This window comes from Micromys minutus, assembly GCF_963924665.1.
Source record: "Micromys minutus genome assembly, chromosome: 1".
Lineage (NCBI taxonomy): Eukaryota > Metazoa > Chordata > Mammalia > Rodentia > Muridae > Micromys > Micromys minutus.
In genome coordinates this window covers 196810196-196929570 of record NC_137969.1, presented here as the reverse complement: position 1 = coordinate 196929570, position 119375 = coordinate 196810196, and the positions used below count along the sequence as shown (strand labels likewise).

General features: G+C 38.8%; 2 protein-coding genes across 5 annotated transcripts; both read right to left on the bottom strand.

The window, feature by feature from the left end:
* Positions 1-16829: 16829 nt before the first annotated feature.
* SCFD1 (sec1 family domain containing 1) lies at positions 16830-91621 on the bottom strand. 4 transcript variants are annotated; one of them, XM_080932803.1, is made up of 25 exons: positions 91516-91621; positions 85770-85840; positions 83421-83509; positions 80486-80576; positions 75500-75622; positions 73795-73882; positions 72218-72307; positions 69951-70006; positions 69046-69131; positions 66931-67030; positions 53809-53948; positions 52143-52233; positions 51407-51480; positions 50730-50811; positions 45004-45100; positions 42481-42551; positions 40739-40818; positions 36036-36098; positions 34280-34355; positions 28942-28995; positions 25839-25891; positions 24114-24147; positions 23437-23502; positions 22222-22290; positions 16830-16998 (listed from the first exon to the last, which is right to left on the bottom strand). In XM_080932803.1, the coding sequence occupies exons 1-25, from the start codon at positions 91565-91567 to the stop codon at positions 16975-16977; spliced, it is 1920 nt and encodes a 639-aa protein (XP_080788929.1). In that variant the 5' UTR covers positions 91568-91621; the 3' UTR covers positions 16830-16974. The 4 variants fall into 4 exon arrangements, 3 of the variants coding, with proteins under 3 accessions (XP_080788929.1, XP_080788930.1, XP_080788931.1); XM_080932804.1 differs by having other exon boundaries at positions 42481-42548; XR_013975428.1 differs by lacking the exon at positions 16830-16998 and adding an exon at positions 23792-23926 and having other exon boundaries at positions 22244-22290.
* Positions 91622-96260: 4639 nt separating this feature from the next.
* Positions 96261-118463, bottom strand: G2E3 (G2/M-phase specific E3 ubiquitin protein ligase; the record flags this gene model as incomplete). The annotated part of the gene is made up of 14 exons (XM_080912252.1): positions 118412-118463; positions 116263-116360; positions 116044-116145; positions 115120-115244; positions 113828-113993; positions 112825-112931; positions 111962-112078; positions 109692-109816; positions 109457-109586; positions 107397-107698; positions 104951-105132; positions 103889-104061; positions 98376-98566; positions 96261-96553 (listed from the first exon to the last, which is right to left on the bottom strand). The coding sequence occupies exons 1-14, from the start codon at positions 118446-118448 to the stop codon at positions 96261-96263; spliced, it is 2148 nt and encodes a 715-aa protein (XP_080768378.1). The 5' UTR covers positions 118449-118463.
* Positions 118464-119375: the final 912 nt, after the last annotated feature.

Sequence of the window (119375 nt, the reverse complement as noted above, 5' to 3'; positions counted from 1 at the left end):
AAAACTAAGCACACAATGAGGATCAGCCAGTTAAAGCGGAAAACAAAGTGGTCATCCCTGGGGACTGAGAATACCACGACTGAAACCATCCCTGCTGGGCTTATCTCCCTTTTCCGTTTTTAGTCTTTCTTTCACTTTTGCATAGAATTTTTAACTATTCTTGTATGGTCTGCATAAAAACAGCACTCCTCTTTAATGGCGGCACATAGTCCTCTTTTTCTTAAAAACAAATTAAGGCCTCTTCTATTTATGTAACATTACCTCTGCTAAGGAAGTTAAAGATTTTTTTAAAGCGTTAATAGTCTTTTCTAGCATCTCTAGGTCTTTATTGACAGTATCTCTTAAGGACTGGATTCTCTGCCTTCCCTCAACTAACACTGTCACTCCCGTCCCCACTCCTACTGCCATACTAACACCCAAAAACATGGCTAAAGTGAGGGTGATTGGCTCTCTTTTAATTTTTGCACTGGTGTATTCTTCTTCTAAGCTAGCAGCAGGGTGGTAATATACAAGAGATAAAAGCTGAATCATAACACAAAAATCACGGGAGGGATTAAAAACACTAGTTGACACACACGGGGTGAGCCCAGTATTGTAAGCCCACCACCCAACTGGAGTTGGTATAAGGTAATGATTAGTATCAGTCTTAGATACAGAATAACTTCTGGCACATAGGTGTCGATGGGAAGGGGGAGGCGTTCCTATGCAGAGACCAGGATTTTTTTTTAGATACTCTAGCTAAGGTTAACATGACTCTTACATGAAAGCTTAAGCAAAGCTAATATAAAACCATTACATAGAATACAAAGTTCTATTTTAAAATCTAACCTGTTTTAAATAGGAAAGCATCTCTAATGCTACAGGCATCAAGGTATTTAAAGGCATCAAAATTTGGTGCATAGCAACTCTGGATCATAGAGGCTTTTATTCTTGAAGGCGGCAAAGCAGCACCCCCAAGGCGTCTTGCAAATGACCCCATATAAGGCAACTGCCCCAGGGGAAAGAGGAAGCAAATTTGGCCAAGTCTGCAAGTTCACCTGAGAGGCCAATGCCCTTAGCTGTGGGCTATTAACCATGGGGCCCCTAAAGCAAATATCGCTATCCACACTCATTAAAATAAAACTCACTTTTAAGGAAATTTGGAAAATATCCATCTCTAAGAGTGGCTACAGCAATTTGCTGATAAGTTTTCTAACTAGTTTTAGGGGAGAAATGTAAAACATTATGTTAAAAACAAACACATACTTTTTTTGTCTTGAATCAGTACATCTTACCCTGCAACAGGCCAACTCCTACTTAGGCCTGATACAGCCTTAGTAAAGACAGACCCTACCAACAAGGGTCACAATCACCTAGAGGAACAACATTAAGTAGTAGTCTTTTCTAATGTCCACTCATTCTGATCAGTTCCAGGGGGTGCTTTTTTGATGTGAGATGCGTGGACCCAAGTGGGAATTCTTTCCACTTTAACAGCGGTGGGCGTTGTCAGTAGCACCAAGTAGGGTCCTTTCCACCTTGGCTCTAGGTTTCCTGTTCAATGTCTCCTCACCAGGACAAAGCGTCTCCTACTTTAAACATTTGCTTTCTGACATGGCACACAGTTATCTACTCAAATCTGGCACAAAAGAATTTGACCTCAAGACAGTCTTTACAAGTTTGTCTACCTCTAGATGCGTTCTCTTCAAGTCCAGTACTGTAACCAGGTTCTGGATGGGGCAATGAGCTCAACAGGTGATAGGGGTTAAGTACCGTGAGGTGGAGTTCTGCCACCAATTTGTTTACCTCTCAGAGATCTTGAACTGTTCAGCAGTCATTGGTTCCATGTTTCCGCACCAGTAGGAGAGGCACACTTCAGGTTGATGGACACTTATGAAGTTGTTGGAGTAACCGAATGATGAGTGTCTTGATCTCGTCTTGAGCCTCCTTTGACATGGGGTATTTGACGCACTGCTGGCCTGGACTTTCAGCTCCATATGGGTGGGGTCTGGTTCTCAGCCTCCCTCATTCCTGCAGTCTCTGCCCAGGCCTGTGGATATGTCTGCAGCCTCCAGTCCGTCTGATCTGAGGCAGGCTGTTTAGAGTTGGTACTCGTCCTCCAACTGGATGGTTAGAACCTGCACAGGCTCCCCTTCTGGCCCTCTAACCTGTGGTTCATCAGAGTGGAAGTGAATCTGTGTCCCATCTTAGTCAGGAGGTCTCTCCCCAACAGGGGGCAGGAACAGTCTGGCATTACAATGAATAAGTGGGATACCCGGCCCACTCCGAGATCCATAGATCTTCAAGTAGTCCATAAATATTTAAAACTTTGGAACCACAGGTCCTGTTGCTGGGGTCTCCCTTTTCTTCTTGTAGGACATTCTTGTCCCAATGGCCTTTTTCTTTACAGTAAGCACATTGATCTTTGTCAAGAGGCTCCCTCCTAGTGCCAGACTTGATTCTTAACTCCCTGGCCCTTCACTACTGTGGCCAAAATTTTACAAATTCCTTTCTTGTCTACTACCCTCCAGTCCTCTTTTTCCTCTGCCTTCTGCTTTTCTCTTTTTTGCTTCTCTTCTTCAGTCTCCTGCTTATGAAACACTTTCTCTGATTCCTTTACCAAATCTTGCAAGGTATAGTTTTACAACCCCTCTAGCTGTTGTAACCTTCCTCTTAATATCTGACTCTGACTGCCCTATAAAGGCCATAGCCACCGCTCCCTGCTGACCCTCAGAGGTTGGGTCAAAGTATAACCCCTGTAAGCCTCCATTAAACGTTCAAGAAACACAGACGGTGGTTCAACAGGTCCCTGAAAAACCTCTCTTACCTTAGCCAAATTAGTGGGGCACCTAGGGGCCCCTCTGAGACTTGCCACCAGAGCCAGGCAATAGACTGTCAGCTGCTCCTTACCTGCTGCCATATTGAAGTCCCAATCAGGTCAGTTAAAGGGGGAACCCGGCATCTGTTTCATTCAGAAGGTTGGTTGGTGCCCTATTTGCTCTGGGAACTTTTTTCTCAGGCCTCTTATAAGGTCTTCTCTTTCCTTTTGGTAGTGAAGAGGACCTGCAAAGGCTACTGACATCCCAGGTAGGTTGGTGGGAAAACATCAAAGACTCCACTGGCAGGCTGGCGGGGGGGGGGGGGGGGGGGGGGGGGGGGGTTTGAAAAGGAAGGGTGATTAACTTTTTAATTATAAAGGTCAGAGGAAGAAAAAGGCCAATAATGTAGGGAGCTGTAAATCGTTCTGGTCAGCTGGGGGTGCCCCAACTGCCCTGAGGGGAAGTGCCACAGTTGAGTAGGCTGGCCCCTCAGGAGTAGTGGTTCCCCGCCCGCTCCGCCAGCTCAGTGTTCCTGTTGAGGGACCTCCCCTCCGGTCCCTGGGGCCAGAGCTGGAGGTGGAGCCAGGGGAGCTGAGGGTTAGGGCATGGGTTGGGGAACCTGGCGATAGGGTGGAGGTTGCGGGACGTGGGGCCATTCAGGGGGGTCTCCAATCTCTGGGTAAATCTTGGGGGGGGGGTGCGCCAATGGTGTACTGCGTTCACCGTCTCCCTTTTCTTTTTCAGCATTGTCTCGGACCGCTAGGATCTTGGTACCAGGGAGGAGGGGCGGGAGGCATGGGCGAACCCAAGGGGGTGGGAATTGTGCCAAGTCCTCCCATACCGTGATGTGATGTACGGTTGCTGGTCCAGGTGCGATCCTGGTCCTTCCTGAAAAACAATGGCCTTCACAGCCCTGATGGTGGGTAGATCAAAAGGTTCCCTTGAGTGGCCAGCCTACTCCAAAGGCAGGCCACTCCGAGGAGCAGAAAGTTAGCCAATGCTTTTTCTTAACTATCACTGATAAATTCCGTCCTCTTACCCTAACGTCTGTCCAATGGTCCTCGGTCAGAGACAAAGGGGTCGACACAGTTTTTCCCATAGTAAAAACTAGGAACAGAGACAACACAGTGACAAAAACAAAAGACACTAGCACTTCCAAACACACTCATCCGCGTCTAGACTTATACAACCAGCCAAACGCTACCTCTGATGGGGTGGGGTACTGTTTCCACTCCCTTTCTGACAGAAAGAGCACCCTGTCTCCCTTGTTCTGCCAGACGACAGCCAGACTCTCCTGACTGTCCCTTACCCTGGGCACTTTCTCCAGGGTCACCCTTGGAATGTCTTCCAGGGTTGCAGCCTGTGGGCCTTAGGATGTCTCCCTCCGAAGCTGCTGGGTCCTTAGGGCCCTCAGCGGCAGCTGCCAGAATACCAGAAACCAAGACACAGACTCAGTGGCAGCACACACACAAACATACCAGACTCACACTAACGTACCTCCAAGGGGTCTCTTCGAGTTTCTGGGGGCACATCTAGTGTTGGCCGAGACAAAGGGCCATGAGTGATATACACTCTTAACTCTCCAGCCCAACTGTTGTTAAATCACTTTCATCATTGTGGCTGTTGTCACCATTGTCATCCCACACGCCCCTTTTTTTTGAGACAGAATCTTAGGTAGGGTAGGCTGGCCTCTGCCTCACAAGTCCTGTGACTAAAGGCATATGCTACTATACTCAGCTTGATTTATCTTGTTTATGAGTAGGTTTTTTTTTCACTGTGTATAATTTTGTTTCATTAGTACAAATACATAATGGTATTTTAACTCATAATTTCAAGTTACTTATTAGAAATACATTGTTATAAAACAATAATATGCCAGTTTATGAATTAAACATTCCTGAAACATATCTGTGTTGCCTCAAGAAATGAGAACATTATTTAATTAATTATTTATATGTTCATGTGAGTACATATAAGTATATATTTGTAATCACATGCTTTTTTTTATTCATGGGAATATCTGCTTGTATGATTTTTATTTTATTTTATTTATTTATTTTTTAATGGAACAACTTTATTTTAAAAAACAGAGATAAATGTACAGATTTTAAAAGCATTTTTGCATAAAAGTATATGAATACATTTTTATCAGTACTTGATATTTTTAAAGGTTTGATAGTGTGCATTAGAATCTTACTAGTTACAATGAACATAAAGTACATGTAAAACAAGATGTAACCTGGAAATAGTCAAAGTTTTCTTGGTGTGTAAAGATTAAGCATAATAAATTTTCTTTATCTTTTTTTTTTTTTTGGCCTTTGTTTTTCTTGAACTTCATATAGTCTGTGAGTTGTTTCTGGGGTGTTCAGAGCTTTCTGAGGTTAGTATACAATTATCAGTGACTGCATATTAGGTCTGTTCTTTTGTGACTGGGTTATCTCACTCAGGATGATATTCTCTAGATGCATCCATTGTCTTAAGAATTTCATAAAGTCATTATTTCTGATAGCTGAGTAGTACTCCATTGTGATTTTTATATCCATTCATCTACTGAAGGACATCTGGGTTCTTTCCAGCTTCTGGCTATTATAAATATGGCTGCTATGAACATTGTGGTGCATGTGTCTTTGTTATATGTTGGAGCATTTCTGGGGTATATGCCCAGAAGTGGAATAGCTGGGTCTTCAGGTAGTACTACGTCCATTTTCCTGAGGAACCGCCAGACTGATTTCCAGAGTGGTTGTACCAGTTTACAACCCCCACTAACAATGGAGAAATGTTCCTCTTTCTCCACATCCTCACCAGCATCTGCTGTCATCTGAAATTTTTATCTTAGCTATTCTGACTGGTGTGAGGTGGAATCTCAGAATTGTTTTGATTGGCATTTCCCTGATGACTAAGGATGTCCGGCACTTCCTTAGATGTTTCTCAGCCATTCGATATTCCTCAATTGAGAACTTTTCATTTAGCTCTGTACCCCATATTTTAATAGGGTTGTTTGATTCTCTGGTGTCTAGCTTTTTGAGTTCTATGTATACCTTGCATATTAGGCCTCTATCTGATGTGGGGTTAATAAAGATCTTTTCCCAATCGGTTGGCTGCCATTTTGTTTTCTTGACAGTGTCCTTAGCCTTAGAGAAACTGTGCAATCTCATTAAGTCCCATTTGTCAATATTTGACCTTAGAACATAAGCCATTGGTGTTCTGTTTAGGAAATTTTCTCCTGTGCCTATGTGTTCGAAGCTTTTCCCTACTTTCTCTTCTAATAATTTCAGTGTACCTGGTTTAATGTGGAGATCTTTGATCCACTTGCACTTGAGCTTTGTACAAGGAGATAAGAAAGGGTCTATTTTCATTCTTCTGCATGCTGAGTGTCAGTTGGACCAACACCATTAGTTGAAGAGGCTGTCCTTTTTCCATTGAATGTTACAGCTCCTTTGTCAAAAATCAAGTGACCATATACATGAGGGCTCATTTCTGGATCTTCTATTCTATTCCATGGATCAACGTGCCTATCTCTGTACTAGTACCATGCAGTTTTTAACACAATTGCCTTGTAATACAGCTTGAGGTAAGGGATGGTGATTCCCGAAGATGTTTTCTTGTTGTTGAGGATGGATTTGGCTTTTCTAGGTCTTTTGTTATTCCACATGAAATTGCACATTGCTTTTTCAAACTCTATGAAGAACTGCGTTGGAATATTGATGGGGATTGCATTGAATCTCTAGATTGTTTTACTTAAGATGGCCATTTTTACAATGTTGATCCTTCCAATCAGTGAGCACGGGAGATCTTTCCATTTTCTGAGATCTTCCTCGATTTCCTTGTTTAGAGGTTTGAAGTTCTTGTCATACAGGTCCTTCACTTGCTTAGTTAGAGTCACACCAAGGTATTTCATAGTTTTTGTGACTATTGTGAAGGGTATCTTTTCCCTAATTTCTTTCTCCACATGTTTGTCCTTTGAGTATAGGAAGGCTACTGATTTGTTTGAGTTAATTTTATATCCACCCACTTTGCTGAACTTGCTTATCAACTGTAGAAGTTCTCTGGTGGAATTTTTGGGGTCACTTATGTACACTATCATGTCATCTGCAAACAATGATGTTTTTACTTCTTCCTTTCGAAGTTGTATCCCCTTGATCTCCTTTTGCTGTCTAATTGCTCCAGCCAGGACTTCCAGTACTATGTTGAATAGGTAGGGGGAGAGTGGGCAGCCTTGTCGAGTCCCTGATTTTAGTGGGATTGCTTCAAGTTTCTCACCATTAAGTTTGATGTTGACTATTGGTTTGCTATATATTGCTTTTATTATGTTTAGGTATGGGCCTTGGATTCCTATTCTTTCCAAGACTTTTAAAATGAATGGGTGTTGAATTTTGTCAAATGTTTTCTCAGCATCTAGTGAGAGGACCATGCGGTTTTTTCTTTGAGTTTGTTTATATGGTGGATTACGTTGATGGATTTCTGTATATTAAATGATCCCTGCATCCCAAGGATGAAGCCTACTTGATCATGTTGAATGATGTGTTCTTGGATTCGGTTTTCAAGGATTTTGTTGAGTATTTTTGTATCAATGTTCATAAATGAGATTGGTCTGAAATTATCTTTCTTGTAGGGTCTTTGTGTAGTTTAGGAACGAGAGTTATTGTGGCCTCAAAAAATGAGTTAGGTAGTATTCCATCTGACTCTATTTTGTGGAATAGTTTGGGGAGTATTGGTATTAGGTCGTCAATAAATGTCTGATAGAATTCTGAACAAAACCCATCTGGACCTGGGCTTTTTTTTTTTGGTTGGGAGGCTTTTGATGACTGCTTCTATTTCTTTAGGTGTTATGGGATTATTTAGATGGTTTACCTGGTCCTGGTTTAACTTTAGTATATGGTATCTGTCTAGGAATTCATCCATTTCCTCCAGATTTTCCAGCTTTTTTGAGTATAAGCTTTTTATGTAGGATCTGATGATTTCTTGAATTTCCTCAGTTTCAGTTGTTATGTCTCTACTTTCCTTTCTTATTTTGTGAATTTGGATACTCTCTCTTTGCCCTCTAGTTAGTCTGGCTACGTGTTTATCAATCTTGTTAATTTTCTCAAAGAACCAGCTCTTGGTTTTGTTGATTCTTTGAATGGTTCTTTTGGTTTCTATTTGGTCAATTTCTGCTCTGAATTTGATTATTTCTTGCTGTCTACTCCTCTTGGGTGTATCTGCTTCCTTTTGTTCTATGGCTTTCAACTGTCCTATCCGGTTGCTAGTGTATGCTTTCTCCAGTTTCTTTTTGGAAGCACTCAGAGCTATGAGTTTTCCTCTCAGTACTGCTTTCATTGCATCCCATAGGTTTGGGTATGTTGTGTTTTCATTTTCTTTAAATTCTAGAAAATACCTAATTTCTTTCTTTATTTCTTCTTTGACCATGCTATTGTTTAATAGAGCATTGTTTAGTTTCCATGTGTCTATGGGCTTTTTGTTGTCTTTTTTGTTATTAAAGACGAGCCTTAGTTCATGGTGATCTGATAGGATGCATGGGAATGTTTCAATTTTCTTATATCTATTGAGACTTGCTGTTTACTGAGCTAGACATATGTGATTGTGATTTTTTTTTCTGATTCAGTGTCGAGATGTAGTATTTTGTTGACCTTATCATGAATCCCTAAGCATCTTTCCTCCGATTGATGTGGCCTGTTAGTGATAGTGTCTACTGTGTGCTTGATTCTCTGAAATTTCATTTCCAAACTCTGTCTTAATCTGTTTCATTACTAAATTTCTCATTTATATTGTTCATCTTCTCATCCTCTTTAATATGTATTATGCACATCATGTGTTTGTTTCTTCATTCTTTCCCTTGCTTACATTCTCTCCCGAGCCAGGGATTTCTTTTCCAGGTGGTCTTTTGAAGTCTTTGTCTAGAATTTCAGCTATTTCTGTCTCTTTTGATTTGTTAATTGAGGAGTTATGATCTTCTAGAAGCAACATTCTCTTGTTTATATTTTCATGTTTCTTTGTTCACATCTGTTGGCATGCATCTCTCTCCCAGTTTTATTTGGAGATCTCAGTGAGCTGCTTTTTCTTGAGGGCTTAATCTTCAGTGTCTCTCACTGAGGAGAAAACAAACTCTGTGACCACAGCACCAAACCAAATAATACATTTCAAACAGGAAATACACTTAAAATTAATTAAAGCTAATTGCTATACTACCGATAGCTACAGAGCAGAAACCGGCATACTTAGAATGTGCTGACATTAAGAATAATCTCAAAATCATACTCAAGTATTGGGAGGGGGCAGGACTGTGATGATGACTCTGCTGATAAAGTGCTTGCTGATATGGCACAAGGAACTGAGTTTGATCCCCAGAACTCACTTTAAAAAGCCAAGTGCTGTGCTGTGCCTTTGTAACTCCAGCCCCGGGGAGATGTAGAAAGGAGTGTTTTCTCAGGCTTGCTTGTCTGCCACTCTAGCTGAATCAGTAAGCTCCAGGAGCAATGAGAATCTCAACCTTAAAATTGATACAGTGAGTGATTGTAGAAGACACCTGATGTCCTCATTCACATGGACACCTATGTGAACATGTACACACACACACACACACACATACACATATTGCATATATGAAGAAAGAAGGAAAAATAAAACTTAAAATCAAAACTATAAAACAAATGCCACAAAGTTAAAACAACAACATTTGGAGTTAGGTCCTCTAACACTGAAGAATGACAAGTGGAGAAGACAGGATCATTTGTCTTTCTTACCGTTTAGGTTGGTAGTAGGCCTGGATGGTCAAGTGTTGGTGTCTGGTAGTTACCGCTGGGCATACTTAGCTTTGCAGCTGTGGGTAGGAAGGTCCCCTGTGATCTGGAGAGTCTCTAGTTCACATACTCTGGGTTGGCTAATGTTCTGTCCAAGGATGTCTCCTGATGTGTTGGGGGACAGCTGGGGCAGACCAAGCACTAAGATCTGTACAGGAACCCCAGTCTCAGTGCTTTCAGATCTTGTTCAGCGTTAAATACTGTGCAGTGGCAAGAGGCTGTGCAAATCACAAGCTCCAGCAGAGCTTCAGAGTTCTCAGTTCCATTAGTGGTCAGCTGCATAAAGGACAGGTGATGCTGGTGGGCGCACCTGCTGACGTCATGCTGTGAGCAATTGGTTTCTTAGGGAAGATGGTCTGCTTACTGAACCACAGATGAGGCTGCCAACCATCATATCCTTCCTTTGCCCAAGCCAGTTCGCCTGCTTGAGTTTCTGTGTTCGAATTTAGTCTTCCCCATTTCGACATTTGCCTCTTGTGTTTGTCTCCCACCCAGAGTCTCTGACAGTTGTTCCCAGACTTGTGATTTCACTTATTTTCAATTCTATAATCTTAGACAAGGACTCTTGAATGCTGATCCAGTCATTCACAATGCCCCACTGGATCTGAGCTTGTAGGCCTATCCTATAGGGTTTGCCAGCATCTTTCCAACAAGGCAGCCTGGCTCAGCCTGTTAGGCTCCCCCCCCCCCCCCATACACACACACCTACATGCACACACAGGGGGATGAGGTTGTAATAGCTGATGCTGTTTAGTCCACTTGCTTTTGCTGTACCACTCCTCTGTCTTCTCTCTCTCCCCTCCCTCCCTTCCTTCTCTTTGTCCTCCTCTTCCTTCTTCCTTTTCTTGATACAGGCTTCCTGGAACTCACTATGTAGACTAGGCTGGCCATGAACTCACAGAACCACCCACCTCTGCTTCCCAACTGCTAGGATTAAAGGCATGTGCCACCATTCTTGTATATGAGTTTTCGGCTGACCTATCACATTTCTGTGGTTTCCAAGCTCTTCTCTTTTTGCAACAGAGTCTATTCTTTGTTGTTTTGATTTCTTCACATTTACATCACATAAAGGATTTTAGATGCTTCATTTTTTCCATTTCTGTCTGTATTGAATCATCCTGATACTCAAATTTTTGTTCATATTTTATATGTAAGTGTAATTACTTTCTTTTAAAAAGTGTGAACATTAAGGCACGAATTTGCTTTGTGCAGCACATCTGTCCTATAGTTAATGAGTTTTGTGTCTTCTGCTCATTCTGGGATGATTTGGAGGAGGGTTGGTTAAGCCATATTGGTGTCTTTGACCTGCCCCATCTATTTTCTCTTTAGGCCATTATCTCTTCTCTATCTTTGAATATGCATGTTTCCTAACCCTTTGATATTCTTACAACTCTCTTGGTTTCCAGGACTTGGGAATTTGTCCCTGTAATGCATTCTGTGTTGGCCGGAAGCTGTCTCAGTTCCTTTTCCTCATTCTTTTATCTCCTCTTGGTTATGGCTGTTTTGAATGACCCATTTGAGCTCACTAAAAACATTTTTTGTTTCTCTATTTGGCTGTTAATTTTTTTGTTTGTTCTTTTAAAAAATTACATTTACTTATTGGTTTCCAGCTATAAAACTGGAGCTGCCGTGAGAACTGATACATCTTTTATAAATTTACCTTTCCTGTGAACTACAGCTCCACTGAGATTTTCCGAGACAGGAATCAATTGTCTAAGAAGCACATTTAGAGAGGCAGATACGACTCTGAACCAGCCAAGTTGTGAACATTGGTGGTATTGGTGCTGTTGATCTGTCTAGTCTGTATGACCCTGACGATATTAAGGATAACCACACTGGTAACCCATGTCAGGATGTGTAGGGAGACCAAGGTTTCCACAAAGAGTCATACAAAGAGAGACCCAGGGCCCAGGAAATGTTTCTACCTCAAAACCTTGGCAATAGCATGCCCTTGCCATTTAGCAAGACAGAATGTTTATGCAAATTTAAGGCAATCTTGAAAGTATTACTTTTTTCAAGATTCTTGTATAACATTTCTCCATTCCCTGTCCTTCCAAACCTTCCCATAAATCCCTCCTAACTATCCTTTTGTCTATCCTCTAAATCTAAGGTGGTGCCTATCTTAATGGTGTCTCTTGTAGGCACCAGATAGATGGACTTTGTTTCTGGACCTAGTCTCTCAGTCTGTGTTTTTTGATTAGAGAATTGAGGCCATTGATATTTAAAGTTATTATTGAAATGTGTATTGTGATCTTTTTTTTTTTTTTTTTTTTTTTTTTTTTGGTGTTCGCTTGTTTTCAATAGGATTTTTATGGCTTTGTATTTTTTCAGTATTTCCTCTGCTATGCTCTCATTACTTGCCTCAGCCTGAGATAATGCTTTCTGTATTTTAAGTTTGGTTTGTTGGATATAATTTTTAGGTTGTTTATGGTGTGGAAAGGTTTTCTCTCTACTCCAGTCATGGTAGGTAGTTTTGCTGAGTATATTATTCTAGGTTGGCTATCTTTCAGTCTTTTAGGACATACAATTCACTGCTTCAGGCTCTACTGGATTCCAAAGTTTCCACTGAGGAATCAACCATCATTATGATTAATTTTCATTTATATTTGTATTTTTTATCTTGCAGCTTTCAATACATTCTTTGTTATGTAAACGTAAGTGTTTTAACAATGGTCTGTGATGAGGACTTTTTCCCTTCTGGTCTTGCCTATTTGGTGTTCTGTGTGCTTTTTGTATTGTGTATGTCCTTAGTTTGTGAAAGTTTTTTTTTTTTTTTTTTTTTTTTTTTTTTTTTTTGTGATCTTGTTCAAGATTTAGTCTATTCTATTGACTTGTGATTCTTCTTTTTTATCTATGCCTATAATTCCAAGAATTTGTTTGGCTTTTTCATGATGTCCCAGATTTCCAGTATTTTTCTTTGTTCTGTGTGGGCATGTTTTTGCGTGTTTTAAATATTTATTTGTTCTAGATACTCTGTTTTATCATTGAGACCTATCTTCTGTTCAATTCATTTTACTCATAAAGCCTTTCCTTTGAAATTTCCACTTGAGCTACTAGGTTTTTCAATTCCATCTTTATTTCATCTCAGTTCTTCTCTAGCTTTTTAAATCTCCAGATTGAATTCCATTCTCAAGTGCTGGGTTGTCTTTGTCATTCCCATCATTTTTGTTTTTCTTTGGTTTTATATTTTAAGAATGGCCTTATCTTTTTTTGTGTATCACTCAGACATTTATTCTTAATTCCAATGGGCTGTTTGTCTTGAAAGTCCAAAAATTCTTTAATGAGGTTTGTGGTTGTTCTCTTAAATCCTGTGTTCTAGAATCAATCTTAATAATTCTCACTGGCATTCACTTCTATAGGACTGTAGGCTTTGAGGGAAAGACACTGGCTTGGTCTCTCATATAGCTGATATTTCTGTGGTGGAATCTGGGAACACCAACCTTTGTTAGTGAATATGTTATGGACAGAACAGGTTGGCAAGATGAGAGGATGTGTGGGCAGGATGGATACAGAGGTTGGAAATGACTTGGGTAGAATGGAGTCAATGGACAGAAGCTACTGGGTTGGTCCTGTTCTAGAACTGGGTGTGGGGGTAGATCTGGCTGAATGGAAAGGTTGGAGGTAGCATGGAAGAGTCCTTTGAGGGTAGGGAGGATCCTGGCTTAGCCATAGAGCTCCCTTGTGGTGCAGGCAGGGAGGGGCAGATCAGGTTGGTACACTGGTTGTGGGACCCAGGCTAGATCTGGTAGGCTGAGGATAGGATAAGGATAGGAAGATTGCAGGGACTCACTTAGTTAAACCCTGGAGAATGTGAGAAGTCTGGGTACCAAGTGGGGTAGTTTGAAGCCATGTGGAAGGACCTATGAATGGTTTCAGGCTTGAAAGTATATTATACATTTACTAATAAAGTTGCTTCTTTCCAACTTATTTCTAAATGCTTATCTCCTATACCACCTGTGCAGTTTTTACCCGATAAAGATTTCCCCCCACCACCCGAAGAAATGATAGCTGTTAACTCCTCCATTCCTGAGAAAGGGGAATATGGGTTAGCTTCTCAGTAACTGACCTCTTTGGTTGGCTAGTCTTCAGTAACTTTCTCTGGAAGCCTCGTTCCAGTTTCTTTAGGTAGGACATGGCTTTGCTTTGGTGTAGGCAAGGTGAGATGAGGTTAACCCTAGATCCTCTACAGCTCTGCTTATAGGCGTTTCCTTTCCCACTCTGCTCTTCCATTTAGCTATATGCATGGCTGGATCACAACTTCTGCAGTACAACTCCAGCCAATTCCCCCTAAGGGAATCATCCGAAGCCATGAACAATCAAATACTGTGTCAGTGACTACTTATCAAGGGCTGTGACTAAAAACGTGAAGCATCAAATTATTTTGGAAGCTTTTGAGAATTTTTGGGCCTCAGATGGCCACTCGATACCTCCTCTTGCACTCCAACATTTCCCCACAGTTGATCAGGTCCCTAACCAATTAAGCCTGCTGGTACTTGTCTTACCTGTGGCAATTGGTCTAGACTTCTACAGTTGATTTATTTTAAAGTTTCAGTAAATAAAAGACACATTGAGAGAAAGTCCCAGAATGTGATGTATTTTAGTAAATGTTTTTGAAAAATGTTTGTGTAGGCTGGGAGGATGGCTCAGCCAGGAGTGCACTTTCTTGCAGAGGACTCAAACTCAGTTTCCAGCAGCGGTGTGTGTGTATGTGTAAAGCCAAATACATTTCTTCCCTGATACACAAAGTCCACTGTCATTTGGCATGGCAGTCAAGGCAAACTTCAAGCTTCCCCTACTGTTCTCTGCAGGGACTCAAGTTTTGTTGTATCATGAAGGCAGCTGTTTCATGTATTCTGTTCAGTTTCGTAACTTTCCATGCTACGGGGTACATTTGATGGTTACAACTCTATCCTGGCAGACGGTGCAGGCTCCCCTATACTTCCTTGATGCCCATGGTCTCAGGAGTGATGTCTCTTTCTATCCTGACCTCAGGCTCTGTGTGTTTTCACATTATTCTCATCAGTTTGCTAATGTTTGTGCTTCTCTGCATCAGCAGCTCAGGTTGCTCCAACAAGACAGCAGACCTGGTTGTTTCAATAGGGATTTTCCTACAGTCCAAGATCAAAGTGTCACTGGGACTGGCCTTTGAGAAGGGTCACTCATCACTGTGGATGAGGGAAAGATGGTGCTTCTTCCTCCTTTTTTCCCATTTTTATTGGATATTCTCTGCATTTACATTTTCAAATGTTATCTCCTTTCCCTTCACTCCCATACCTCCTCCCCCTCCCCTTGCTTCCATGAAGGTGCTCCCTCTCCCAACCGCCCTTTCTACCTCAGCACCTTGGCATTTCCCTACACTTGGGAAAAACAAGCCTTCACCGGACTAAAGGCCTCTTCTCCCATTGATGCCAGACAATGCTATCCTCTGCTGCATATGCAACTGGAGCCATGGGTCTCTTCATGTTTACTCATTGGTTGGTGTTTTAGTCCCTGGGAGCTCTGGAGGGTTTGGTTGGTTGATAATGTTCTTCCCATGGGGTTGCAAACTCTTTCAGCACCTTCACTGGGGTCCCTGTGTTCAGTCCGATGGTTAGCTGCAAGCATCTCATCTGTATCTGTATGACTCTGGCAGAGCCCCTGAGGAGGCATCCATATCAGGCTCCTGCCAGTAAGCACTTCTTGGCATCAGCAATAGTGGATCCCCAGGTGAGGCAGTCTCTGGATGATCTTTTCTTCAATTTCTGCTCCTCTATTTGTCCCTGTATTTCCTCCCATGAGTGTTTTGTTCTCCCTTCTAAGAAGAACTGAGGCATCCACCTTCTGGCCTTCCTTGTCTGTGAGCTTCATAAGGTCTGTGAATTGTTTCTTGAGTATTCAGAGCTTCTGGGGCTAGTATCCACTTATCAGTGAATGTGTTTCTTGCTCTTAAGATATTAGTCATAGAGGACTGGTATGTGATTGTTTTTTAACCATATAGTGTCCAATTCTTTTGAGTTTATTTAACCTAGCTACTATACCCCACTGAGGGCCTATCTTAGTCTCTGGATTAGTGCTCACATGTGAGCTTTAGTGGACAGAATTCAGTACACAGCGCTCTGTCACTGATTCTGTTTCCATACTTTCTTTTTTTCATATGGAAACATTTTTACATTTAAATATTTATTATGTGTACACATGGAGGTCAGAATACCATCACTGGAAATCAGTTCTCTCCTTCTACTATGTGGCTCCTTAGGTTTGAATTAGTGAGAACATCAGGTTTGATAGCAGGTTGAACTAAGCCATCTCCCTGGTGCTTTGTGCCACATTAAATTTTTATTACAAATCGTAATGGACAAGTATGAGACACTTTCCTGTTCTTTTAACCATGTTTTTGAACTACAAAGATGACTTTAAGCTTTTGTAACAGTGCATTTTAGTGTGCAGTGTTTTGCAAGTTTTCTCAGAATGGGTTGGAAGTTATGCCTCTAATTTCCCAGTCTTTTGGATTATTAGTCAGTTACTAGTTCCTAATGTAAATAGTTGTATGAAAAGCCTACAACCAATTCCATTAGACAGCTTCATGGCAAGATCAGCATTTTAAAATGTCCTGTAGATACATCCAAGAGTTTCTTATTCAGTAATTAAGAACACAGAGTGTATTAGCACACCCTTTCACATTTGTGCCAGTTCTGCAGAAATTTCTGCTGTGCCTTTAACTCCTGAGACAGATGTTACTGTCCTAACTTCTGACATAGATCTTACTCCAGATGGTAATTATTGGTATTATCAAACTTCAGTGCCCCACATCCTAGTGTCTGATTTAAAGTGAGTAACAGTAAATGAATAATTACTGTTCTCTGCTGGTACTGAATGTTTTGACTTTCTATTTAGAACTCTCAAGAATGAATGTTTGTGTCTGTCCACTGCAAATCATATTTAGTATAGTTGTCCTATTAACACTCCATAAACAGCAGTCTTTACTGATACATATGTGTGTATGCACCAGAAGAAATATCAAAGTGGCTTTAAAATCTCCACCTAAATATCCAGAAGCAATGTGGCAAGCTACTGGAAAAGAAATGAAAATGGAAGCGGGGAATTGCTTAGGGTTTGGTTCAGTCAACGTTCACCAATGTCACCTGATAGCTACAAGCTGTTTTTGTATCTCTTTATTGGACTTCCTTGTTCCCAATGCATGTTTTCATTTTTCAAACAAGAATAAGCTACGTTATTTCTGAAATGGTTTATTATTTTAATCATTATACAGTATATGAAGTATAGAATTTCTTTAAAAATGACTGATTCTGACAGGCTGCACGGACACAGCTCTGTTATGGAGAAGGGCCACCCGGCTCTTTTTACATCCATCCAGACTGGACACCCACTATGGGTCTTCTGGGTTATTTTTGTCCAAGCTGTGACAGCTAAAAAGAAAAATAAATAAATATAATTTTTCATTTTTGGATTACAAAAAACCTTAGGTATTCTACTTACCATATACTCTTAGGACAAAGCATTTCAACAAAATAATTTAACATATGCTTTCAAATATAAAACCATTATGGCATGTACATATAAACATTACAAGCAAACCCTAAATGTAAGTAATCGATATTAAACTGTATGAAACTCTACAGAGAAATGCAAGTGAGTTCTGAAGACATGTAAGTGCTGACAGCTTGCCATATACTTTTATATTCCTAAAAGATGATTAAAAGCAGCAGGATAAAACAACAACAACAAAACCAACCCCACTTCCAGTTTGGGAAGGATCAATAAATCCCTATAGAACTAAGTCTCCCAGAGGTAACAAACAGTACTAAGCCTTCAGCAAAACCACAGAGATCAGCTCCTCAGAGGCAGTGGAAAACAACTTAAGGCTAAGAGAGAAAACCTTTAGATGACTCTGGTTTTGTGGCTCTGGATGGGGTTGCACAAGGCAGGCAGACCTGTGACAGAAATCCTGTCAAGTTAATCAACTTGCCTGAAGAGTCAGAGCAGAGTTTAGGGCATCAAGTGAGGGAGAAGCCTCAGAAAGCAGTGTGTGGGGGATTCTCTGTTTATGGGGGAAATCATAAACACACAAGTCACATTATACAGCCTGAGCCATGGGAGGGGCTAAAGGGAGAAAAGGGAAAGAGAAATAGGAAAATAAGGTAATTTAATTAAAAAACTTAGAGTTTGAGTTCAACCTAAAAAAACCTGCCTAATGAATTACAAGTCAGTATTCTTTAGAACAATGACATTCATTTTGTCAGAACACAAATCACCAATAAGGCATAGGAGGCAAGGTAATAATAATAAAAGAAACCGAGGAAAAAGTAACACACTATGGGGAAAAAAACCATGCAAAAGGACAGAAACAACCCACACTTTCCAATTAACAGGGTTCTTAAAACCAGCATAGTTACTATTAAAATCAGTAATAATTACTATTGGCAAAGCAAGAGAAAAATATGCTCACAAAGAACGAGAAATATGAGCAGAGAAAAACTCAACCAAGCTAAGCCAGGAACCCAAGTGAAAATGATAGGATTGCTAACTACCCTCTTTAAGGAGAACAGGGAACAGAAATAGAAGATTTAATAAAACTTAAGATAGAAACAAATGGTTCACTTTGAGAAACAGAATCCTTAGCAATTTGTGGGCTAAGATATAAAACACGTACTCAATGTTGTGAAATAATTTCATCACCATGAAAACCCCAGAGAAACCATGGTATAAGCCTACCATACACCTAGGATAAAAATGCTCCAAGACTGCAAATCTATGTAATAACTTGCTATGTACTGTATTCAATTATAACAATGCCTAGGCACAGTTAAGACTCAGTATAAAAGATAAAAAGTGTGGCTAGTGAGATTGCCCATAATGCAAACATGAGGACCTGAGTTCAGATTCTCAGTACACTGGCAAAAGCTGAGTATGGCGGTGCACATCACTAATCTCAGCACTAGCTGGGCAAAGTTGGATCTCACGGATCAGTCAGTCTAGTGTATCAGTGAAAGATCACGTCTCAAAAACAGTAGGTGGAGATTTACTGAGGAAGGTCACTGATGGTGACCTCTGGCTTCACAGGCACACATACCTACCCCAAAGAAACACCTTTGCACTGCATTACAGTTGTATGTGTGTATCCCACAAGCAAGATTAAAAGTGGAAAATTCTTATCTGGAACTCACCATGAATGGCACTTACCAGGGGCCCAGTGTATGAAGGCTCAGGAGATTAGTACACACTGCTACAGACTTAAGTGTATGTCTGTATGTTTTGAGTTAAGCATTTACCATCAACAACACACAAACAAATGTGCTATACTTCCCTGTGACTGGCAGTATAGTAGGTCTGTTCACACCAGCATCACTAGGCAAAGGAAATTTTCTAGCACTGTTATAACTCTGGCTGCAGAGTTATAAACAGAGTCCCAAAAATTGGAGAAAACAAACGAACAAAAAACCAGGCACATAAATATCTGAAGCCATAAAGTTTAAAGTTCCCTAAACTTAGTACAAACTTGTACATTTGGAAAGTTTAGTGTTCTCCAAGCAAAATGTCTGTGTAGCTATCTATATATATCTCTCTCTGTGTGTGTATATATACATACCCCTCACAGGGCTATAGTCCCAACCAATATTTGCATATGAACACACACACATATACATATCCCCCACAGGGCTATAGTCCCAGCCCAAATATATACATATACACACATACATGTATATGTGTATGCACATACTCACATGCATACACACACTTCTTATGTGAGAGGCTCTGGGTTTCCCCTACAACTTCCAAAATACTGCCTGCCAAAACCACACAACAACACTTGCCCAAAAAAACAACAAATCCAAAACATGGTAAATATAAATGTGTGTCATAGTTAAAAAAAAAAAACAACAAAAAACAAAAACAAGACCCTTGAGAGTATTCAGAGAGTAACAGTGCATTACATAGCACCAAGTGAATGCAAACACCTGCTGGCTTCCTCTCAGAAAGATGGAGGCTGTGGGCAGTAAGGCACCCTAAGAAACTGAAAAGGTGTACAGACAGAGACCCAAAGTAGAAGGTGAGACAGAGAGCAAGAGAGTACGAAAAATCAGCAAAGTTTGGAGGAACAATGTGTGGGAAATCAAGTACCTGGAAAAGGACTTGTTCCTTTTAGATACACGTGACCATCTAAGACTGAAATGGTAATTCCCACTGTCTTGTAAGGCTGCTGGTCCAGAGGTAAATTATATAATAACCACAGGACAGAGTTGAAGCAGTCAGAGTTGCACATTTTCTATATTCTGTGTAAATGACAATGTTTACTCTAGTGTATAAGTAAAGGAATTAAACATTGTGATCTCTAGAGCAAATGCTGAAGTTTACAGATGATCCAAATAAAAAACCTCAAGCAGAAGACAAATAGGAAAATTGTAGACATACATTTAATTACGTCACTAATCACATTGTGGTAACAGACCGAAGACTTCAATTAGAAGGCAAAGACTCCTAAGATTAACTTAAAAATCTAACTATATATTTCTATAAATTCAAAACACTGAAAGTAGGTGAAAAAAGATGTAACATGCAAGCAGAAAGCAGAAGATACCAGCTAAAGTAGACGTAAGACAATGAACATTACCAGGACAGTGCATGTATATTGTGTACAGTCTGGAAGATTTGGTGATGAATCCTAAATGTACACATACCTGATACCTGTATAATACTGAATGTATTAGGGATGTGGATTGGTGTGTGCAGCCCTTTGTCTAGTATGCACAAAGTTCAAGATTTGATTTCAGTACCACATAAAATTGAGCAAGCACCTCTAATCCCAGCTCAGTTCTGGAGAAGTAGGTCATTCTTGGCTATGTACCAAGTTAAAGGTTAGCCCGGACTACATAGACCCCATCTCAAAAAATCAAATCAAAACCCAGTACAGCAATTGATAGAGCTAAAAGCGGAAAGAGAATTCCATAACTGTAATTGGCATTATTTTGGAGACAGGATCTCACTATACACTTAGACTCATTTGGAAGTTGCACCCTTGGTTCTGAAGAGCTGGTGTCATAGGCATGGGCCACTGTATTAGGCAGTGTCACACGGACTAACTGATACATACATGTCTGGGGATGCTCATTCTTTTAGATAAACATGGAAAATTTAGCACGAAAGATGGTATGCTGGACCATAAAAGGAATTATAATACATTTAAAACAGGTTCATATGTCCTGAGAATTAGTTTTTGAAACATCAAAATATTTAAACAGACCTACAAAATTTGGGCTACAGAATAAATCACATGGTAATCACAAAGTATCTCAAACCTCATGAAAGCACAGTGTAAACAAATTTATTGGATGAAGCTGACACAGGTCCACACATTTAAACTCCAGAGAGTTTTTTTTTTTTTTTTTTTTTTTTTGTCTTGTTTTGGTTTTTCAAGACAGGGTTTCTGTGTTCCCTGGGTTTCCTGGAATGTACTCTGTAGACTGGCTTTGAACTCAGAGATCCGCCTGCCCTTTGTCTCAAGTGTCGTGATTAAGAGCATGCACCGCCACTGCCCAGCTAAATACTGACTTTTTTTTTATTAGAACCAAACTTATCAGTTTAAGGAGGAAAAGAACGGCATTAAAATAACTAAAACAAAACATACAGAGCAAAAACAAACGAGGGAAGGAAACTAAGTGAGAAAAGTAATATGACAACAGCTGGTTAATGGAAAAGGGATGAAATTGAGCCCCTTGGTTAGTCTACAAATCCTCTTCACTGCTCTAAGGTTAAAATGTGAAAAGCAGAGGAGTAAGGACTGCTGGACATGACCAAAGAACATGCATCTCAGATTCTCAGAGAATAAAGTACTGCTAAAAAGGAAAAGCAACACGTCATCTGTTACTTGGGACTCATCTTTGAGATGCCACACCCAGACTGTAAGGGAGCCCTACTCTCATCTGAACACTCCATGCCTCAGCCTGCTGTAAAATGCCTTTAATAGAACCTCCAACTCCTGCCTAATAAACTCACTAGTCCTTACATTCTTTTCGGCATCAAACCATGAATCATGGTTTGGCCTGAGTTGGCTCCTAAATCATGGGGAGAGTCCAGGGGCTGAGGGCGACAGCGAGGAGCAGAATCTCCTCTACCTACACCCTCAACTGCTGACATCTAGACATTACTGACCAGGCTACTGGGCCTAAAAAAAGCTAAGATCAATATAATTACCGAGTAGTGGAAATGTGTTAAAGGACTGGATGGAAATGAGCCACTCACTAAGCTACAGTTACCATTAGAAATCAAAGTGAACACAATCCTATCAACTGAGCATATACTGTTGATCAACAGAGGAATCCTGAGCCCCAAATACCATGTGCCTGGCATACCAGACATGTGGACAGCATACAGGAGATACTGAATTCAATTTAGTCTACTAGGATAACTTCAATTTTAAATAGTAATCTTTTCAAAAGCGTTGAGATTGTTAACCTTATTAAAATGCTACTTACCAGAACTGTCCTTATATCCACAGTGAAACTTAGTAACTAGATGAGCTTTTGTTTCAGCTGATTTGAATTCAGTGGATTAACTAATAGCTTTTGAAGGAGAGAGACTCAACAGCAACTTGTGTTATGTTAAGAGAAACAACTAAAAAAGGCACACTTTACCTGTTTTATGAATTGTGTAGCATTAAAAATCTCACTGCAGCCATACAAAATATGCTTGCCTTGCTTTGCCTGTGAAGAGCAGACAGAGAACTCAGAGTATCTGTGCAATAAAAACAGTATAAACAGTCCCAGGAATTAGCCTGCTGGGCATCTGGGGAGAGGGATTATTCTTAAAAGTCTTTTGTCTGGTGGCGGTGTTATCTTTAAAATGTGTGTGTGTGTGTGTGTGTCCTAAACTGCATAAACATACAAGAATAAGGTGGTAAAGTGGGCACAATGCTTTTTTCTTCCTTTTCCCTAGCTTGGCTTAGCTTTCTCAAGGGGTGTAGCCCATGTTTTTAGCATCTATCTAACAGAAAAGCAATAAATAGCAAAATACTAATCCTTTGTATTGTCTAATGAATCAGGTTTAATTTTAAATACACTGAGCTTACCAAATATTCCAGTATTAACCTGTTCTTAGGCCTGCACATATGTGTGCATGCAACACAGAGCCATTCCTTGTGCAAGACTGGGGGCCTGACGGCACATTAGCATGCATGACTGAGGACAAGCAATCGAGACTCCTGGGAGTTATGTGTTCCCGTTACATCATAGTTTCTATTAATGTCTATGTAATGAGGGCATACGGAGTACAATCATACCTTAACAACTGAATAATTAGAAAATGTCACCTTATTATATAACAATAGCCGAATTTCCAGCCTATAGATTTTATTTTATTTTGGTCTTCAAATTAGTGCCTCATGTATTTTGAGCTTTCTGCCACTCTAAGGTGTGCAGTAGAATTTCTAATTTCTATTTCTAATTTGCTACCTTAAATGCTTTTAGAAGTATGTTGCTGATGTAAATTAATACATGTATTATTTAGGTAAATGAGTTCTATAAATCATCTTAAGGGAAACAAACGGAGTTTGAGGTCTCTAAATACTTAAAGTGCATCAAGAGACTACCCAAATACTTTATGAAATAATATTTTCTAATCTAGTAAATTTTAGTAGAATCATGACTATGATAGAAAAATAAGTGAACTGGTAATTTTCTTTATATACAGTATATTTATTTTTATTATTTTTATAAGAGATGAAATCTTGCCTTGTGGCCTTGACTGGCCCTGAATTCCTAGGCTCAAGTGACTCTCTTGCCTCAGCCTCTCCAGTTGCTAGGACATGAGACTCACGCTGCCAAGAGAGAGAATGAGAAGGCTCACTGTACCTTTATGTAGTCAACAAGATTCTGATATTCAATATAGTTGCCTCCTCCTACGACAAAGACAATGGCCTAAAAGTACAAATGGAGGAAAAGAAAGAAAACACAGTTAAATTATTTTAATGTTTTAAGCACCATGGCTTTCAGTCTGGAAGCTGTTCATAAACTATTCATAGATATGGCGACTCAGACTACAATCTAAGCTCTTTGCTGTCTCAAAGTCTGACTGTAGTATCTATCCAATCCAGTCATAGCAAAGAAGAGCAAGAGCTTGCTCGAAAGGTTAGTTTTGAATTTTTATTGTATGCTGTAGGCAGAAACACTGGAAAACCCAACATGCAACTTTCAACACATCACTCACAATGAGAAGTGTCTGTATTCAAATAAGCATATAGTCACATCTTCATAAACACTGGAATCATTGTAGAAATTCCACATGTACAATTCCCACTGCAATCCAAAAGACTCCTTTTTCTGCTATTTTGTCATGCGTAAGCTTAAGAAAAACAGAGCAATACAGTTGCTGAGGACTTCAAGGCTGTATCTTGGGTGTGCAGAGTTGAATTTACCTGAATGGCCATTTACTGATCACAAGCTATGCTTACGACAAACTAGTTCTTCCTCGGGACTACTGTTACATTATCTTTCTTTTTAGAAGCAGAGAAGTTTGTTGTTAAACTTACCTCTTGGAATGGATTTTTGTTCCTAGGAACTGAGCTGCAATAAAGAGAAACTTCACTGAAAATGTCATCCTTGGCTTCTTTTATGGGTAAGATGGGTATGGGGATACACGTTCATGTGCACTGTGAGCAGATTAAGAAGGTATTCCAGGTCCACCTTGGGAAGCAGGGGGTTCTTCAGTTTTGTAGAGGAAGGAGCTAGAAGGTAGATATCTCAATGTCTACAAGGGAACGGGACAACCTACTAGCCCCTGACATAAACTCTAGCTAGCCTCTATAAGAAGGAGAGGGAGGGGGACAGGTGACACAATGCCACACATAACATCTTACAAATAATAACCTTGCATCTAAGAAATCCAGGTTTTTACATGTCAGAGTTAAAATGCAGTGATAGGAGAACTTCAATTTCTTCCAATGTGAAGTTGTTGAGCACACCTCTGTCATCTTTTCTCACTTCTATGGCCCGTTTAAATTATTCTACACTCCACAAAAAGGGTTAGATGTTCACCTTATCAAAATGTTCCAACGGTTGGATTCCAGAGTTTTAAGTTCTTTGGAGTTAGAGAGGAGGTGGGGAGAATGAAGACTTAAAATAGCACAGAATCCTGAGTTACTAACAGTCATAGTTTGGGATAACACAGGGAAAGGCTGATAAAGAACACTTTGAGCCTGTCTCAGCAATGCTGGCATCCTCTCTAAGTTTCTCCGGTACGCTCCATTTAGGATAAACTGTCCTCAGCATCTATGGCTATGCTTAGCTGGGTGTAAGCAAGAATTAGTAGCATAGACAGAGTTACACATCCTCTTTGAAGCAAATGACCATGGGCTTTAGTCTATGTGCAAACATCACTCTCCAATTTAACACTCTCATCACTCCTAAAGAAAACCTGGACCACTGGAGTCATCCTCATTCCCTGGTCTGTAATCTGCTGCCAAATTCTCTTTTGCCAGTGACAGCTTTTATTAGCGTACTTATATAACACCACCTCTGCTACGTTCAGAAGAAAAAGAGAATAACACTAGAAATTACCAAGCAATTTAATAACCTAGAAGCTAGATCATCCTTCCTAACACCCATGCTCAGAAGAGTCTGAAGGTTTAACATCAGGTACAGGCAGCAAACTTACTCCTGAGGTTTTAGTGCTAGGGCTACCCAGTTCTTTCCTTCTAATTCTGCCTCTTTGTTAACTGCCTTCTAAGTTACTCTTTATACTACTGTGAATTAACTTTTGAAAAGTAACATAACCAAGGTAAATTACCATATTGTGTCTTTCATAAAATGCAGAAATTATACAGTGAATGGTTTCATTGGCATGAAATGCTTTTACAGAAATGGTTCTCAGGGACACAATTTCCTGAAGCATGACAAGCCACCACTCCTGCCACCACCACCTTAAACAACAGTTTCCATCATAGAGGCATTTCCTTCCCATTTAGTCAATAACTATATTCATCTCAAACACGTCTCTAAATCCCCCACTTTGATTATGACAACACCATTTCATAAACAGTAAACAGCTAAATTTATTTCTCTGTGTGTATATTAAAGCAAAATAACAAGATACTAATCCTAATTACCAGTGATTATTCTGAAAGAGATTAAAATACGCAGTTTTTAACTAGTCTACCACAGTTAGAATTTTAGTCTAATAATGTCCTATAATACACTATTTCCATTCTCAGAGGGAAAACCCACAACAAACACCACCCACGATAAAAGCTCCTTACCTGTCATTACTCCGCAGCATTTTGGGATCAAAGTATCTATAATCATCAGTTTCCTATTAAAAACAAAAATAAGACACATTGCCATGACTACAAAACTTGTTTAGAAGGTCATAGTTTGGCACAGTATTTGATTGTAACAAATCTTCCAATTTCACAGGATGTGTAACAACTGTCTCTAATCCTTAATGAGACGTTACTATGTGTTAATAAGGTGTATTTTTAGGGCTTTCCATGAAACCATGCACTAATCCTCAGTCCTTCAGAAAGTTCCTATTATTATCCCACCATTTTAGGTGGGCAAGCTGGGATAATGGGAGATTATGTGACTTTCCTAAGGTCGCACATTTAGTAACAGAAATAGGAAGTGAACCACCTAAGGCATAGTTTTACTGCCCAAGGGCTATTGTTTAGGACTTTGTCTTTCTGTTACTTTACCAAATATACAGAGCACATCATATATAATAGGCTCAGTTTTTTTGTATGCAAGTTTTGAAACCAGATCAATTTTAGAATTTAATACATAGATAATACTGGCTATCAGCTGTATATGTGGCCAGCATTTTACCATCTAATGAATTAGAATTTCTCCAGATTAATACATGACTGTCAGCATAAAACAGAATAATAAAAACTGAAAAGTCTCAATTTAGTCCAGGTGAGATGTGCTTCCGATTGTGTCACCCACACTCTTAGCTTTCTAAGCTTCTCTAACTCTACAACTTGTGAAACTTTATAATAAATGGGAATCTTCTTGATATTAAAGGAATTATGATGTACTGGTCTGCTATTTTATGATATAACTACTTCCTTATCTCTATCTTCTTGTTCTACAGCAGAACCAACCAAACGATTCAGTCCCCCTGCTCCCTGCAAAAGCCAACAACCAAAACTAACCCGACAAATGACAAATGCACACATGCTGATAATACCCAGTCCTGAACTTGACGGTCAGTACTCTGAATCAGTATAGGACCTCAGGGTAGTCAGAATTCTGCAGCCTATGGGAAACCCCACCAGCTGGACTTTTGATGGTCTTACTTTAATTTCAACAAATTCAATGAACGAGAGCAGACACTTAAAGTCTAAGCGGCAGGAATGCATCTGTGGACCTACAGGGTGGTCAGCGGGTAAAGGCACACTCTCGGCTAAGCTGGATGCCCTGAATTTGATCTGCAGAACCATGTGATTTAGAAAAGAGTGAACCAGCTACAAATTTTCCTCTGACTATACATGTGCCATGCATGTGTGTGCAGGCACACACAATGCAGTAAGGATGTGAGAGTGTCTTATGCAGTCTAGCCTGGCCTCTAACTGTGTAGAGCCAAGGGTAACTTCAAACTCCAAATTCTCCTGTTCCACCTTCCAAGTGCTGGGCACAGAGGCATGTCACCATGCTGGGTTTCTGTGGTACTGGAGACAGACCCGAACATGCCAGGCAAATACTCGGCCAGATGAGCTCCATGCCCAGGCCAAGTTCCAGGATTTCAAAGCATCTGAAATGAGATGGGCGCAGCCACTCACCACTCCTGTCAGCTCTAACTTTCTGTACTTTGCTCATTTCCTCAGTGTCTCCAAATCACCTTGGAATCCTGTCTACAAACATGAGAGGACTGGGAATGCAGACAGCGACCTTACACAGCAGACGGATGAAGAAATGCTTTCAAAACAGAAAGAAAGTCTCTTCTAGTAACAAAACATCTGTAGTAATGCACTTTTAATTATAAACTGAAGAGTATTGATGAACGAACTTCTACAGCTCAAAGAAACATCTGATTAAGACTCATTCTAATTTAGCTGTCCACCTGTTTATGATACAGACTTGGAAGGACTGGTACCAGTACTGGGAAGGAGCAGGGCTTGATTTTAGTTCTGCTGCGTGAAGGAGCCATGTCTCCTTGCCTCCTTCCTTCCCTTGTAGATGACCTGCGATGGTTTTCTTTCTACAGTTCTGTGAGCCTGTGATGGGCACACAGTTCCCACACAGACAGTGAAACAGTAAAGGAGCTGTGTAACCTCAGCGAGTTAACCGACCTCACCCTGCTCTCCTCTCCTTATCTATAAAACCAGAGTAACAGTAGTACTTTTCTTGGATGGTTTAACTGAGGAATATTTGTGAGGTAACAATTTGCTGAGTGGTACCTGGCATAAAAGTACACAATAAATGTACCGGCTGCTATAGTTACTGGTCTATAACAAGACATCAAGACACAGACAAAGATTAGTATCAAGCATCCCGAGTATCTGTAACTTGCACTTGTCCTCCATATTTTTACACTCACTTGTACCAACCTTTATCATGCCTGGGCCATCCTTCAGAGCATACGGCACAGAATGAAGAGTTTTCTAAGACAACTGGTTCTATGCACAGGAGCCTATGACAAAGTCACTACAACTGCATGTGTATCACGTCCATCTACACAGATTCTTCAATACAACAATCTCTTAAAGTTTCTCATTCCATATAATTTTCCCGTAACTTTCCTAACAGCAGCTGGATGTTTTCTGGTGTTTTAGTTTCCACATGTGTGAATTTAAAAACTGTTTTTGCTAATTTCCATAACCATGTTTTAACAATTACTGAAGGAGTCACATTTGTCTAAATATTTTTATTTTTTTCAGGTCTGAAATCCTCAGTCCCACTGCCAAGTCTACAGGCTTCAGATGAACCTAGAGTAAGAAGAGTTGTAATGGGCTGACCGGCTGAACCAAGGTGACGGCTTTCTATGTCACGGCTGTGAGCAGACAATGGGTAGACAGGTTGGACAACTATTTCCTAAGGAAATGCTAATAATACTTACAAATTGCTAATCCAGCCAGCAACTTTGTTATTTACTTGTTTGGCCCAAGGAAATTTAGTGCCATCTGAAATATTCACGAGTTTTACTATGTGTTTTTCTCCAAATTTAATTTTCTTAAGTTGGTCTTACATTACTGATGGTCACCTGGGTTTTTTTTTCTGTGGTAATGGCTCCAAGATGCCACTGAGGATATGGACTCTGCTTCTCTCACATGTTCAACAACATGGAGTCAGCCTGGATTTATCCCCTTTTGTATCGGTTGGTCCGGTACATCCAAGAATTTGTATAATGTAAATGCTACTTACAGGGTTTGACTTCATCTCCATGAGATTGTCCAAAATTCGAGTAACAGGTAGATTCTGTGGAAGACATTAGTGTTGTTAAATACTAGAATGACAACTTGCTCACTTTATAAATGTGATTTCCTTCCAATCAAACAAATGCTAAGTTTATGTGCACAGTTAGCATGTCAAAAGTAAATAACCTTAGCACCCAGAGTTCCTACTGAAAATACAATTCTGTATAAAAGCTCCTCCTAATCCTCTGACCTCCACACACATGTTGTAGCACTGCCCTGTCAATACTCAAACACGCACACGATAATAAATAAAGCTAATTCCAAAGAATATCTGAGGCAAGGAGACGCTACAAAGCTGAAGTTTCTGTTTCCTTTTTGCTTTACCCTCAAGTCCCACTCAGCGTTCTGAATCTGAATGCACAGCTAGAGCTGTACAGTACAGAAAGGATATGGAGAAATACATGAAATAAATCGGGAAAAAACCAAAGTGTTTTGCTCTGAGAATAAGAAATTTAGGCATTTAAGCTGTATTTATGATGAATCTTTGTGTACGGTAAGAGACGTTCAGGAAGGGTATAATTAAATCTTGTTCTGTATTTTATAGCCACGCTACAAATAATGACATGTTTGCCAAAAAGTATGTTACAACTTCAGAAAACTGTCTTCCTAGCAAAATTGTTGAAGGTCTCACAATTCTTTCTTATGTGTTCTATGATCTCTATAACCCAATAAAAAAGAATCAACTACTGCTTCATCCCTTGGTCAATATTTACAGATGGCCATGCAGCTACAAGAAGCCTCCAGCTGTAGAGAGGAGGAAGGAAATACATCTTCGAAGATAAAACCTCAGTGCTTATCAAAACAATGGATAGCTGTCACCAACTGACACTCAACTAAAGTGTTCTTTGTGTAAACAAAAGCTTGGGTTAATAATTTAAAAAGAAGTCGTGAGTCTTGGCTTATCCCTGTAATCCCAGCACTCTGTAGGCTAAAGCAGGAGGACTACCATGTGGCCAGCCTGGGCTATAGTGTGTGAGTCTTATCTCAACAACCAAAGGCGGATATTTACTACACACTAATCTCTTCATATAAGGTAAGTAAACTGTTGTAGTTTTCTCTCTGTTGCTGGGACAAATACTCTGACCAAAAACAACCAGGGGAAGTGGGTTTCTGTGGCTCATACTTTCAAGCTGTAGCTTATCGAGAGAAGGCAGAAGCCATGGAGGAATGCTGTTTGCTAGCTTGCTCACAGGTTCACCCTCAGCTATCACATGGCCCAAGACCACTTTCCTACAGATGGACAGTTCTACCACAGAGGGCCTGGCCCTCCCACACGAATAAAGAATTGAGATAATTTCTCACCAACATGGCCATGAATCAATCTGACTATGTCTCTCAACTCAGGCGCCCCAAGTCTGTAGGTTGTGTTAAATAACAGCTGAAGCTCAACCAGGATAAACTTTTACTGAACGAAGAATATGGATGGCTGGTGTGGTGGTGCACACCTTTAACCCCACCACTGAGGAGGTAGAGGCAGGCAGATCTCTCTGAGTTTCAGGCCAGCCTGGTCTACACAGCGATTTCCAGGGCAGCCAGGGAGACTTGATCTCAAAAAAGGAAAAACTGGATTGTAGCCACGTGAACCACTGCATGTAGCAAAGTCTCTCTGCACAGAACTACTGTCACAGTTTATAGCCCTTGCTGAAGGAAGTACAAACAAAATTAGATGAAAACATTCTAAGCACAATTTTCTCTATACTTAGACACAGGAGTTTAGGAATATGGAAAACACTGTGTATTTTGTTTTGTTTTTGAGGCAGGATTTCACTATGTAGTCCTGGCTGGCCTGCTAAGCATAGAGATGTACTTGTCTCTGCCGCCTAGCAGTAGGATTAAAGGCATAAGATAATAAATAGGCGAGGCATGCCTGGCAGAGAGCACTGCACAGACTTGAGCTGCAGAGTCCCAGGGACAATAAATCATAACTTATGGATTGTCATTTTTAAGTTCTGTTTCTAAGTGGACAGAAATTTACCAGAAGAAAAAAACTAGATACTGGGAACTATTTTCTAAGACTGGTTTTATGATTTTAGTGACTGGAAAGGTTTAGAAAAAAACCTAAATTAACTTCTCTAATGATGTAATTCTTAGAAAAACAAAAGGAAATCAGATATGCACAGAATTAAAATACTAATATTGCATTGGCGCAGCAGAGGTTTGTCCAAGTTGCCTGGAGGTAGCTGACTGCTCTATGGAGACCACCTCTAATTTCTCCTCTGTAGTCAGGGTGTGGAAGGATGCTCTGATGCTGATGATGGAAGCAGGACTGGAAGCAGGGCTGCTGCTGTCCCAGTGTGTTGGAGAGTAAAGATGGAAACTCACAGACGCGATGAGATAAATATCAATGTTTTCCAAGTTTTAAGATTATAGGCTGGAAGCAAATCCACAGACTAATTCCATCGCTCATATTATGGATAAAGAAGCTTAGATAAAGTGTTAAAAAATGTAACTTTTTAATTACAGTGTAATAATGCTACCAAGAAAATCAACAAAATAGAATTATATGGGTCCATGTCTATGACTCCACGCCTAATTTTACCAGAGAACTGCAAACTCATGCAAATTTTTCATCCCTCCCTGTAACCCTAAAGTGTTCAAACAAGCCCCTTACACGGTCGTATGTAATACATACCAGACAGACCACAATACTTCAGTAGATCTCCCAAATGTAACTGGGTTTGGAAGAAAACCCGCCAACACCATATCTCCACTCCTGCTTGCTTTACGAAGTAGGCTTGACATTTAGACTGGTGGTGTGCACTATATGATGTCTATTTACACTGTGAAGTGGTTATTACACAATATTCACAGTTCAAGTTTTCTACTGCATAGAATTTTTATTTTTCTCACAAACGGTAATTCTAAATGGAGATCATACACGGCAATCACGTTTGCCTTCCAGGATGTTTTAATTGGTTGCATATTATTTATTAATAATTCATTTTTAAAGACAAATTGCTTTGGTAGATAAGTCAAAGACAGTGGGGATTTCTAAATTATGCAACTGCATGCTCGTATTATCATCATATTCTTGTATAATTATCCTTAAACAAATTGATTCACGTCTGTAAATATTACTCAACTGGCCATGTGAAGGTTGATATTTAGAATGCAGAAAACTCATGGGGCCCATAAAACAAAATAGAAAAAGCTCTTATTAGTAACCTAGAAAACTGAACACTGCTAATTCTATTCTTTTTATAATTTACTGGATAATTTAATTTTTGTCTGAGTATAGCTTTAATGTTTATTCTGATAACATCCTAAAGCAATCTTTATAGTGCCAATGAAAAGCCTCAAGCAGGAGACGGTGCTCAGCGACTGAGTTCCATTCCTGGGATCCAGATAAAGGGGAAAGAGAGAGCAACTCCACTTATGCCCCAGTAATATAAAAAATTAAAAAGCCAAAGAATCCTTTCCAGATATAAGCAGTATAAGCTCCAGTATTCTAAGTTTGTATCTGCTCAGTCTGTTCTGATGACTGTTCCTGAACTCTCCTAGACCTCCATGGTGCAAGTGCGCCTACACAGTGCGTATCAGGACAGTGCAATGTCACAATGGGCTCCTATGAGTTTAACATGTGTTGCTAGAATAGAGACTTTACACTGGAGACAATCTGGCAATATTTATTAGGAGTAACTACAAATGTCCACACCCTTTGACTCTTAAGCAAATTCTTAATTCGAGGAATTTACAGTGTGGGCTGGAGTAATCAGAGATTACCCATCCAGAAAAAATGGACATTTAAAGCTGTATCCACACAACCTCCTTGTTAAGACTATGCATGGTTCTGATAGTGGCAGAAGAGTTATATAAATAGGAGAATTCAATTTCCACCACAGAAATTTGATTTTTACTATCTTTTTCATTGCTTTTCTCTTTTTTTCTTTTCTTTTGTTTATATTTCCCAGACAGCATTTCTCTGTGTAGCCCTGGCTGTCCTGGAACTCACCCTTTAGATCAGGCTGGCCTTGAACTCAAAGATCCACTTGTCCCCGACTCTTGAGTGCTGGGATTAAAGGTGTTGCGCTCAGTTTTTACTTTTAAAAGTAACTGCCTGGGCCAAAACAGATTTTGTAACAGTTTGAAATGCTATGAAAAGCAAAGTAATTTAAGGCCATAAATGACAATTTTATTTCATGAATTCTAAAACAAATTTTTGTGTTGCCATAATAAAATGCTTAATAGCAAACCAATTTAGGCAATCTTACATATTATTTTAGGTGCTACAGGGGGAGGGAGGACAGGATAGGGGTATTCCAAAGGGGAAACCTGGTAAGGGAATAAGATTTGAAATGTAAATAAAATATTCAATAAAAATATGTATATATATATATATATATATATATATACATATACACATATATGCATATGTGTGTATGTGTGTGTATAAAGGAAAAATACAAGAAAACATGAAAAATTTAAAAAGTTTGAAGTTCAGAGAAAGAGAACATTCTGAAAACAGAGATCTTACACATCTGACAATTAGATCCAGCTAACTATCTTTTAATTTGGCCTTTTAAAACCTCTCCCGAGGATTGAAGGCCTTCAAGGAGATGGCAACCTCACAGGAAGACTAACAGTGTCAACTAAACTGAACCCCTGGGAATTCCCAGAGATTGAGTCACCAACTGAGCAGTGTACACAGGCTGGTCTGAAGTCCCGCGAACATGTGCAGCAGAGGGCTGCCCTGACTGCCTCAGAGGATGCACCTGATCCTGTAGAAACTTGACACACCAGAGTGGGGTGATATGGGAGGGGTGGCTTCCCTCTCAGAGGGAAGGGGAGGAACTCTATGAAGGGGGACCAGGAGGAGAGACATTTGGGAAACAAAAAACAAACAAACCTCTTCTAAGCAGTAAAGATGGAGTACATCTCTGCACTGACAGGAAATACTGTATCTCACTAGGTATTGACACGAAACACTGTATCTTGGTACTGATGAGAAACACTGTATCTTAGATTTTCCAGAGATGTTCCAGTTATTTAAAACAAGGACAACAAAAACTGATAAAAGAAAAATGGGAAGTCATCAAAATGCTGGAGTTAAGTAAAGACAGTACAGCTCAGAAAAGCAAATCTCTTTTTTTAAAGTACATAATCATCATAGAGTTCGATATTAACATAAAAAGGAATTCTCATTTTCCTGCTATGCCAACAAGGACCCTTTGGTTCTAATATTCTCCTCATGGTTCTAATATTCTCCACATACGTATTACTTGAATAAATCCAGAAGTTTCTCTGCCTGGGTAGTGAACCCATCAACATCTGACAGGTGCACTCACCTGCTGCTTCAGTACCAGGTTCTTCACGCCTTCCATCACAAACTGTGATCCTGTGTTCATGACTCGGGAAAGGAGACTGGGGATGGGAAAAGACAGTGAGGAGAGCGTGAAGTACAGACTGTGCAGCCTGCTGCTGACGTTTGCCCAGTTACACACCGCAGGCTGCTCCCTGTGCCACCGCCTTGTTTTCCATAGACAAAAGGGCTGTGAGCATTTCTACTTCTATGGATATCACTGCTGCAGTGATATTTAATAATAGAGATAAAAATTTAGTAAACATTTCTTTAATAATTTAATAAAAGTGATAAAATAATCACTAAAAACTATAAAGAGATGTCCTCAACATACCTTAGCCTTACACATAGTTTCTTTCTGATTGTTTTAAATGCAAAAATAATCGTATGAAAAACAGTAATTCAGACTTTGCTTCTGGAGTTCAATCACAGAGCTTTACGTTGCCTATCAATATTACGAATAGGTCGAGTGTTGCTGTGCACACTGTATCACAAGAGTTGGATTTAATTCTGTTATGTGCACCACCTCCCTCTATACACAGAAAACCTACATGCAAACATGCTAAGCACAATAAGCAGTGAGCACTGCCTCAATTGAGAACTTTTAACAGACACAAAGAACGCCAATAATAACTTGCCACACTAGGTTTATAATTTACTTCAAAGTCTTCTAACATGGACCAAAGGACATTTGGTAAGAGAAGAGTAATTCTACACTACATAAGAAAGTTTTCAATATAGCCAAGATTTTCTTGAAGCACAAAATTAATATTATCAAGTATAAAATACGTGAGGAATGCTTGGCTCTACATATTCTATATGATTTGAAGACGTGACACTGGGATATCTATTTATTAAACTCATAGGAATTACTTTCCTTTCCCTATCCTGTCCTTCCTCCCCTGTGTGACTAAGAGACACAGGATGGAAAGCCTCTATGAGAAGAAATAGGAAAAGTAACCTTTGATGGGATATGTGTCCCTGAAATGATTCTTCATGCCAGGTAAGTCTGTTAGTGGGGAAGCAGGGTTTAGGGCAAACCCGTATCATACACTCCAGAGGGGAGGCTCCTGGATTGCTGAAAGTAGACAAATTTCTTTTCCCCTGGTCTTCATACTTTTATTTTAGCTTAAAGAAAATTAGGAATTTGAAATGTGCATGACATAGAAACAAGTAGCCAGAATTGTCTTGTCATCAAATTGGAAAACCACACAAATACTGTATCAGTCTCTAGAGAAGTGGTTCTCAACCTTCCTAATGCTGAGACCCTTTAATACAGTTCCTCATATTGTGATGACTCCCAACCATAAAATTATTTTTGTTATTGCTTCATAACTTTAATTTTTCTACTGTTTTATGAACATGTCAAAACACAAATATCTGATATATGGGATAACTGATATGCAACCCTTGTGATAAGGTTGTTCAACTCCCAAAGGAGTTAGAATCCACAGGTTGCGTACCAGTGTTCTAGAGCGAGGCCTCATCCCCAGCCCTGAGGTCTGTATTTGTCATGCTTAGGCTGAGTGCCTAGCTTTAACACTATAAAAGTTTTAACTATACATTTCTAAAAATGAAAGAAAGAAGCATATGAAACAAACGGCTCATACTACAGGAAGCCAGGAAAACACTGACACCCTGTATCACAATGAAATTTCAGGAAGGTATCAGATACTGTGTTTTTAGGACCTGAATGTTTAAAGTTTGAGTACAAAATTCAACCAACATTATTAAATACGTACCCCATTGGTTTAGTGGTAGTGTTCCCATAGCTGGCAGGAGTTGAGGCCATCTTGGCAAAAGCCCTATGAAATAAGGAGATTGTATTTACAAGTGCAGTTATCATTCTGTATGATGGCATTCAAAGAGTTGCTGTTTGAGTTCTAAGATGCACTGACTTAAATTTTTTTTTCCAATTAATTACCTTATTATAGTTAACATCAAAACCTGAGATTCCCTAATGCACACCAACACAGGGCTGGGGGTAGTCCAGTGGCAGAACACTGTAGCAGGTCAAGGCCCCGGGTTCCAAAACCAAGACTTCAGAAACCGGCAGAAAGCAAAAGTGCAGTCCAGATGGGAGAGTTCCCATAGGTCAATGAGCATGCACCAACTAAGCTTAGCTTAGTGCTGTGCACAGCAAGTGCTGTCCCTTGCTCCCTGACAGACCTTCGCTCACGCTGTCCCCTGAGGACGTCAAACTCACTACCCTCTTTAACATCAGAAGAAATGCCACATTTCCTCTAAGGACTCAGCTCAGAGCCACATGCTTTATAATTAGTCTTTTAAGTCACTTCCCAGTGATGTTTCCCTTCAGTGACATCACATGCAGTTTTATATGTAATTGCACATGGTTATGTATTTTATGAATTTTATGAAAGTTTAGAATCTCTTTAAACTGTAATTATTAAAAATTGGGGAGAAGATAACACTTCATGTGTTTCAAATGTGTTTCCAATTCTTTACATAATTCTGGAATTCAGAATGTCCCCAGAAGGCTCTCAGTACTCTTAGGTAGTCAGTTGCTAGGATGCTGATGTGTGCGTAAAATGCAACACAGATGACTAAAACGAATCAGCGTTCTTTTGTAATCCTGGTCCCTCACACACTATTAGCATGCCACAGACATTATGTCAACCACATTTTTTCATGACTTTTAACTACTTCATGTGTTTTTTACCAGAGGAGGGGTAGGCAGAAGTGGAAAAAAAAAAGGAATCATTAACAATGGAGTAGTTGAGACACTAAATACACTCTGCTTCTGCCCTTACAGAGAGAAATCCCAAACTAACTCCAACCCTTTCAGTTTTGTTCAGAAATGAGGTTGTAAAGAAAGCATTATTTACCTCAGGGGACTGGAACAACGCCCTCACTGTTTTTTTTTTTTTTTATTAGAAACTATACAACTAAGGGGGATGAATGGAGGTAGCTCTTTATGGCTGAGTACTGTGACAAAGCTTCCTCAGATTTGATGAGAGACTGCTCTAACTGCGGGACTAGAGGACAAAACACCGCAACACTGATTCAGGTGACGTGTGATTACTCTCTGGACAGTGACATTATGTAGTCCAGGCTAGCTGTGTACTTAAGATCGGCTTCAGTCTTCTTCTTCTTCTTTTTTTTTTTTTGGGTGCAGCAGAACTTTATTGATGGTATTCAAGAGAGTAGGGAGGACTCCCTAGGCCCCTCCTGTTATTATGGGGATCTGGGACAGAAATTGTGAGGGAGATGCTCAGTGTTGGGGGCTGAGTTAGGTCAGGAATCCTCAGCAACTGAGGGCCCCTGACTTGCTCTCAGTGTCCTTGCTGGGGGGTGGGTGGTCCAGGCCTTCTTACTCCTTTGAGGCCATGTAGGCCATGAGGTCTATCACCCTGTTGCTGTAGCCATATTCATTGTCATACCAGGAAATGAGCTTTACAAAGTTGTCATTGAGAGCAATGCCAGCTCCAACATCAAAGGTGGAAGAGTGGGAGTTGCTGTTGAAGTCACAGGAGACAACCTGGTCCTTAGTGTAGCCCAGGATGCCCTTTAGTGGGCCTTCAGCTGTCTGCTTCACCACCTTCTTGATGTCATCATTCTTGGCAGGTTTCTCCAGGTGGCATGTCAAACCCACAACAGATACTTTGGGGGTAGGAACACAGGAGGCCATGCCAATGAGCTTCCCGCTCAGCTCTGAGATGACCTTGCCCACAGCCTTGGCAACACTGGTGGATACAGGGATGATGCTCTGGGCTGCCCACGGCCATCATGCCACAGCTTTCCACAGGGGCCATCCACAGTCTTCTGAGTGGCAGTGATGGCATAGACTGTGGTCATGAGCCCTTCCATGATGCCAAAGTTGTCATGAATGACCTTAGCCAGGACAGGGGGGATAAGCAGTTGGTGGTGCAGAATGCATTGCTGACAATCTTGAGTGAGTTGTCATATTTTCATGGTTCACACCCATCACAAACATGGGGCATCGGCTGAAGGGGCAGAGATGATGACCCTTTTGGCCCCACACTTCAAGTGGGCCCCTGCCTTCTCCATGGTGGTGAAGACGCCAGTAGACTCCACAATATATAATCATCACCAGCATCTCCCCATTTGATGTTAGTGGGATCTCCCTCCTGGAAGATGGTGATGGGCTTCCCATTGATGACAAGCTTCCCATTCTCAGCCTTGACTGTGCCATTGAATTTGCCATGGGTAGAGTCACACTGGAACATGTAAACCATGTAGTTCAGGTCAATGAAGGGGTCATTGATGGCAACAATCTCCACTTTGCCAGATCCTGAGCAGAAAACAGCCCTGGTAACCAGATGCCCAATACAGCTAAATCCGTTCACACCGACCTTCACCATCTTGTCTAAGGGATGAGGCTGGCACTGCACAAGAAGATGTGGCTGTCTCTGGAACAGGGAGGAGGAGAGAGAGCCCTGCCTCAGTCTCCTAAATCCTGGGATTAAAGGCTGTACCATGATTTCCAGAACAAATAAAAAAATTTTTTTAATTATTTATTCTTGTTTTGTAAGCATGTATGCTATGACAAACACATGAGGTCAAAGGACAACTTTGTGGAGTCAGTTCTCTCTTCTACCTTTAAGTGGATTTTTGGGAACTGAACTCAGGTCAACAGCATTAGTGACTTTACCTGCTGACCCTACTAGCCCAAATTCTTTTTTTCCCCCTTGAGACAGGGTTTCTCTGTTAGCCCTGGCTGTCCTAGAACTCACTCTGTGGCCTCAAACTCACAGAGCTTCACCTTCTTCTGCCTACCAAGTGCCAGGATTAAAGGCATGTGCCATCAATACCCGGTGAATTAACCTTATCATCTTTCTCAATTTCTTAAAATTGTTAAACTAGTATTTTACAATCGGAAAGTAAACAGATGTTACAAATTAGAGATTAAATATATTTTAAGTGCAAAGAATATGACCAAAATAGAAGAAAAATGTCACCAGAAGCATGTTGACATGCTCTTTTAATGGAGACTAGGATGCAGAGTTAATCTTACTGTCTGAAACTGACGCAAAGCACATCTCAGAGGCAATGCTTGCTTTACAGTTCCAAAAGGAAAAGCAGCCAAAGTAAAACACCTATATGTGGAGTGACACTCAGGTACATGCATTTCAGCTACACAACCAAATGTATGCATGTACACATGCAGGATGATCACAATGTCAGCTGTCATTCTAATTTTGGCTCAACTGTCACCAACCAGAAGTTTACCCTACTAAGCAAATGTAGTCACTGGCTAAGAGCGGATCACTCAGGGTTACTACTGTCCTGAGTCATTCAGCACAGTCCGACATTTTTCTTTCATTGTTAACTGTTTCTTCAACACATGTAAATTCAGTGACGATGCAGGTCCTGCTCATCATGATCCCAATTAGGAAACAAAGACAGCATCCTTTGGCATTCATGGGGGTTGGTTCTAGGATCCTCAAAAATATGAAAATCTCTGAATGTTCACGTCCCTTACATAAAATGTATAGTATTCCCATACAACCCCTGCATGTCATCTATAACTGAAAGCATCTCTAAATAATATGGAACACACAATATAATATAAAGGCTATGTAAATAACTATTATACTGTATTGTTAGGGAATACCATTAAGGAGAAAAACAAACAAACCAGCAAACAAACACATACCAAATTTAGCAACTGTTTTTTCTAGAGTATTTTCAGCCCATGGATGCTGAGCTGATAGGTACGGAGAGCTGAGAGTATTTATCAATCTAATCAGTGTTGTAAAACAACTTTCCCCTTCTTAGCCAGGGACACTAACAATGCCAATGTCATTGAGTTTTCTATCTTATTTAATCATACAGTTGGTCAAGGATAGACAGATGGACACGGTCTTGCTATGTAGTCCAATCTGTCAGTGACCTGTGACGGGCCCTCCTACCTCAGCCTTTCAAGTGCTGTGATTTAGGAGAATGTGGCTGCATGGGGCTAAAGACCACCATTTGCTTGCCCAGGTTACTGCTGGTCACAGGCTGGGTTTCACTGCTATACTTTCATGGTTCCAGTAACTTCTTTGGATATATCTGTAAAAGGTCAAAACCTTTTATGGCATTCTGAAAAATTATTAAAATTTTCATTCCTTCTAGTAGACTATAGATGCAGCAATTAATATGCCATTTTCTTGGCACAAAGGTATTAAATCTGGTGTTGTTCTTGCTGCTAGTTGACAGTTTGGAGACATTTGATCTGGAAGACTTCAGTCTCTGACTTTCTAATGCATCAGAAAACACCGAGTTTCCCCCAGGTGCTCTATTTTATGTAGCTTTAAGTTGTGAACAAGGTGACTACATGAGGAGCGGCTATGGCTGGGACATAAACATTCTCCATGGCATTGTTCAGCCTTCTTACCAGCATTCCGATTTTCTTAGGAACAAAATTTGAATTACAACCTTACCTTAAGCAATAGGAGAGCAAAAAGAAACTAAAACTTACTTCCACTGTTTGATATACTGTAAAGGGCTAAGGTTGCATCCTGCATCTGTTAAAGCCTTTTTATACTGCTCCAAATCAACCTGGAATAAGAAAAGAACTCTATGATTAAAAAAAAAAAATTATGCTTTCACGGAAGACTGTGTTTGCTGTCATTGATTGATCAAGATTCTACTACAAAGCCTGAATTTAAATGCTGGGCTACCATGTCAGCATGTCAGGTGGAGTTGTCCCTTAAGTGACTCCCCAAGGGTGTCTGGGGCAGAAAGCACAGCTGAAAGTGTAAAGCTTGGGCTTCCCTCAGGAAATTCATCAGTTCTCTTCCCCCACCTTTCTTCAGGACAAGCCCTAAAGAAGCCCTAAAGACTTGGCCAAAACTATTTTGAAGGAAAAAGGAGGCGCAACACAGATTGGCGTGAAAGGACGCGTGGCTCAGGCTTCCTTCCCCTGTCAGTTCCGCTGCCGGGCTCAAAGAGCCTGCTGAAGAGCTGCTGTCTTCCGACTACTCACGTACCCCAGTGAGTAAGCCTAACTGGATTTGGTGAGGTAAGAGCCTAGTACCATGACTCGGACACAAAAAAACCTCTGTGTCCTTGTGACTGACAGCGGAGTTCAGAGCTGGAGTCTGGGCTTCTCTGATCACTCCTCACACGTTTTTGAGACAGGGTCTCCCTGGAAGCCATGGAGTCAGCCTAACTGCCTGCTCAGCAAGCCCCAGGACCTTAGTGCTGGGATTACTGCTAAGTAAATACATTTTTTGAACATGGTGCAAGGGACCAGATTCAGGTCCTCATACTTGCATAACAAGCAAGCACTTTATGAACCAAGTCATCTCTCGATCCTGCCAAGGAAAACCTTTAAGGTCACCATCTACTGGAGATTTTAACTCCTTTGTATTTTCAAGCTGATATTGGTCATCATGATTTAAAGTTCTTAATGATTACCAATGCTTTAGAAAATCTTTACTAAAAATAAGGCAGCTGAATTAAGGCAACACTAAGTTTTAAAAGAATATGTTCTTAAAATATCTTAGATAGGACATGGGAGACTAGGAAACAGGTAGACCTTCACTGATAAGAAAGCTTTTCTAGAAAAGAAGAACCACACTTTTTCCTGCATAAATTATAAGGTTATAAAGTCAACTTTATAAAAAAAAGTTAAAATTATAAATTGTAAAGTTAACTAATGAATACAGTCCACGGTGGAGGAAAAGAGCACTAAGTGAATAATGACTTAACACGCTAATTACTTCTGACCAGCACAAGCTTTACAACTTATCAAAGAACAACAACAAAACCTGGTATTGACCGTTATCTCTCAGTAACAGCTGGGAGGCGATTTCATTGGCTGCTTATTCTGTAAAGCTACACTTGGTTAATATTAAGAAGTCACGGTTTCCAGTCCACTTTCCTTACAGACCAGCACACAGGGTGTGCTCTGGAACAGTCTCTGGTTTTAAAACAATTTTAAAATGGTAAGATAGCAAATCGGGTTACTTTAGTTTAGGGCAGTCAGTTTTCAGAAGGTCAGCTTATCCTTCCACACCACCGTGGTCAGGCCTCCCACGTGCTGACATAAATCCTGGTGGAAACTGCAGTTAACAGAACCCGCCTTAACCATCCCAGTTGCTTTGCTCTTTGAATAAACGAGTATCACATATTTCGTGATCTTTTGCTTCTTGTTTGGAAAGTCTAGCTGGTAACTGGAGATAAGCAGCCCCTCCCCCCAGGTGTCAGTTTCCATACCTCGGACGGTGCTTGCTGTGCGCTTATGTAATAGATAAGAAACAGCCTCATTTTGTCTTCCGGAGTCCCTGCTACAAGGGAAGGGGAAACGACTTATAATTGTGATTACTGAGCATCATTAATACTTAGAAGAGCCTTAAAGTCAAGCCACGTGTAAATGTGGCAAAATGACATGTGGTTCTTGTTCACGCAAGCTAAAGGAGGAACAAAACCACAGGGAACGTGAGGTGGGTTAGAGGAGGGACGACAGAAACACCTCACTTGTCTTCCCACTTGTCTTCCCAACCGCTGAGATTACCCTCAGGCATGAACCAAAAAGGGAAGAACGGAGCCAGGCAGTGTGCTAGTCTAAGCAGCACATTTCAGACGGCAAGGAATGAATACAGGGCTGTCTGAGGCAGAGGCATCATCCCCCTCGGTGTTGGTTGTAAGATCTGCTAGCCAAATGACAAAAGGAGCTAGGCAAACGTCATTTCCTAAACTCAACTGTCCTCTCTGAGGAGTTTTCACTACAAGGTTGGAGAAAACCATACTTTTATATTACATGAAATGCAGTATATTTACCTCAAACTTTTAAGACAAAAACGAAGCTTTCAAAGAAATTCCCCATTACCCTGGGAGTTTTCCAAGTGACTACTAATATAACTCAAGGCCCAGATTTTCCAGAGCAACTAAACCATCTCTTTTTTTCCACAGGTGCACGTTGGCAGAAAAGTGATTAAGAAGTGGCCTTAGTAACCTACCAAATCTCACTGGAAAGTGTGTCTAAGATGTAAAGACTTAAACTATCACGTGTGTTTCATCAAAATAAAAACTAAGAGTTGGCCATGCTGAACTCTCAGCCTGTACTCAGTCCTAAGAAGACAAGAGAAAGAAGGACTCCAAATTCAAGGCCAGCCTGGGCTAAACAGATCTCAAAAACCAACTAACCAACAAAAAAAAAAAAAAAAAAAAAAAAACAAAAAAAACAAACAAACAAACCATTACAACAAGTTAATAGTAAAATCAGATTAAAAAGAAAGGAAGGAAGAAAGAAAGAGCTAATGGGGTGCGGAGCTTCGGGGGACTGAGAATCCAGACATCTGTCTATTTCTCCTTATTTCCCAAATAGGAAACTCCCGTGGCAGTTTTGTCAAGTTCTTGGTTTTACAACATTTTAGTATTTCATTACTGATAATGTTAATGAGGTATTTACTTTGACTCTTACTGTAAAGTTTTGATTTCTCTCTTAATAATGAACAATTACTTTTAAAGAAGTACTACTGTTCAAATATAAAGTGTTTTAAGCAGGCTCATGTACTAGGACCCTTGGGGGCCAGCGGATAGTTTTTGGGAAATGATTGGTTCCTAAGAGTTCTGACCCAACAGGCTCACAAAACGATGACCCCAAGAGCAAATGAGAAGAATGAGGAGGTGGAGCTAAAGGCGGAAGGAGGTCGCTGGCCAAATGCTGTACCGCCAGATCTTCTATTGTGGTGGCCATGAGGTGAGCTGTTTGCTCTACCACAATGCTCAGTGTCACCTCAGAGCAGTGGAACCAGACAACTGTGGACCAAGACTTATAATCTTTCCTCCTTTTCAACTGTTTCAGGCACCTGTCATAGTAATGTAGTCTCATTAAAAGATGCAGTGCTCTGAAATCATGTAAATGCTCTATCAAATTTTAATTAGCTCACCTATTTTGCCTATATGGAATCATGGCTTCCTCTTTATCCTGTGGGTTCTAAGCCATGATTTATTATTGTCTTTTTATTCTGATGGTCAGATGGTCATGATTTTGGAGCCTCTCACACTGACTGCTAGGTCTTTTTGATCTTTCTTTTGTTACTGGAAAAACTAATGTTCTAATCTCATTTTTTAAAAGAAACATTCAGTTATTTATCAGCTCCTTCTGTGCTTAGTCCTAGTGGAAAGGGCCACTGTAGCCAGAATAAAATGGGTTGGTTTAGCCGCTCCCAAGTTTAAGGCTCCCCAGCCCCGGATCTCCTCCTTCCAGTACTAGAACAGGCACACACTGAAGCACCAAGCTGGTCAGGGCCTCCTGTTTGCACAGCAAGCACTCCATCCAGTGAGCCACATCCCCACTGAAGTCTGTCAAGCAGGCCACACTGTCTTTAAAGTGTACTCCTGAACATTAAAGGAGACTTCAGCCTTAGTTACGTCCCCCCATACACTCTCTGGATAAATCACAGTGAGGCAGACACAATGTCACTCACTCAAATCTTCTGGAGAGAGCTGGAACCAACGGCCATATACATCATATTAAAGAAATGAATATAAAATGCCCATAAAAAAATCACATTAAAGAAATGAATATAAAGTATTTAAACATACTACCAAAGGAAAAAAAATAGAAATCATTTTCTATTTTTAAGAATTGCTATGTTGAAAATTTTTCAGCATAAAATAGCTTTTATAATTAATACAAGAATTACTGACTACTACAGTAATTCTACTTGAGCTCTGTCTGGCACGAAGCACTAGATCCATCCCTGTAAATAGTCTCAGGTTTACGGCACATACCATCAGGGTCGGATATGACGTCTAGAAGGGACTTATCCAGAGTAGTCTTGCTCATTATTTTTTCTTCATATTCAAAATATACATCCAGTTTTCTTGCCTGTTTCAAAATAAACACTAGGTAAAAATATAGTAAGAAATAAAAATATATTAAGTCTCTTGCTAACAAATTTCTATTTTTTTAATCATCAAACTTATAACCAAATGTTTATTAACATAGAGTTGAGTTTCTCACTTTTGCTTTTTTGGTTGTGAGCCTAGCCTTTAGTGGCTGAGCCATCTCTCCAGCCTAGTTTATTACTTTGATCGAAAGGGGAGCAGGTGGTATGGCTGTGCTTACTTTTGTGGTGTGTGGTCCATTCATTTCACTTAACTGGACAGTTACCCTACACACATTATTTCCAGACTCTTTCCAACAAGCAAGACTCCGTATTTTCTTGTCTTTGTTTGTATTTTGTTTCTGAACTGAGTTTGAAGTGATTTGGGGACACATAATCAGTTAGATCATACCAGGGCACAACAGAATAAAATATGAATAGTAAGTAGACCGAGGAATAGATTTTATGTACAAGCAACAGGAAGCCAGCAACAGTCTTTTCAACCCACTCCTGTATGATGGAACACAAGGCCACAGATTTACCGTCACTCAGAACTTAAACAGTTAAATTAAAAATGGGACTGGCAAGAAGTCCCACTGGGTAAAGGCACTTTCTATCAGGCCTGGGAACTAACTCAGTTTGGTTCCTGGAACCCACACAGTAGGACAGTAGATTTTGGACAACAGTCTTTTAACCTCCACATGTGTATACATAAATGCAATAAAAAAGTAAATAAAAACAATAGAGACATAGATATTGCGGGGTCTGTTTCTCACCTATCTCTCCGCACTGCTCCTAAAAGTATTCATGTTGTTTTTCCATTTTATTCAGCTTACTGAATATAATTGATCCTTTCTTCTTCCCTTCACTTTCTCACAGACAGGGCAGCATATTCCTAAGGTGAGATTTCTGACAAGGATTTTCAGTTTCTATGAGACCATCAGTCTCACTAGCTGACCATCTTGTTTGTAACCATGTGCACTGTTCTCTCAGACAAGAGAAGTCAAGTCAAAATAAGAACGTGCACCTTCAACTTCTCTTACCTAACATCTATTAAGAGCTCTACTGAAAACCTGTTATTTGAAAGAATAGGCAACCTTTCTACCTTTGTTACTCTAAATCCTTAGTTTAAGAATAATTAAAAGGCTGTAAAGCTAGACCATACTACCTTAATGGGACTGCTTTTATTAAATTATATTTTAATGTCATATCCTTGGCCACTAAAGCTGCCTCACAAAACAGCCACATGAAATCCATAAATGTGGATTATATTAAATACTGCATTCTTATATAATTTAGATTGACACAATGTAAGCAATATATATGTACACACACATATTAATTGCATACAACACACACACACACACACACACAGTTTCACTATATACATGTAGTTTTGGCTGGCCTAGAATGGTTGTGTAGACAAGGGTGGCTTCAAGCTCTCTGAAACCCACCTGTCTCTGCCTCTCTAGAGCTGAGATGAAAGGCGTGTGACTACCAAGCTGGGCAACTAGTACTTCTTATAATTTGACGTAAAGTAATGCTTTCCTTAAAAGGGTTAGAAAACTTTTCTGATAGGAATTTTATTCAAACAACTGCATTACTCTATACCTAAAAAGAAGTACTGGTGGCTAGAAAATTTAGGCACGGTCCATGAAGGATACCTTACCAGGAACGATGTAAATTAAAATGAGGCACCACTATGTACATGTTACAATGGCCAACTCCAGAACACTGACAATACCAGATGCCAAGAGGGATGTAGAACCCACTTTCAGTTATTGCTATAGGAAATGGAGGGCAACCCCACAGAACACAATGGAATACTAGTCAGAATAAAACAAAAGGGGCTAAAAGCCATGACAGGATGAGAGGAATCAGTATTAAGTGAAAGAAGCCACAATCTGAAAGGGCTGCACACACTATTTTTCTGACATGGCATTTTAAAAAATATAACGCTACAGAAGCAGTGCAGTGATCAATGGCTGCCAGGGGTTTAGGGGGAGGTGACGGTACAGAGAGAAAGAGAATGAACGGTGGAACACAGATGTCTACATGACCCTGGGACTATCCCATGCGATACTGCAATAGTAGGCGTATGACATCATACATCTACCAGAACTTAAAGACTATATAACACAAAAGTGAATTCCAAGGTAAACTAAGGACTTTAGAGAACAACAACACGTTATTGACAATTACTTATTATATTGACAATGACTTAGCAAACCATAGCAAGCAAAAATACTAACGCAAAAGCACGAATGATGAGAGAAACTCTTGTGAGCGGAAGGGTGCTTAGGAGCTGTGCTTACTTCTCAATCCGATTTCACCTCGTGGTGCTGCTGACTGAACCTCTGGCCTCACACATACTAGAAAAGCTCAATCTTTTCTCTTTTTTCCCCATGAAAACCTAAATTTAGTTTAAAATAAATGAAGGTTCATAATTTTAAAACCAAAGACATGGTGCATGAGAGATGGCTCAAAAATGAAGTTTACAGCTCTTGCATAGAATCCAAGTTCAGTTCCCAGCACGCACACCTGAGAGATCACAGCTACCTATAACTCCAGTTCCAGGAGACCTCATACCAGCACGCATGTGCAGACATACATACATGGATCTTAAAAACCCCAAAGACATAGAAAAAGAACAATAAGTAGAAGGGTTATAGCTAATAAAGGTGTTTGTAAAAGCTCAGAAAATGTCTGTACCTTTGACACTTCCCCCTCCTATTTCCTTATGGTTATCATATAAAACAATGTAAAAAAAAAAAAAAAAAAAAAAAGAACTACAAAGAGGACTTTCCATGTGCTTAAAATATACTCAGTATGCAGTTCTGCACTTACAATGAACCCAAAGGTACATTAAAGCTACATATACTGGATGGTATATTAAAGGTATTATTATTAAAGCTATAGATACTGGATAGTATATTAAAGATATACTAAAGGTATATTAAAACTACATATACTGGATGATGTGAAGACATTAGGCTGACAAATGTGAGATATAAAAAGTCAAACTTAATGGAAACAGACCGGAAGAGCAGTAACCATGTATTGGAGGATGGGGCAATGTCTGTTAACTTGTACACACTCTTAAGTGATCAGTAATTTCTAGAATTCTAATATTTAGAATGCGCTGAAAGCTCCACATAAAAGGTATAATATATTTTGCTAGTTAAAATAAAGAATTTATTGATTAGAAAGCTTAAAATGATAGCCAAAATTAAAAAAGGGCCCTTGAGAGAAAAAACATTTTAATTTTTCTCTACTAATAGTCCTTTTTATAGCTGGGTAATGTATATGTGACTTATTCAACATAACTGTAATTCATCTGTAGATATTTAAAAATCATGCACCTAGAACCTCCTGTCCCAAGAAACAGCATAGAGCATTTCTTACAATATATACCTTGCTGCTGTTTATTTACATGTATGTATGTGTGTGCATATATAAGCACACACATTTAGAGTTTGGCTGCTAAACCCTGAGATAATTTTTGAGGCATGCCACAAGGAAACCCATCTCTTTAGGAGTCCTGGCTATCATCTGTAATTGACGTTTTGGTGGAAGACACTCTAGCTGGCTGAGAATGGAAATATTCTCAATGAAGTTTATTAATCTTTTGGGGGTGTAAATGGCCCTAGAGTTCACTTTGATCTAACATATTAAAGAATGATTATTGAATGCCCATTTGTTTCATATAATCTGTATTTATAAAACATATAAAACATGCTTTTATGGTTTTCCTTGTTGTGCATATGGCTTTCCTTCTTCCTGGCTGTTGATCAAAGGATGAGGTTACTTGCATACAGGTTATTTTAAATATAAAATCACTCTAGTATCGTGAGTGACAAATTAGCTGCTATCATTAACAACCCTAGACTAAACACTTTCCTAAAACCACAGGGTCTTTCAAGTAGAATTGCTTAGGTCGTGATTGATGGCAAATTAAGCTATCGTATATACAGAGCCTCTACTGGCATAAACCAATTCTGGAAATGACAGTCACAAGAATCATGTGTAAACTGACTTTATACGACACCATTTTTTCTTAGCTTTCTATTTCCAGGTTTATTTCCAGAACTCTCCGCCTCTCGCTTAAAATACTTGCCACCTGAAGCATCACAGAGTTTTACATAATTATACTCTATTACATATATACCAGGATGAATTTGTTACTGTCTGTACTGGATTTACATACAGTTTAGCATTGTAAGAAAAGCTTTCTTTTCTCCTACAGAAGAAAATGACAGATTTCACCTGAGGTTTTACAACACGTTATCTCTTCAGAAGTCCTCACATCAATGGCGGAACAGTTGTTTTGCCACTGTGCAGAGGTGCAGCATAAGGAAGTGGAGACACAGAAGCACTGACTGTGCAGAAATGCTTTGTATGTACGAAAATGTGAAAACGACTCAGTATCAACAGTACCAGCTATCAGCTTCCCAGGAATGATGCAGGCTGCACAATGCCCGTTATCTATGGATTCTCTTCTAGTGTTTGGGCTTTTTAAATCAACACATAAAATGTCTAAGTCCCTTCTCAAAGGACAAAACAAAACAAAAATGAAAAAAAACCCATCAGTATATTTTCTGCATCTTTAGTAAGCAACACACAGAGTTCCCCTTTAGAGCGAAGTGGTCATACTGAGTGGAAAGCAAGCCTTCCAGCCTGGCCATTTGGCCACTGGGTTTAACACTGGATGCCTTGAGAACTAGTAACAGCAAATACTGAAGAATTCATTAAGCAAGAGAGCAAGAAAAAGACCTAGGAACACAATACGCTTAAGCGCCAATAAATTTCTTCAAAAATCACTGTCATATGAAAGGAACAAAAGTGCTTTTAAGTTAATAGTCATTTAAATCCAAAAGTTTTATAACAAAGTTACACAAATGAGTGATGTAACTAGTGTGTATTTTAGACAGTACCATATTAAAAAGAATTTCTACACTGGGCATTGTGGTCCATAATCTCAGGACTTGGGAGGTGAAGTCAGGAAGACAAGAGTTTGAGGCTGATATGAATTGAGATGTTATATGACAGTAAATATAAAATGCTTTACCAGATCTCATCTATAAAAGAAGATATAAAATATTTCATGTTCTAGACAGATTACACACTGAAATACTAATGTTGTGGACATTAAGGATTATGTATACTACGCTACTAAAATACATTTTACTAACTGCTTTTGCCTTTTTTATTAGAAAAATCTAAATTTACACTGGCAACTAATATATTCTGGTTAAAAACCACTGAACCTTGGTGAATGGTAACAAGAAGGAGAGAAAAATAATAATCATAAGTATAACAGAAAAGGATTTAATAAGGCTGAGGCAGGAGAACAGCGAGTTTGAAGGCCTGAGCTACACTGCAAAACCACCTCAAAACACAAAAATCAACACATAAAACAAATGGAAATTAAAATCTGCATTGTCCATGGCTGGATGCACGGCTGTGTTAGCGGTGTGAGCACAGCAGATGCAGAGACAGTCCTGAGCCACGCTGCACAGACCAAGACAAGACACAGCATTGGCGTTCTCTGTCACTACCTCAAGACGGCAAGACGCTCAGGGAGATAATGAACAGACATCAGCGCATTCGGATAGGAAAAGTTACATTTACCTTTATGTGTTCTAAAACAGCAGTGGCAACGTTTGTATGGAGATCAATAAGTCTTTTTTTTTCAAGGAGTTCTGGCAAAGAACTACAAGTTAAAAAAAATTGAAAATTAACCACAAAATTTTAAAGAAAGTAATGCAGACTCTAATAAAACCCGTGCTTGGAGCTTCATGAGGAAACTGAGAACACTGAATGGAAGTGACAAACTAACTTGTCAACTGAACTCACAGCAGGGGCATCACTTTAATACAGGAGAGTGAAACAACAGTATCTGTTGGTAACCCAGTACTTCTATAGTTTCACATTCCGTTTACAATGTTTAGAATAATATAAAAGTAATGAATAAATACTTTTACCTGCAGTTCTAAAAGTATCGAAAACCTGCTTCAACTGAATTAATAGCAATAGCGAAATTAATGATCACTGGCCCTAATTTATCACTAATACTGTTTTCCCAGTAAAATTACTGGAATTGGAAATTTGAAACTATCCACAGAGGCAGTTATTCTGCTGCATACGAGAGGAACAGAGTTCAGCCTAAATGTGTTCAAAGCATTTAATTCTTCAAACACAGAGGTACACTTGCCATTATCTACTGTTCCCTATTGTTATGATTATTACAGATTTTTAAAGTGAGTCTCACCAATAGAAGACTGCAAAGAAGCATACTATGTGCTCACCTGACAGCTGATGTGAGCTTAGCAGTGTTATCAGAAAGCATGCTGATGGCTCCTTCGTCTTCTCCTTCTAGTCCCTGTGAAGGCATGAAAAGGCTCTCACTACGTTAATTGTCAGGCTCAAGCAGAAAAGTCAACACATTCTAAAATGTGACTGATAAGCAATAAGAAACTGGGTCTCTGAGCATCAGCAGCATCCTCTGGGGGAAGCACACACACCTTGCCAACTACAGAACCACCAGTTCAGCAGGCGAGTAAGTAAAGGGTCAGCTGACACTGTCAAACAACAAGTGCCCAGACATTTGCTGCAGGTGACACAGGACTCTCAGTCTTACAGCTGAAATCTGACCACAGTACAGATTTCTAGAGCAAGCCATCCTGGGGCACACATCCATCCAAAAATCATATTACTTCTATTATTTCAAACCACATCCCATTCCTTAAAATACAATTTCTTTTTAATATGTAGATTTAAAACAAACGAGACACACACACACACAAACTAAACTGGGCTGGGTGGTTTAGGCAGGACTGCCAGGAATCCGAGGCTAGCCTATGCTAGAGTGTGAGACAGTTCCTCAAAAACAAACAACATTAAGCAAGTTAACAATAATTTTGCTGTTATTAAGTAATAAATGGTCTTAAACTTTTATGAAGGAAAAGGAAGTACACATTTTTGTTAAACCTCTGCAGATGGCCTTCCTATACCTTTACTCTCGGGGTGCGAAGAGGATCTTACCATAATGCTCTTCAGCCGTTTAACTTCATCTTCCTGTGCTCTGTAAGATTCTAGCTCTTGCTGGACCGACTCTGCGACTTCTGGGAATGGACTGAAACAAAATTGCACAAGACTAACTATGAGCAGGCAAGTAAAAGATTCATTTATTTTTAAAGTGTAGAATAGTTTATTTTGGGTTTAGGAAGAGTTGGGGGGGAGAGAGAGAAAGAGTGGGAAAGAGAGGAGAGAGAGAAAGGGGAGGGGAAGAAAGGGAGAGAGGGAGAAAGGGGTCAAGGGAGTAAGAAAGAGAAAGGGCAGAGAGAAAGAGCAAGATTCATGTTTTACTTGTGTATTTTGAAATATATGTAAGAATATCATCTTAAAAACACTTATAGCTTTGAATACATTTTATATAGAAGATGAATATAAAAAACAAACACAAAACTCTATCATTTAAAATATGTATCATAATCATAAATCTGAACAAATTTTACAGCTAAAAGCCTTTTCACTGATGAGATTACATTTTTTCAACTATTCAATATTTTGTCTAAACAAAAGTATTTTTATTTACTTACATGACTGAAAATCAAAGGAATACAAATAAGTCCAATACATTAAGCATTAACTAAATATTACCACCAAAATTAGCAGATGTCAAAGGAACCATTTAACCATAATGACAACATTTTTAAAAATAGCATCATTAATTCAGTACTCTTAGTATCCTTACTGGTAAAAAGAACACTTCTACCATCTCTTAACGCCTCTCTGATAATATGTAATTCCACATATGCCACTATTACAGAGGGAAATGTAGACACTGAATTCCAAAGTAAGGAATATTACTTAAAATATTTTAACAGTATCTCAAACTACCATAGTCCTAAGGACATTAACAGCTCTTGCTTAGAAGCCAAATCTTTGTTACAGACACATGACTTTCATTTTTTATGCACTAAATATAAAAATAAATATCCCCTCAGCATGTTAAACTACTATCTTCTTCTCTTCAAACACAATGAAGGAAAGGCCCCAAAGCACCCAGATCACGGGCAAAAACACACCTGTATCTTTACAGACACAAATTTAAAACACTTCCAAAAATCAATGAAAACATTGTACTATTTCTTAAAACAGAAACGCTTTTTGATTGTTTAGAATGATTTTTCTGGATAAATGGCAACTAGATACAACAGTTACTGACCCCATCAGGTACATAAAAGGACACAGCAATGGGATGTCCACACTGGTCTATAACATTATGTGGCAAACACTAATCTTCTCACTCATTGTTTTTGATGACTGAATAAATCTCTGGTCTTTAGTCACAGGTTCTGCCTCCCAAGATATAAAATATGGGATTTGTATTAGTGACAACATGCAACAAAAAGGAAAAATACGACCCCAAAGTTTTTCTGTCAAACACTAAATGAAAGACAGGCCCATGGAGCCAGCAACAGTGGTGAGAAAGATTGTGCAGCCTTCAGGTTGAGCTTCTGAAGAGATGAAGCTGGAGGAGTCAGGAGGGAACGGAGCAATCCTGACACTCATCTGTGTCTGATTTATTAGAGCTGTCACTCATGGGTAGGTCACTCAATAACCTTTGTGCTGTGTCTTAGGTCAGGTGGCACTTCAGTTCTGTTTCAAGGATAAATCTTTTAATTACTGATATTTTCTCATTTACCTTCCTTTATGTTTCTGCCAAAACTTATCAACTGGAGTTAAATCGTAAGACTTCTTGTTTTTCCTCTTTGGTCTAGCACCAGCTGGAGAATTTTCCATTCCTGTAGATTCTTCCAAATTTACTCTGTTTAAGTGGAAATCCTAGGGAACAGTAAACTTGTTTAAAATAACTGCTTTCTCAGCTTAAGAGCCGTATTTCCTGGACAAGGAAAATAATCGGTACTTTTCTAGTACTTCCAAGCACAACACACACTAATGCTGAACAGGTGCCCTTCCAACCCTCCGATACTCATAATGGGCTCTCATTGTGCAGAATTATAATGAAAGTATTTAACACTTCAAATTCACACAGAGAGAAATCGTATTGTTTCTCCTAGAAAACATACATTTCTTTATAGGCAACACCTTTATCATAGCGCAAGCGTGTACTCTGTATCTCTTTTATCATTTACTACCACATTTCAGAGCATCCCATCCCTTTGAATATGCTTTTATGATGATGGCTATCTTTTTCAATAGTTATGATTATTTTTAAAAGGTTAAAACATAAGACTAACAGCACTTCTGTTCACATAAATTCTAAGCATGGGTCAGACTAGCAGTGGCTACCTGTCTTTGCTTGGCTAATTTTACTCATGTGAGGCTGAAGCTTAATTTAATTGCTTTGCTTTGGGATTTTTCTTTCTCAAAACCCAAACACAAAGAACAGGTAAAAATAAAGTAAACCCCTATTCTTCCTTTGCTTTTTCTCACTATACTCATGGTTTCTTTCACACTCTAGGATCAACTTTGTTCAGGGAAGTCAAGAGATATTAAGTTGAGTTTAAAAAATGAAACATGATTTAATGTAAAATGTCCCCTAGTTCGAATTCCTGAATGCTCGCTCCTCAGCTAGTGGTGCAAAACATCTCGGAGATAAGGATAAGATGCTGAAGAAAATGGGTCCAGCCCTGAGATTCTACCTCACACCAGCCAGAATGAATGGCTAAGACCAAAACCTTAGGTGATAGCAGATGCTGGCGAGGATGTGGAGAAAGAGAAACACTCCTCCATTCTTGCTGGAATTGCAGGCTGGTGCAACCATGCTGGAAATCAGTCTGGCAGTTCCTCAGAAAATTGGACATCGTACTACCTGAGGACGCAGCTGTACCACTCCTGCTCTTATACCCAAAAGTCGCTCCAACATATAACAAGCACATATGCAACACCATGTTCAAGGCAGCCTTATTTATAATAGCCAGAAGCTAGAAAGGAGCCAGATGTCCTTCAACAAGAAGAATGGATACAGAAATTGTGGTACATTTACACAATGGAGTACTACTCAGCTCTTAGAAACAATGACTTCATGAAATTCCCAGGCAAACAGATGGAACTTAAAGCTATCATCCTGAGTGAGGTAATCCAGTCACAAAAGAACACACATGATATGCACTCACTGATAAGCGGATACGAGCCCAAAAAGTTTGGAATACTGGGACCCCAATGAAGAAGCTAGAGAAAGGACTAAAGGAGCTGAAAGGGTCTGCAACCCCAAGGGAAGAACAACATTATCAACCAACCAAATCCTTCAGAGCTCCCAGGGACTAAAAAAACCAACCAATGAGTTTACAAGGAGAGACCCATGGCTCCAGTTGCATATGTAGTAGAGGATAGCATTGTCTGGTATCAATGGGACAAGAGGCCTTTGGTCCATTGAAGGCATGTTTTCCCAGTGTAGGGGAATGCCAAGGCGCTGAGGTAGAAAGGGTGGTTGGGAGAGGAAGTACCTTCATGGAAGCAAGGGGAGGAAGAAGGAGTATGGGAGTGGGGGGGAAGGGGATAACATTTGAAATGTAAATACAGAAAATATCCCAAAAAAAAGTTTAAAAGGAAAAAAAAACAACACAAAATAACAAATTTTATATTAAAAGGTAGTTTAAAAATGCAATAGCCCTCTGCTCTTTATATATTAAATTATATAACTTAATCAAAATGTACAAAAAAATGAAAGTTGGATTTACTATACAATTGAATCATAATATACTTTGCCCAATATTAAAATTATTTTATAAAGAAAAAAAATAGGATAAGATGCTGAAGAAACTGGGTCCACCAGGGGTCACAGCTCTAATTCCTGTTTCCTAAATGCTGAAATGATACGGCAAGCAAATGTCCCAATAGGATCTGGTCCTTTCACCTTTCCTTCCTAAAAGTACTCTTTATCTTATCCCCTCAAACCATGAGTCAAATAAATCCCTTGAGTTGGATGGGATGAGGGGATAAGATAAAATATGGCTGTTTGACGGTGATAAACAGAATGCTGAGCAAGAAAAGAAATTTCAGGTCTACCTGTGAAGCAATCATCTTGGTTCAGAGATATTTGGTCCAGGAAGTGGCATGATTGAAGGTGTGGCCCTGGAAGAATTGGTGTGTCACTGTGGGTGTGGGCTATAAGACCCTCACCCTAGCTGCCTAGAAGCCAATCTTCTACTAGCAGCCTTCAGATAAAGATGTTAAACTCTCTACATTTCTACTTTCTCTCAAATGAATCACAGAACCAACAAAGCAGCTTTCTCTTACTGCTACACAAAGTCCATCACCACTCAAGAGCTTGCTTGTGTGGAGAGAGTACTGTTCTTGGGACAGCATCCGTTAGCTATCCTTACCATAACCATTAGAAAAATTAATACCACTTGCATTTCAAAGAAGAAATGAGTTGACTTTGGTGCCCAAGGATCTATAGAATGTGAATATAGAAATAGAATTCTATTTCTTTAGAATCCCTGTGCACAAGTATTGTGCTAACTTTACCACACAGCACGGCCTCTTGGAATCAGAATCTTTAGTATAGATAAAAGCTAGCAAGTGTGACAATAAATGTCCAGTATGACAAATAAGAATAAACTGTTGGCCGAGTGTGGTGGCACACTCCTTTAAACCTAGAACTCAGGAAGCAAAGGCAGATGGATTTCTGTGAGTTCAAGGTGAGTTCAAGGCTAGCCTAGTCTATGATTGATAGAACAGTTAGGTCTATACATAGAAACCCTGTCTCAAAAACACAAAATAAAAAAACTCAAAAGAATAAATTTAATTTAACCTCTAATATAGTTCTAAAAACTCTGCATCACAGTTGAAGTACACTAGTGACTGGTTTCAATTCTTCTCAGTATCCTATTTTAATATCTAATCTTCACTTTGCACAAAAGCAATCCACACAGGAGGAAGGTAAAAAACCAGCACAGTTGTGAAAGCACTTTAAACAATGAAGAGTCACTGAGGTTGTATCTGAGAATCCTGGCTTTCAAGTTACCTAATGAAACAAAAGACAAAGAAGGGAAACAACTTTAAATAGCTAAGCTTCATTGACTAGATTTCTAGTGATGTACTATTTCCATGGTGATGACACAGCTCATTCAAATACAAGTAACTTGTTAGGAAAGGGCTGCTCTAAAAATAGGAGAGCATACTTTTACTGAGTATTGACAGAGTACTCAAAACACAAAATGACCAAGGAATGAAAGATGCCAAGAGTTCTGAGAAATAACATAATAGAAATTTCCACTGTTTATGTAATACCAAATAAAAAGTTAATTTTGATCTTAAAAACTGGGAAGATAGAACAATTTGTGCTCTGCTCAATCATATAAAAGAGACAACATTTAGACACCAATAAAAAACAATACAAATGGTTTATAGCACAATAGAAGTTACAATGTTGCCATCTGACAGATTGGAAAGGCTGGACAATGGTGCCTCTGACCAGATATAAATAAAGCCCACAGGGAAGTGCTTTAAAAAAAAACAAAAAAAAAACTGTCTTCAGCAATCTTGTTCTCTTTTCACAAGCTACAGCAAATATAACTATGCAGACAAAGACAGCTAATGTAAACAAACAAGAGTACTTGGAATAGCAGATGATACATACTTACTCTGAGCTAAGATGTATATTCATACATGACAAAGCAAAGCAGAATATAAATAATTCCCATTTGGTCAAGAATTTACAACTTTTTTAATTACAAATGCTGTTATGGTCATAATGGAACAGCTCATTTATTGACTATGTATTTAGGAGCCAAAAGTAAAGTGTCAACAACTCAAGTTTTCATACTAACGAGAGTAGCTCCCACTAAGTGATCCTTATATTAAGCAATGGTAAATACACACAGAAAGTTCTGGATAAGGATGGAGGTAGAAACAGCACAGGTATGCAAGGTACCATCTATGAGTTCTCTAATCTCTCCAGGATCTGCTCCTATCCCGGCCCTGCACATTCAGACAGAAGAAATGCACTACCCTGTCTTACCACCCTAGGAACTCAACTCTTCTATAGCAAAGCTCATCTGAGAGATAGGTAGTGTGGGGTCTGAAGTACCATCAGTGAGAAAGAAAATAGAAAAACTGTGAAAATTTGCATCCAGAGTTGGGAAAGTCTCTCCTGCAAATTATAATCACTTCTTTCAGACAAGATTAATTAAAGACTAAGTTTCGTCATTTTTTCCAAAGGCAGTGAAAAGAGATGTTTTCCATAAAAATGAATCCATAGGCAAACACAGTCTAATGCCAACATCTACAACAGCTTTCACTGATTTTTGACAAATTAAAGCATTATCTAAAAAAAAAAAAAAAAAAAAAAAAAAAAAAAAAAAAAAAAACCCAAATTCAAAGTTCTTTCCCAAAACTCATTACAATGAGGGTATTCTCAACTGTATAAATGTGCAAACTGCCTTTTGCTTAGAACTTGGTATCTAAAACTTAACCCAAATTATATAAATCTGTATCTATAACCACACTCTTCTCTTGGTTAAGCAGAGAAAACATATCAGCATGATGATCTAGGAATATGTTATTTCTCAGATTTCACGTTGTTTTATAACTTAAATCCATATAATTAGTTTTATAAAAGCCATATAAAGTTTCTTTGGCTGAAATCAAGCTGTCAAATAAAACTCAAGCAAAAGAAGGATTATAACACACAAGAGCGAAGTGAAAACATAGGCCATACTGATGCTTTTAAATTGTACACAAAACCAATGGTTGCCTAATGTAAAGTTACAATTTTCATATTACTACAGTTAAGTCATAACAAAATATATGCTTTACTCTCAGAAAATGAGGAACACTTTAAGATGTCTCTCAGTACTGAAAATATCTACAATCAAAGAAGTAACAGAAGTAACAGACCCAGCACATGGTACAGTGCTCTTTAAGTGCTATCTATCATCCAAAGGAATCATGGCTTCTGGAGAAATGGCTGCTGTTGCAACAAATATTAAATAAATGATAACCTTTTATCCCATGCTAATGCCAGCTCCCATGGGGCCACATGGCACTGCAGGGTATTTCTAACTTAGCAGCTCCTCTAAGAACTCAGGCACTGTGCCCAAGTCCTGCAGCACCTCTGGGTGCAGGGGTGTGCACCAGAAAACATTCTACCGACATCCTTGGTTCTGCAGAGGAACAGCTGTGCCAAAGACCTCACGTCCTTTGCAGCTGAGGCCATCGCCATGAACCGGCAGCTGGCTCAGTGCGAGGAGGACGCTGGGCAGGACCAGCCTGTGGTCATCAGAGCAACCTCACGCTGCCTGCAGCTGTCCCCACCCTCCCAGTCCAAGCTGGCCCAGCGGCGCCAGAGGGCTAGCCTGTCGGCCACCCCTGTGGTGCTCGTGGGGGAAGCACGTGTGATCCCCACTAGCCCCTTGTACATATGCCCCTGCCCTTTAGGGCCTGAAGGCTAGGGACCTGGACAACCCACCCCTTGCCATCCCAGGTGTCAGCCCTGCTGGGTCCTGTTGGGGGGGTGTCTTCTCCCTGTCCTCACCCTGCCCCTGCCCACTTGGCTTTGTTTTGTTTGTTTTTCTTTTGCCGTATCGAAAGCAAGTGCCCCGGAGGAGGGTGGAGGGCTCAGGCCACTTAGCCTGTACCCTACGATGCTCACCTGTCAACTGTGAAACTGTGAAGGTCTTGCCACCTGCGTCCCCACCCACTCCAGCCACTCTACTGTCTTCCAGGGCTGGGGATCCTGCAGGGTCAGCACCCCACACCTCTACCCAGCCCTCAGTATTGTCAGAGACAGGCTCCCCTGGTGAGCACAGAGGAGGTTTGCCTCTCCCCACCAGAGCACCCTTGGGTCTGGGGTGGTGGTGAGGCTCCCTGTCTTGGATAGAGATCTCTGGGGGGCAGGTGGATGGGGACAGTGCACTTGATTGACCCCTAGTCCCTATCACCCACCTGCAGTGTCCCTTGGAGGGTTGACAATCAGAAACCCCTCCCAGGCTGCTTAGCTCCTTGCCCTGGGAGAGGCCTACTGCTCTCAATCCCGCTTCCAGGGGTTGTAGAGCTGGAGGGGACCCAGCTAGCTCCACTAAGGCAGGAGAGGGGCTGGATATGGCTCACATCAACAAACAGGGTCCCCACATGTCTCCCCACCTGAGCACCTGAGTGCCCCTTCTCAGGGCTCAGCCTGACCACAACCATGTCCTGCCCCCTGGGACTAGATTTCTTAAGCACTCCCAACTACTTGTGTTACTGAGCTAAGGCCATACCCAGGGCTTTCTCACCTTCCCTCTGCCCCCAAAGGGAAATGGCTCAGGTGTTCCTGCTTTCAGGAAAGGATCAAAGCTGCCTTGGTCTCCCTCTGGACATCCAAGGGAGGCTGGGAAGGGATTCGGTAGCCCTGCAGTGCCCAGACCTAACTGCCCAAGGCCTGTAGACTATTCCTAGCCGAACTACTATGCAATACAAGTTCCCATTTTCTCCATGGCCCTGCTGGTCGGGGGCGGCTGCCAGGGGCCAGGCCACCCTGCCCTGCAACTGCTCAGGTGTCTACAGGGCAGCCCCTGGCCTCAAAAACCCTTGGTCAGGATTTAGTTTAGGCTTTTTTTTTTTAAAGAAATATTTGACTTGCTTCCCTGTTCTTGAAGAATACTTGAATGTCGGGGTCTGGTGGGTGGGGGCCTGGGACACCCACTGCCCAGCATCCTCTACCCTCCTCCGTAGTCTCATAGAATCGTCACAGTGGAGGTGACATGCCTTTTCCAGTCCTGCCCCACTGCCCCACCTGCCTCTGTGAACACATTTCCATAGAACCCCTGGAGGGTGGGGGGCTCCTAGGCAGCCGAGTTCTCACCCATCAGTATGGCTCAGCTGTTGGGCACCTGAGGATTCAGCCCCCTTGCAAGTTCCTGAAGCAACCTGACTAGGCAGTGAGCAGCACTCACCCCACCACCCCTTGGCAGGGCTGTGATTTCCTTGGTCCCTCCAAGCCCTACCTGGAGGCAGGGCAGACCCCTTAACTGTGAATGAGACAGGATCCTGGGGTGGCTTGGCCACAAAGCATGCTGAAATCTAAAAGACCTGTTGTAGAGTGGAGGACATGCAAGTACTTTCGACTCCATCGTATCAGGTGAACTGACCTCCTGACTCCTTTCCCACCAACTGTCAACGCCAGGATTTTGTATTGTTTTGTAAGGATTTAATAAAAGTCATTTAAAAATTAAAAAAAAAAAAGAACTCAGGCACTGTTTACTCCACCCGCACCTGTGTGTTATTTTCACTCACTTTACTCCATGACTCCACAGTCATTAACTTATCAAACAGGTTTATATGTTAAATTCTCAACCCACAAACTCTTTAGACAATAAACTTGCAACCACTGGACAAAGATATAAACTGCCCATTTAGATAAGATAGATAGACCCATAGAAACCTTTAGAAATAATCACAACAACCTGACCAATCTAGGGATGCACTGAGAAAAACATCCACGCCCACTTCCATCTTGGTTCCTCTTGAATCTCCACCTCTTCTACTTTCCTAGATTCCCCCCACCTCCACTTTCTACTGTCCAATCAGGTTTTGCCTTAACAATCAACTACAGGCTGCTTCTAGGCTTGAGACAGAAAATGGCCATAATGAACCAGGAGAAAATGTTAATGACTGAAAACAAGGGAGCTATTGAAGACTAATAGGGGTCACATTAAGATGATTCGCTGGCCAATATGATAGAACAAAGATGTCATAATGTAAATATCAAAATGGATGACTATAATTATTTGATATTATCTCAAATATAAAAATTCAGTATTTCACAAAACCAAACAACTACCACTGTTAACTGTTTTGCAGATTGCTAAGGCATGAATGTGGGTGCTGGGTATCAAAACTCAGGTCCTCATGCTTGTGCAGCAAGTACTTTACATTTCCCCTGTCCATATGAAAGCTAAATGCGTAAGGTCTTATGCATAAATCAGGGAGGCTGAATGACTGCTACGCGGCAGTATGAGAGGAATGTGGTACTAGGAAGTGAAGCAAAGGTCACTCATTCTAAAAAGCACACTCTACCACTGACACACAACCTATATTTTGATTCTGTTTTTACTTGAAATGTGCCTTAAATAAATCTAATAGTGATATGAAAGTATGGACTGAGATGGTTTCATGATCCTAATTCTCTGTACGCATGCAAACAAAGCTGCCCTGACCATACAGATGGGGCAAGAGCACAAATACCACAGGAATTAAGAATTTTAAACCACTAAGATCTGAATGTTGATAGACTGGTACACATGATGTATTTTATTTTAGTTCAGAATCCTGCATCAGCAATGTTTCTAGAAAGCTTGCTCACTCTTATTTAGAGTTTCTTCACAACCCTAGGATCTGTGAGCTGGGTGGAATCTATGCTATGGATACATCACTAGCAATATGAAAGTATTTGACAACTTCATTCAATGTTTTCTTCGATCTTAAAACTGGTAAAGATTTTAAGCCTTATGATTAAGAACTACACTGTTCAATTCTACTGTCATTAGTAGTAATTAAATACCTGGAAGGTAGCTACTCTAAACTGAGATGTGATCTAATTAAAAAAACACTCTGAATTAATAGAACCACATTTATAAAGGAGGCATATAAAATATTAATGTCATAAATTAATTGTGTTGAGCTAAAATTCATATATTAGAGTATTAAATAGTACTAAAACAAATTTCATCTGTTCCTTTTAAACCTTTTTAGTATGACTACTAGAAAAAAACCTAGATTTACATTGGCAGATGATAGTACACTGATTATAAAGTATTGCATCAGAACCACAAAACGTGGGTCAATGATGACGAGTGGGGAGAACAAGGGTATAATGAGATAAGCAGGTGGCTCAGGCCTGAAATCCAGCACTTAGGAAGCCGAGGCAGGACTGCTGTGAGTTCCCCAGCAGGGCTGTCCAGAAACATCACGTCTCAAAGCAGGGATAGAAGATGGTCACTGAACAATTAGATTATGAAGGGAAACAGCACAGGAATTAAGATTAGTAGTGGTGTGTTAAGGTACAGGAAAGTTCTGAGATTTAGAGATCAAAGCTCAGAAAAAGAAAAGTTACCAAGCTGAAGCCTGTTCACTGCTAACCAAGGATAAGCATTCTCCCTCAATGGAGAGTCACATCTGCCCACCCACAGTTAGGACACATTGAAAGTCACTGACTGTCTCATCATTTATTGGTTCTTATAGTTTCAAAAAAGGAGAAGGGTGTTGCAAAGTTTTTTATCTGAAGAGTATCTTTTCCATTTAAATTTAAAACTAGCCATTTTGACATACAGAAAAGCTGTCTTGATTATCATAGTTTTTTCCAAGATTTAACATAGAAATGATAATCAATGGCTTAGAATTTTTACCAACATAAATGATGTGTGTATATATATATATATATATATATATATATATCAAATGTCAACATTGTTTCCAAAGTAGAAGTCTTACTCCATCTTGTGGAGACAAAGGGTATTAATTATGAAGACTTCTGAAAACTGAAAATTCCAAAGGAATTAGCTTTTTAAAAAACAACCACCACCACTACCAGTACATAAGGGCCCCTTTAAGCTGCTGTAGGTTCTGCTGGGTCGCCTTTATCTTTCTCAGTTTTGGCTTTTCCTCTTCTGTCTCCCTTTGGATACTAGCAGGTGTCAGGGAGGTTTTGCTGACACATGGGTTCCCCTCGAGTGGCTAGTGCATGACAGCTTAATTCTCACGGCAGGGCTTTATTCCTCTCCTCCTCTCAATTCTTCTCTGCACACTGTAAGCCTTACCACCCACATTCCCCAGAGGTTTGTTTTTTAAAGTAATAAAACCATCCCTGAGCTTGAAAAAAAAAGTCACAGCAACAGCAAAGGACTGTGAGGTGAGTCCCAGATCAACCTCGGCTACTATGTGGGAATGTGTCTCAAAACTCAACAACAAATAAAATTTTAAAACTGCATTAAAATTAGCAGAGGTTGGTCGTGAAACCTTGTGTGGTTTATCACAGCCAACCTTTCTGAGGCTACAAACTATCATGTGCAAACGATTTAAGAGAAAATACCTGAGCCGCCACTTAGTCCTCTCTGCCTCTAAAGTGACTCCGGGAGCCTCCATGTTGTTTCTCCTAAGCTTTTACTAATGAAGTGACAATACAGAGTGTGTTCTAACTTGACAGAGTGGGGGATGAGTGAGTCTGCTGAGCAGCATGAAAACTCCCATTCCTCACTCTGATGTCATCACGGGGGACTGTGTTAGCCTAGGCCAGTTCTATGCTCCTGTCTTCTGGCAAGGACTCTGCATTAATCTTTTCTGTTGAAATTTTGCATATGTCTTCCTTCCCATATGTACAGGATTTTGTATTTAAATTTCCTACATAATGCTTCATATGTAGAAATCAGAAAGGACCCTAGCTCAGTGGTGGTGGCATATACCTTTAAGCAGAGGTAGGTGCATCTCTGAGTTTGAGGACAGCCAGGGACACAGAAAACCCTGTCTCAAAAACAAAAAACAAACAAACAAAAGAAAACCAAAACTAACAAAACAACAAAAAGAAAGGAAGGAAGGAGAAAAGGGTGGACCCCAAGATATCTCAGCTTTCTAGATAGCCTCCAGACCACCACAAACAGGAGAGATGATCCCTAAATGGCACGCTTTTACTCAGACACTAAGACCTCTGGGTCGCTCAACACAGTCGGAGGGCTACTGATGAAGCGTGATTAGAGACCACTAAGACGCTCAGCATACCCATTCTGTACGTCCTATCCCCGCCACCAGATCTCATCTGTCATTTGTACCCAGGTCTGAAAATCCTGCTGTCACAACCTCTGAAACTCAGGCATTGAGAAAAGCCATTTTGAATATCTTTCTAACCACCTTTGGCTTTGTTCTCTAACTAAACTCCAAAGGACTACCTCTTTCAGCATGAGATAATTTTCTTTTACTTTTACACAGCTCTGGACCTGGGACTGTCTTTTTGTGATCTCCAAACTGGCTTACCCCTCCTCCCCAAACCTACTCTAGTCTTGAAACGCACTTCACTAGTCAGTAATAACTGCTCTCAATCAGAGGCAAGTATTACCCTGGTCTACCACATTTCCCCAGGATACATTTGGTGTGGTGAAAAGAAACTCTGATTGATCAAGGTCAGGGATGTTGCCAAATATCTTAGAATGTCATGAGGCCCCCACAACAAAGAATGGTCCGAATGTTAATGCTTAGGTCTATAAGATTCACTGTTGCTTATCTCCTGCACCATTTCTTGATTATTCCCATTGATTCACAAAAATGTGGCAAATTCTCTCATTTTTTACACCTCACAATATCCTTATAGCAACTCTCCCAACTTTCTAGTCAGGATAAAAAAGGAAGTATTTTTCTTCTCATTTGCCTTAAACTCATTTGAACGTTTTGGCATGTGACGTGAGCCCATGCACCGTACCATATTGCTTCCTTCTCTGACCCCCATGCACCTCACTGTGGCTAGTGTGCTGAACTTCCATTCTCCAAACACACCCAAACCTTTCTACCTAGAGTATTCTGTCCCCAGTGGCTACACGACTTAAAATTTACCTCCTTTGCATCTTCCTTGTCACTTTACAAGGGAGGTCTGTCTGGTTTTACAATCTCAGTCCAAGTCATCAGCATTTTACTCTACAATACTTTTCTACCTTCTGAAGGTTTTGTTCCTTTTTTTGCTGCCTGTCTCTTCCTAGAAAGCAGCTTCAGGAAGACAGCAGTACTTGTGTCTTTTTATCACTGCTGAAGCCTAGGTCTAAAATATCCATGCATTCACCCCACCTCTCATTTGGCCTCTTAAGCTATTCTTTCATGCTAATTTCTGGGGCTCTCTTTGGTTCCTTTTGCTTCTGTACCGAAAGGTTGTTCGCTAGTATTTCCTTGGCGTTCTTCCTACAGTCACTGGCACAGGGTTCTATGGATGTAGAATTAAGGTTTCTTCCAGTATCTCTAAATATGATTCACGTATGTAAATGCTTTAGAATGTCTTGGTTTTAAAGAGACGAACTCTTAAATAGCTATCTGCTGCCTCCTATTTCCTTTTCACATGATATTATATATAATCTTTGTGGAAATAATATGTTGTGATCCTGGAAGTCAGTCAACCAGAATGCTTGTTTTACAGCAGTGTCTTTCAGGCCAGGTTTCACCAGAGGCTACGATGACCTCAAGGTTATCTTCCTGTCACAGTTTGCATAGTACTGGGATTACCAAAAGAGCCTCTCCACTTGGAAAAGTCTCTTGCTTCTCAGTTTTTCTGTCTATAAAATGAAGACTACCGTGATGTTTCTAGTATTCTGAAAGATGTTATTAATGCACATATTTTCTTTTCATTGCCTTTGAAGGTTGGGGCTGTGCTTTATTTCGATACGTTACAAAATCAACATTTAGCTGATGAGTATGAACACATATCCAAATTTTTAATCGTGTAATTAAAATTACTTCAGAAAACATTAGATAACATATGAAAATACTGTTTTTACTGTTTTCCTTTTTACCATTAAATGAAGTTTATTTGAATCCTAGAGAAAAGAAAAAAAATTAGTTTTGCTTTCGAAGAGAAATTATTTCAATTTTTAAATTTTACTTACTAAGCATGAAAAGTATGGCTGCTTATTTATTTCCTTCATTGCTTCCTTCCAATCACTGTCAATGACACCATGAATTTACCCTTTATTTAAAGACCACAAATTCACAGCTACAAATATTATTTTATCCATATTTTTCAGTTTTATTCCTCTTAACTTTGTGTCTATAGCCACAGTGTTAGGTTAAAATTAAGGAAACTACGGAATTTATCATGGTTCAGTAAGAAGTGCTATATTTAGTCTCTTACCAGGACATCATGTACCAGCGCTTGATATGTCCATGTGTGGTGTAAAGGTGTTGCCAAATCAATGTTTCTGTCGACAAGGACTAATAAGGGCCTTTGGAAGCTGCAAATGAATGTTAAAACATTATATAAACTTGACAGCAGTGTACATATTTAAAGCTTTCTAGTACATTCCAGTGTATCATTTGGTATGAACAACTGGTATTAAAACTATGTAACAACATTTCTACTACAGTCAGTTATCATGAACTAGTACTTAACACTAGATTTTACGTCTCAGAAGAATTAAAGGAATAGATCTATTGAAATACATTTACAGAATAATTTTTGTAGTAAAAGAAATTGTTTCTCTGATATACAGTGCAGATTTTTTGACAAAATAAAAAAGGAATAGGTATTGCCTAATTTGGGGAAAACAGTAGAATCATATATATTTATCCAAATGTTTGATAGTTTCATATTCTAAAATTACATTTTTTTCCTACAAATATAAACACAAATTCAAGAAAGCAGCTTTGTAGGGAAGGCATCAAAAAACTATCCCATTATGTTATGAAAAATGAAGACACTTGCCACAGCAGTAATTACTCACTTAGTGGACAGGGGATATGCCGTTTCATCAACTATGATTCCAGCATCACGATTCAGGTCAAGAGCAGAATGGAGGCACAGGGTCTGCTCGTCAGGTATTACCACGTGCTAGTGATGTGCTCCAGAGGCATCCTGTTATGCAGTGCATGCCTCCTGCACAAGTCTCCTCTACCTGGTCACGTTAGCTATACAGGTCTCCTGTGCACATTAGTCCCTCTTTACCCCTAGGCATAGGTCAGTGGGTCTTCATAATGCACTGACTCCAGGATAAGTATCAGTGATAACGTCACTACGACTACAGCCTCATTATCCCAGGGTATGGGGAGAGGGAGGAAGATGGCTTATGGCAGGGTTTCTTAACTGTGGCACTACTAACATTTGAAGCTATGGAGTTTGCTCATTATGGTTTGTTCTGTGCATGGTAAGTTTAGCATTACAAGATGTTTCCAACTATATTACAATATACACCACTAGATTTAAGAAGTATACACCTGGTTAAGACTATTAAACACGGCATGTCTGTAGGCAGAGAACCAAGATGGTTGATAACCACTAGTCTATGGTTGGATTTAAACATATTTAACATCTACCCAACAAACTGTTACTTAAAATAACTCAAAATATATTCAATAAATTATGATAAAATGTTATAATGTGATGAGATCACATTTTTAGATACTTAAGAACAGCAAGGCAAGCACGGGAGGACATACGATGATGTGAGAGTTGGTATGGTCAAACAACCAAGCTCAAAGCCAGTGTGAACTAGACTGCAGCTCATAGTTAGAAAGCCCTCATAAAGTATATGAATAAGTAAATGTTATTTCTAGATATCATTTCTGCCCCCACAGGCTTTACTAATTAATCAAAACTGTAGGTAGGAAGTCTCTTTACAAAGCTCTCTCATCTCTTAATAATTCTTAGACATTTCCATGAGTTTATGTATGTCAATGTTTATTACTGTTAAGAATCAAAATTCAGACCAAGTGGTAGTGGTACATGCTTTTAATCCCACCATGTGGAAAGCAGAGGCAGGCAGGCCTCAAGACCAGAGAGGTCTACAGAGTGAGTTCTAGGACAGCCAGGGCTACAAAACAAACAGAAACAAAACCAAAAGAAATTAAGGAAATCAAAATGCACTCTACTATACATGGGGTTTTAATATTCCTACTCGATAGAAATTGAGCAGTCAGTAACTTGGCATTATTGCTTATGCTAAATGACATAAACAGCTTGCATTCCCATTTATTACTGTGAAAGTTACTGAGAGATGAACAGAAATTGCTTTGAACCTTGAAAGCCATGTAAACAAAAAGCATTCTACAGTTGGAAACATAAAGAGACATTTCTACCAAAAGAAGATGATTTCTATATGGTATCTATCTATGCTTTAAGTCAAAACCTTGACTCTAATGTAGATCAAAACCTAAGAAACAGTTCTCTTATAATGAAAGTATTCTTATCATACAAGGAAAACAAAACAAAAACTCTAATTTTATTTTCAAGTACATTAACAGACAGAAATACCTGAACTGGCCAGTTCCAAGTGGATCACCGGTAAAAAGGCTGTTTCTTGCATCTCTTAGATTTTCCCGAAGTTTTTTATCTAGTTTCTGAAAATCAAATTTTAGGTGTGCTATTAATACTTTCTTATAGCATTATGTAGGTGACTCAATGTATTTTAGTTATATAATCAAGAAGTCTAAATTTTCTTTACAAAGTGGTAATTTTAAAACCTAACTTAGTGTTTTAATGATCTCAATACCATCAATAATCTGTATTTAAAAAAATCAATTAAAAAAAAAAAGAGTTTCAATCCTGGTATCACCAATGACCACTTTGCAGTGTGAGGAGCTTCTCTTAGGCACGGATGAGATAAAGAAGGCTCATCTGGGTGGTGAGAATAAAGAAAGAGCAGAGCACAGAAGCTCAGATCAGGGTGGAGCGTGTGAGGAAGTCAGCCTCTCTTTGGGCAGCCGAGCCCACACAGCAGGGGATTGCACTGTCCTTCCGTGCCAAGGACACTTTTTAAAAAAGCAATTCTTTGGCTTCGCAAGTACCCCCTTTAATCTTTAAAGGAAATTCTCTTTAATGCAACACGAATATTAAAAATTGTCTTGTTAATACGCACTTGCTAATAGAAAGCTGAATATGAGGTAATTTGGGGAAAGGGAAGTGTAAACACATAAAAGCAACCGTCACAAAGTGCAACAAGGTCTAAGACGAGGACATGGACTTGACAATCTTACTCTCCTGCAGAGACGCTCTCAAAGATGGCCTTCTATTTTGGCAGTCATCCCAAAGTACCCAAGTCTCTGTCACTGGCTCTTCACGGACCACACGAGTAGCCAGACGCCTTGACAGAGACATCTGATGCCCTTGTGAGAGAGCAAATCATACAGCAGTGTTTGTACTCAGAGGCAAAAACTCACCACTGCCACCATTTCTGCTGCCGTTCCTCTTGAGCATCGAATGATGGGAACAGCACCTATTTTAATAATAAGTGTTAGCAATGACCTCAGCTCTTAGATAAATGCACACTTTAGCAGACGTCAAGATACATACAATTTCACGTTAGACACAAAAGGACTTAAAAATCTCAACAGTGAAAACAAGGTTTCAGAAATTAACCTCTCCTTAAGAAATAAAGAGCCAGAAGAGGAATATTTTTATATTGATCTAATTAGTGTGACCAATATTTTCAGTGGATGGACTAAATCACATCCAGATTCCTTAGTAGTTTCAAAAGATAATTTTACCCTCTAGTCACAGAAGTTACTTTCTTGGTTCAAAATGAACGAATAAAAAAAAAAACTTAGGCACTACAACAGTTTAGGACTACTTTAAAAATAATGTAACAGTAAACAACTGGAATCTTTTTGTAATACCAACTTAAATGGGAACAGCAAGCATAGTCTTCACTAATGTGAAGTGCTCCTGAAGGTCTTTCCACAGATCTTTCCTTATGATGCAGGGAGTGACCGATCAAAGGCTAAGCCCTCAGACTGCAAACATGGAGCACGTTAATGACTGTTTGCTAATGAATGACTGATTTCATGCCGCAGTTGCAGCCCTTGCTGTTCCAGAGGAAAGCATACTTACTTAAAAGTGATGATGCACAATACTACTCATTTTTAAAAACCTTCTGATGGCCTGCATTATGCATGCTTGTTATAAAAAGTTCAAGTGATACTTGAAATGTATAAATTCTAGGAATGGTGGCACACATCTATTATCCCAGCCCTCAGCAAGTAGAGATAAAAAACTCAAGAGCTCAGGACCAGCTAGGCTGTGCTATATGATATATGAGATCCTATATCTCAAAAGAATCATCCCCCACCAAAAATAGTAAAAGGGAAGAAACACAGATTTAGACAGCCATCTGGGCTAGGAGCTGTGATCCCAGCACTCAGAAGCAGGGCGGGATGATGGAGATTCCAGATGAGGTCAAGCTACACAGGAAGACCCTGTCTCTGAAAACCAACAAACAACAACAGCAAACCGATGTATCATCAGTGTTTTCGACCTACTGTGCAGTATATGGAAGGAAAACACTGGACATTGGTTTTTGTACATCTTTGCTCTAATCTACTGTTTTAAAATGTAACTACTACTATTGTTATGAGTTTGACTTCTGCTGGTAACAGGACCAACTCTTGGGCATGTCAGGAGCACAAGGACAGGCAAAGGCAGGCGTGCAGGACGCAGACAGAGGGTGGCCGGTTTCATGACTCCAAGTTCCACCCGGAGTTTCTTAGCAGTGAGGACAGTGAGCACAAAAGCTGGAGATACAGCACTGCAGCGTTTCCCTCGTACAGCCCTGGGCTCACAGTCACCACTGCAGAACCCATCAGCCCATCAGCCAAGCAACACCTGAGTACACTGGAGGGTAGTGAGAACACAGGCAAAAAACTAGATGAAGGTGAGTCTTGAAAAAAAATGGAGACACAGGGCAACAGACAGAAAATAAGGGGACCTACTGGGCCAGAAACCAAGGATCCGAGTTTGGGGCTAAGATGTAAAATTGGGGAAGGAATCTCTGAAAGGGAGGAACCCAAGAATTTGTACAAATTCTCCTCACACATCTAAGGCCCACATATGCTTCAAATAACCTATCTTTTATGCACAGACCTTTTTGCTTAGAAGTTATGTTTGAAAGCCTTTAGATAGAAACTAAAGACAGCTAGAAAATAAGTCAACGACAGGCTGGAACCACTGACAAACCACTTCAACAGTACACCAAGGACTGAAACTACCCACGATATCTAAGGAGTTAACTCAAAAGGTCTGCTGAGCTAGGGATGGTGAGGTGTATCTGTCATCTCAGCACATGGGAGGCTAGCCTGAGCGCATGAGAACTCACCTCAAAAGACCAAACAAATATGAATGACAGCTCACATAGAATAGCTCTATGTTGTTACTGCAATTATTTTATTTTAATATTAAAGAGTGCATGCTTTAGCTCAACTTCAGAGAACCTCTCTAGATTCACACAGGTTAAAGCAATATTATTAGCCAGATATCATAGCTCATATCTTTAATCTCAGCACCTGGGAGGCAGAGGCAGGCTCATCTCTATGAGTTCAAGGCCAACTAATAAGACCCTGTCTTAAAAAAAAATAAATTAGAGTATGCAACATGTCAGAATGAGTTGCTACGTATCAGTTTCTTTGAGGGAACAGATAGACATAGAGCTTACCTAATGTAACAAAAAAGCAGAAGAGGCTGTCAACAATAGTGTCCATAACAGTCTCCATCTCTGTGTCTGTGATGTCTGGCCTATTAATGGCTGCAATAAAGAGGAAAAAATAAGCAATCAGAAGTTACATCCTTATTAAGTTTGCACACATGCAACAATATATTTACATAAAAAAACCAATATACAACATGATTAGCATATGAGGAAAGCATAAACTAACTGGACATATCAAAATGCCTTAAGGAAAGCGTGTCTAAATAGAGAAGGTAAAAATAATTTACAGGCAGTACAAATCCAAGGAAATAATGCTGTCACTGAGGTGCCACTGACTGTTGTCTCATCAGACCAGATGAAACACCTGGATGAACATGAACTCTGAGTCATCCTGTCAATCACTTGGCATGAGTAAGATCTCTTCAGAAGTGCAGTCTCTGGGTCTAAACTCCAGCTCCACATCTATGAACAGGGAGTGACCTTAGCAGTGCAAACTGTTCATCAGGAATGCCAACCCAACTGGTGACATCAGGTTTCCTTGTCTCAGATGATCTCCATTTGACTGAGACAAGACAGGTGCTTACTTTATTTGGTAAATATGTTATCAATACATTAAAAGGTAGAAGTAAAAAGACAGGAATGCAAATTTTACCCCAACTGTCACTGTGTAAATATTTGAATGCTTAAGGAATTTCTTATTACAAGCTTAGTTATTTTTAAATTACTTAACATCTGGCAGTTTTGTTTAATAGACTAATAAATTTGCCTGGACTGGCTGAATCTCTTTTGAAAGAAAAAGAATGTACTAAATTCAATGGTAAGCGCCTGATGGAACTTAACAGCAAAGTTTTCTAGCCCAGCTGGATAAGCAGGGCTGACAAGAGACTAGTCGAGCCACAAAAAAATTAGAGATGCTTGTTTTCATTTTTATCAGATTTATAAATACAATTTCTAAGTTTTAAGGCTTATGGAAAGCTAGGTTTCAAACACAAGGTTATGTGCTAATTAGTCTTTAAAAAAAAAAAATCAACAAACTGTAACTAGACTTTTTAAGATAACAACGGCCATCAAAAACCTCAGTGAGCCTGAGATGGCATGGCGGTGTTGGTACCTGAAAGCCTTTGGCAGGCTGAGGCAGGAGGACCCCAAGTTTGAAGACAGCTCAGGCTACAAATAAGACCATGTCTCTTAAACCAAATGTGTGTCTCTCTTAATTTTTTTCTCTAATTTCAATTAAGAAAACATATTAGAGATCTCAATGAAGTCAAAATAATGTCTTTTCTCAGAAGCTCTCAATCTGGACCAGAATTTAAGTAAATATAGAAGTAAAGCATGTTACTTTTGTCTAAGGTCAAGGTAGGAGATACTGCCTTACTTAGGAGGAGAGCATCACCCGTGCAAGCTGTTGTGGGGACTTCCAAAGGCCAGAGAACTCGTACGTAACTCAATTACAACCAAATCTATTATGTCTTATTTATCTACGACATAATTTAATCTGAAGCTTGTATTTTGTGCACTTAAATACACTGCCATTTATTTTGTCAAATATTACAATGACTTGTAAAATTTATGTTTTTACATACCTCGATATGAAACAAGCTCCTTATTTTGATTACATAATACAAACATGTCATCTTCCAAAGTAATAAAATTGAGATACTGGTCAAAAACCTAGAAATACACAAACAAAAACAGCCTATGAACCAATGTTATGATACAGCTATAGTAAAAATTTAGTTTGGCTGAATCACCAAATGGCAACAACAGGGAAAACTATAATTAAGTTAATATAAATAAAAATTTAAAAATTATAACAAGTATAATATCAGGATGCCTACCTGTATAATATAGTGTTAAGAACAGGAGCTGGAGAAATAGCTCAGTGGTTACAAGTGTTTGTTTGCTCACCCAGAGATCCTGGGTTTAGTTCCAAGCACCCTTGTGTAGTAGATTACAAATCTCGAACTCCAGCCCTCTTCTGGCCTCCACTTACACCCACACATATGTGGCATGCATTCATACATACAGACACATAAATAAAAATATGCACTTTTAAAAAGGATGTTAAGAATAATAAAAACAAAAACAAAATATTTTTAAAACAATAAAACAAATTTGGGGCAGTAAAAAGAGTAATATTTTCAAAAAAAAAATTTAAACAGATACAAAAAGTGAAACTGTGGCTGTGGTAGGAATGGACACCCCTCTGAAGGAAAACTGTAATTTACAGTTCTCTACTCTGTAAGCTCATGTTCTTAACAACCACACAGTAGCTGTTTCTGCACCATGACATTTATAAATTTTATATAAAAATGATATAAAAAGTACAAATTTTAAAACACTACCAGGGGTTAAGAGGCCAAATGATTTTCCCAGAGGAAATGGTTTAACCACACCCGTTAGTTTTACAGCACCCACATCCGATGTTGCTACATGCTCACGGCCACTCCTAACTCCAGCTCCAGGGAATCTGACACCCTCCTCTGACCCCAACATGTGTACATACATACACACATACACGTAAGTAAAAATTTTAAAGTATTCTAAAAGAAACTATCTGAACAATATTAAATTTAGTTAAAGTTAAAAACAATTCCTATGTTTGTGTGAAATTAATGGGAACACATAGGAAGAAGCCTTGAAAACTATTTTCAAGTAGCAATGGGCTATATCTAAACCTAAGAAGCAGTGAGGGAAGGTGTGTGCAAATGCATACTTCATCCTTCCTGTCTACACAGTCCCTACAACAACTGGTGTCCTCTCAAAATGCAAGAGGCAAACACAACACGGTGTAAAGCCAGGGTTTAACTGAGAGTGCCTGCAGCTGAAGTACCACTGGCTAAGATGTCACTAGGATGCTGGCCTGCTGGACACTTTTATCCTTATAGTATATACTCTGTGGCCTCTTTAGACCTGCTTTCCTAAGTAAGCAAAGACCTGGAGGATCCAGTGACTTTTGTAGTGAGTTCAGATAAAGCACTGTCAATATGATCACAAATAATGTACAACAAACTTTCAAATTATTTCTAAGATGAGCTACAAGGACCCCATGACTCTCAGCTGGGAACAAATACACCTCTACTTTGAATTTGTCTCACAAGTGAGCAAAGCTGTAAATCCTTCTAGTCTGCCTTATTTTTTCCTATCTTACGTTAAAGACAATGAATGGCCATGTTTTTAAGGAGGACGTCTGACCCGTGGCTTGTTTTGCTTAGATGTAAACAACTGGGAGCTTTCAGACACAGCTGAGTTTCACACTGGCAATGCTCTTAATCAAGTGCCTCTTACCTTGGTAACCTGTGTGACTGCACTAGCCGCTAATGCTGCATTTGCAATGTCTTCCAGTTTACTTCTTGAAATCGCAGAAATAAAATTTAAATAATAGGATTCATAGAGCTGATTCCGAAGATCCTATAAATATAATCGATGTGTAACTCTTACAGTAGAAAAGGTACCCGCGAATACAAAGCTCTTAAAACTAAGACTGGGCTTTGGAGCATATGACACCTGTTTAAAAGGATATATAAATGACAAAAAAAGTACTCTATAAGAACAAAGTAATGACATATCAAATACTTGGCCACTGAAATATATCTTAATAATTAATGTTGTGAAAGAATATTATCAACAAAATTCCATTAGCTACAAAATAGCCCAAAACTGCCTGACACTGCCAATCTGCAGTTTTCTTAAGAATACATGGATGTGCAGCACCAGGAAGCATCCCCAGATTCAAGCACTCAGGAGGCTGGGGACGTGGCGTATGTGTGGCCAGTTCAGGCAGCATGGCAAAGCCTGTTTTAGGCTTGTTTTCTTTTTAAGTCCACAAGGAGCTAATATACCATCTAACATAACGAAATGCTTACTGGATTTGGCAGACACTAACTTATACATTTCTGGTCACATGACACAAGTAATTCCTTCCTTGCACACAGATGTGTTCATTCCAAATACTGACCCTACAAGTTTTTCTTCTCACTCCAAAGCAGAATATAAATAATGCAATTTCTTAAATCAGTTTTAAAATTTTTCTTAGACACTAGGTAGAGATATTCAAGCATTTCCACAAATAAGAAATCATCAAATGGAACAGGCATTTTTGTGCATATATGTATGTACTTAAGATTTAATGTTATCAAAATGTTATGATGTATGATCAGTTTTAGATGTATCTAATTCTACAGATGTTCAGTTGGGAGCTGGAGTGTGTGTGAGGACATGGCTGAATTGTGCAGCGGAGCTAGAGATGGTGAGGCAGAAGGATGGTTAGAAGAACTGTGCTATCAGGAGCCATGCTGGTCACAAAGAAGGGTCAGGTTTATAATGGAAAAGAGGAAAGCTAAGATGACTTGTGTGTTAAAGAATTAAAATGGTTGTAAAGGTTTCTGTCTGATAGGCAGTGAGGAGAGAGGAAGCATTCCTAAAACAAACACGGGCATGAAAGTATATGCAGTGGCTATTCCTGGTTGTCAGCTTGACTAGATCGGGAATGAAATACAATCCAGAGTTGGAAGGCTCATCTGTGATCCTGATCTCGAGGCTGGGAGAAACAAGTTTCTGACCTAGATCTTAGCATGGAAATCTTGAGGCATAATGGCTATTAATCCCAAGAGACTAAAGCAAGGAAGTCTCTCTGAATTCAAGGTCACCTGGGACAAAGAAAGTCCCAGATCCAGGTATGGCGGTACTCACCTTTAATCTGGGACACACCTTCTGTTGGAGAACTACACATAAGGACATTGGAAGAAGGAAGATTCTCTCTTCTTTGCCTGCCTGCCTGCCTGCCTGCCTGCCTGCCTCCTGGGATTGAGCAACTGCTAGAACCTTGGACTTCCATTCACAGCTGGATCATTGCTGGGGAGTTGGACTACAGATTATAAGTCATCAACAAATTCCCTTACTATATAGAGACTACCCATAAGTTCTGTGACTCTAGAGAACCCTGACTGATACACTGTACATGTGTAATAGCCTTGTTTCAGAGGGTGTGTCTAATGTTCAGATATTTATGTAGAAATTAACCAAGTTCTTAAAACAAGTAACTGAATCTGGGGCTTGTACACAGAGACTGCAAGATGAGCCTGAAATGCATTCTTGTGCTAGTGTAAGAAGTAGATAAAGAGTTGCCACACATTTCGAAATGACACAGATATAAGGTAAAAAGCCAAGTCAGTGCCTACATATTTGCAAAAAACAGTCCTAAAAATGGCATTAAAAACAATGCCATTTGTTTTTAAAAGATTAAACATAAGGGGAAAAGGCTATATTCTAAATACTTCAAAACATTATTGAACGAAATTAGAAAAGCTCTAGATAGCCACATTTGCAGATTAGAAATTCTGAGGTTTTAGGTTTGTAATATTCCTAAATTGATCTATGGCAGTGGTTCTGAATGTTTGAGTCATGAATAGTATGTCAGATATCTGTGTAGCAGGTATTTACATTATAATTCATAACAGTAGCAACGTTACAGTTATGAAGTAGCAGTGAAAATTATTTTATGGTTTGGGGGTTACCTCAACATGAAGGATCTCAGCGTTCAGAAGGTTGAGAACCACTAATCTACAGACTCATCACAGTCCATTTAAAACCTGAGGTGTTTGGTTTCTTTGCAGAAAGTGACGAATAATACTAAAATTCATTTGAAAATTCAAGGACTCAGAAAAGTCAAAATAATGTTCAAAAGGAAGTACAAAATTGGAGGTATATTACATGTTTCAAAACTTAATTCCAAGAATGAAAATTCAAGAAATAAGGCACAGGGACAGAAAAGATGCAGTGACCATGGGGACGGAATTCAGAGTCGAGAGATGTACCAGTCTGGTAGCCACAGGGCAGCTAAATCATCCACCGAGGAAAAGAAGATGGATGACTGGTCAGCCACAGGAAAAAGAATCAAGAAGATGTTTACCTAACACCAGGAATAAAAGTCAACCTCAAGTGGGCTTAACATCTAAATATAAGAGCCAGAACCAAAAGCTTATTAGGAAAACATGGACTTGGGGTATTTGTGACAACAAAAGCACAAACGTCTGTCTATATAATGCATGAAAATACTCATATACCTGATAAGTGTCTAGCACACAAAGAATTCTAAAAAGCATGGCTCGATGGTACATGTCTTTAATCCCAGGATCAGGCAGCAAGACAAAAGGATTACAAATTGGAGGCCTCGAGCCCCTGTTTCAAAAAAGAAAGAAAACTAACAAGTATGCTAACAACCCAATGATGAAAACAACAACCCAACTTAACAGCGGATAAAGGAGAGTTAGGTAAGTGGTGAGTGCATCCAGTGGTGGAATGAGAAGAGTCAGGGGCTCAAGGTCATCTCCAGCTAGCAGGTGAGTTCAAGGACAGCCTGGGCTAATGAGACCATGTGTCAAATATTTTTTTGTAAGAGATAAGCAAAGGGTATAAAGACATTTCTTTAAAACAATGAAATAAGTATATTAAAAGATACTTAATATCACAACCCATAAAAATCTAAATAGAAACTGCAATGGGATTGCCACTTTCTATCCTTTAAGATACAATCACAATGTCAGAGATAGTGCTGACAAGAATATGTCGGTTTCAAAAAAGCTAACCACAAAGTTATCATTTGAATACTTTGAATCCCATTCCTGTGTACTTTATGAAGACAAGAAAAATGAAAACATGTCCAAACAGTAACTTGTACACAAATGTTTACAGAAGAACTATTTATGACAACTAAAACAGAAAAAACTAAAATGGATAAATAATATTTCACATATCCTGCAACATAAGATTATTCTACCATAAAAAAGGAAGTTCTAATACATGTAACAATACAAACAAACTCTGAGAACATTAAAGAGAAAGAAGCCAAATTACACATTACATTTCACATGTAATGATCTGAATATATAAGTAAAATAAAACCAGGAAGAAACCTAGAGACAAGAGGAGGAAAGAACAGGGATTGGAGACTTAGAAGTCAGAGATACAAAGTTTCTTCTTAATGTGGTAAGTATGTTCTAGAGCTAACTGTGGCTTATGGCTGCGCAATTCTGTAAATAAGTTATATTTTCCATGAGAGTTAGGTCAAAAAAGACCTGATTTAAAAAAAAAAAAAATGACAAGGCTAGTAAACAGAACCTCTTAACTGGCTTTGTGAAGAGAAAAAGGAAAGCTGAAAGAATGAAGTTAGATTTAACAAAAAAATCTATGACCTTCATTAAAAATGGGAATAGCAACCCAATGTGACAGTTTATAAGAAGGGATGACTTGTGGCAGCCACTACTGGCTACCTTCCCAATACTTTGCCCACTTTCCCTGCAAAAGAATTCAAAATTTCTTTGGGGTGGTAATAATCTAATTATTAGTACCTGGTCTTTCTTGCAGCTAATTGTACTCAGTGAAACATAAAGTCCTCCAGGAGTTCCTAGAAAGACCTAAGGTTCCAGGCCAAATTCAACAGTGAGGACTGTCTCCAGCTACACTGGTCTCCGTGTGCTGCTTAATCTCAGCTGTCAACTTGATGAGCTCTAGAATCATCTGGGGGATGGGCCCCAGGCAAATGAGGCAGGAAGCCCCCACTCATTCCTTGGGTTCAAATCCTGGACTCTATGAAAAGGAAAACACTACCTAAGCATGTGCACGTACTGCTTTCATGTTAACAGCAGTGACCACGTGACCAGATGTCCAAGCACCTGTTGCTATGTCCTCTCTACAAGAGACCATAACCTCAAACTGTGAGCCCAAGCAAAAACTTCCTTAAGTTACTTCTGTCAGAGTATTTTACCATAGCAAGCAGAAAAGTAACTGAGACATTAGGAAACTGAGCAGATGGGTCAAAGACTGCTTTGTATATGGCAGTCCTGGGTAACTGCACACTTCCTAGTCTCAGTCCTCCTGTTACCTAAGTAAAGCAGAATTCTGTCTTGAAGATAAAGAGTTAGGGCTTTTGTTTTCAAAAATGTTACTGCTGTTTTGCTCTTCTCATGCAGCACCTATGGGCCTCAAAAACTGTCAGGGAGCCGAGGTCTTCAATCAACAATCCTCTGCATCAACCCTGAGAGCCAGGGTTAGAGGCAGGCTCCAATACGCCAGACTTAGTATTTACTGACATAATGCTTCTCCAGCCAAAACTCGGAGAACATCAAAGATCAAAGTGGAAGCTGGTAGAGGGATTTATGATTCTCCATTATGAACATCTATGTTCTTCTGTTTTTATAGAAAAAAAAAGTCTGCCTTGAATTGATATTCAAACAATCAGGTAATTTTAAGTTCCAGATAAAATCCACTTATCACCTGGCACAGTCTGTCAATATTTTCTTCGGTTGGCATCACAAAGTACACTGCAGGAACATCTGGAATTGGATCTCGGTCTGAGTGTAAAAGGCTGGAAAACAGAGAGAACAACAATTCATTCCCCTCTTAAGCACTTTTAAAGAGACATAAAAGAATAGTTCTCAAGCTAGAAGTCTGTAGCTAAGTGACAAGTGATTTTAACACTCCTATTGCTACTAGTCACGTAGTTTACCTGTCTTTTTCTTAGAAAAAGGAAAAAAACAGTCCCACATTGCTGGCATTAGTCATATCTATTTGTAGAATCGCTACTTTTTATTTTCAATTCTTCCCTATTAAGGTTTTTAATATGGCCAAGAGTATTGAAGGCTTAAACAGTTTAAAAATGCTTTTTGCAGTTAGTTTTCAAAAATGTCAGAAATCGATAAATTATGACAGTTAATGCTATTTATCTTCTGTTGAGATATATCTGCTCCTTACAGTTTCCCTTTGGTAGAATTTACGAAGAAATTGAGCATCTCTACCTTGAGGTGAAGTATAGTTTGTGGCTAAGCAGCCACTGGGCAGAAACTGCTGATTTCATCTACAGACTAATACTGTCCAGAAAGGGACACTTTGTGCAGAATAGTCAACTGATAATCTTTGCTGAGCCAAAATTATCAGTCCTTCAAGATTTCTGCATTTCAAAGTCTATCAGTGATCCTGGGCCAGAAGGCCAAAGACTTACTCTCACATGTTGCTAACAAGGGACTGCTAGTGGAGATTTGTCTCTACAACCTCTATCAGCTCTGGAAACCATATTAGGCTTCCTATGTTTTTAGATATTTAGCCATTCTCAGATTTCTGTAAAGTTGAAGACTAATTTAATTTTATACCCTATCCAAGATAATTAACTTTGAGAAAACATAGTCATTTAAAATATTTTCAAGTGGTAATAGTTGTACACAGTTTACATTTAAAAGGAAAGATTTTTGGTTTTTTTTGTTGTTTTTTTTTAAGTAAACAAAAAGAGTGATATGTAGATTTATGTTAAGTCGATACATGATTGGACAGTGGAAAGGTAGGCGAAGAAAAGGTAGAAAAGCAGAAGAGAAACAGAGATTGAGAAAGAAAAATCAAGATGGAGCCAGGGAAACAGACTCAGATCCTGTGGCTATAATTAGACATAGATAGATATAAATATTTAAAGGGATTTTATAGGTCTTTATCTCATATGGAAGGGCAATTTGTATCTTTGTCTACTGGGTGTAATCTTATTGTGTAAAGGGTTTGGGAATTGAGAATCTATTATATAAACCCATTTGAAAAGTTACCGAACTTTGAAGTGATGTTTGTGATGGGCGGTGGAGGAAAGAAAACACCATGGAGGTAACCATCACCCGGGACAGAAGTAGCAGGGCAGGCGGAGTGAACCACGTGGGAAGGAAATCATGGGGAGAGGGCAGCTTGCAGACTAAGTGACAGAGTCTGTGAGCACGGCTCCAAACTAAAGGTATGTGGTCTAAAGTGAGACCGAGGGGGGCTGATTAAGAGATAGCAATTCTTTTTTAATATTTACTGCAATACCTTATGGCCAGACATTCTCTTTTACCACCACCATCCTTGAACAACAACTATACATTCAAAGTCAATATCAACTTTCATAGAAATAATAGAGGGTGATGGATGAGAAACAGGAAAGCAGGGCTGGCCTTGTGGAAGGAATAGAAAGATGCAAACACTCACGAACTAGACACCATTGAGAAATTAAAAGTAAACAGAACTTTTTTATAGCCTAATATTTAACCCCGTCTGTTGCTCTTCACTTCCTGCATGAAGCTGTGGTTGGAAGCAGAACTTGTACTTGCTAAGCACATTTGTACAGCTGAGCTCCATCCCCAACCCTATCTGGATCAATCTGCTGCTTCCTAACTGAATTCGAGATCATCGGGTAATCTCAAACATGACATGCACGTGTCTTCTCTTGGTGATTCAGGGAATAATTTCATTTAACTATCTCAGTTTCACATAAGAAAATCTATTTGTCATGGCAATGTATTGGTTATAATGTTCATGATCCAAAAAATGGCTAGCATAGAACTCTTCAGTCATGCCTGTAATCAACAAGACGACAGGCTTCATGCATTTTGTAACCTCCCATCTGTCCAGATGTCACTCCCCACAATGAGAAGTATGTGATGGCAGCCATAGGTTGTTTTCTTTGTGTGCTCTCTGCCCCACTGTCTCCATGGTATAACTCCATGTCTAGAAACCAGTGGTTGCTACTTCCTTCAAAGTGGTCTGAAGTAGGTTGCAGAGGCTAGATTATCTGATCAAGTTTATTCAGGCAGAGGCCTGGCTGTCAGGGATTATCCATGGCTATACAGCCTTTCCATTTGGTGACAGTAGTGTTCTACTTCCTCTACTTGCAAACTGTCAGGGGCTTGTCACCCTCCAGCCAGTTTGGAGTTAGATCCCAAGTATACTTGTCACTGCCACTATGAGTCATTGGACAAACAGCATGGCCACAGCTCTGTCATCAATGAGTTGTCCAACTAGGTGGCAATCATAGTTTTCTATGATTATTTTCTACATACAGTCTGTTCACTGGTAACAAAGAGGTTACGTGCTAAGTAGTCAAGCCATATAGCTAATAAATTTTTTAAGTACATTTAAATTAGACAAAATCCTTTTAGAGATTTTAGAGTGCTAAAGAACACTAGTTGTTTTTCTTCAAAGATCCACCAAGTCTACTGGAAAATGAAAAATATATTTAGATTCTGAAATTATATAGCTCAAAGTGAGACTGTTTTTAAACCTTAGGGTTACACAGGTTCTATAACCTAACTTTAATTTTTTCTGCAAACAGTCCTTAAAATTTTGACTTTTAAAGTGACCAAAGAAATCTTTCTCCATAAATCTGAAAATACAGCCACTGTCAGAGAGCTGTAAAACTCACAGATGAAGAGTGATGCCCATGTCTCTCAGCTCCTTCACAGACAGCAGAGGAGAGATGATATCTTGGCCAAATCTGTCATAAATGAGTACCTTTAAAAAAGTGGTTATTATTAATGAACAACTGAGAACCCAGAGCAAGATAACATAGGGTAGTTTTATTTAGTAGTCATTATATTCAATTCTTATCCATGTTCGGGTTAATATTTCTGCTACTAACCAAATGCCCAGCTGTACAATTATATATTATTTAAAACATTATCAGTTAGGTTTAAATAAAGTACTTTTTAAAAAACTTCTTATAAAATATTCTAAGTTTAAAAGTCAGTCTATAAAGTCTTTATTTTAACCTTTAGTAAAGAACTTTGAACAAATTCTTACTTGTTTTTTCCTAGTCCATAAATATCCTTTCTAAGAACTTGAAAAGACGAGATAAAACTTCGGCCCCTTTCAAACTGAAATATGGGGCTGGATAGATGGTTGTAGTAAGAGCACTGCTGCTCTTCAGAGGACCTAGGTTTGATTGACAGCACCCACATGGCAGTTCACAACCATCTGACAATTTAGTTACAGGGAATCTGTACTGGCTGGTTCTTTGGGTTAACTTGACACATGCTGGAGTCATCATTAGAGGAAGGAGCCTCGGTTGAGGGAATGCCTTCATGAGACCAGCTGTAAGGCATTTTCTCAACTGTTGATCAATGGAGGACGCCCAGCCCGTGGTGGGGGGAGGGGTGGTGCCATCCCTGGCCTGGAGTCCCAATGCTGTAAGAAAGCAGGTGAGCAAGCCATGTGAAACAATGGAGCAAGCCAATAAGCAACATGTCTCCACAGCTTCTGCAACAGCTCCTGCCTTGAGGACACTGGCCGGCTTGAGTTCCTGTACTGACTTCTATCAATAATGAACAAGCAATATGGAAGTGTAAGCCAAATAAACCCTTTCCATTTCGCTCATGGAGTTTCATCAAAGCAGTAGAAGCTATTAGACAGGATTCAACACCCGTCTCTGGCGGCTGTAAACAGCAGCACTCATATGGTATACATATATGCAAGGAAAACACCCATATACAAATAAATGGATGGATGGATGGACAGATGGATGGACAAACAAATAAAAGCCCAAAATTTAACAAGTTCCAACACTATAAAGAAAATTTAGAAATTTAAGCAGTTTAGGTAAACTAGATAGTGACTTGGAAGTTAAATCCCTAAACCAGATACAGTGGCTCACACCTGCAGTGGAGCACTTGGCTCCTGAGGCAGGACTGCAGTACGCTTGAGTCAACCTGGGATATAGTCCAAGATAATGTCTTAGTAATAACAATGACAAACACTAATGATATCCCCAAATAAAACAAATATCCAAAACCTAAACTGTAAGTCCATCTCAGGCTGCAACCTCGCTGTTAGCTCTAGAGCTTGGGCTAACACGTGAGACCTTCGCTGGTGTTTTCCCAATTCTTAGTGACTCTCTATGGAGAGGAAGCTGCTATTGAGGTGAATTCTGCTACTGTTATTGTTACTCTTAAACACCAGGAATTTCCTCAGAGAAGCTAAAATCTGCTGTGGCTCTAAAAATGCTGGACCTTTCAAAACTTCCTCCCTACAGCTTAACCTGATAGATAGACAGATAGATAGATAGACAGACAGACAGGTAAATAGATCTTTTACCTGTACCTGTCCCAGTCACTGTAGACAACCAGGGCCAGAAAATATTAAATGGAAAGTTACAGTAATAAACAACTCTGAGTAGCATCAGGAAGTTTTATATGGCCTATTCCATATAAACTTCCTCCTGCAGTTCTGCTCTATACTGCCCATGGCATGAAAACTCTCTTTGTTCAATGTTTCTCCCACTCGGTAGTCTTCCAGTGCTGCCTGTTCTCAGATCTGCCACACTGCCATAATGCTTCCTTTCCAGTGGCGTTTGTTTTACTTTCCAGTGCCTTGAAAACACAGGAGCAGTGACTCTGGCAATTAGTTACGATTGGTAATTTCTTCTCTACTTAATCTACAAAGTAAATATTATTACAATTATACGTATATAGTCGGGGGAACATATACCATAGTTCCTAGATATTTTTGGGTTTAGGTCCAGGACCTGCCAAGGTACCAAATTCTTGGACACTCAAGTCCTTTCTATTAAATGACATAGCTCAGCACATATTCTATATGATCATCTTGTAGACTACACATGCTGTGTAAACAGTTACATTGTATGGGGAAAATATAAAATATTGAATAATTCTAATCAAAATATGCTACTGGTCTTATATTTTCAAGAAATGTTTTCAAATTCCTATCATTTTAGGGCTAAGAAAAAGCCCACAGCTCCCAGTAAAGTAGCCCTTACCTTCCATACAGGTTCTCCAGGACTGTTTTTAACATGAGGCACATTGAAATTCAACATCCGCTTCAGAGCCACTGAAAATAAAGCTTACATCAATTATTGTTTTTCTCTCACCATAAACAAAATACATAAATGCTAACAAAACTGACTAAAGAAATGAGTGGGTGTAAAAACTAGGGTCAGATCTTTAAGAAAATTTCACCAATAGCCAACTTGAATCTGTTTGGAAGCTAAAAACAAAGCAAAGCAAAACAAAGCAGGGCACAGGTCCCAAAAGCTGTGAAAACTAAACAGGACAAAGCACTTATGGGTCTAGGGTTATAGCTCAGGGTATAGCACTTGCCCAGAACACATGTGTTTGATCCTTGATATTGTGGGAAACAAAAAAGACAAACAAGACCCCACGCTCCTGAAAAAGCATGTGTCTGCCTCCCCAACAATCCATTAGCCTTTTCCACACATGCCAAAGGAAACTGCTTTTTCATGTTCTCACAACAGCCTTAGCAGCTAACTGCTTACTGATGAAGAAAACCTTTGTAAAAACAAGACTCTCTAGGGCAGACCTAACCATTTCATATGGAGACCCATGATGGTCTAACTTTTAGTTACTCAAGAGTATATTTTACAGCCAATAAACACACTAAAGGTATACAACTACATTATTTTATAATGGGAAACGTGACTTCCTAATGTAGAAGATAAGAAGTAACTGAAGTTATCCACTTGAAAAACCACAGCAGCTATGCTTACATGCTATAGTATCTTGTGGTTTTTATTGCTCACCTGTTTAAATCACAGTAGGAAAAACATTTTCTAAGGAAAATGAAACTGCTGTGCTGGCTGGTGCTACTTTTCTCTGTGTGCCTGTGTCTTTGGGACTTTTTTCCTTTTTCCAATTAAGTCGTATTAAGTCAGTCTCAAGCTCCATGGGTAGCTGAGGATGGCCTTGAATTTTTAATGTTCTTGACTCTACTTCCTAACTGCTGGGGTCACAGAGAGGTACGCACTACCACAGCCCCTGGTTTTTATGTGAAGATTAAACATATGACTTCCTGCACGCAAACACTTGAAACTGAGATGGCCAAGCATCCAAGAAAATGTACAGATTAGATGATTTAAGACCTTCAAATTTACTTTATTAATTAATTGGAGACAAGGTCTTATTAGACAGCTCTGGTTGCCTTGTAACTCAATATGTACGCCAGAACGTCCTCAGACTCAGAGGTCTGCCTTCCTGTGACTCACTCCTAAGTGCTAGGATCAAAGACATGTGCCCCCATGCCAGGCTACTTTGATTTTTAAACACTAGGACATTAGGTAATACAGAATAATTTACAATATTACAAACTACAAATATAGCACTATATAATATACAAACTAACAACCATATAGCCTATTCACCCATGGAAAGAACTGTCAGTCGAGGCAGGTGGGTGATAAAGCTGCTCAGCACTCTCCTTGCAAACACTGCAGTCTAGCACACTCTCAGTCACCCACACTGGAACCTCTTTTAGATACTAAAATGCCTTGGATGCTCAAGTCCCTCACATTTAATAATAAATCTTTGATAATATTTTTAAAACTAAACACTATAGTATTTGCACATAACCTAGAACTCCATTAAGTCATAACGATTAGCTACTAATACCTAAACTAATGTAAATGACAGGTTGTTGTACGCCATTGTTTAAGGAACAATGACAAGAAAAATGTCTGCACACATTTAGTACAGACACATTTTACTGACAATCATTTTGATTTGTAACTGTCTGAATTCACAGATGTGAAAACCATGGATATAGAGATCTAAGGAGGATATTTATGTGTGTATATAACCTTTTTTTAACCTTTATTGTGTGTACTTGTGTGCATGCACTTCTGTCATGCCAAACATGTGGAGGCTGTAAGACAATCTGTAGGGTTGGTTCTTCTACTACATGGGTCCTAAGGATCAGACTCAGGTCATCAGTTTTGTGGCAATCATCTTTACCTGATGAGGCACGTTGCCAGACCAACCTGTATGTATGTATGTATGTATGTATGTATGTATGTATGTATGTATACATATTTCCCTTAAGATGCTGGTACTAAAATAATATACAATACCAACAACTTAAGCCTACTTCACAGAGTAACAGAGGTTACAGAGTTCTATACATACACATGAACAGCACAAACCCAGTGTTCCTAGACTGACTGTTTTCAGTGGTGCTCTCCTCTCACACCCAGGCACTAAAGACACAAGAAAACCCCATTTCTAGAAGCTGATCATTTCTTGACTCAATGACAAGCCACAGCCTGGCTGCCAAGTAAGCTGACATCTGGTATTCTCCAGAGTTAACAAATGTTTATTCATCTCACCATGAAAGACCAGTTCCAGAAGATAATCTCACATTGTTTTGGCTCAACTAGGAAACCTCCAACTCCAAGCTTTGGCTAACTAGTTCAAAGATGCTTTGATACAAGTAATTTATTAATGAAGGACATGGTGTATGTTTAAAGAGTAATAAAAGAATGTAATTCTACTTTATCAGAGTTTATCATTCTAAAGCTTAAACCACTGCTTCCAATGAAAACGATAAAATAGTTTTCTCTATGGGCTCTAAATATATATATTACCCTACAGTTTTACACTTAGTTAAGGTAGCTTCCCCTTACCCCCAAAAATTTCTTCACTCATTCACTAAGTAAACCCTGTCATTTATACGTACTGTTTGCTTATTCAGCAAATGCTCACTGAGTGTTTACCATATGCTAGATATTGCAGTAACTATAGGGCATCACATGAAGGAAAACAGACCAAAAAATTACCTTTCCTCATGCAATTTTCATTATTGTTTGCCAGAGACAAAGGTCATTTAGAAATTGAGTAAAACCTAGGATGTATGGGATCATGATAAATGCTGGGGGGGGGGGGGGGGGTGGGGACCAGGAAAAGAGAAAAGTAAGGTAGGATATAATTTTAAATAGTAATTAGGAAGGTCTCCTGAGAAATGCACATTTGAGTAAAGGCCTAGAGGAAGCGAGGGAGTAAACTACACAAGTTACTATGAAAGAAGATTCTACAGAGTGGAAACAAATGTGGGGGTTGTTTCAGGAAAAGTAACAAAGTTACCAAATGATCAAGATAGGCAGAAACTAGTTCATGTGTGAACTTGGGAGATTGCTTTCCTGTCAAAATAAGAAGCTAGACAAATGTGTGCCATGCTTAGTATGGGTGCAGTCTGTGAATGAATGAAAGAGAACAAGGTTGTAAAAGGAACAGCACAGATAGAAAGTTATCACAGAAATTCAAGGAGATGGTGTTGGAGGATAGCAACAGGTACTAGACAGTTTTAGAGTAAAACTGGCATGACTGAGAAATCTGAATTGAATTAGAGGAAAGAAGAATTACATGGAGTTTTGCATGAAGAACTAAAAGAAAGAAGTTTTCATTAATGATATCAAGTGGTCTGAGTTCAGAACAGAGGTCTACACTAGCCATGTAGACATGGGAAATCATCAGCTGTGGTGGCTTGGGTGAGAATGGCCTCCCAAGACTACTTGGTCACCAGGAAGTGGCACTATTTCAAAGATTAGGATGTGTGGCTTTATTGGAAAAAGTGTGTCACTGGAGGTGGGCTTTTAAGTTTCAAAAAGCCCCTTCCAAGCCCAGACTCTATCTCCCTGTTATCTGTGGATCTGGATGCACAACTTTCAGCTACTTCTCCAACATCATGTCTGCCCGCAGGCCAACATTTTCCTTACCATGATAATAGACTAAACCTTTGAAACTGTAAGCAACCCTCAATTAAATGCTTTCCTTTATAAGATTTGTCATGTTCACGATGTTTCTTAACAGCAACAGAAGACCAAGATAGTATATATATATATAAATATATATATATATATATATTTAAAATCAATGAAAGTTAAGAGGCCAGATGAAATCACAGTAAGAGAAAAAGTAATTAACTGATTTGTGCTGAGACACAAGGGAAGCAGACAAGCAAGAACCCACAATAATAAGTAACAGGAGGAAGCAGCTTATTCTTGACTGTTGAAAAGACAGGAAAGAAAAGGGATGTATGCAGATTTCACAAAGAAGGTGGTGTTTGAGGTGACAAAGGTACTACGGGGAGTCAAACCAAGAAACAGGCATGCTAGTCAACACCTTTGTACTTTAGTTTCTTCATCTGTGAAGTGCAGATAACAGAAACTACCTTTACCAATGATAAATTCTCAGTGCATTGACTATCATCTGATCCATCCAAAATGACTGCAAACTACTTTGCGGCAAAGTATCTTCTACCTAGAATATCTGAGGGTTGTTGTTCCTGAATATTCTCAACAGAAATCAACAAAATGTTACTCCTACAAAGGATTTTGTTCTGAAAATAACACATGATCCACTTATAGTATGAATTTAATAAGTGATATAGCACAAGCTACATAATAATAATGTAAGATCTTGCTATAACCAAAAGACAAAATGTAATATTAGGTTTTAGTCTTTAACAATGTCTCCATACTAGTTCTTTCATCAGGACAGTGTTACTGATGGGTAGTAAAATCTCATTCATTTAGTTTTATTAAGATATTTGACCCAAACTTCTAAGAGAAGCTGGGCCTCTATTTGCTTGCAAATAAAATTAATTATCAAGGAATCTCAAATATTATTTGCTTACCATATTTAAGTTATGCTTTACCATGACCAGTTTTACTAAATTACCTACTAAGAAATGTACAATTCAGTATGCTTTCTGTTAAGTATGCTTGCATTCAAATCTATCACCTTTTAAGACAAGGGAAGGAATTAGGTGCAGTTCAAATTGTACTGCTATGTTGTATTGCTTGTAACCAACTATTTTTCATACAAATAAGCATAAGTTCAAGAATATTAAAGTTCTTTATGGCTTATGGCCTATTTCTATTCTCTTTGCAGATTTCTAGAAAAGTAGTATAATATATTTCAGAAGTACACATATCACATTTATACATGATATATATATGTGTAAATAATTATTTTGGAGCCAATATACATACACTGTTATGTTGTTTACTGAAAGTAAGGAAAATCAGTAGTATCTCACATTAAAAAAAATCTAAAACCACGGGAAGAAATATGTATCTTTAAATTTTACTTCATAAATAGGTATACAAATATGCTCTACTTAAGATACAACTATTATACATTTTAAGATTACTGTCAAACAAATGAAATAGGACGCTGTTAAGTTTGTTTTGACATTCTGAAGTCTCTTCCGTCAAGCTGCACAAGAAACTCATCACTGGGCATTTTTCTTCAGCTTCTCCCAATATGAATCCAGGGAAGGTGGCATAAACTAAGAATAAACTCTGAAAAGAATACTTAGATTTTGTAATCATGGTTCAAGCGTGAAAAATAACAGGTTTAAAAAAACTAAAACTGAAAGTGAAAAAACAAATCCACCTGGATGGCTTGAAATACAAACACAAACCTATAGACCTCGTTACATGACAATATAGGAAAGAAAATGCCAGTTGCCAGTCTTTGCCGTCATGGCCTTTTGAAACTCGGTAATTAAAAGATAAGTAGCTAGCACCGTAGCAAACAGCCTACTTAAGCCTCTAGTACCACAGGCAAAGGCTGCGAAGCTACAGGCGTCACTTCTCCACAACCTCAAAGTGGAGCAGCTCTTGAAGCTCAGCTCCAAACTGTACGAATAACCCAGAGACAATGACACGTCGCTGATTAGGCACAAACTGCAGAGAAGGAAATACAGAGTACCTGTTTGCCTCTCCCGAATGCTGGCCGTGGCCGCCATCTTGCTTCCCACCATCCACTGCCCGGCTGGCACTGGGAACCCGAAGATGACGTGGCCCTACCTCCCGCGCCGGAAGCAGATCCAGGGGGCGGGTCGAGAGGTGGCCGGCCCGCCTCCTCACTCCCGGCCCTGCCAGTCCCAGACATTGGTGTTTCCCGATTTCCCAGCAGTGTTTCCGACCAATCGGAACAAGCCCCCTGAGTCGCAACTCTTAAATTGCTTCTCAGGGTATGGGCGTGGTGTAGGTATCTAATAGCTAGTGCACTTTTCGTGAAGTTTAAAATCTTGGTAAAAATTACAAGACCAAATGAGACGCCAGGAATTGCGTTTTGATTTCCATGACAGTAGTGTCCCTTCCCTCTTTTCTCCAAAAACATAAACTACAAATGTGGTAATTTTCTCAGTTAAGACTTTTGCCTGCTAGGGTATAAAAATCATAGTAAAGCCAAATGGCAGAATTTCCTCTCAGTAGTGCAAATTAAAAAACAAATGATTTTGAGCAGAATCTGGTTGATTACAGCCAAGTCTGGTAGATTTGAAGCCCTGCAATTGTGAAATAAATCCCATATGGACTGTTTACGTAATGGGTTTTATTAATGTCAAAAATATATACAATAACAACGTATTACCAATCAATGAATCCATCGATGACACTGCATTAGGGGTTAATTCGGAGGCAGTAAGATTCTGAGATGAAATCATACTTTCAAAAATTTGGCTTTCAAAATTAATGTATTTTTTTTAAATCAAGATTGCATTTTTACAATAAAAACATGAGCTCTATTTGACAGATATAAAAATAGCTATTTTTATAAAGTTACAACAGTCTATCTAAAATTAAGTTTGTGCCCCAGGGGAAGTATTCTCGATTCTGGTGTCCATAGACTATAAAGTAGAATAGCTTTCCCACCTTCCGATAGGAGTTTAATATTACTCACCTAATCATTCTCACTTTTAAGTACAAATGTGTCATTTAACCATTTCAATTCCATTACAAACTCCTCCCAAGACTATTTAAGGCGCAGTACCATAAAATACTAAGACAATGCTAACATTTGTACAGTGTGCATGTTTGCTTGTATGTATTTCTGCCCAATAGCATAACAGTAGTATTATTACAAAAGTAGTGTAATTTGGATAATTAACATATGAAGAAAAATATACCCTCAGAAGAGTAATTACATAAAAGTCCTTGCAAAGCTAAGACCAAGAATATTTATATTGTATTATTATGAGATTTAAAACCATGATTTCAGAGTTAAATTTACTGTACCTGTTTCTCTAACTCCAGATTTTTTGGTTTAAATAATTGGACCACATTAGGAAATAGTTTTATCATAGAAAAATAGCCCAGAACAGTTCATTTCTTGAGTTCCAAGAGCTCTCAGGCAAGGAGAGTAAAGGATCTTGGATCTTACACTTTAATAAAACACTACTCAGAACAGGGGAGGGGGTAAGCATGAGGTAACAAAGGGAGTATGGCCAAAGTACATTACATATATGTATGCATATACGAATGTCATGATAGCCATTGTTTTAAATAATTATATAAGAAGGAAAAGAAGCATTTCTGCATTAAAAGATCATCACATCCTTATTAGATCCCCAACATAGCTAGAAACATCCAAGGAAAGAGAACTTCAACAGAGATGTCTCCATAAAATCAGGAAGTGGGCAAATCTGAATTTTCTTAATTAGTGACTGAGGGGAAGGGCCCAGGACACTGTGTGGAGTGCCACCCCTTCACTAGTGGCCTTGGCTTCTGAAAGAAAGCAAATGAGCAAGTCATGGAAGGCAAGCCATTAGGCAGCAATCGCTTTTTATCAACCCCCACCTGCAGATTTCTGCCTTGATTTCCTTCAATAAGGAATAGTGACATGGAAGTGAGCAAAATAACCCATTGCCTTCCCAAGTTGCTTTCGTTAAGTTTCATCACTGCAATAGTGGTCCTAAGATAGATTCACAACACGTTTATTTAGTTTATATGAGCACTTCACAACTTCACATATAGTGGCACAAAAAGTTACTTAGAAATGTTATTGTTAATTGTTCATGCTTTTAATGTTTTGGTCATACTTTAAAATTAAACCCAAGGCCTGACACATGCAGCTGGGAAAATCATTCTACCACTGTGCTTTATCCCCAGCACTATGCACTTTGATATTTTTTAAACAGGCCAACTTACAAACTATTTCTAAGCAAAGAATCTGGTACACGGTGGGTATTAAGAGTATATTTGAAGGTGGTCAAAATAGAACTTGAAAACTGGGTTTCTTTCAAGGACTACAAAATTGCCCAAGTTACAGAAATATAAATCCAAGTAATTCATCATTAAGTGTGTATGTTTAATGCTTTACACTGCATTATCAGAGGCATAACAAATTCGCAATAATAACCATGTTAATCAACAGAGTCTAGCTCTTACCATGAATTATGACTGAATGCTAAAGGAAAGTCATGAGAAAAACTTACCATTATACACCCCTTTATAAACACTGAATGTGTAAGTTCCAAATGCTTCCAATATAATTAGGGGAAAACATAGATGCAGACAGAGATCGTACTACTCCAGGCTTTTTACTTAACCAGACATAAAACTGCTCCTTCATAAATGTGAGACTAATACATTAATGTAAGAGCGATACTTACAATCAGAATAGGAACAATTAAAAGCATGACACAGTAATACTGCAGTTTCTCTGAAAAGCCTCCAGGGTAAATAGATTCATTGAAAGACCATGCAACAAGACATTTTCAAATCTGACGCTTCACTTGAAGTATCCTGGTAATATTTGAACTATCTCACCACCAAGGCCATGTTTACAATAAAGTCACTTGCAGCCAGTCCAAGACTCCATAATCACACCCAACGCTCTATGAGGGCTGTGTTCGCGTTAATTACTATCCTTGGGGGAAAAATAACTCAAACTACAAGCTAAAAAATAGTACTTTGGAGTTGTATGGAGTTAAAAGCCTTTAAAACTCTGTAGAAACTAAACTGGTTAAAACATAAATATCCAACTTATCAACACACTTGGAATAAAAGCTGTCTATTGAGTTTGAGGTTTAAGCTATTCATGACAGATCATTTAATTACTTCTGAAACATCTAGTAAAATGTAACACAAGATAAAGAAATGTCTTCATACTACATGTTCAAGATAAAGAGAAACTTTATTAGTTCTGTTAAGTACAACTTGGAAGGTTGTGAGGTAAGCAAGAAAACAGCACTTTGATGACAACTGGGTTTTCCTTTGGCATTAAGAAGGACATTACCAATACCAAGTCGATCCCGTTGTTTAAGGGGTTTAAAGCCCCTTTAAATCCTGTGTTTCTTGGGAGTAGCAATACATGGCCAACAGCTAACAGCTAACACATACTTTGTGTTAATGTGTGGAAGACATTGCCATGAATGGATCATGTACTTATTTCTTTATTGAGCAGGGTCTCCTGTAGCCCAGGATGGTTTTAAACTTGCACTATCATGCCTGATCCTCTTGCCTTAGTCTCTCGGGGCTTGGATTATGGGAGTGTGTCATCAAGCCTTGAAATCTTGATTTTATTACATGATTTCTTGTCACACTTGATAGCTTTCACATACTCAAAAGATAAACATTGCTAGGCACAACATATACATCATAACTCCACCACTTAAGTGACTAAGGCAGGAAGATTGCAGATTTAGAACAGTTGGGCTCTATAGAAAGACCCTGTCATAAGACAATAAAAATTGAATAAATAGTTTATATAAGAATATACAAAATATGTTATTTATCTCTATGTGGCAAAATTAGAGTATTCTTTTTAATTTGTAGTTTTAAATTATAATTCATTCATTGATTATACAATGTATCTTTTGAAGGCAAAAGAAGGTAACTACAGAATGCTATGGTGAGATTTTACCAATCATTCAACAATCTTAATAATAAATAGCTGTTATGTAGCAAAGCCATATGAAAGTCCAGAAATCTTCAGACACTTAGATGGTTTCATACATGAGACATACTGTCTACACAAGTAAATAAACAGTATGTACTTTCAAAGGTATTTTCAAGCACACCCAAAAGCTCCTCAGCCATGATTTTAAGCTTAAGAGGACAAATATATTCTAGAGTTATTTGTAAAGCTTTTCTTTTTTATACATTATTTCCAATTAGTCATTATTTAATAGTTGTATTGGTCACTTAATTAAAATACATTTAAAAATATCTGATTTATGAGATGACTTAGCCAACTTTCCCATTTAATGCTTAAAATAAAGAAATTTGACAGCTTGTTCTACATAGCCAGGTTCCAGGATTATGTAGAGAAAAAAGCCACAGTGGAGGAGAACAAACAAATTTCAGTGCTGTACAAAACTAGGAAGTGTCATCCTATGAAGAAAATTCTAATTTATAAAAGTTGAGGACAGGTCTTTCATGTCACGCTAATATAGCTGAGCACCTGTACAGCTGAACGGTCTGTAGAACCATTCTAACCATATCTGAGTTATCAAGGAAGCACAGTAATAGGAAATATTCATATTAAAGTTAAGGCAGCACAGTAATAGAAAGCTATCACCAAACATGACTAGAAGGCCTGGACCAAATCTTCAGTGGTTCAGAGGCCAAACCATCCCTTTATGAAAAAGTCATAAATTTTGTTGTGCCAAGAAGCTGGCCAGAATGTACAAAATGATGAATAACAAAAATAGGTATCAATAGCAGCCTTTAAAAAAGCATTTCTTCATCAGAAGAAATATTTGATGTCCGAGGTAATAAGTGAGACCTTTCTTCCTTTTCTAGGTTTAGAGTGTCTCTTATGGCAAAATCCATGTTTTCTTGGAACTCTTCATATGTGTTGGTGACTGGAAGAACTAAACAGTTAGTGCATTTGTTTGCAACAGGAATATCCACATGTAGAAATTCAATTGAAGGAGAGGGTTTAAATCCAGTAGGTGGGATGGAACTACAACCGGTTACAAAAATAAGAATGTCTTCCATTGTTGTTGAAGATTTACCACCTGAAAAGTTAGCAATTGAAGAAAAAAAAAAAAAAAAAAAAAAAAAAGACAGTTAAATCCAAGAAACATACATTGTCAGCAAAGGCTCTAACTAGACTGAGATTACTGAAGCAACAAATCCTGACATCCATCTAGGACAAACTAAGACACACGGTGGGCTAAGCAGCATATTCAACATCTACCAATTTACTGTTAACTTGCTTTTACAGAATCACTACTGATAGCTTAATAAAGGCAAACAACATAAATGGTAAAAACCAAGAATTTATAGGAAATAAAATTTTCACTTTTGTAAAATGGAATAATACAGGCAATATTTAAGTAAGGTTAATACAGAATAATTCAGTTTGATTTAAACCGAAATAGATAACAGAAATTAGCTTCAACATGGCTCTCTGCTGTTGCAACCACCCATATGTAAAGGTTTTTACTTTTAATAAGAAAAATGTTTCCATCTTAAACTATATATGCATTTGAGTGTACTAGGATATGTGTCTGTAGTTATAATGTGGGTGTGCTGTGTGATGTGTCTGTAGTTATGGTGTGAGTGTACTAGGATATGTGTCTGTAGTTATAATGTGGGTGTGCTGTGTGATGTGTCTATAGTTATGGTGTGGGTGTGCTGGGTGATGTGTCTGTAGTTATGGTGTGGGTGTGCTGGGTGATGTGTCTGTAGTTATGGTGTGAGTGTGCTGAGTGATGTGTCTGTAGTTATGGTGTGAGTGTGCTGGGTAATGTGTCTGTAGTTATGGTGTGAGTGTGCTGAGTGATGTGTCTGTAGTTATGGTGTGGGTGTGCTGGGTGATGTGTCTGTAGTTATGGTGTGAGTGTGCTGAGTGATGTGTCTGTAGTTATGGTGTGAGTGTACTAGGATATGTGTCTGTAGTTATGGTGTGAGTGTGCTGGGTGATGTGTCTGTAGTTATGGTGTGAGTGTGCTGGGTGATGTGTCTGTAGTTATGGTGTGAGTGTGCTGGGTGATGTGTCTGTAGTTAAGATGTGAGTGTGCTGGGTGATGTGTCTGTAGTTATGGTGTGGGTGTGCTGAGTGATGTGTCTGTAGTTATGGTGTGAGTGTGCTGGGTGATGTGTCTGTAGTTATGGTGTGAGTGTGCTGGGTGATGTGTCTGTAGTTATGGTGTGAGTGTGCTGGGTGATGTGTCTGTAGTTATGGTGTGAGTGTGCTGGGTGATGTGTCTGTAGTTATGGTGTGAGTGTACTGGGTGATGTGTCTGTAGTTATGGTGTGGGTGTGCTGGGTGATGTGTCTGTAGTTATGGTGTGAGTGTGCTGGGTGATGTGTCTGTAGTTATGGTGTGAGTGTGCTGGGTGATGTGTCTGTAGTTATGGTGTGGGTGTGCTGGGTGATGTGTCTGTAGTTATGGTGTGGGTGTGCTGGGTGATGTGTCTGTAGTTATGGTGTGAGTGTGCTGGGTGATGTGTCTGTAGTTATGGTGTGAGTGTGCTGGGTGATGTGTCTGTAGTTATGGTGTGAGTGTGCTGGGTGATGTGTCTGTAGTTATGGTGTGAGTGTGCTGGGTGATGTGTCTGTAGTTATGGTGTGGGTGTGCTGGGTAATGTGTCTGTAGTTATGGTGTGAGTGTGCTGAGTAATGTGTCTGTAGTTATGGTGTGAGTGTGCTGGGTGATGTGTCTGTAGTTATGGTGTGAGTGTGCTGGGTGATGTGTCTGTAGTTAAGATGTGAGTAACTTTTCATCACTTTTATCTTACGCTTGTTTCCTCTGTAAATACCAGTAAGAGATTTAAGTCTTCTTAGAGCAAGAGCAAAAACCATAGACAAAAATTTTAAAAAACCTTCACTTACTCTCTATAGCCTGTAAATAACTGTTCCAAAACCTCAAGGTTTGTACGTCCGGTAACTTGTGGATTGTGAACAGATCACTGAGGTTTTTTGCAGAGAGTTTCTCAGGTTTATGACAGAGGATGTTATAAAATGCTTCTGGGTAAGTTTGAATTTTCTCTAAAACACCAAGTGTTTTCAGACCCTGTTTGAAACTTGAAGAGAGAAATAGGAATCATACATACATACATGTGTGTTTTATACCAAATTCACCTGGCATTTTTAAAGATGTATTTATTTATTATGTACATAGTACTGGGCCTAATTATTGCTTGTACACCCAAAGAGAGCACCAAATCTCATTACTGATGGTTGAGAGCCACCATATGGTGGTTGCTGGGAATTGCTCTGAAAGGGCAGCCAGTCCTCTCTACCGCTGGGCCATCTCTCCAGCCCTTACCTGGCATTTTATAAATAGCAATTAAAACAAACAAACAAACAAAAACAAAACAGCCCAACAAAAATTACAAGCTTTCAGATATGAGATAAAATACTAGGATATACTTCCAAATCAACAAGCAAATGGATTGATAATTATGAAAATAATCATTTGCCTTTCTAGATTTAAAATTATATCTTATTGAAAGTAGTAAGTACTGTGTTACATGACTGGACAAACTTTATACACATGGTTGATAAATGAAATCCTAGTAAAAGTCCTTGTAAGTAGGGTGGCTCAGAGGTCTGTAAAACAGAGACAGTTACCAGTGCTCTTGGCTGCCTACCCAACTATATGTTAAAACCTACAGATGAATGTATGCACCATGAACCTTGATTGCAGAAACAAGGAAATCTCAATCTCCAGCCCAACATTACTTCACTGCTGATCAGCTTGCATAGTGCCAAAGGTATTGTGCAGGTGTTGAGTGATAAAAGCTATTCCCAGTCTCAATCACAACTGGATGCACCAATAACCAACCAGGCCAGATGTGTTCACTGGTACCATAGTGAAAAGCCTTTTTTGGATTTGAGGTTTATATTGCAGAAGGGAGGAATGGTACCATAAAGCAGATCAGAGAACTCCATGTCACAGATAGCTTCTACAAAGAAACTACTCTTACTCTGCTAACCAGTCATTTTGTCAAACTGTCTTCTAAATTTATGTTTAGAGCATAGATCTGGGTTGCTCTGAACCTCGGTCAGAGCTTACTTTTTCAGTGAACAGCAAAGACTCACGCCTAGACAAAGCACTGAGAATAAGCGCTCAGCCCTAAATGGGATGCCTTTATTAATCCTCCTACACCCCATCACCCACCCACCTCCCATGCCAAGGGGAAAAAGCGGCAAAAAGAATGTAAGAGCTGGAAAATGGGAGTACGCATCATAAAATCTGTCTCAGGACATGACATAGATGTTGTATTTAAGAACTCACAAGAACTGGATTCAAAATTGCAGCAGGGATGGGGGAGAGTGGCTTACAATGCCCTACTAGTTGAGGAACTACTTTCAGTTGTTAACAGATGGGGAAGGGAGAGCTAGTTTTTAGGAGGGGTTCACTAGGTTGCCAATGCTTCAGCAGATGTCCCCATGGCCATGTGCTTATTGGCAGCAGTAACTGGACCAAGGGGAAACAGAGAGAGCAGGTAAGGATAGAGTTAGGAAGGCTACGTTAGGGATTCCACAGAGGAGTTAAGGGGATTAGTGGGAAGTGGATATGATCAAAATACAAAATGTACGTGTGAAAATTTCAACTCCATTAAAGCAAACTCATCTAATAATAGTAAGGGAGAAATAAGAGTTAGCCACATAAAAATGTGAAATTAGCAAAGACAAAATAAAGGAAGGTATTTTAATATACATAACAGAAAATAACTATTTATAAAGCAAATTTGTCTAAAAGATTTAATGAATTAAAACATCAGCAAGAACGCATAACAGAAGAAACAAGTATTTAAAAATGTAAATTCTCAATAATATGCATAGAATTAGGTTATAATTTCTGTTCATCAGACTAGATTCTCAACACTACTCCTCAGATAAGGTGCTATGCTGATTTCTCTTCCTACTCAGACTTTTTCAAGAGGACCTGACCTAAATGCACTAGGAGAGGTTAAATGTTTTTATTGTTTATTGTTATTGATTTTATGTTTAAACTGAAACTCTACTGCCAGTTTAACAGTAGTGGGAGATAAAGGCTTAAAGAGGCCCCAAAGAAAATCAATCACATTAATACCAAATCTGAACCATATATTAAAAATGGACTCATTATTCAAAAGTCAGTATAGCTAAATTTTGAGGTCAAACTTCTTCTCCTTCCTTCATAATAATAAAGTCCTATCCAATCCCTATTCTGAAATCTTTATTGAAAATTCCTGGTCTACCCTGGCTACCATTTTATTATAAAATACTTATAATGAGTTTATGTGACAATTGGGATAAACCTTCCAAGTTCCTTGTCCATACTGCGGCACAGCAATGTACCAGAATAAAACATGAACGACTGGAAAGTAAGCTACATGATGGTCTCACAGCCGGTTCCCTAGCATCAGACAGAATAAATGATAAAGATTTTGATATGAGATCATCCAGTTTAGATTACTAGTGCTGGCTCTAAATCCAATGGAACAAAGACAGACATATCTACAGAAACTAAGGGCATGACAATCAAGAGATTAAAATCATAGAATCATAAACCAAGTGATATCCATAACTGTCAGATACTAGAATAAAATTTTTCCTCAGTGTCTCAGAAAACCTCAAGCTTTATCACACTTAAATTTTGGACATCTATCCACAAGAATTATGGTAACAAGTATCTGTTGTTTCAAGCTATTGGGGGGGGGAGAGAGACAGACAGACAGACAGAGAGGGAGGGAGGGAGGGAGGGAGGGAGGGAGAGAGAGAGAGAGAGAGAGAGAGAGAGAGAGAGAGAGAGAGAGAGAGAGAGAGAGATCTCAATCCCGAGTCCACACACAAAAAACCCTTGGATATTGTGGGAACTTTTGTTATCTCAGTCCAAAGGGACCCTCTGAAAAAAAAAAAAAAGAGGTAGTCCTCTACACAGGTACTACAGCAGATGCTGATATACACGTACACACACTCAGGAAAAAAGGAAAGCCCATCTCAATCACAGGGTCCTTTTCCCATCAACCCAGAGCTCCAAAGCTCCAGGAGTCTTCCCTCAGTCTAAAGAGCATCAGTCAGGAGACTCTTACACCTCTGCACTAGAGAGAAAGTCACTTCTGTTCTTACCCAGGCCCCATGACACCCTTGCCCTGAAGAGTGGCTAAGCTATCTTAGCTTCTGGTTATCTTGGGAATTCTCATATGTTTAGGCCATATTTTACATAAAAGGTGGAATTAGTCTTGAGTATTTTTCCCTTCCATGTCTTGATATGTGACTCCCATTTATCATTTGGGTTTTAATTTAAAGAACCGTAATGGGGCAATTTAGACTACTCATGGACATGAAGAGAAAGCCAATGTGTTTGGCAATGAGTTTACATTCTTAGCAATGAAAAACCTATTACAGAGCAGATGAGGTACTGGAGGAAAACTTAGTATATAAACACCCATCTCATTTAGAAACCCATTTCTAATAAAATGTATTGGAATTCTGGATATTAACTATAATTAAAAATTTTATGTAGTATTCATTATATGTAGTCTTAGAATCTTAGAAAATATTTGGATATACTTAAAAGATACATGTTAAGCAACAGTGTTAAAAATCCAAATGCCCATAAGCACAAATCTGATTATGTAGGGGAAAAAAAAAATCAAAGGGATTTATCAAAATAATGGATTCTTGAAAGGCTATAAAACAAAAAACAAAAATAAAACAAAAAGGAACCAAAGGAACCAAGTGTAATGGCACATGCCTTATGACAGCACTCCAAAGGGAGAGAAAGGCAGATCTCCAAGTTCAAGGGAGCACGGTCGACAAAATGAGTTTCAGAACACAGCTGACACTATGATGTTTAATAAAATAAATACTGAAATAAATAATGAAATATATCTATTTGCTATTATTTAAATTTTTAAATATGAAGAAAAATGACAAGGAGCTGAAAAGTTGGTTCAATGGTTAAAAACTTTGTTATGCAACCACCAGGAATGGAGTTCTGATCCTAGAACCCATGTAACAAGCCAAGCCAACTACACATGCCCAAAGCTCCAGTCCGGGAGGATAGACACATGAGGAGGCCTAATAGAGAAGTCCATGGAGAGACTCTGCCTCAAAAGAGTAGGTAGAGATGGACAGAGGACCCTGACTGTCTCTTCTGGGCTGTGTTGTGCACACAGATGTGTACACATGCACACACCTAACTGGGGGAAAAAACACCAAAATGATAAGGAGACAAAAGACAGAGGTAATGAGGCTGGAAACTTACTTCACTTTCCACATTTAAAACAGGAGCATGTCCAAGTTTACCATAATCAAAACAAAAACAAACAAAATAATCTTGAAAGGAAATCCTCAGTCTACACTCCAAGAGACTAATCTTAATAGGATTGTGAATCTCTGTAGGAAAAAAAAAGCAACTTCATTTTGACAGCATGTTATTTACTGGTTCTGAGACCACTGTATATAAAATGTTGAATAAATCAAACATGTGACTATTTTGCACTCTTTCTTTTTATGTGTATGGCCAACTTTGCTCAAATGTCTGTCTGTGCACCATGTGAATACAGTGTCCAGAGCCAGAAGAGGACACTAGATGTGTTTTAGAGGCCATGGAGTACTGGGAATCAAACCTGGGTCCTTGACAAGAACAGCAGCCCGTGCTCTTGACCGAGGAGCCATCTTTCTAGCCCAGTGGTTATTAACCAATGGATAGAAGACTCCTTACAGGGGTCAGATATCAGATACTGACATTATGATTTCCAGTAGCAAAATTACAGATAAGCAACAAAGTAAGTTTAAGGTTGGGGTCAGTACAGCATGAGGAAAACTGTGTTAAAGGTTCTTGGAGCATCGGGAAGGTTAAAAACCACTATCTTACCCCATAATTCTACATTATCCTTAAGTATTAGGATTAACTTGGGATTACTGACCAGAGGTGACAGCATGCATCTGTCATTTTAGCACCTGGGAAGTAGAGAAGGCAAAATACAGCTCAAAGTCATTCTTATCTATGTAAAGACTTAGAGGACAACCTGTGTCTTAAAAAACAAAAAACAGTAGCTAAAGCCAAATAGATTTGGTTATATGGTTCGTTCCTATTTACCCAGCAGACAACCGGTGTTCCATGAATTAAATGGTTACATGAACGAGTAGACAGTAGTTCAAATGGTTACAAAAGTGAGTTCTGATTAGGAAAAAACATTACTAATTGGAGTGCTGATTCTTTGTTCCTGAGGAACCCTTTCTTGTAATTCTGGACAGAATTAGAACAGGGCCCATCTAGGAGAGATTAACATTTAAAGTGTTATTTTAAATAGCCTTAACATTCTCTGAAACTACACATTTATATATATTACCAAATAAATATATGTAATTTAATTGAATCTTTAACATAGAAATAAACAACTTACCTCTCAAAAGGTCCTTTGACTCTCTTAATTACATGGTAGAAAAGGATGTCTTTTATCAATATGTACTTATCACTTAATGTTGTCATTAGTCTTAGACACCCAATAAACTCCAGGTAGTTGTTGTATTCATTTATTACTGACTTTAAAATGTTTAAATTAGCTGCAGTATCTATCTGTAACAGGAAAAATATGCTCACATTACCCATTTATTCTCAGCGACTACAATATAAATGATACACATCGTACATTCAATTTTATAAAATTAAAAAATTGTGTTTGCGTACATGATGTGTGTGTGTGTGTGCTCTCCAGGCACTTGTGAGTGAGTGCAGGTGCCTGCAGAGGATACGGAGCTATGTATGCATGCTGGGATCAAATTTGGATCTACTGCCAAAAGCAGTACTATCTCAATTTTTGAGAGTCTTAACAACACAGTTCCTTGGCTGGCCTGGAATTCTCTATGCAGACCAAGCTAACCATGAATTTATAGGAGCCACCTGTGTCTGCCATCTAAGTGTTAAAGGCATTCAGCACCACTCCAAATCACTGTATGCACACTTACCTACTGAACTATATTTCCAGCCCTATATTCAATTCTTTAGCAAAATAGGGTAGAATAAAATTATGCCAAGAAATGTATAAGAGATGTCCATTTTACATCCTAGAAACTACATGATTAAAAAAAAAAAAAAGGAATTCCCACAGGTTCCTGTCTGGCATCTACATATGCACCAGAGCAGGAAGACATACCACACCCAGCAAATCCTACAGACTGTAACTGGCTAGTCCCCACTCTAAAATATAGCATAATGCTCAACTCTAGCATCTGACTTGTATGTTTCTTCTTGGTTGTTGTTTTTAACACAGGTCTCACTATGTAGCCCAGGTTAGCCTAGAAGCCTTAAATCGGTGACAGTTATATAGGCGTGTTCACCCATGCCCAACTATATTGGTTTCTGAACTGGTTTTGAACTGTTTGGTTATATATTAACAAATTTATCACTTATACTAAAATAAAACTAGAATATAATTTATATTTTAACGAACAAGAATGTTTCTTACCTTGATTAAAATCTGTGCTACATCAAGGTCTGAAACATCAGCCAAAGTAGGTAGAGTATTTTCTGGTCCATAAGCAAGGCAGTTAAACAAGGTTTCAGAAAAGAAACCCGGAGAAGGACCACCATGAACTAAAGAAATGGCGAGTATTTTGCCAGCTTCATAGTAAAGATTCTCTTTCACAGCTGTAAGTACAAATAAAAATAAACTATTTAAAACAAAGATAATTCAAAATGAAGACATATATATACAGCTAGAAAGTAACTTAAAAAATCTAAACATTTGTAAAATAACCCTAAGAAGCTCACATCCTGTACATAGACCTTCCCTAGAAATCTATTTTAAAGCATCCCACTTAAATAGGAATGACCGAAAAAAGTAGAACAAAATGTGAATCTCTGGAAAAAGAAATGATCTATGACCAGGGGCTGGTTAACAATTAGCAGAGGACATGGGTTCTGTTCCCAGCCCCCACACAGTAGCTCATAATCATCTGTAGATGATCCTTTCTATCTCTGTGGGCACCAGGCACACAAGTAGTGCATAAACACATACAAACTAAACACTTATTCACATAAAACCGTCTTTTAAAATGTGATTATAATTAATTGTATCATAGTAAGTGTACAGACCCAGGCTTACTTTTGTCTGTTATTGAGTAAATATACACACAGCTGTTATATTCTGATTTTTCCTAAGTACTATACTGTAAAATTTTCTAAATTTATTCAAACAGGTTTAAACCCACAGCCACTGGCTGCATTAGTCTAGAATGTACTACAGTACAAAGCAACTTTCCTACTGGCTATCCAGGTTCTGTGACATATGTAACTGTGAGACATGATGTCGCGATCGTATCAGTTTATACATTCTGGCTCAATCAAATACATGATCTGAGCAGATCTGTTCATACATATGGAATTAATGAATCAAAGCATATGAACATTTTTAAGGTTATTGTTATATATTATTATCTTACAAAAAGGGAGATTTACTCAACACTATATGCTACCATACCACACTCATAGCTTTAAATACTTTAAAAAAGTTATTAAAAATGCTTTAGCAATAACTATGAGTAAGAAAGCTATGTAAATGTTCTTATAATTACACTAGCTATTCAAAACAACGAGTAACATTTAGAATATTATATCTTCATGAATAATCTTTTTTGTAGCTTAAAAAACAAAAAAAAAAAAAACAAAAAACAAAAACAAAAAACAAACCTATATCCAGGGAGAGTAATTCATCATGAAAGTGAGAGCTACTAGACAGATAAAAACAGACTTAAATTCAAGTTTTATAACTTACATTTCTGTGCTACCGACTCACTATGCCAAAGCTACCTTGAGTAAAAACTAATTATTTGGGAAAGTATTAGAGAGAGGGGTAGAACTAAGTTGTATATAAATAGAAAAAAAAAAAAGGCTTCAGGCAATGATAAAGGAAGAAATTAAAATGTAAGAAATCTTATTCTTTGTCCATTCCCTTGTAAGGAAAAACTCCTACGAAGAAATGATGAGTTACCCATTGTTTTTAAGATTCTCAACCAAAACACATCTTAACCTTAAGACAGAAAGGCTCATATGAAATAGTTCAAAGAAAACTCTGTATACCAAGTCTGTGTAAAAGTCTTAACTCCAGAGCAGTAGCCCCACACTTGCCTCTCATTCCTGAGACTTAGTGCATTTTTAAAAGTTAAGACATAAACCACAAAACAAATTTAACATAAATTCCATGTTGTAAAAAAGCACAAAGTAATTAATTATAATGAACAAAGGCTAGACATGTTGCATGCCTTCAATCCCACTTTGGAAGCAGAGGTGGGCTGACCTCTTAAGTTCAAGACTAGCCTGGTCTACAGAGCAAGCTCCAGGTCAGCCAGAGTTTACAGAGAAACCCTGTCTCAAAAATCTAAAAAGAATGAACAAGAAGAGGCCAAATAACTATTTATTTCACCTGTTGATGCAAGTCAAATGAAATTCAAGAATATACAGTCTAAATAAACATACTTAATTATGAAGTCATTAAGCATACTGCTGTAGTATATTGTAATTATGAATCTGCATAATTAAACTGTGTATGGATAAGTGTTTAGGGGCCAAGGAGGGCACAAAAGTTTGATGCCCTGAGTTGGAGTTGTGAGCTACTTAATGTGGGCACTACAAACTGAACTTGGGTCGTTTCAAGCAAAGCAAACATTCCTAACCACTAAGTCACTTCTCCAAACCCAGATAGACTTCAGTCTTCATTCTTAAAAGTACCAAATTCTCATTCATCGACAAATGTAAACTATATGTGTGTATATATATACACACACACATATATATATACACACACACACATATATATATATATACACACACACACCTAAAGAATATTCAAACCAAGTATGTTGGTTTTGGCGACACATGCTACCTTCAGTGTGTATAATAATAAAAACAATTACCTTGAGAATTTAGAGACAAGTTCTTTGCCAAGGACCCTTCAAACACTGATGAATTCTCAAGATGATGCATTAAGTGACTCAGAAATTCCTGCTTTGATCCAGGATGCTGGTTTCCATCCTTACCAGTGCCATTAACATACACTACTTCAATGGCGTATGAAGGGTTATACTTCTGGAATTGTTCTAAGGCACTTCTCCACACATTGGCTTTGTTGATGATTAATGTCTTAGCTTTTCTTTTAATTTGAAATTCTAGCTCTATCAATATTGTTGAAATGTCTCTCCTAAATTTGTTGCCTTGCCTATAAAATACAGATTTGAATAAAGAACATTAAAGGAGTCTATGTGAAACAGCAGGTATAGAACATTAAAAGTTGTAGGTTTGTTTGGTTCCATTTTTAAGTTTCCAAAGAGACTCTTTATAATACTGGAACCAAAAACAAAAACATTTATCTGATTATCTACTTTTAAATTCCCCCATAGCTATCTACCAACTTATGATCATTTGCAGCAATGATGAAGATTATTTGAATGTCTAATGTGGACTCAGATTTAACAGAATAAAGTTTGAATTCTTGCTTCCTTGCCAATAATGAAAACAATTATCTATAATGAAGATGTCTCAGGGGTGAAGAACACTGACTGCTCTTCCAGAGGTCCTCAGTTCAATTCCCAGCAACCACGTGGTGGCTCACAACCACCTGTAATGAGATCTGGTGTCCTCTTCTGGTGTGTCTGAAGACAGCGACAGCATACTCACGAATATGAAATAAATAAATCTTTAAAAAACAAACAAAACAACAAATACACATCCTTGAGCCCCTTAGCCCTTCTGCACAATCAGAAGAAGCTCTGTGTGCTAATATCCCTGAGTCACATTAGTTAGCTTTTCCCTGCCTCAGGTTTTCCACCTGCAGGTACAAGTAATGAAGTCGATGTTGAACATGAGCATCTTTCTGTTACACTGTCCTGCCCCAGCCCTGCAGACATTTATAGTAACAGTTGCCTTCCTGTTCCTTCAGAATGTCAATGTTGCTCTTCAAGCAGATGACTGGGCATTGAAACAGAAACAAGCAGTCAAGTTTCTCTAGTGAACATCTTTGCAAACCTAAATATAAGACTATTTTCAAACTGTATAGGCAATGAATCATTTTAATATAAAATTACTTTTAACAATTATAAGACGTTTTTCAGTTGAATTAGTAATTCACTATTTTTGCTATATAAAATTCTACTTTTTTGCAAACAGAATTATCAAGTATTTTCAAAAAAATTCCCTTTTTTGTCTTTTAAAGGTTTTTTACAACAAAGAACTTCATGCGCAGTTAATTTTTCTACAGTGCAAAGTAAGAGTCCAACATTTTTTTTGTTATGCAAAGTTAAAAATCCTAACTACAAAAACATACCTGGTAAAACAAAATTTAATTCTAGTTTTGTTTAAATGTTTATGCATGGTTACAAGAATTACTTAGTTTAGAACCTTTGAAAGTAGAAATAAGTACAATAATATTTACAGATGAGCCTTGAGTTTCTAAAGGGAAAGAGCTGACATTTAAGGTTCCTGGTACTGACTTTATATAAAGCAAGCAATGGTTATACCATAAAAAAGCAATGTTTGTGTTAAAATAGGGCTGTCTTGCTTTAGTCTGGAATCAAGTAATGTCGTAAAGATTTTTTCATGATGTTTATATCTTTAAAATTATTTTAGATTATGACTCGGTGTAGAAGAAAATCATCCAATTGATTAATGTAGCCTGATACTTTGCTGTTTCCCGTCCCCCTGCTCCCTCCCTTCACTCCTCCTCCCTTCCTTTATGACACAGATCCTCATGTTTCAGGCTGGTCTCCAATTCAAACTGCAGCTGTGTGACCACTCCCAGCTATTTTATTTCCTCCCACCGTTTCCAGACTTCATGCATCCAACGTTGGGTCCTACAGTTTGAAAAATCATTCTTATAAACAACTGCATCATCAGCCACTAGCCTATGTGTGAGTGACATTTGAAGTCATAACTTTCTTCAAAGTGATTTTTACGTTTTTCTAAAATTTGAAATACATACCTCTTTAGTTCTTTAGGCTGGGCTACAGTTGACTGTCTGGGGAGCTTAGGTGATGACTCTTCCAACAAGCAGTCAGTAACTGTCACATAAGTAGAGTTGGCTAATGGGTGTTTGCGGGCCTTTTGGAAATCTATGTATTTAAATCTCCAAGTTAGCTCAATAGAAACATAGGCAAAACATTTCAACAACATGCATTTGAACAAAAACAACTTTATTCAAAATTACAAACTATTACCTGAAGTATAGATAATTCTTCTACAGTCCAAACACTCCCAGTTTTGTTCCCAAGACTGTAGTGAAGAACAGGCGAGGTGTGTTCCACTGGAACCACAACACTGACATCGCTGTACTTCCCATTTGCTGAGGACACAAAGAAAAGTATTTATGTGTGTTCTGTTAGTGCCGGATTATATTCAGATTACTAGCTGTGTCTAAAGTCCAACCCTCTGTCCTAAACCACAACCAATCTACTAAAGGAAGGAAAAAAACTATACATTCAATGTTTCATTTCCCCCTTTGGAGTACTAACTGACTTAGTCTAGGTTGGCATGGAATCACCATACAACCCAGGCTGGCCATTCTCCCAAGTGCTCACCACACCTGACTCTAAAGTATCTTCTCTCACTTTAAGTTTGTAATCTCTCCTTACAAATATCCTTAACTTAAAAACCTAAACTAACATGAACATACACATATATACAAAGAAAGTAGTTTATCAGAAAGGCTTTTATAATAAGCAGAAAAATATTTTCCTTTACATTTGTGGCAGTACACTTACAAAGAGACTACTGTTCACTATGTCTGATATGGAAGTATCAAGTCTTAGGCAGAATCTGATCTGTGTTATCAAGGTTCAAAGTATATCCTAAACCAAACAAAAACCTTTGCTCTGACATTTCAGGTGCTGTGCAGTGCAGCACAATCTAGAGTTTGTTCCCGGCTCATATTCATATCCCTGCTCCTCTCTGTCTCTCATTGTGCCCATGATATGACAATCCATATACGTTCCCATACAGGAACACGCGTTAGGGTTTCTACTGCTGTGATAAACATCATCATCAAAAGTAACTTGGGGAGCTACGTGTTTATGGGCCCACCACTGAGAGAACACACGGCAGAGACCTAACCTAAGGGCAGGAGCTGATGCTAAGGCCATGGAGGGGCTGCTTATTGGATTGTTCCCCATATTTTGCTTATAAGCATGCCTTCTTATAGAACCCAGGAGCACCAGTCCAAGAGGAGCCCCACCAACATGGACTGTCCCCTCCCAAATCAATCACTAATTTTAAAAAATGCCTACTGCTAAATCTTATGGAAGCACTGTCTCAGTTGAGTTTCTCTCCTCTCAGAGGACTAGCTTATGTCAAGGTGACATAAAAGTACCCAGCACACATAAAGGGACTGGGCATGAAGCTTCGTTCAGTGTGTGAGAATGAGTACATAATCTTTACACAGAAACAAATACATCCCCTTAACATGTGAAAATACCAGTGGCAGTATGCGCTGGATATTCTCCCAACACCTGCATGTGTGGGCATCTCCTGAGAGTGTGAAAGGATAGGGTACAGGTGCCTGACGCTCTGCTACAAGTTATGCCCACTGGCAATGGTGAAGAAGACAGTGAAAATAAATGTTTATTACACACGAGGCCTTCTTTAAGATTCTTAGTTTTGAAAGTGGGAAAAAAAAAGCACTATTATATATATTCTTTAAGGGGAGAAAACCTAATCATAAGGGACTAATTTCCCTAAGCTTTATGTACTGCTGCATGCCTTAGAGTAAGGTTTCCCACCCAGTTTACCTTTAGACCCATGCTCCAACTACTACACTAAGCTGTCTTTTACCATTAGAACGAAGAGTGTACAATTATAAAAGCAAGCATCTCGGTAACAGCTGTTTGTGTTCCAAGACAAAAGGTTAAATCATGATAGTAACATCAAATAGTAGATGCAGATTAGGGGACCTGTGATATATGGGACGCTTCATAAGCTGGCCAGTGCTCAGAGATTCTTCACATCCACTGCTTAATACGTCAGAACCACTTTTTATGAAAAAACAAAACTCCTACACTTTAAGCCTCTTACACAAGGAAGATTATGTGAACAGGAACAGTAACATATTTTTAGAGAGTGATAGGTCACAAACGAGAGAAAACCACAAGGACACAGTGACAAGACAGTTACCTGCATCCTCTCCAGGTGACACTCTTGAGAAGTCAGTTCTAAGTAGCTAGTTCTGGGACTTCAGCCCTGCAATCTTCAGTGTATTGTTACAGGAGCGTGTGCAATTCACACCTAACACCCTCTCAACTTAGAATAGCTTCATGAAAAGTTACCAAAAAACCTTACTATACTGACCACAAAAATTCTCTGTAACATACACACTTAATAAACACACTTAATCTTAAGTTCAAACTTCAAGCATCCTCTAATTCACTAGAAAACTGACATTCTTAGCTAAGCCTTAGGAAGGAACAACTAAACATAATACAACTTGCAGAAATACCTATTAGGTTCATTGTAGTCTCGGCCTTTTTTGCAGCGACATCTTCGAACATCACAGCGGTCATGGCTCTGCAACAGCTCTTGATACGCATTTTCTTCTAATTCCCAGGATGCATCTCTATAATGAAATAAGATATGAAGTGTGCTTTGGTTTAACAGAATTGGTAATCTGGAAACAAGGATTCAACTTTGCATTTTTAGACTGATCTTTTTAGAACAGACATTCAGTATGTTAATTTATCTTACAGTCAATTTCACAATGAACTTTCGAATACTAATGAGAAGTTGAACAAACTTTCTAAGACCTACATTTTTCTAGTGTTCTATTTTTGTTGTTATACTGTAGGCTAGCTTCAAATTCAAGTTTCTCTCCAGCTTCTCAAGTGCTAGGACTAAGTATGTTTGTTTGGTGTTTCTTTCTACCCTAAACACTATGTAGCCTGAGCAAACCTGGAACTCAGTTGCCAGCCCAGACTGGCCTGTAAACCCTCGGCGGCTCAAGGACTGGGATACAGTTTTTATTTTCAAGTTTACTATTACTACTCAGGATTTCTCTCCTTGTGGCTTTACTAAAATTATCATTTTCCATTTTCAACACATTTAGCCTAGCTTAGATCATCTGCAGATCACTGGGAGATGCTATACAAATCACCCCGAACTAGACTTGACTGAGTCATATCCGCTAACAAGATACTGACATCAGAGTGCCCCTTCTCCAAAAGCTGGCCATCTGGGAGAAGGCACGTGACCCAATATGACATGGCTACTTAGGCACAATCACCAATCAGACATAAATGATTATTGTTAATATTAGTAAATACTACATTTTAATGTATTTTGGTCAAAGAGCCAAATGTTACTCACTTTTCAGGAATATGAATTCCCATTCTCAGCATCTCTTTCTGAAAGATGTCGGTATTATTGCATAATGTACATCTAAAGAAAAACACTCCTGCATTTATTGCTTGAATCTACAGCAAAAGAGAGAGAGAGAGAGAGAGAGAGAGAGAGAGAGAGAGAGAGAGAATCTATTACTAGCAATGCATCTCTCATCAGGTTGTAAATTAAACAACTGAACATGCTCTTTGCGTTCCTGTATCACGAGAATATTTCCTGTGTCAATAGCTCTTAGAACTACAAGCAGAGCTACCCTAAACAAAGGCAGTTCTTCAGTTTAAAAGACATCTCATGAATACATGATCTTGCCTTTTCAGTAGTCACCAATTTACTTTCTCAAACTTTAATACTATCCTAGTTTGCTTTCCGTCACTATGAGAAAACACTCATGAACATCACAGTAGGAGAAAAGGGTTTGTTTTTGTCTCACAGGTCCTAGGTCATCACTGAGGGAAGAAATTCAGGGCAGGAGCCTAGAGCCTGGAGCAGCTGCTTCTGGCTCAGAATCAGGTATCTTGTACGACTATAGTAATTATGTCAAAGTGTAATTCATGTGTGTGGTGTAAGTATGCCTTCCTGGGTGTGCAAGTGGATGGAGGCCAGAGGTTTAAGTCAGTCTTTTCATCTGGTCTGGTTTTGTCTAACAGCACTTTCTATACAATACTAAATAATTGGGATTTCTTTCAAAATATTTAAGAATGTTCTAAATAAAGACATTCAATCAAATTGGATATGTAGTCTAGCTGCTTATATTCAGCAAGTATTAAACCAAGGGTAAGAAAGCAACCACTGAACCCAAGGTTCTTGTGATACTGTTTCTTTGAGCAAAGCGAACACATATTTATTAAGACATGAGAAAAGAATTCCAGAGAATATAACAGGCTCCAAAAGAGAAATATATGACACCAGATTAAAATTGACAAGCAACAGATTTTATATTATGGAGACAAAGATTAAAAAGCTATCTTACCTGTAAACAGTCTCTATGAAACCAAGCATTCTTACAGCAGGGACTTTGTAATACATTATAAGTAGGAATAGGCTCAACAAATTCCAAACAGATAGTACACGGTAAAGAGTCTCTATATTTATTAGATGTAATTGCTTGAACTGGTCGATGTTTCCAGCAAAATGACCTAAAAATTGAAATGTTTAAGAAATATATAAGGAATAGAAAAACACAACTCAGTTAACCTTCTTTTCTGTTTCACAAATGTGGGCCCTATAGTCTAACATTCTATAATCAAAGAAAGTCAAATGCTCTGAAACATAAACTTTATAGTACTTAGAATCACAGACTAGTATCGATATTTTGTTACTAATAAAGTTTATTTATCCTTTTACTCCATACTACTGTAGTAATTACTAATAAAGTCTATTTACCCTCCTACCCAGGGAGTACACACCACTGTATTCAGTATCACCTAACTTACAAGAACTTAACAATATCATGTAACACGTCATATGCAAGTAACAATCTGTTCCTAATCTACCTCCTTTCCTTTGTATTTCTAAGGCTCGTTTTTTCCTCATTTTGCTTAACCATCATATAAATAGGAATATGAAGACTCAAGAAATACGCATGGTACCAAATGCCAAAACCCACAAAATCTTCATGTTTGAGGCTGTACTCAGAATGTATGCCATAGCAAATTAAATGTTTTTTTTTTAACTCAACAAAGTTTATAAGGCAATTTGAACCATGAGATATAAAATGTTTCACAGAAATATAAATCAAAAGCTCATCCTACTTGAATGTGAATAATAATCTTGGGGTCCATTTCAGACATTGCAACTCAAGCTTTACCATATAGAACTAACTGCAGAGGAAATCATATATAATAGAATATAATATTATATACAAGTACACGTTCATACACACTTTATGTACCTTGTATATTTAAGTATAAATCTAGTACAAGTGTTAAAAGTAATTTTACATGGGAACTATATCTTTGGGCCATTTCTCATCGTTCTTCAATATTTATATTTAACTTTTTAAGTTAATATTTCCTTAAATGTATACAAAGTATTTGGCCAGCATGTACATCTGTGCACCAACTGGATGCCAGGTGCCCACAAAGGCCAGAAGAGGATGCTGGATGGACCTCTTGGAACAAAACTTTCAGGCAGTTTCCAGATGCCAGGTGGACACTGGAAGCTAAGCTGGGGTCTACTGGAAGAGCAGCCAGTGCTCTTAACTGCTGAGTCATCATTCAAGCTCCTCATATTTAATACTTAATTAACAGTCAAATAACTCACGCAAAATTGCCAGTGAACTGGAAAATACATTCTTTTTGCAGTCCACAAGGCAAGTGATAACTTCGTTTACACTGGGGTACAACACATCCAATTGAAGCACCAGTCTTCTTGCAAATTGTACATTTCTAGAAGAAATATGAAAATAGGAATATAATATAAAAACTTTCAGTACTACAGTTTGATAAACCAAATGTTCCTTACAATGAGACAAAATTATTGGTATAGTATTCTAACCCGAAAGACAAAGGTTTAAGATCTGAGTTGGGCACATTTTTCCTTTTTTATGTCAGTTTGACAGTCTTACAGTGCCAGAGAAAAGGAGCTGAGTTTAAGAAAATGCCTCCATCAGACTGGCCTGTAGGTAAGTCTGGGGGCATCTTCACCACCAGTGACTGGTGTGTGGGATCACCACCTACTGTGGCTGGGCCGCTGCTGGTCCTGGGCTGAACAGGAAAGCAGGCTGAGCAAGCCATGGGTAGCAAGCCAGATGCTGTTTTCACTCTTCCAGTCTCCATTTCATCCCTGGGTTTCTGTCTTGAGAACCTTCCCTCAAAAAAAAAGGCTCTATCGTGGAAATGAAAGAGAAAATACACTGCGGATCGAGACTTGCTTAGCAGTTAAGAGCACTGACTGTTCTTTTGAGGTCTTGACTTTTAATTCCCAGCAACCACATGGTGGCTCACAACCATCTGTAATGGAATCTGATGCCCTCTTCTGGTGTGTCTGAGGACAGCTACAGTATACTCATATAAATAAAATAAATAACTCTTAAAAAAAAACTTTATTACATTTGGTAAAAATATCATCAGAATAAGACACTACAGTCATAAATTTCTTTCTGATCCAGGGACTGACAGAAGAAACTTCACAAGGCAGCACTAGCAGCACCTGTGGTGCTCAGCATAATAATAAACAGGTACTTACCAGTTTGGAAGCTCTATGGACCTCCTTCCTGATGTCTTCTATTAGGAAGCCATAAACTCCTTCTTCTTCTTTACCTCTCTGCCAAATTCCACTTGACATTAGCTATGAATATATTCTGAATTAGAAAATACACTCCGAGAAAAGAGGTTGGAATTAACAAATGTATACACTACTATTTTTCATGACCAATTAAGAGGCAGTTCACACCCCCTGACTTACCAAACAGTAGTAGTGGACACTGAAATTCCATTTTTCACACGTTTTCTTTTCTCCGTATTTATTGGGACAGTCATCACTTTTTCGGCAGAAAACACAAACTAATAGCAAAAAAAAAAAAAAAGGAAATTTAAAATTACAAAATGTATAGGTTTACTGCTTCTCTGATATGTATGTGCATGTGCACAAGTATCCACATGTGAACAGTTGCCATGGTACACACAGAGGTCAGAAGACACCGCAGGTGTTTCAGTACTCCCTTGTTCTGTCAAATGCTGATGTATACCTCGGGCTAACTGATTCACGAGCTTCTCAGGAGTGTTCAGTCTATGCCTCACACCTCCGTGCAAAACACTAGGATTATACCCATGTGTTACCATGCCCAACTTTATGTGAATTCTGAAGGTGTGAACTCAAGCATTGAGACCAGCATGACAAGTATTTACCCACTGCTGCATATCTCCAGCTCAGTTTGGTCTAGACGGCCTTGGTTGGTTCATGTCTGTGGTTATAGACTGCTATTCTAAAAGGAAGTAACACAGACCTCATTCCCAAATAAATGTGATTATGTTTTCACCTATGTGGTAGCTCCCTATGGGATGAAGTCAAATGCCTGTTTGTTTTACCAGTATCAGAATTCTCTTAGGGTTAAACACAAACAGTAGCTGTAAATAAAAGTCAAGGGAAGCAGCTGATAGGCCAACAAAGAAACAAACAAACCTGGTTTAGAACTTGGGAAAATGGCTCTATACAGGAGTAAGGGTTTAAAAGTTCACACATGTATTGAAGTACACAGGGGTCAAGTGTGCACCCATAGACAGAACCAAGCTCATAGAAATACAAGAAAAACAAATTGACTGATGGAGGATCTTGAGGTGCATTTATACCTGATACATTAAAAGGCCCTGAGTCAATAAAGGGCCCTGAAGGCACAAGATACTCCAGGCCAAGTACTCATCTTTATAACAGACTACTTTTTAATTTTTATAGCAGACTATTTTAAATTCATTAAACTATTCCAATTCATTACATTTACTGTTAAAATTACTTTTTACTACAGCAAATACTGTTTCCTATTCAGCACACTGATATAAGTAAAGACTAGAGGCATTAACCTGGAGGGAAATTAAGTAAGTTGGAGTAAGAATACATACATTCAGCAAATGTACAATGGTATTACATAAGTCACCAACATTCCCCAACTCCTGGCATTGTTGATGTAATCAGGAGGCATAACAATGCAAGACAAAGGTACGTGGGGTAGAGGAGTTGGTAGTAGCAAAGTTCCTTGTTCAAAACAAGGTAGAGTCAACAGATACAATAAAAATGGCTGTCAAAAGAATAGTAAGGTAGTTGGCATAAGGTTTGTCACACAAGCATCAGGACCAGAGTTTGAATCTGTAGCACTTATTTAAAAAGGTAGACTCAATTATGAATGTCTATAATTCCTGTGCCAACTAGACAGAAACTTGCATCCTCTCCTAGCCAGTAGACTCAAATGGAGGAGCTCAAGATTCAATGAGATCTGATCTCTAAAAGAGAGAGCTCGCTGGGCACAGACATGGTGGCACACACCTGTGATCCCAGCACAAGTGGGGGACAATTAGGTGAATTTCTGAGTTCAAGGCTGGTCTGGTCTATATAGTGAGTACATTACATTTGCTAGTCAGAAAAAACATATTAAGACCGACCGTCTCAAAACAAAACAAATTAAAAGCCCACGAAACCTAAATGGAGGAGTAGTGTATACAAGTATACAGTAATAATTTAGATTCTTCATCACTCATGGTAGCAAGTCTACAGATTCTATTTATAAAACTATGTAATCCCAGGGGAAATTGTAAATTTCCCTTTTCATATTAGTCTTTTGTCTACTGCTTATATTGTCCTCATTTATCAAAGAAAAAAAATTTAAAAAATTAAACAGTTTATTCAGATTCAAAGTATATCTGATAAATCATATAAAATACAGAATAATAAATTTGGCAAAATGTCTTCTATCAGCAGATTTAGTTTGTGGAAATTAAGATAATCATTGTAATTTAATAGAACATATTAATTAAGCATGCATCAGAATACTCATTCTTGTTGCGTGGATAGCATTCTAAATGAATTTTATTATAATAAAAATACTTTAAATTAAGTAACTTACCAAGACTTTGTGAATTATCAGGTTTATTTTCATTCATTTTACTAGGAAAAATAAGAACATGTTGATATCTTAATTAAAAAATCTCAAATTAACCATTTTATTAAATTTAGTCAGTATATGATTATAATCAAATAATATATAATCATTCCATACTATAGTACAATAGTTAGCTTCCTCACTTTTTGAACAAGTGATAGTTCAAGTAGAGTGAAGAACCTAGATTTGAAGATACTGGAAAGAATCTATTAAAACACTTAAATATATTAAGATTATGGGATGCCCTGCAGTACACCAAAAAGTCCTACACAACAAAGAAATGCCTAGACTCCTACATTTCTCGATGAATATGAAGGTATTGGTTGAAAGAAAACAAAAACCAATAAAAATAAAATCCCTTTATAATTACATCAACATACAAACTAATACCTATTAAACATCTTTCCCTTTTCTTCCTTCCCTTTGCTATGTTAGGACAGTGTTTGTCCAGAACTACAACTCCTGTATAAAACAAAGCACTCTGTATCTAATTTGAAGATCTGCTCACTATTTAGGAAGGAAAAACCCTGCATCATAGGTTGCACTGTGACTCCTGCTTTAATGCCCTTTACAACAGGACACGATGAATTTCTGTGGTGCCTGGTGCACTGGTCCTCTTGCTCAGCAGTGCTCAATGTACCGCCATGTCTTAAGAAGTCAGTTACTCCCTCCTTGCTCTCTTGTGTCTAGAAGCTTGTTGCCAGGTGACAAGAACTTCCAAGATGCTTCATGAAGAGTCTGCTCAGGATAGAATGCAGGCCTCTCCTTTAGACATGAGCTTTATGACATAAGCACATGTTGCCCATCTAGACTTCTAACTTCAGAGAAGCCCTGAGGTGGTCCCTAACTCTTGATCCATAGATACAATGATGACTTTTGTTTTATTTTAAACCAAGTTTCAGGGGTGATTTGGAGGTGGTAATAGATG

Coding starts and splice junctions, on each gene's coding strand:
- SCFD1 (XM_080932803.1), bottom strand. CDS start 91,567: ATGGTGGGAAGCAAGATGGCGGCCACGGCCAGCATTCGGGAGAGGCAA. Junction 75,623..80,485: donor ATATTGACAGACTGTGCCAG/GTGATAAGTGGA, acceptor TTATATTTATAG/GATCTTCGGAATCAGCTCTA. Junction 42,552..45,003: donor CGTCATATCCGACCCTGATG/GTATGTGCCGTA, acceptor CTTCCCTTGTAG/CAGGGACTCCGGAAGACAAA.